This window comes from Erigeron canadensis, chromosome 2, assembly GCF_010389155.1.
Source record: "Erigeron canadensis isolate Cc75 chromosome 2, C_canadensis_v1, whole genome shotgun sequence".
NCBI classification, from domain to species: Eukaryota; Viridiplantae; Streptophyta; class Magnoliopsida; order Asterales; family Asteraceae; genus Erigeron; species Erigeron canadensis.
Window position 1 is genome coordinate 46,594,886 of NC_057762.1, and position 142,412 is coordinate 46,737,297.

At 34.1% G+C, this 142,412-nt stretch overlaps 17 protein-coding genes across 23 annotated transcripts; 6 read left to right on the forward strand and 11 right to left on the reverse strand.

Annotated features, from left to right (window-relative positions):
- Positions 1-3,762: 3,762 nt before the first annotated feature.
- Positions 3,763-5,872, reverse strand: LOC122588384 (pollen receptor-like kinase 6). Its single transcript, XM_043760490.1, has 2 exons — positions 4,543-5,872; positions 3,763-4,355 (listed from the first exon to the last, which is right to left on the reverse strand). Exons 1-2 carry the CDS (start codon positions 5,870-5,872, stop codon positions 3,763-3,765), a joined length of 1,923 nt encoding a protein of 640 aa, XP_043616425.1.
- Positions 5,873-11,728: 5,856 nt separating this feature from the next.
- On the forward strand, positions 11,729-12,977 carry LOC122589149 (protein TIFY 10B-like). Its single transcript, XM_043761394.1, has 2 exons — positions 11,729-12,015; positions 12,110-12,977. Exons 1-2 carry the CDS (start codon positions 11,847-11,849, stop codon positions 12,766-12,768), a joined length of 828 nt encoding a protein of 275 aa, XP_043617329.1. The 5' UTR covers positions 11,729-11,846; the 3' UTR covers positions 12,769-12,977.
- A 9,678-nt stretch (positions 12,978-22,655) lies between these two features.
- Positions 22,656-31,315, forward strand: LOC122587120 (nuclear pore complex protein NUP107). 2 transcript variants are annotated; one of them, XM_043759203.1, is made up of 24 exons: positions 22,656-22,817; positions 22,948-23,243; positions 23,308-23,377; positions 23,909-24,024; positions 24,183-24,214; positions 24,342-24,467; positions 24,646-24,804; positions 25,032-25,124; positions 25,195-25,362; positions 25,498-25,596; positions 25,678-25,898; positions 25,996-26,053; positions 26,891-26,979; positions 27,255-27,386; positions 27,570-27,692; positions 28,854-28,967; positions 29,078-29,266; positions 29,561-29,735; positions 29,812-29,956; positions 30,028-30,230; positions 30,314-30,455; positions 30,625-30,785; positions 30,903-31,019; positions 31,123-31,315. In XM_043759203.1, exons 1-24 carry the CDS (start codon positions 22,738-22,740, stop codon positions 31,189-31,191), a joined length of 3,177 nt encoding a protein of 1,058 aa, XP_043615138.1. In that variant the 5' UTR covers positions 22,656-22,737; the 3' UTR covers positions 31,192-31,315. The 2 variants fall into 2 exon arrangements, with proteins under 2 accessions (XP_043615138.1, XP_043615139.1); XM_043759204.1 differs by having other exon boundaries at positions 30,034-30,230.
- A 1,562-nt stretch (positions 31,316-32,877) lies between these two features.
- LOC122588385 lies at positions 32,878-40,695 on the reverse strand. Its single transcript, XM_043760491.1, has 9 exons — positions 40,588-40,695; positions 35,529-35,683; positions 35,347-35,426; positions 35,206-35,238; positions 34,513-34,564; positions 34,298-34,409; positions 34,103-34,201; positions 33,887-34,014; positions 32,878-33,806 (listed from the first exon to the last, which is right to left on the reverse strand). Exons 1-9 carry the CDS (start codon positions 40,693-40,695, stop codon positions 32,978-32,980), a joined length of 1,596 nt encoding a protein of 531 aa, XP_043616426.1. The 3' UTR covers positions 32,878-32,977.
- A 4,969-nt stretch (positions 40,696-45,664) lies between these two features.
- On the forward strand, positions 45,665-48,667 carry LOC122587136 (3-oxoacyl-[acyl-carrier-protein] synthase II, chloroplastic-like). Its single transcript, XM_043759225.1, has 13 exons — positions 45,665-46,171; positions 46,304-46,491; positions 46,575-46,778; positions 46,864-46,974; positions 47,058-47,153; positions 47,232-47,277; positions 47,353-47,432; positions 47,520-47,588; positions 47,664-47,748; positions 47,825-47,979; positions 48,052-48,132; positions 48,224-48,283; positions 48,448-48,667. Exons 1-13 carry the CDS (start codon positions 45,862-45,864, stop codon positions 48,568-48,570), a joined length of 1,608 nt encoding a protein of 535 aa, XP_043615160.1. The 5' UTR covers positions 45,665-45,861; the 3' UTR covers positions 48,571-48,667.
- A 1,595-nt stretch (positions 48,668-50,262) lies between these two features.
- Positions 50,263-58,282, reverse strand: LOC122588814 (ABC transporter B family member 13-like). The gene is made up of 7 exons (XM_043761021.1): positions 57,961-58,282; positions 57,779-57,873; positions 54,046-54,210; positions 53,660-53,955; positions 53,175-53,491; positions 50,885-53,010; positions 50,263-50,756 (listed from the first exon to the last, which is right to left on the reverse strand). Exons 3-7 carry the CDS (start codon positions 54,208-54,210, stop codon positions 50,409-50,411), a joined length of 3,252 nt encoding a protein of 1,083 aa, XP_043616956.1. The 5' UTR covers positions 57,779-57,873; positions 57,961-58,282; the 3' UTR covers positions 50,263-50,408.
- A 373-nt stretch (positions 58,283-58,655) lies between these two features.
- On the reverse strand, positions 58,656-61,344 carry LOC122588815 (adrenodoxin-like protein 2, mitochondrial). Of its 2 annotated transcripts, none has more exons than XM_043761023.1 (8): positions 61,201-61,344; positions 60,860-60,938; positions 60,273-60,340; positions 59,708-59,772; positions 59,460-59,563; positions 59,207-59,256; positions 59,035-59,117; positions 58,656-58,963 (listed from the first exon to the last, which is right to left on the reverse strand). In XM_043761023.1, exons 2-8 carry the CDS (start codon positions 60,915-60,917, stop codon positions 58,849-58,851), a joined length of 543 nt encoding a protein of 180 aa, XP_043616958.1. In that variant the 5' UTR covers positions 60,918-60,938; positions 61,201-61,344; the 3' UTR covers positions 58,656-58,848. The 2 variants fall into 2 exon arrangements, with proteins under 2 accessions (XP_043616958.1, XP_043616957.1); XM_043761022.1 differs by having other exon boundaries at positions 60,860-60,947.
- Positions 61,345-63,549: 2,205 nt separating this feature from the next.
- On the reverse strand, positions 63,550-64,700 carry LOC122588386 (dormancy-associated protein homolog 4). The gene is made up of 3 exons (XM_043760492.1): positions 64,398-64,700; positions 64,163-64,250; positions 63,550-63,577 (listed from the first exon to the last, which is right to left on the reverse strand). The coding sequence occupies exons 1-3, from the start codon at positions 64,675-64,677 to the stop codon at positions 63,550-63,552; spliced, it is 396 nt and encodes a 131-aa protein (XP_043616427.1). The 5' UTR covers positions 64,678-64,700.
- Positions 64,701-68,332: 3,632 nt separating this feature from the next.
- LOC122587452 (GDSL lipase-like) lies at positions 68,333-70,612 on the reverse strand. 2 transcript variants are annotated; one of them, XR_006322146.1, is made up of 7 exons: positions 70,277-70,612; positions 70,064-70,191; positions 69,559-69,768; positions 69,178-69,427; positions 68,835-69,065; positions 68,642-68,749; positions 68,333-68,535 (listed from the first exon to the last, which is right to left on the reverse strand). XR_006322146.1 is itself a non-coding variant. In XM_043759626.1 (6 exons), exons 1-6 carry the CDS (start codon positions 70,563-70,565, stop codon positions 68,709-68,711), a joined length of 1,149 nt encoding a protein of 382 aa, XP_043615561.1. In that variant the 5' UTR covers positions 70,566-70,612; the 3' UTR covers positions 68,333-68,708. The 2 variants fall into 2 exon arrangements, 1 of the variants encoding a protein (XP_043615561.1); XM_043759626.1 differs by having other exon boundaries at positions 68,333-68,749.
- A 2,912-nt stretch (positions 70,613-73,524) lies between these two features.
- Positions 73,525-74,211, forward strand: LOC122588387 (acyl carrier protein-like). Its single transcript, XM_043760493.1, has 4 exons — positions 73,525-73,629; positions 73,712-73,798; positions 73,878-73,997; positions 74,074-74,211. Exons 1-4 carry the CDS (start codon positions 73,525-73,527, stop codon positions 74,194-74,196), a joined length of 435 nt encoding a protein of 144 aa, XP_043616428.1. The 3' UTR covers positions 74,197-74,211.
- Positions 74,212-75,231: 1,020 nt separating this feature from the next.
- LOC122588804 (ethylene-responsive transcription factor RAP2-2-like) lies at positions 75,232-77,040 on the reverse strand. The gene is made up of 2 exons (XM_043761011.1): positions 76,596-77,040; positions 75,232-76,211 (listed from the first exon to the last, which is right to left on the reverse strand). The coding sequence occupies exons 1-2, from the start codon at positions 76,843-76,845 to the stop codon at positions 75,427-75,429; spliced, it is 1,035 nt and encodes a 344-aa protein (XP_043616946.1). The 5' UTR covers positions 76,846-77,040; the 3' UTR covers positions 75,232-75,426.
- A 9,736-nt stretch (positions 77,041-86,776) lies between these two features.
- Positions 86,777-89,873, reverse strand: LOC122586635 (subtilisin-like protease SBT1.5). Its single transcript, XM_043758617.1, has one exon. It carries the CDS (start codon positions 89,502-89,504, stop codon positions 87,114-87,116), a length of 2,391 nt encoding a protein of 796 aa, XP_043614552.1. The 5' UTR covers positions 89,505-89,873; the 3' UTR covers positions 86,777-87,113.
- Positions 89,874-99,023: 9,150 nt separating this feature from the next.
- LOC122589666 (proteasome subunit alpha type-5-like) lies at positions 99,024-104,262 on the forward strand. Its single transcript, XM_043761982.1, has 8 exons — positions 99,024-99,548; positions 100,259-100,322; positions 101,933-102,046; positions 102,976-103,034; positions 103,107-103,155; positions 103,297-103,372; positions 103,469-103,538; positions 103,900-104,262. The coding sequence occupies exons 1-7, from the start codon at positions 99,544-99,546 to the stop codon at positions 103,516-103,518; spliced, it is 417 nt and encodes a 138-aa protein (XP_043617917.1). The 5' UTR covers positions 99,024-99,543; the 3' UTR covers positions 103,519-103,538; positions 103,900-104,262.
- Positions 104,263-104,663: 401 nt separating this feature from the next.
- LOC122589396 (alanine aminotransferase 2, mitochondrial-like) lies at positions 104,664-108,714 on the reverse strand. Its single transcript, XM_043761690.1, has 15 exons — positions 108,634-108,714; positions 108,257-108,307; positions 108,124-108,174; positions 107,515-107,580; positions 107,337-107,398; positions 107,149-107,227; positions 106,900-107,004; positions 106,659-106,769; positions 106,387-106,524; positions 106,219-106,293; positions 105,894-106,014; positions 105,664-105,818; positions 105,460-105,534; positions 104,921-105,124; positions 104,664-104,806 (listed from the first exon to the last, which is right to left on the reverse strand). Exons 1-15 carry the CDS (start codon positions 108,688-108,690, stop codon positions 104,690-104,692), a joined length of 1,467 nt encoding a protein of 488 aa, XP_043617625.1. The 5' UTR covers positions 108,691-108,714; the 3' UTR covers positions 104,664-104,689.
- A 1,647-nt stretch (positions 108,715-110,361) lies between these two features.
- LOC122586389 (pectinesterase 3-like) lies at positions 110,362-112,290 on the reverse strand. The gene is made up of 2 exons (XM_043758383.1): positions 111,180-112,290; positions 110,362-111,041 (listed from the first exon to the last, which is right to left on the reverse strand). Exons 1-2 carry the CDS (start codon positions 112,288-112,290, stop codon positions 110,362-110,364), a joined length of 1,791 nt encoding a protein of 596 aa, XP_043614318.1.
- Positions 112,291-115,363: 3,073 nt separating this feature from the next.
- On the reverse strand, positions 115,364-119,979 carry LOC122586579 (pectinesterase-like). Its single transcript, XM_043758559.1, has 2 exons — positions 118,741-119,979; positions 115,364-116,219 (listed from the first exon to the last, which is right to left on the reverse strand). Exons 1-2 carry the CDS (start codon positions 119,840-119,842, stop codon positions 115,528-115,530), a joined length of 1,794 nt encoding a protein of 597 aa, XP_043614494.1. The 5' UTR covers positions 119,843-119,979; the 3' UTR covers positions 115,364-115,527.
- Positions 119,980-132,925: 12,946 nt separating this feature from the next.
- LOC122587274 (probable ubiquitin-conjugating enzyme E2 33) lies at positions 132,926-136,654 on the forward strand. 4 transcript variants are annotated; one of them, XM_043759395.1, is made up of 10 exons: positions 132,926-133,110; positions 134,543-134,684; positions 134,906-134,960; positions 135,062-135,100; positions 135,173-135,236; positions 135,333-135,394; positions 135,487-135,526; positions 135,670-135,697; positions 135,935-136,026; positions 136,117-136,654. In XM_043759395.1, the coding sequence occupies exons 2-10, from the start codon at positions 134,628-134,630 to the stop codon at positions 136,388-136,390; spliced, it is 711 nt and encodes a 236-aa protein (XP_043615330.1). In that variant the 5' UTR covers positions 132,926-133,110; positions 134,543-134,627; the 3' UTR covers positions 136,391-136,654. The 4 variants fall into 4 exon arrangements, with proteins under 4 accessions (XP_043615330.1, XP_043615332.1, XP_043615331.1 ...); XM_043759397.1 differs by having other exon boundaries at positions 134,549-134,684; XM_043759396.1 differs by having other exon boundaries at positions 132,926-133,074.
- Positions 136,655-142,412: the final 5,758 nt, after the last annotated feature.

Below are 142,412 nucleotides of genomic sequence, written 5' to 3' on the forward strand. Positions count from 1 at the left end.
ATCGATGCATGTAAAAGAAAAAAAAAAGTTATTGTTGATCTAACTAACAGAGTTTATTTGTTTAGGTTTTTATACTACATCAAGTTGAAGCCTAACTAAAAGTTAATCACATATTGGTTTTTTCTGGAAATTCAATCAGGACTACTCGGGTTATGACCTATCATGCACCGAAACTTCAAACAGGTAGCCGTACCCATTTCCGAAACTCCATGGAAACATTTCCACGTACGAAACACATATGAAACGTTCCTTTGAATTTTCTACATATACCAAAACGTTTCTTTGAAGTTCCCATACGGTTTCTAATTAATACCAAGGTTTTAATGGACTTTTTCTATTCCCCAAACCCAGACAGGTTATATTATATACAATTTGATCAACATTAAATTTTTTCTATTCCAAAACCAATTATTAAACACTAACAATCAATGAATGATCACTGATCAAGCATGTATTATACAATTATACATATACAATTATACATAATCTCTCAAGTCTCAAGTATTTTTCTATAAAAAATTGATATAATTTATATTTGTATATATTTTTATTGCCGTACCTGTATCCTTGATTTTTCAGTTTTGTCGTTCCCCGTTCCCGTACCCCTTTGTCGTACCCGTTTCGGTGCTACATAGGGTTATGACATTAGCTAGAGAAACTTCACAGTATAATATAAAGTCTTAAAGTTTAAAGATGTCATCTTAAAGACTTGATAATTATTTTGAGTCATCAAAGAAAGAACTACTCCAAAAATTACCTACAAGTAAGGTGAAAATGTTTTTTTCTTCTGATTATCTTTATTTGTTGTTGTTGTTTTCATTATAAAGTAGCAAAATTTTCTTAACCCTTAGATTGCAAAATTTTTATTAGAAACTGTAAATTTTCTCTCTCTTATACATGCTTTAGACAATACAAATTATTGTTCATCAATCCTAAGGAGACATCATGTTTTAGGCAATACAATATCAATTAAAAATATATATATAAATACATATATATATACTATAATGACTTGAGCTTGAATTATGGATATATGATTGATCTAGATCTAGTGTGTGTTTGTGTGTGTATTGAGAGAAAATAAGTAATTGGATTTTATTCTATGAAAGGCTTAGTAACAAAATGGGGGTGGAAGGGGATATTTATACATAAGTCTAATTAATACTAAGCCCCTTCCACTAATGAAAATTTACAATTAAACACCATAATTTATAAAGCTAACAATCTCCCCCTTGGTGTTGAATTGTAATTGATGCATCGTCTTCGGTCTTTAAATAAACATGATGAACCCATTTGTTGAAAAAATATTCAATGTTGAGTGGACTTTGAAGCTTTCTCATTGTCTTCAGTGTCTTGTATCAAACCATGACTTTGAATCTTCTCAACAATCATATACATTTGACAATGACTCTCTAAATCTTGATCTTCTCTTGCAACTTTGAATACTTTTGGAAGCATCTTTGAAATCTTGGTAACTTTTGAGCTTTGACAGCTTGAACTTTTGAATGTTGATTTCAACTTGATGTTGCTTAGAGAATTAACTTGAATCTTTGAGAAACGTGCGGAAGCTTGGTTTTGACTTTGAATTCTTATGATATGCGGAAGCTTGGTTATCATTGAATTCTCTTGGCAATGCAGAAGCTTGGTTTTGGAATGTGGAAAATTGATTTGACTCTACAATTTCAATTCTAACTTGTCTTTGGATAAACAATCATCTTGGGGCATTTGATTATTTGATCAACTTATTCTTGCTCCCCCTCAAACAAACATTTCTATCTTGGAGCAACTTTATCAAATAAACGAATAATCTTCAATTTCTTGCTCCCCCTCAAACAAACAATCATTTCGGGGCATATTTAACAAATCATGAGTTTACTCTTGCTCCCCCTCAAATGAACAATCTCTTCAAGCAATGAAAAAACTTAACTATCCAAGTATCAACCACTCAATCTCAAACTCTCTTTATCAACAAACAATGGTCATTTTTTCAACAAATCTTTCCATAATCGACCATATTTATTTTTTATTTTTTTCCAAATACTAAAATCATCTTAAATATTCTCGATCTCGACACAATCTTTCAACTAATCAAGATAATTATTCATTCCATTCACTAGCCTAATGAGATATCGAACAACCAAATAAAACGATTATCATCAATCGATATCTATTAATCAAACTCTACCTATAACCTTAAATTTCATCTATCAATCATTTACTCATTTCTCCCCCTTATAATGAATATGTGAAACGTGTTCATCATACAATACTGATTGATAGCATACACGGTAGATGAAAACATACAACATGGAATATAATGATTTGAGCTTGAATTATGGATATATGATTGATCTAGATCTAGTGTGTGTTTGTGTGTGTATTGAGAGAAAATAAGTAATTGGATTTTATTATATGAAAGGCTTAGTAACAAAATGGGGGTGGAAGGGGATATTTATACATAAGTCTAATTAACACTAAGCCCCTTCCACTAATAGAAATTTACAATTAAACACCATAATTTATAAAGCTAACATATACTATCTAGAAGTTTGTGAGCTCTGGATTTGTCTACAAGTGTCATTAGATTGTACGAGTAATTAATATTGTACGTTGTATGGACATGAACACAAGTGTCTCTGAACTCTGGTTTATTTATTTAGATTTATTTAGAAGGAACAAACTTTAGTTGTATCTATTGTTGGTGCAGAATATATATGTTGAAATCAAAATGTAACTAGTAATTAATTAACACGGCACGGAACTAATTATTTGTAGTAATTTATATTCAACCAATGCCTAATTAAATCTAACTTGTATGGACCAGGCTGTCAATGAATTTTTTTTACGGATGGGACTAAAATCGAATCAATTGGTGTCTTAGACATTTGCAAAAGTAGGAAGTCTGGTGTCTTAGACACCGAACTTTGCCATATACATTGAAATCCGGTGGTGTAGACACCGAACTTGGTATAGGTGGCACTCAGAAACCATATCATTTATTATTTTCAGAACACTATGCTGCAGAAATTGTGAAGTTTGGTTACGTGGATACTTCACTTCAATGGAAAAGTAGCTCCATGTGGGCAAGTTCGATCGGTATTTACAACACCGGACTTTAATGTACGTGGAAAAGTTCGGTGTCTAAGACCCCGGACTTTCTATTTTTGCAAATGTTTGGAGTGAAGTTCCTAGTTACACCAATTGATTCGATTTTAGTCCCATCGATCCGTACAAAAAATTCGGTTGTCAATGGGTTAGCCTTGATCCAGGTAGCTAGCGTCTACTGTTTTGTTTTGTGTGCGTGTCTTAATTACTACAGTAGTACCAAACAGATAGAAGAACCAAAACTATATATGTGTGTGTGTGGTTCATCCCGCCCCTTCTTTCTCAGATTAGAAAGCATCACTGCACTTAAATCTTCCGAAACTCTCTAATATGTCGTACACTAGCTAGCTATCAGGCCGGGTATGCTAGCTAATTCGTCTGATATGATGATGCATAAACCATATGTCGATCTACAAATTAAGACTTATGCACCTATATATTTTTCTTGTTTAATTTGATTCACATTCACTATGCATTACTTGTCACCTTTCAAGCCATATATATCCCCTTTGAAAAATTCGATCGATGCATGATCGAGGCACATTTTTGGTACGTTAATTGATCCATATATGCATGCATGCATCTTCTGATGACCGCGTACAGAACAGAGATCATTTATACATTAATGTGGTTGATGAAAATCATCCGATCCCTTAATTAACTAACCCGAATCTCCTTTATTCTTCTAACTGCCTGTCTAATGTCAATCCGGCTATCTGGATGACTCTCTGTACATGCGGCACCGATGTGCAAGAGTTTCTGCATTTCGCCTATAGAATTATTTGACCGCCCTACGACTGATGTGGTGATCTCTGGATCTAACAATTCCACTTCCCTCTGCTCTACAATAGCAGATTTTACCCATTGGACTACATCTGTGCCGCCTTTGCCTTTTGTATGGTATTGAGACGGAAATTTGCCAGTTAGAATTTCAAGAACGATGATTCCTAGGCTATATACATCACATTTGGGTGACACCGAATGCTTCTCATCTATTAATGTTTCGGGAGCTTTGTAGCCGGTTAACACGTTAGGGGCATGATGTGCATCGATAATACTGATAAGACCGTAATCCACAACGAGTGGCTGATTATCATGGCGGAGAAGAACATTGCTTGATTTCAAGTTTCCGTGAGGCAAGGCTAGCATGCCTAGTTCTGCATGAATATAACCCATTCCAAGTGCGATTCCTTGAATGATTTTCAAACGGGCTGGCCAATTAAGCTCTGCATGACTTTCCCCTCGATCACCTAATTATTACTCGTAATTAATGTACGCATTAATTAATAAATTTGCATCTATTCGATCTATCAGCATCAGTATATATATATATATGTATGTATGCTTTTACTAGCTAGGGTAATTAATTAAAATTACTGTAGGTAGGCTTAATTAAGTAGTGGTGATCTGATCGATCAGTAAATTAGGCCGGAGTACCATGCAATAGGTAAAGTAAACTGCCTTTAGGGATGTAGTCGTAGATGGCGAGTTTCTCCTTGTTGCGAAAATGGCAAGCCAGTGGTGCCAACACATTTGGGTGCTCCAGTCTTCCCAGACGTCTCATTTCTCCTTGGAAACCCTCTTTATCCATCATCTTATTTATTTCTTTCAGCCTTTTCACCACCAATGTCAACCCGCTTGACAGTTTCGCTTTATACGAACACCCCAAGGATCCGTTCCCCAGAACCTCTGCACCGGCTTTCATCAGATCCGACATCCCAAAAGCAGCCATGCCGCCTTTGTTTAACAGCACTACATCCCCACCCCCGCCCTTTTCAAACATTATCTTCTGGCGGGTCGTTGTTGACTCGTTTGGGCTAACCACGCCCAAATGATCAAATGAATCGTTAAGTTTTCGTTTCTCTGATGAGGACGTTGTGTCTAATTGTTTTTCCCTCTTCTTCACCAACACAAAGATGGCAATTATCATCGACAAGAGCATGAAAACAGAGACACCCATGAGCATGTAAGCCATCTGTAAAGACTCGGGAGGCGGAGGGGCCGGTGGCTTTGACGTTTGTATCATGCTAACACATAGCCTACGGAACTTTGGCCCGCAAAGCCCTGGGTTTCCATCAAATAAGGCCACATCAAATCTTGATAAGCTTGAAGGAATGTCCCCTGTGAGTTGATTACTTGAAAAGTTAAGCGACTCCAAAGTAGTTTGTTGCCCTATTGATGGGATGAAACCTGAAAACTTGTTATTTTCGAGATGCAACTCCATGAGACGGGGGAGTTGCGCCAAGGAAGAAGGGATGGAGCCTGAGAATCTGTTGTTATCCAACCATATCTTCTTCAAAGACACCATTTTGGTGAAGTAGTTTGAAGGAATCTCGCCCGAAAATTGATTCATTGACAGATAAATAGCCTTCAAAGCCCCGAGTTTGTTGAATTCAGGGATGGGCCCAGAAAACGAATTGTTCACGAGGTTGATGACCCGTAGTCCCTGCAATTGTGACACAGCAAAAATGTCTATCTCGCCGGATAGATTCAATGATCGGAGACGGAGGGCGGTCACAATCCCATTCTTAGCACAGATAAGGCCCACCCATCCATCGCACGGCCTCGTCCCACCTTGCTTCCATGAATCAAGAGACAGCGGGTTGTTTAAGGATTGCTTCATTTTTAGCAAAGCATCCACATCGCTCATCATGGCAGCAGATGATTTTGTCGTCATTATTATTATTATTATACTAATTATTGGTATTATCCTCATAAACAACAACAAATTACCTGGAGGCCTAATATGCCAACCCAAAAAGGCCATTTAATTATATATTAATTACTCCCAAAAATATTTTGCAAGCAAAAAAATGGGAAAAATTAATTACGAATCAATCTCAACTGTGGTTGGTTGTCTAGCTAGCTAGATTTTCTCATAGCCCATAGAAAGTATTACTTAAATTTGTGGCTAGCTTGATCAAAATCCGGCCATGTGGATCTTTTTAAAGATATATAGATACCTAGCTAATAAATATAGATCATGAGAGAGATTCATGCATGTTAATTTCTTTCAGGAAATTAATATTTTCATTCTCAAACAAGCAGGCCTCACTCCGTTTTGCATGCAACAAGAGAACTCAAATCAATAAGCTTCTCGTGGCTATCAAACCGATCTGACAAGCTTCGTCTTAATTGGGATCGTTGGAACACTTTTAATTTCTAATTTCTCTGTTGTCTTCTGCTTTGTTTTTGATTGATCGTTACACCATGTACTCTTACTCTTGTACTTGTATCGCCGTGTACTCCTAGCATCTCGTTAGTTTTCTTTCTTCTAATAAAGTTTTGAATGTTCAAAAAAAAATATATATATATATATATATATTTTCATTAATTCGATTAGATATTAACTCATGCATGTATACTACGTACTACTAATAATTTACTGCGTGCTTATGTTCTTGAGAACGTAAGTCATTTTTACCACAATTAATTGCTTAACTATATTAATTGGTTGGTACTAACACAACAGGTCAACAGTAGTGGGTCAAAAATTAAGGACTAATAATAATAATAAATAAATAAATCTTTTTATTTGACAATATATATTAATTGTATCATACTTTCGGCTCTTATTCAACAGCTAGCACTGCATGCAACCTATCTATAATAATCCTTGTAACAAAGAACACGATTTAAGGTACACTAATTACCAAGATACGTACTACGGGATTTGGTGTATGTAGCTTATGATTGAAGCTAGAGAAATTTTAACTCTCATATAAACTAACATACATTAATTTTTATGTTCCCATATTCTATGAAGAAAAAGAAATTAAAAAGTTACTCATATATAGTAATACTCGATCATTTAGTCATTTTTCGGTGTATATATTTTAACATATATCCCAGACACCCGATATATAATTGCCGGTTATGTTTATTTAGCAATTTAGATTATTATGTACGTTATACCTAATTAATATCTGAAACATAATGTTGGCAATAACTTTAAGATAGTTAGTGATCAATCAATTTAATTCATATGTTTAAAAATTAAATATTTGTAATAATAATAATAATAATAATAATAATAATAATAGAATTCACATGTAGTCAAATTTTTAAAATTTTAAATTGATTTCTATATATCTATACTTCTATATAGAAATTATAACCCCTATGTTGAAAATTTACATAAATGGGACATGCGAATTTACTATAATATCCTTAATGAATTAAATCACCATAAACCCTTAATATTAAATTACACTATTAGTCCATTATTTTACAAAAGATCTCTATTAACCCTTTTAAATCAAATACTTTTACGTTTTACCTACACTAATAGATGCCGCCACCACTGTTATCGTCCACTGCGGGTACCATGCTCGTATAAATTAAATTGAATTATCATTTTCCGTAACTTTCACATCCCAATTAAATCACATGCCACCTAACTGTTGTTTTTTAGAAACAAGGAAATTAAGATTGAGATGGGATATGAGTGGCTGGTGGTGCAGTGCACAGGGACATGTAATATATTCACGTGAAATGTGCCAATTACTAAACGTCCCTTCCAACTCTCCACTTGTGACTTGTCACTAGCCAGTGATTTTTGTCGGCAACAAAAAAATTGCGCAGCTCCTTCCACAAAATATAGTTTTTGGTTTAAAAAATACATATACAATTTTGAAACTATGAAATTAATAATTTATCTATCCACACGCGTACAGAATATCATCTACGTAGTATTAGTATCTTTTAGATTGATTATGAAGTATATATACTATTAATAATTTATGATATTAAATTATGAGTGTTATTTCAAGTTATAAAAAAGTTTTTTAATAAGTGGTTCAAAAAAACTTTACATCGACCTCCAATTGGAGAGACCATAAATGTTGTGCAAAATCTAATGAACGAAAAGGTTAAAAATTTATTAGTATGGGCAAAAAGTCATAATACAAATTTTGTAACATGAAAAGTAAAATTGGTAACATGAAAATCACTTCTCTTAAAAATATACAAGCGTAAGAATTTCTCATACTTGAATTCATTTACTTGATTGAGGCAAATAAATGGATGTTTGGTTCGAAAAAAGAAATATGATAGTCTGAAGGGACAGAGTTTACCCATATTAATCGTTGTGCTTTCGGGCGGATTAGTAGAGGGTTTTCCCCCACCGGGTATTTGAAATAAGCAATTCTACTTCAAGGGGGCTCTCTAGCGCGGACCGGTTAAGACAACGTATGTTAAACTTCCCGCTGTCGAATCCTGACACGAAGTTTCCAGCGAAATTCACCTTTAAAAAAAAAATAGAGAATAAATAATAAGAATATATACTCAGGATAATATTGCATGATAATTCTGTTTAACTTGATTTTTTTAACATTTCAATAATCTACCTTTGTAAATGTAGAAAGTAAAATATAAACCCTAATAAAATATCCAATATCAAAAATTTTATCAATGGGTCATCAACCTAATTAGTGTTCTTTTTCTGAGTTGAATATATAGAAGTTATGGAATATCGTTTATATATATATATATTAAAACAAAACCTTTAATTCTAAATTGAAAAAGTGTAAACCATTGATTAAATTTTAACTTTTATTTTCTATCATTTGATTTTCTTGAAGACATCATCATTGACCAAAACATTTTTAGTACTCATACTTTACTTTTATACAAATAAGTCAATTAATTTTATTTATTTTAGTTTAGTAATCGACCTAATTGAGTATTATCCAATAACTTAATTAACCAAATCTTTATAATAATGATACTCTAACTTATAAAACAAATTAATTTTTTTATATAATATATATTATATTTTCATGTATACGAAGTTTTATATATTACTCCGTATATATCTGTATTTCTAATGTCGTATAACTTATATTTGATAAAATTATAATTCAAAATAGGTTGATAAATTGAATATGATATTTAAGTTTTGATTAAAAAATATTTGTATAAATTTACAATATGCTTATTTATTTGTTTGATAATTTATACCTTAACTTTACTAATTATTTTTTGTAATGAATATTATTTTTTATATTTTTTTTAGTGTTTAATCGTAATAAAACATTAAAAATATTATATTGTTACGAGAAATTTCAATTACATTTTCTTTCCATCAATAATGTTTTATTTTAACAACACTACAAATATTTTTTAAAAAATCTTTATATTACATGATTTTTTTAATGTGATTGTTTAAATACATAAATTAAAATAACACCTTTGATAACTTTGAAACACATAGAGTATAGTTACAACTAGTGTTTATAAAAATATCATTTTTAATATTTTATGTATATACTTTAATTTTATGGTTGAAAACATTATTTATTAACATTTGGTATTATCTTAATTATAGTTCAAAAGTTTGTAGATATTAATTTAAATATTAAAAGTTTTTTAATATAAAAATCACATATTATGCAAGTAATAAAATAGTTAATAGATATGAAATATTAATAGATTATATCATAGTGACAGCCGGCTGGCGGCTATTAGCAATTTGCATTCTTTTGGTCAATATATATAGGCCCATATCTTATTTTTCAGTTTCCACACATGTCTTCTCACCGAATTGTTGATGCGTGGTTTAAAACAATTAGGGGGTGTTTGGTTCACAGAATGCTTTTGAAGGAATTGAAATTTATCAAAGGAATTGAAATTTAAAGGAATTAGAATCTGAAAGTTTGAAAATATATCATGTGTTTGGTTGACGGAATTCAATGGAATCTAGTTAAAGGAATTTGATTGTAAACTATAGAAAATTACAAAATTACCCATTAATAATCTTTTATAAGTAATAATAGATTGATAAAAAAAAAGAAAAAAAAATTGTAACAGTAATAAGATAGATCGATCTGCAAACCATAAAGCATTATACGAAATAGTTTTTTTCATCTCTTTCAAGACATCAACTTTTCACCTGCAACTTTCTTTATTTTATTCAACCTATACCAAATTTCATCAAATTTCATAAGATACCAATTTTCTTATATCCAATAACAATGAATAAAAAACAAACTATTATATAGCAAAAACAATATGATGGAGCTTGGATTAGGCTACTGCCAGAATTCAAAAGTAGCTACAACAGGAAACATTAACAACAACAAAGTGATGGTGGATGAGGTTTAGATCTACGAGCAGAACAAAATCCAAAGGAAGATTTTTTATTTGGATGTATAGTTGTGAAAGGGTATTTAGGTAAAAATGATGAATTTCATGGAATGTTTGAACATTCCATCCAATTAGTGAAGGAATTGTGAATTCCTTAATTTAAAGAGTTTGATGGAATTTTTTAAATTCCAATTCCATTCATTCATGAACCAAACGAGGGAAAGGAATGGAATTTAAATTGCAATTTCTAGGAATTCCAAGGAATTTCATGAACCAAACACCCCTTAAGTCCATATTACAATTGTTACATCCCTCTCAAGAAAACTATGGGATATAGTTATCTAAATTTGTTTGGTCTTCTTTGAATTCGTGATGTATTTTGAATAACATTCCATAAATATTTTGCTTAGTTCACATCATTCTATCTTACAGCTGTTTCTAAATTACATGTTTGTTTGGGATGAAATACAAAACTTTTAATAAAAAATACCTTCTATTAATCCACTATTACAGATATAAAAAGTGAGGCTCGAACTCAAATAAATCCTCACAAATTTGAAGACCTTATAACGGATACATGTTTTCATCTTATTAGAAAGGTATTTAGATTGATAAACTAAAACTAAAAGTTATATTAAAATTAAAAGTACCCTTTAAATCCTTCCAACTTACAAAGTAGCTCAACGACCTAAAGTGCAAAAAAATAAAAGGTATCAAATAAAATATGGCATAAACACGTGTTGATTGTCAAGACGCATCTTCTCGTGTTTGGCCATTTTGTATGGAAAAAACTTTTAAAATAGCATGACCAGTTTGTGAAGCTGCACCCAAAACCCACAATAGGAGAAACTCATGTTAGATCCCCACACACATATGTTTTCTCCAATCTAACCAGAAACCATAATGTCAGCTAGTTTGGGAGTTGATTTTCCTTCCAACAGGTTAGCCAAAAAGTTTATCGGCGCTTTTTTTCTAGCAGAAATCTCAATCTGTCAAAAAAGTGTGAAAGAAAAACATTTTTAATCAAATCGTGTCTGTATTTGAATCGCGTGAACTTTTTTTCATTTTAAAAATTCACCGATTCTTCTTTTGGGAGTAGATCTTCCTTCAAACATGTCAGTCAAAAAGTTCCCGTGAGCTAGGACCTATTTTTTTTACATTATTGGATACGACTCAACAAACAACTTTTAAAATTGTCTCTCATTAAAAAAATATCTGACTTCTGTATCCGAGTATAGGTTTAGTTTACGATAAATATTGTGGCATAACGAAAGAAACAAACGCCCTTATCCATGTGATGGGCCCCGCACATAGAACGTGACTCACATAGTCACATTTTTCATAAAAACAATTAACACGTGCAGAATATATGCTAAGCTAGAAGGAACGGTAATATATTTAAAAAAATTAAATAATACGAGTAATAATAAAAAGGTTTGTCCCCACCACGACAGTTAACACAGATGAAATGAAATGATGAAATGAAATGAACCCACCCTTCTTCTTTCTTTTAATATAAAAATAAAATGCAATCCATCCATTTCTTTCATCCCTCATTTTTCTTCATCACTTAAATAAAATATTCTTTTAAATATAATATTATATTGCACCACGCGGCGGCGGAAATTACATATAGAAGAAGGAATTGAAATTAAATGTCGGCAAGTACCAAACAAGGCACCGGAGACGGCAAGGCGGCTGCCGAGAAGTCCAAGTTTGCGGAGACTTGCAATCGTTTGAGTCTGTTTCTAAAAGAAAAAGGCAATCTTCGAGATATTAGTTCCGAAATCAATGCAAAATTTGCTGCTGCTGATGCTCCTAAAGGTATAGTATATAATATTTGATTGTTGTTTGAATTGATTAAATAAGTGGATATATGCCGTGGCACGTAATTAGTTCTCGTATGATATACGTACAGGTGTATCGGAATTAAATCCGGCGACCACTACGGTAGATTTTTTAAGTAATATGAATATGTTTGGGGAGGAGGAGAAAAATAATGTTCCAGAATATGTTATCTTAGATTCGTCTGATTCTATTGCTACTAGTAGTGCTGGTGCTACACTACAACACATAAATAGTAGGAGTAATAGTAATAGTAAAACCACCACGGGTGGACAGATGAGTATATTTTACAAAGGAAAAGTCATGGTTGTGGATGATGTTCCGGAAGATAGAGCCAGATACGTGATGCTGGTCGCCAAGAACGCCGGTGTTCCTCATCCTCTTCCTCATGACAACAACAAATCATCAGTTGATGAATTATTATTAATGGCGGCAGCCTCACCTTCTAAATATTCACAACAGCAGCAGCAGAAGAAGAAGGATGGAGATGATGTAGTTTTAGAAGAAATGATTAACAAATCATCATCATCAGCAGCAGCAGCAGCAGCAGCTGATTCGGATTTGCCAATTGCGAGAAGAGCGTCACTGAACAAGTTCTTGGCTAAGAGAAAAGACAGGGCAACGGTGCGAGCAGCTAATAATTATGCCCCTTATCACCACCAGATGTCGCCTTCAGCAGCACCAGGCGCCTCATCCTCATCCTCTGAGCGTAGTTTCGACCTCAATATGTAGTACTGTACTAGCTAGCTAGTAACTAAAAATTAACACGCATCATGTGCTTCCTTTAATTTTGTATGCAACACAACATACACACACAGCTTGGCCCTCACCTAGCTACAACACACACTTACTACCATAATACTCGTATATATCTATAAATCTAGATCCATTTCTTGGAAGATTCCGATTCTAATGTAATCAACTTTATATTTTATTGTTAATTAGTTTGTAGCTGCAGGATGTATATGATTCGTTTTAGCTTAATTTGCCGGATTAAGTTAGTCTTTCTTTACATAGATATTCTTCTTCAATTTTCTTTTTTGTTTTATCACCATCTCAAGAGTTATATACTTACACAACGACTTACTAAATACTATTATTATAATACGAGGCTTGGTACCCGCGCGTTGCGGTGATAATAATACGAGTACAAAAGAGTGGAGGAGGAATCGATATGCGTGTGTGTAAATAGAATGGAGAGAAAGATGTGATTGTGTGTTAGATATTGTGTTTAAAAAAATAGAATTAGAGGTAATGTGTGAATTATGGACAATATGAGAATATTGAAAAGATTGCTAAATTTCCTAAAACAGAGAGTTCAATATGTTTTATAAGTGATATAGAAGTAGGGGTATTTTAGGAATAATAAAAAATTACTGTTTTTTTGTTTTTTTTTTGAAAAGTAAAATTTCATTCACACTCACCCCGGCAAATAACCGGCGGTGTATAACTGTACAATATTTACATCAAAGCTAAAAACCTTTAAATTTACACCAATTCTCCCAAGATATAGCTTTGTGCTTCGATCTATTCTTAAACCAAAGATACCCTATCGATTTAATACTTTGAATTATGAAATTCGTGTTGAGTGATCCGTTGTCAAATTTGATTTCGTTCCTTGCTTTCCAAATACTCCAACACCCAATGATGATGATACCCCTAAGCGCTTCTTTCTCCTCCTTACTTTTCCCCGAGTGCTCGCTGATGTCTAGAAGGTCTTTCAAGTCGAACATAAAGAAAGGTGCAGTATTGCACCACGTCTAGATTGAATGCCAAACTCTAGCAGCTACGATACATTCACAAAACAAGTGATTAACTGTTTCGGTGCCATCATTACAGAGAACGCAGTTCATCTCCATATTCCCAAACGTACAATTTCTCTCCAACAAGGCCTGCATCGTGGGGATTCGGTTTAAAACCGCTCTCCACATAAACAAACTACACTTACCTGGAACCTATTTGCACCGAAGTTATCGTTACTGAACCTGTTGCTTATGAGAAATTCCTTTGCATTTTTCACAGTGAGCGTGTCATCTTTCCCTCCTAACCATACCCACTTATCCCTGCCGCTAACCCTAGTCACCTCCTCCATCTCACTGGTTAGCTGCTCAAGCTCCCTAAATTCCTCATATGTTTCAGGTCGACGCAGCCAATTCCAATTTATCCGTTCTTCATCATTGTCAAAACGAATTTTGTCGTTGATAAGGGATTTTTTATCTTTATCAATCTTGAAAAGCAAAGGGTAGGACTTCATTAACGGCCTATCAACCCACCAATTATCAATCCAAAACTTAATTTCCTTTCCATCACCTATTACTCCTTTAATCAGATTATTGAAACCCCTATTACCCACCTTCGCCCCTTCAATGCTTTTCATAATATTAGACCACGTACCAGGGATATATTCTTTTTGTATGGAACGGGGTGCCATCCTCTCTTAGTGTCGTGGATTGCACTGATTATTTTCCTCCAGAGGTTGTCCGTCTCGGTCTTATATCTCCACACCCATTTGCTGAGTAACGCCACATTTATATCTTTTAACCTACTGATCCCCAAACCCCCTTTGTCCCTTGGAGATGCAACTTTCTCCCACGAGACCCAATGCACCTTCCTTCCGGATTCCGAGCTTCCCCCAAAAAACCTCCTCATAATCTTTTCTAGACCTTCGATCACTCCCATCGATGCTTTGTACAATGAAAAAACGTAAGTAGGAATACATTCCATCACCGATTTGATGATGGTAACTCTACCTGCCATCGACAATCCAACAGCTCTCCATTTCGCTAGCCTTGATTCAAAGATGACGAATATAGAATTCCAATTATTCAATCTGTTCATGTTGGCTCCAATAGTCACACCGAGGTATTTAAAAGGAAAGATTCCAGCCGAACAGTGTACAATTCTCGCCATCTCCTCCACCTCAACATTATTCACTCCAATACCAAACAGATTAGACTTCCCTAGATGTATCTTAAGGCCCGAGCATATATTAAACACCCTTAGAAGTTTTGCCACATTTTCCAGATTCTCTTCTTCCCATTCGCCCATAATCATGCAATCATCTGCGTAAAGTAAATGCGATATAACCATCCCATCTTTTCCTAAACATTGAGAGAGCTTCCATAGCAATGATAAACAAAAACGGGGCGATAGGGTCTCCCTGTCTCATTCTTTTATGACATTGGAACTCAAAAGTAGGAGACCCATTCACTAATATAGACGACCTGGCTGATTCAAGGATACCCCGAATCCACTTACACCACTTGCTTAGAAAACCCATACATTACATAATCGAGATCAGAAAACTCCAGTTGACATTGTCATATGCTTTCTCAAAATCTATCTTGAACGCGAACAATTTTCTCTGTTTCTTCTTAGCCCAAGACATAATTTCATTGAGAACAAGCGGCTCGTCAATGATATTCCTGCCCCCGAAGAAAGCAGTTCGATTAGGGGAGATGACCGTCCCAAAAACCTTTTTCATTCTGTTGGCTAGTACCTTCGAAATAGCTTTATTAATCACCCCAATCAAATTGATAGGCCTATAGTCATTAAGCTCTACCGGATCTTTGATTTTCGGGATTAGGGTTATAAATGACGACCCGCAACCTCTATTAATCTTCCCTGAAACAAAAAACTCGTTAAACAAATCGATAAAATCATTCTCCAAGACGTGTCAGAAACGTTTGATGAGCCGGAAGTTGAAACCATCATGCCCGGGCGCCTTGTCATCACCACACTCGAACACCGCATCTTTTATTTCCCCTGGTGTAAAAGCCTTAATGAGTTCATCGGTCTCCTGACTATTTAGCACCGCCCCAGACCAGTGTGTCATCTTGGGCCTGGAACCCATTCTTCTTGAAACTTTTTTCTGAAAAAATCAAAAATATGTTTCTTGACAAGTTTTGGTTTATCCACCCAATTACCATCAATCTGGACTCCTTGAATAGCATTAGTTGGTTTTCTTTTGTTAATAAAGCCATGAAAAAACTTTGAATTCTCGTCTCCGTCTATCGCCCATTTAATTCTTGCCTTTTGCTTCAAGTCATTTGCTTTATCCTTTTCCAACTCAATCACCTTCCTTAAACATTCTGTTCGGATCCAGCTTTCCTCTTCATTTAACTCCCTTTCTTCGAGAATAATGTCCATCTCTTCCAATTCTTTTTTACATCTCTCCACCTCTTCCCCCTCATTTTCTTTTAATTCTTCACGCCACTCTTTAATATGTTGCCTTATGTGTTTTAATTTCATCATCAATTTGACATCCGCCCTACCATTGAATTCAAAAGACTCGTTTGATTTATTCACCACCTCAATAAGGTCCCCATTATCAAGCCATGAGTTAAAAAATCAGAATGGCTTTGGCCCATAGTTCAGATTCTTAACAGTTAAGAGAATCGGATTGTGATCTGACAAGAGTCGAGGCAATGCTCGCAAACTAGCAGTAGGCCATGCATCCATGACTTCCGACCCCATGAGGAATCTATCAATCATACTTAATTACTTAATGAAAATAAAACATATTGAACTCTCTATTTTAGGAAATTCAGCAATCTTTTCAATATCCCCATATTGCCCCTAATCCACACATTACCTCTAATTCTATTTCTCTAAATACAACATCTAACACACAATCACTTCTTTCTCTCCATTCTATTTACACACACGTATATCGAATCCTCCTCCACTATTTTGTACTCGTATTATTATCACCGTTTAACCACCGCAACGCGCGGGTACCAACCTTCGTATTATAATAATAGTATTTAGTAAATTAAAAATTACTTAATTTGTTAATTTCAATACCCTTTATAAGGGTTTATAGATAGGAGAGTGATATCTACAACAATACATGTTTTACATAGTTGTACATTGTGCAGTAAAATATGTTATTTTGTTGTAGATGACTAAAATATGTTATAGGCATATCACTCCCCATATATATTCTACATATTTTATTTTAATTTTAATAAAATATAATTGATATATACTTAATTAACCAACGTACAAAAGTTCTAATATTTCAATTAACCAATCAAAAGTAGTTTACTTAAAAAAAAATAACATTTGTTGTGAAATATAAGAGCATATATATATATAGAAAATGATTAATCCTCCTAACAAAATAGCCTAAAAATCCTTCTAACTATTGGATGATGACATGTGGAAAAATCAGGACGCAAGATTAGGAAAGAGAATTAGTGGATAACACATGTCACATTTTTAGAGTGTTAGGAGGATTTTTAGGCTATTTTGTTAGGAGGATTAGTCATTTTCCTATATATATGTTAAGTTTTCATCAAAAATTTTAAATTTTTATGTAAGCTTTATAAGAAAGAATGTACCATTTATATATCTATACTATTTATTAAAGCAAACCATCATTTTTTTCAAAGGACTAGCATGGTACCCGCGCGTTGCGGCGAGATACCATGGTAAAGCCTTCTCATGTCGTGAGTAGTTTCTCTAAATGGTTCTTCACTCAGGCTCCCAAATCGCATATTCCTCACCGGGTTCGGTTTCATAACCTTCGGCCCAACTCGGGACTTGTGGTGTAAGTCGGGGTTCCCCAGGGGGGTTGGTTTCGTAACCATCATCACTCAGTATTTCCATGTTATTCCGGTTGGCCTCCCGACCACGATCGCCCCCTCAATTTCTAGTCTTTCTAGGAGTTGTTGAACAAGGTAAATATCATTTGCTAGATTCAAACTCTTCATATGTAAACTCGTCAAGTAGAGACGGGTTTGTGAGAGATGGTACGTTTGTCATGATTAGAGACATAGTGTATGTCAGTGTAAGGTTGGAAGGTCCTGTTGTTTTTTTTTTGGTAATGGATATTCAACACCCATGAGCAGAGAAGTGCAAATAAAAATACTATCATTTTTAAGCACAAGAATATATAAACAACTAGAGTGGTGCCCGCGCGTTGCGGCGGCAACGGTCTATAACATTTTAGACACCGTAACGATTAATAGGTTCAGTTTACTTTCATGAGATGCGTCAATGCAGGGCCTAACCGTATATATCATTTTAAAAATAAGTCGCGTATTAGGTAAAAAAAAATAATGAAGTGCAAACACTAACCATGAAAAATAACCACTTACAATTGTAGGGGAGAAGACCAAGGCAATTAAAAAAATAAATAGTTAAAGATTAAAATTCAATACGAATATACAAAGGACAAAATTGGTTCGTAATTTCGTGAGTTATAAAAAGGTAATTATTGTTTAAACATTTTGTAATATAATCTATGACAATTAAGATGTTTTTTCTTATCCGTAGCAATACCTTCAACAATAATTTTAGAGTTAATGGAGATTTTATAACAATATGGGTTTTAGGTAATTGTGGGATTTTTTTTTATTAAGGTTAATTTCAGAGATAAGGTGTGTGGAGGTAGTTTAAATGTAGAGGGTATATTAGGTAATTCAAAGGTAAAGAATTGAATGGAGGAAGGGATAGATTGTTTATATAGGTAGTATAGATGGGTGCTTATATAGGTAGTATAGATGGGTGCTGGTAACTACAACATGTATATTGTGAACATATAAGTGTAAAAAACGAAAGAGCTGCTAGATAATATTTTAGTAAACGTAAAAGGTTTAGTGTGGAATGAAAGATATTTATATACAACTCAAATAAATCATGGCATTTTAGTTATGAAAATTATTATCAAGGTTCTTCAAAAAGTTTGTAAAGTTAGGAATTATATGTTGGCCGTGGGATATGTATTGATTTTAAATCAATTATCATCATCTATTAATATAATATAATTACCATAATTAGTTTGTGAGCACATGATGTGTAAATAAGCTGTCATCACTATTGGAAACTTGTAATTGATAAGAGTGTAATAAAATTACCATAAGAAGTGATAGATGAAAGAGGGGGACTATATTTGTTAAGTGATTTGTTAATGTTAATAAGAGGGGGGTTATATTTGGACGTGAATTAATAAAGTTACCATAAATAAGCTGACACATATATTTGTTACGTAATGTGTTAATAAGCGAGGTCATAATAGACATTTTCTCCCCTCTAACTTTCAACAGGGGGCTATATTTTTTAATAGGTAGTATAGATAAAAAACCAATAAGTTCAAAATACTCCTTAAAAGTTAAAATATCTTTCAGAAATTTTATTTTCAAAGTCTAACCTTAACTTTTAAATGACTAAAATATTTCATTTACATCAATTACCTTTGTGTATATAAATATATAATATATAATTTCATCATATTTACATCACATGTCTAAAATAACAAACCCATCTAGTTTAATTATACGGAGATGAAAACTGGATATTTCTTGTATCTATAAATATAGTAGGTCCATACATTTTGAGAACGTTTAGAAGATGTTTGTTTGTTTAAGTTATTTATTGAGAAGACCATGTTTTGAGTTAAATGTATACATCTACACAAGTTTTTATCCATGTCATTTCTTTAAACATGAGGCCCTATATAAATATAGTTAAATGATAAATAGTTTAAAATATTTTTTGATGATCTTTCTAAACTATAAATAGATAGATATCCCCTCAAGTTAGGGTAACTTGAGGAGTTAGGATAATTGCGACCCTTGTAAACAAAATCATGGGTCAAGATTTATATATGATAATTAGATCTGACCATAGAATTTCATCCAAAGGTTAATAACCCTTCAACTTTACCCTCAAGTTATCCCTAACTTGAGAAAACCCATAAATTTTTGACATATGTAATATGTAGTTAATTTTTCGTTACCTCATCATTTGATTTTTTTTATATGTAATGATTTTGTTGTTAAAAGGATTATAAGGGGTTAATTTAGAGGATATATCATTATCTGTAAAAATATTATGACATTTTGTTTTGGTAGCGGTTAATTGTTACCTTTTAGGTGACAAAATTTGTCTTAATTTATGTTTGAATGTTAATAATCATTCTAAAATACCAATAATATTTAATTTGGTTTTTTGTAGTGTCTATCTAAATTGATAAGTTTTTGGTTCATAGAGGGATAACTTGGATTGATTAGCTAACCAACCTATTAATTACTAGGTGAATTAAACTTATTTTCCATGTCGAATCAAAGTGATGCTTACTCTAGGCAAATTGTAGGTTACATACTCGAGCTTCATTGTCGTTTTTATTCCCTTGGGGCCGGGTGATCAAGAATTTTTGGGTGCATCATTAAAAAAAAGGCTTTGGAGTTCTTAGAGATATTCAACCTACACGTGCTATTTAGATGGAAACACCATATTTTCTTGATTGTTCAATTATTTGATTACCATGTTGATTTGTCTTTGAATATTGTGGTTTCAAACCTGATGTTTCGCTGTTGTGTATATGATGTAGTGCCCATGGGGTAATAAGCCCACACTTGCGGAAACAAGTTGAAACCCATGTAGGGCAATGAGCTACACTAAAAAAAAATGTCATGTAGTGGCACACAAAAGTGTCGCTAGATATCAAAAAAGTGTCACTAAAGTCCTGTTGGGTAATGGGTGACAAAAAAAAAGAGTGTCACTAAAAATGCTGCCACTAAAGGGTTTTAGTGACTTTCTAGTGTGTCACTATTGTACTTATGGTTTTTAGTGACACTTTTTCGTTATGTTACTATTGACCTTACAACTTTTACGTTATGTTACTATTGACCTTACGACTTTTAGTGGCAATTTTTAGTTGTCACTAGAACTTTATCATCTTTAGTGGCACTATTAGTTGTGTTATTGCAGCCTTGATAGCTTTTGGTGACACTATTTTGTCGCGTCATTGTTGTCTTGTTAACCAAGAATGCTTTGAACATTACAAAATAAAAAGGACTACACCAAATTAGAAATATACCATCAAAATTAATTACAAATATCACCAATTAAAATTTAAAATAATAAAAAATACCCAAATTTATATTTTGACATGGATTAGACAAGTATACGCTTCATTCATATTCTACGGTTCCTCCGACTTTCCAATTCATTCCCACATGTAAAAGAATCTCATTTATTTCAAGGGGATAACTTGGATGATGTTAACATTATTTTGGTTGGATGATGTTGCTCTCACAAACCATTAAAATCATGGGGGGATTTTTGACATGTGTAAAAATTGATTTAAGTGAATTTGTGAAAGCAACATCATCCAACAAAAATGATATTAACATCATAAATCATTTTCCCTTATTTCAATATCATATATCTAACCACACAAAGTTATTTGAACTCAGTTTCGCAATTCTCATAACCAAACTAACCAACCTGCTTTATAATTTGTCAAATTTTATATTATTTTTTCTAACTCAAGTGGATCCATAAGTTTCAAACACCTTAAAATAGAATATATTTTTTGAAAATGGTTTGTAAGATTGTGGGTTTGAGATGTGTTTGGAAAATGAAAATGGAGAGTTTTACGAGTTGTTTGTTAGAGGTGTTCCTACATATTCCAAAGCGAGATGTGAGATTCGGGGATACGAGTTTGTTGCCGGAGATGGTGGTGGTGGTAATGATGAGTGGTGACGTCGGAAAACTGATGCCGCCAACCACAACCGTATAATCAGTTGACCACCCCCGTATAATCATGACGGCCACCACCCTTTCCTTGAACCGTCATCACCGATATCCTTTACTTGAACGATGCCACCGTATTGTGATTATATAGATAAGTGACCAAGAAATATGTATATATATTTGTATCACCACCATCATTGGGTTTGTGTTTTCATTTGTTAATAATAGTGATAAAAATGAAAAGCATTAGGAAAGTTTCAAACAAAAAATACGGGTGGCTTGAGACTGAATGATTACATAGGATTATGAGGTGTGAATATGATAAATTATTGTTGACATGAATTGAAGTTTCACATGAAAAAGGTATAATGGTCATAATATAAGATCCATTTGATAAAATAGATATAAATGGGTAAATTTGTATATTTTAAAGAAAAAATTGTTAACGAAAGTTAGCCTAGCTGGTCAGAGGCACTTTCGAATTTACTCAAGGTCTTGAGTTTGATCCTTCGGGATGACAAACCTTGGGTTTTTCCCTCTGAATATTTGTAACGACGGTTCATGCTCAACATCTCGTTGTCAAGGGTACGTGCAAGACTTCACTATTATACAGTGAGGTTTTCTCGTTGCCGTATACCAAATGGATGTTCGAAAAAAAGAGAGAAAATTGGATATATATGTAATTTTAAATTTTGATCGGTGATATTGATAATTTTGATAGTATATTTGGATATATATGCAATTGCCCTATGTATTAAAATTTACGAGCATGGTACCCGCGCAATGCGGCGGTGGTGGTGGGGAAGGCGTTATAGTGGTGTCGGTGTCAAGTGGTGTAAGTTGATGTAATTGTGATAAATTTAGAAGATAAGAGCTTAAAGTATTAATTATTAAATTAAACTATTAAAGGTTTAGAATGTAAATTCTAATTCATTAAGGGCAAAACATAAAAAGTAAGGGTAATTTTTGTAATTGAAAGATAGAATTACCTAAAATAAAAATAGACTATTTCCTAAAAGACAAAGAAGAAAAGTGATCGGTACGTATATAAGCGATAGTTAAAGGACTGGTGTAGTAAATTATACTATGCTCATTAAAAAAAGGGAAACACAGCATTGGCCTTCTTCCTTGTGCTGCTCATTAAAAAGACAGAGTAGGGTTTGTGTTGTCAAAACTCACACACAAATCAATCAAATAAATAAATAAAAAACCGGGATGAACATCGATATGGATACTTCCCCCAGTTATTTTGATCCTCATGATTTATCCGACCGCGAACGTTTTCGCCGTTACGGGTATGTTCTCTCCCCCAATTCCATTTAAAATTCTGATTTATTATTTGATTGATGTTATACCTTCTTTTTGATATTTCTAATTATGTTGTAATGTGCATTTAAGTTGATAAGTATATTATTATATGTACAGGAAAAGGCTCTCCCCTTCACCGCACCAAGAAAACTATCAATCCAAATTCACAAACGCTGCTTTATTTCTTGATAATATTAAACGACAAGTTGTTGACCACCATCACTACGACGGCGACGGCGATCACTCCACCCATCGATCTTCTTCCAAAAGGAGATCACCGTCCACAGATGGCAGCCTCGGTGGTCGACGACATTCCTTGAAAGTAGTCAAGCATGAGGAAGATTCATCTTCAGTGGACAGCGGAGATACTACATTTTCTTTATTCGCATCTCTCTTCGATTCTGCACTTCAAGGTCATATTTTTACTTTTCAAATTAAAAAAAGATGGTGCTATAATCATATGTATATATTATGCAGGATTGATGTCTATCCCTGATTTGATATTAAGGCTTGAAGAAGCATGCCGCAATGTCTCAGAAACAATTAAGTATGTCTCTCATTCCCCTAAATAGTTGATATGTTTGTCACTTTCTCTTTTGTGTGACATTAAACAAAGAAAATCATCTCCCTTCATTCCATAATAAGTATGCATTTTCTATTTCTCGATATCAAACCCCCCTTGTATATCAAATGGAATGTTGGACTCTAAATGTTTGTTTTGGTATATTATATACTAATAAAAAACAAATATCTGCATCATCCAAAAATAGGGATAAAATAAGAGTTTTTTTTTTTTGACAAAATTCAATAGGATCATCAATATATATTGATGACAGCGTGTAGACCAACAAATAATACTAGACCGAAACAGAAATTCATATTCTCACTATGTATCACAATGAAATGTTTTCTGAAAAATTGAATTTTTGGCACTATTGGAGTTATGCTTTTAAGTTCCTACAGAGGTATTCTTGCTTTCGTTCTGCCATCACTAAATATAATATCTATTTTGCTTACTAAATTGGGGCAAATAATCTACGTTACCATTGATCGCACTATGTTTTTTGTTCTTTTACAGTAACAGTTGTAGTGAGAGACATAGGATTGTTGAGGACAAACTGATGAGGCAAAAGGCTAGGATGCTACTCGATGAAGCTGCTTCTTGGTCGCTTTTGTGGTATCTATATGGGAAAGGCATGATTCATTACCTGTACCTCAGTATTCATTTGTGATGTACCTTTGTGGTATCCCTTTCTAAGTTTTTTATATCCTGATCTCACGACATCGGTTATTGTTATTATTATCCCTTTTTATGTGTCTTATATCTTTGTCACTTTTCGACTCTTGTACAGGAAACGAGGAGCTTCACGAGGATTTAATGATGGTATCAAGCTTATATTTTTGGTCAAATTTCTAGTCATTTTACTGATTCCTGGAATCTTGCATCTCTGAGTTTTCTCTCTATAAAGAAAGGCTTGTTCTATTGGTTTCATTTTGATTCTTTACTTCAGTTGCCAACAACTTCACATCTGGAGGCTTGCCAGTTTGTTGCTCAAGATCATAAAGCTCAGTTATGCCTTAGACTTATCCAATGGCTTGAAGGATTAGCCTCCAAAGCCCTAGATTTGGAGTACAAGGTGATGGTTTATATAGTTTTGAATTAGTTCATATGTAGTGCCATATCAGAATTGCTTATGCATTGATGGTGTGACATAATATAAGCTTGTCTGTAATGAAGTTGTTTGAGCATATTATCTCTAAAATACATCCAGCTTTGGTTTGTTAATGTCATCCGTGTATTGTTTTTTGTTGCAGGTACGTGGCTCTCATGTTGGCACACATCTCCCTACCTCTGGAGTTTGGAATCATACCCAAAGGTTTCTAAAGAAAGGCTCCTCAAACGAAAAGATTGTTGACCATTTGGATTTTGATGCTGCAACCCGTGAACATGCTCAACCACTACATGATGACAAGGTATCTTTTCTGTTACTATAGTTGATGCTGTAGCTCGTGAAGAAACTGTATATTGCTATAAAATGCTATTTAGTGAGTTGTTCAAAACAGCTGTCAGTGACATGTTGTTTGCAATTTCGAGTTCTTAAGTTAAGTAGACTTCATTTAAGGAAGACATGCTATGAAGATTGTATATTGTTTAGTGTATTTTTTTAAATTATATCAAATCAATCTCTATATCCAAACAGAAACAAGATGAATCTCTACTGGAAGATGTGTGGATCCTATTAAGGGCTGGAAGGTTGGAAGAGGCATGCAATCTTTGCCGTGCTGCAGGACAGGTAGGCATATTGAATTTTCTTATTTATTTTTTGTTTATTTCTGTGTTTTAATGGCCACTGACGTGCACAGTCATGGAGGGCGGCAACCTTGTGCCCTTTTGGAGGGCTGGATCATACTCCTTCTATCGAAGCACTTGTAAAGAATGGGAGGAACAGATCTTTGCAAGCTACTGAATTGGAAAGTGGTATGAATCATCAGCGCCGTCTCTGGAAATGGGCTTCATATTGTGCATCAGAGGTATGAGGAGTGTAACAATTTATGTAGTTTATTACCGTTAAATGGTCTAATTTCTTAACTGTTCGAATTTTATCAAGTGGATTATGTGTTCATACAGACTAATAGATGTCTTTTGTGTTTTATATGCAAATCAAGAAAATTGCAGAGGAAGAGAGTGGGAAGTTTGAAGCAGCAATATATGCGGTAAATTGCAGTAACGTGAACCGTATATTACCCATGTGTACTGACTGGGAGGTATTATATTGTCAACAAGATGCCTCTGTATTAGTCAAGTATATGAAATCATTTCTAAGCTTCTGAGCTTGGTAATTGCAGTCTGCTTGCTGGGCTATGACTAAGTCATGGCTTGACGTTCAAGTTGATGGGGAATTATCTCACCGACAACCTGAAAGAAGTTCTGGTGATGCAACTGAATTAAGCCTTGAACATGGGGATCTAAATTCTCAATCATATCTTGGACCAGATAATTGGCCACTTCAAGTCTTAAAGCAACAGCCACATGATCTTTCTTCTCTTCTTCAAAAGCTTCATTCAAGGTAGATAAGCTGGGATTTCTAAAGTGCAGTATGCTGGAATTTGTGATGACCACCTGCTTGTTATTTATCTATGTGTTTTTGTTTTTTAATGATTTAGCGAGTCGGTACATGAAGCTGTTAGTCGGGAATGCAAGGAGCCACACCGTCAGATCGAGGTTAGCATCTTTTCCTCCCTTTTACATTTATCCAAAATTTGGATAGAAATAATTGGTGTTCCTTGTTTATGTGTTTTCTTGCTATTGGTATTTGTTAGTGGTACTTCTGTTTCTTAAAAGGTAACCTTTGGATGTATAATTCTCTATGGCTACTAAGCCTGGATACATGATAAGTAAGCTCATTTATTAAAAAGATATTCTTTATATAGGTTGGGATTAAGTTGCAAAAAGAAAGATTAATATACACATTATAATCGATCAATGCAATATACTGTTTGATCCAATTTAAACACACTCACCATTTTCTTGTCAAGTTTTTCACTTTGTCAATGGCGAGTAGATTTGCATTAATTGGTTACAAGAAGGTTAGTATTTTGCATTGAATGACAAATATGTACTACAAGAAGAATGCCCAATCCCATTGTTGTGCAGGGTGTGGAGACGGTATGATGTAGACAGTCATATCCCTATCTCAGGGTAGAGAAATTATTTTGAGAAAAACCTCCGGCTTACTAGGTATCATATATAGTTTGAGTTTTAAGAGGTGTCTTTAGGATACTAAAATGTCGTATTAAATAAATGGAGCTAATAACAACACATTTTACATGGTCTACAATTAACGTGCATCTGATTTAGTAAATATGTACGTTGAATGGTAAAACGGATGTATGATGTTTGGATAGGTACAAATGTGCAGCTTTCCCCTTTGAGTAATTGTGGAAGTGTGTATATATGTTTATGTATGGATTTGTTAGTGCCTGATCAACATTTTCAAGCTGGTGTATCTCGAGGGTATACTTCTTTTGCTGTTACGTCTGACCCAATGTTTTTGTACAGATGTGTCTAATGATGGTTGATATTCCTCGTCTACTTGACCTTATTTGGTCATGGATATCTTCTTCTGCAGGCGATGAAGATTTCTTCAGGTAATAGGCTTTCCTGGTATATTTATTGCTGAACTTTAATATCCTTTATTTCCTGACACCTTCATGGTTCTTTGCAAGAGAAAAAGGTGGAATTGTTTTTGGCACCACATTCTTTTGTACGTTAAATAGCGTAGTTATCTAGTAAATCAACTTGCTATAAGGGGTATGGAAGGCTTATACCCATGTCAGTTTGATAAATCTTATGGGGTGGTTATATTGTCTTATTATAAAGGAGGTGTTAGTGAGTCCATATCTTCTATTGTAATATTGGTCAGGCCTCATGGTGATCCTCGGATGATCCGTTTCGGTGCACATTTAGTTCTCGTACTTCGTCATTTACTTGCTGATGAGATGGATGATGCTTTCAAGGAGAAGATAATGACACTTGGCGACCTGATTCTTCACATGTGAGTATTTCTGTCTTATATGTCTAGCAGGTAGGATGGTCTTTATTTCATATATCAGTAGTTAAAATGTTATCTTTGGATTTTACTAATGTCAACACAGAGTTGTCATTGGGAAACCCAATCAGCTTCCTTGTGTGATTCATATAATTTTTGAAGTTATCTGACTGGTGCATCTGTTGGCAGGTATGTGATGTTTCTTTTCTCAAAACAACATGAGGAGTTGGTTGGAATCTATGCATCTCAGCTTGCACGACATCGTTGCATTGATCTGTTTGTACATATGATGGAGTTACGGCTGAATGGCAGGTGAGTTCAATTATGCTTATTGGCCTCCTGATTATCTCATTATCAGCTTAATCTTTTATATTTGATGTCGTGGATTAAGCGTTAAACGTCTCTTATGAGATTTGGTCAGTTATTGCTTCCTTAGCTTTGATGTTGTGGTTTACAAAAAGCTTTGTTCTTAATAGTTATTGTTCCAAGTTTACCAATTACACGTCGTTTCAAGATATTGATTTTGCTCCCAAGTGTTTTCATATCTGGTATGCTAAGGGGAAATTTAGGTATTTGATAATAAGTTAAGGAATGGAGGATTATTATTGATGTTATCACTCATCCTTTTTTGTATGGGGAGTGATATATCTACATTATTTTTTTGCCATTCACAACAAATGTACATGTTATACTGTACGGTGTACAACTGTACAAAACATGCATTGTTGTAAATGGCTAAAAATTGTTGTAGATAACTAGATATATCACTTCCTTTTTTTGTACAAATGGCAAATTATCTAAAATCTATAATCATAATACATTATGAAGATTTTACATCTTTGTTCAAACTGACAACATCAAGATTGAAATTTACTAATGTACTCTTACAACTTAAATTTAATCAATAGTTTCTTATACATTTAGTCAAACTTCTCAATTCTATAATTTACTCATTTAATTACCAACTTGTTTTATTTTAGTTATGTTTTTTAATCTAATTATTAAAATCACATTTACTCATAGAATGACCAACTTGTTTTATTTTAGTGATGTTTTTTAATTTTAATCATGAAAATCTCACACAAATATTATTTATAAGAATAAATGGATTTTATGAAGTTTAAAAATTAAAATACACATAAATTATCATTAAATATTCAAACCTAAACTATCCTTAATTAAATTAACATATTAACATGCTATCTTTTGTACTAACCATCGAAAAGTTCCAACACCGCCAATGAATAACAAATCGTGCTATCTTTCGTGCTACTATGAATAACAATTTTGCGTATTTAACAAATCGTGTTATCTTTCGTGCTAGCATGAATAAAAAAAGTTCCAAGTTTTTATATAGGTGTCATTGTGAATCAACAATGATATTGATGTGTTTATAAACTGTATCACATGCTCTATTTATTGCCTGGCGCCCCTATATTTTTTAATGTTTCGCTTCATGCCTTTTATTGGCAGTGTTCATGTCAGATATAAGATCTTTCTCTCTGCCATAGAGTACCTACCATTTTCTCCTGGGGCTGATTCAGATTGTAGTTTTGACAAAGGAAGCTTTGAAGAAATTATTGAAAGGTTTTTATTTTTTTCCATATAATTTTAATGTTCCTGAGAAGTTGTTGTCACATGTTTTTTATCAATATTATATTGCTATCATCAGCTTTTGTTTGCTGTTTCTTTAACAGGGTTTTATCAAGATCACGCGAAGTGAAAGCTGGAAAATATGATGGTACAGCTGACGTGGCAGAACAATGTCGGTTGCAGAGTCTTCAAAAAGCTATGGTCATTCAGTGGCTTTGCTTTACACCGCCCTCAACCATTAATGATGCTACAAGGGTCGGCACAAAACTTCTTCTCCGAGCATTGATGCACAGGTAACCCTTTTTCTGAAATTCTATTGTCTTGTAGAGTGAAGCTTCATGGACGCACATTGTATTTCAACTATTGCTGTTGTCTTACTGGTTTTGCCTAAAAGGAAAATGATTAATCAACCTAATTGGTGTGCCTAAAGATATGCCTAAAACTTTAAGAATTTGACATGTGGATTTCACTAATTCTCTTTCCTAATCTTGCCCCCTGATTTTTCCATATGTTATCATCTTACAATTAGGCACATCTTTAGGAGGAAAATCATGCTAATATTCTGTGTCAAAACTCCTGTCTTTCAGCAATGTATTGTTCCGGGAATTTGCTTTGATTTCTATGTGGAGAGTTCCAGCAATGCCCATTGGGGCTCATACATTGCTTAGCTTGCTTGCCGAGCCATTGAAGCATCCATCAGAAACTTTGCTTTCCACAGAGAACTCTGATGTTTCTGATAGTTTGAGAGAGTTCGAGGATTGGGTATGCTTATGAACCTTTTTACCCATTTTTGCGCTATGTAGTTTGTTGAAGACTTATAATTTATATTGTTCACTAGAATGAGTACTACTCCTGTGATGCTACTTACCGCAAATGGCTACAAGTTGAGTTGGATAATGCTGGAGATGTATCAATTGAAGAAAAACAAAGGGCTACTGTGGTAGCTTTGGAAACATTATCCTCGTCGATGGCATTGCTACTGAGTGAGACTATTCTCTTTGTGTTTGTTTTTTCCCAAGTATTTGTTCATAAATAATTGCTAATTAAATTGTAGGAGAAGAGAACCCATGGTTGGTCCCTACGGAGGATGAAATCTATGAAGTAGTGGAACCTACAAACCTTGAATTGCATGCGACTGCAATGCTTTGTTTACCTTCTGGTGAATGCATGTCTCCGGATGCCACATTGTGCACAGCGCTTACAAGTGCCCTCTATTCTTCAGTAAGCGACGAAGTTGTGTCAGAGCGTCAGTTACTGGTATGTTCCCTTTTATAATTCTGATACAAAGCAACTATTTTACTGATACAGCTCTCCCATTCTAAATCTCGTGATCTGTCCAGGTTAATGTATCTATCTCTACAAAGGACGGTTGCTGTATTGAGATTGCCCTCCGATGCTTGGCAACAGAGTATGATGGATTTGGTCCGAATAAACTTGCTGATGGCGGTATTCTCGCTGCAGTTATTGCTGCCGGGATTAAAGGTAAATTAAGAAATGTTGACACATGTTTAATCTGGATTCGACATTATGTAGGCAACTGCTTACATGAGGCTCTTTTGTGTCATGTGATTGAGGTGTGATAAGGTTTATGGAGAATACTGAAGTCACTTGATCTTTGGTCACCATTGATAGCAATTTTTTTGTATTGCAGGTGAACTGGCTCGTTTTCAAGCAGGTGTAACGATGGAAATCTTCAGACTAGATGCTTGGTACTCCGGAAGTGATGGCTCTCTAGGAAGCCCGGCAACATATATCATGCGGGGTTTGTGTCGCCGGTGTTGTATCCCAGAAGTCATTCTTCGGTGTATGCAGGTACACCTTTTCGCAAATGTTTCATTTGTCATGATTATCAATACACGTATCTCTTTTGATGTGGGTTAGAACTCAATAAACGTCTTCTTTTTTTACTTTTTACTTTTTAATTTGCAGGTTTCTGTTTCTCTTATGGAGTCTGGCAATGCTCATGAAAAGCACGACGAATTAATCGAATTAGTTGCTAGCTCAGAAACTGGGCTTCTACACCTATTTAGCGAGAACCAGTTGCAGGTGATTTTGCATTCGAGTTATTTTCTTATTTGAATCTCAGAATCTTTGACATCCAAGTTTATGTACTTATTGGTCGAAGTTTTGATATGTGTTCTTTTATCAGGAATTTTTGTTATTTGAGAGGGAATACTGTACATGGAAGATGGAGCTTCTTGAACAACCGGCTTCTTGAGTTCTGTATTCATGTATTTCACTTGTATAATTTATGGCTAATCATTAGTGTTTTGTGAAATTTGAAAACTTATGTTATTGTTAGATATTTGTTTTCATAGCATTCGTTGCCAGTGTATTTAGAAGTTTCTGTCTTCTTTTTTAAACATAGAATTTGAAAAAAGTTTTCATGTTGTGAAGGAAAAAAAAAACCATTCGAAATGAAAATTTCACAAGTTTTAAGTTTATAACTACAATATAGAAAGAATAATTTCCTTGCAGAGGTTGTGTTTTCTTCTAGAATTTCAAAGAAAACAGGAAAGTGTGCGTATTTAAGAAAGAAAAAAGGTTAAGAAAGATGAAAATCCCAATTTTCTTAATTTGTTTATTGTAAATATAAATATAACTCAAATAACGGCCACTCACTATTTCGAACGTTTTCTAAGTTAAAATAGAAAAAGGGATGTTTTCATTGATTTCATCTTTTAGGAAAATGAAGATGAAAGGAGTGGTGGTTATTTCTACAAAACACGCCCCCCGAGTCATTCCAGCTTGAATGAGTAAGCTTTTATCTGAGTCAGAGCATAAAAATATGATCTCGCAATATATATATAAACTTTCCCTAGAATTATATTGTTGCCTTAGTTGTATACAGTGCCAACTCTGTTACCCAAAATGTGTTGCTTTTGTTAACATCTGTTTTACTTGTAGTTTCTAGCCATAGGAAAATGAAATAAGCAAATTAGTAAATTCAACGACATGATATCTTCAGAAATAAAATGGAAAATGAACCAAGATCTCAAGTCAGATTAGGGGATTTCATGTACTTTAGAAAGGAAAATCCATAAGTACTTACTAGTTAGTTCAAGTGGTTGAGCACCTGCCTTACAAGCAGAAGGTCTTGAGTTCAAGACTTGGGAAGTACATAGAAAGTTTTTCTATGAAGGTTTGGCTTGGGTATACCCAGACTTAAGTATGAGGAGGCAGGGTTTACCCCTATTGATCGTCGTACCTTCGGGCGGATTAGTAGGGGTATTTGAAATAGACATTTCTACTTCGAGGGAGCTCTTTAGCGCGGACCCGGTTAAGACAACGTATGTTAGACCTCCCGCTGTCGAATCGCGACACGAAGTTTTCAAGCGAAATTCATCTTTCAAAAGAAAAAAGGAAATCCATAATGTAAAAAAAAAAAAAAGAAAGGAAATCCATAATGTAAAAAAAAAAAAAAGAAAGGAAATCCATAACTTTAGCTTCATTACTAAGGTTCTTTCTTTGGAAACACACTGGCACTATACAAAGGTAAAAGAGTGAGATATCAACACTTTTAAACTAAATGATCTTTTGCAAAGCTATACGGTACTAGTTATAGGTAATGAGGTCTTATTCCAACAAAATTCTTATAGAGATGCTAATCAACCTTATAGAGATGCCAAATTAGCACCACCCAACAATCACCCAACATCGACAACACACCCGAAACAATAACCCCACTAACTAAACCCCACAATACCCCAATACCCAACAAAAAGAAAAGTAATATCAAACAGTACTCCCAAACGACACCACGACCCCTTCCACCCCGGGCGACCCTCCGAGCACCCTATGTCGAAGAGGACGACGCCGACGACACCACCACCGATTACATATGCTCTATCATTGCCTGTGTTGGTGTGTATGTATGAAAGTTTGAGCACGTGGTACACAATCATTCATAAAAAATTGGCATCAAAATCCTGGGCATGGATTAAAAATCCATTCTAACATAATTGTTCCTGAAAATAAAAAAGTAAAGCCAGAAAAATGCACAATCAGTGCAGATATTTGCAGTTAGTTCCGTAGTGGCACCTTCCTTGGGTATAGTATCTACACAACTGTTGCCTCTGTCCTTGATAGCCACCCGTTGGTGTATGGTGGTGGTTGTTTCCTTGATGGAAATTATAGCTTTCTCGTGGATTCCGAGTAAGGTATGTATTTGCTCTATGATCATATTCATGCCTTCCAAATTCTCTAGAAGGATAGAAGTGTGTACTTTGTTCTGCCTGGAAGCTTTTTCTAAAGGGACTATGTGGCTCACCTCGAACTGGATTTCTCAAATCATTAGGGATGATGGCTTGTTCCACCAGAAAGCTTCTTCTAAAAGGACTTCGAGGATATCCTCTAACTGGACTTCTGACATCATTAGGGATGATGTTTTGTTTGACTTGAAAGCTTCTTCTGATAGGACGAGGTGGCTCCCGTCTAACTGGACTTCTGAAACCAGCAGGGACGATGTTTTGTTCTACTTGAAAGTTTTTTCTAACAGGACTATGTGGCTCCCTTCTAACTGGACTTCTGAAATCATTATAGTTGATGTTTTGTTCTACTTGAAAGCTTCTTTTAAAAGGACTATGTGGCTCCCGTCTAACTGGGCTTCCCAAATCATTAGGGATGATGTTTTCTTTATATGTACCTCCATGATTATTGTGAGTATTGCTCTTCAATGAACAGTTTCCTAAATCTCCTTTACATGGTGCACCTCCCTGTTGAATCGAAATATTTTGCAGGTCAGGCTTTCTTGGGTTCTCTGAAGAAATCATCGTGTGGATTAGGGATGTCGCTGTTTTCTTCTCATCCTTTTGGATGTTCCCGTTTGATGCCCTGAGATGAAACTGTATTGGTAAACCATTCTTATATTTTTTTTTGTGCTACCATACCAAAAACCAAGCTCGCGAATTTACCTATTTTCCCTGAGTGCTTTCTTCTTTTCCTTCTCCTGCAAACGAGCTTCCCTGTTAAGTCGTGCTGCATCACCTCTAGAATGTTTTTCAGATAAAATTTTCCTCCTTTGGCTTTCATCTTCCCATCTCTAGATTTGAAGAGGATGGTTGGCTAGTTCAGATGTTGCCAAAGGAAACACGAAAAATATAAAAAATTGAAAAAACAACAATACATACCTGTCTCATTGTCTTTAACCTATAAAGGTTTCTGCCTTTGATGAGTAAAGGATGAAGGGGAGGAAGTGGCTTCTCCCCTTTGCTCCATAACACCTCAATCTAACAAGTACAAACATACAATTTAGAATCTACAAATATAAAGGGTAGAGAATATTTGAGTACGACATGTAAGAAAGTCAGTTATCTTTGGCTCACAGTAAATGTATGTTGTTGCTTAGCAGCACCATAGCTTTCTTTTACAATCCTACCGGAAACAACCCTTGTGCCACATGGAGGACCGGTAGCACTCCTTGAGGCCACGTTAAACCTGAAAGACGAACGAGCAAAATAATTTAATTAACCGGTTGTTACCCGAGAGTGCCAAAACATAAGACAAAAACCGATAGCCGTATTCATGAATGAATCCTTACGTTTCATAAACATTTTGCTCAAACATAACAATATCTCCTGTGCATGCATCACCTGCAACAGATTTATATTATTGTATGACCAAAAATAGAAAAGATAAAACGCTTGGACCCAGCAGACAGGTATTTCTTCTTTTCAGATTCTCGGCAGACAGTATGATTTTCTAAACATTTCTCATTTTCCACCTTGCACTCATTTGTGGCCGGAGGTCCCTATGGAAGCAGTCTCTCTACCTTTGTGTAGAGGTAAGACGGTCTACAGCTTACCTCCCCCATACCCCGCGCAGGGATTGGGTCCTGTTGTTGTAGACTTGATTTCAAAAGCAATACATACCTTTAGAATTCATAAAAAAACTGGAAGCAGGGTATTTATGTTCGCCTTCACCATTCATTATGCTGAAACCAAGCAGCAGCAGCAGAAATCGAATATGAAAATCAAGGCTAAAAGTGCTTGGAAATGTATCCAACCTTCAAACATGGGATGGGGTATTGCATGTATCTGGTGGTGTTACTGAACAGCTTATATGGATAGCAAGCAATGGTGGATAAAATGCATTTCCAAGCACTAACTAATTAAATCAAAGGCACGAGGTAAAATAAGAATGAATAAAAACCTAATGTGGTCGTTGATGCGGTGAATGAGGACATGTTTTTTGCCGGTTAATCTCAACCCATGTTTTCTAAGATAAAGCTTACATTGGGCCACTTTCAGTTTCTCCACTTGACCAGCTACAGGCACACACGCAGACATATAAAATATAAATAATCAAAAAGACAAACTTATGTATGCAGATTTAAAAATGTATAGTGGATTGGATTATGGAATAACTAGCCAACCTTGAATGATGCTTTCAACAAACTCAAAACTATTCTGCTGCTGATTATTGGTGGTCCCTATGATACAATTTGATGGAACACTACAGGTCAAACCCCAAATCCTTTTTAGAATGAAATGAATGATACACTACCTACTTATTGGACCCATATATCATTATTCGAAAAAGAGAGGGAAGAATGACCTGCAGCGAGATCTGTTGATGGAGAGTTTAGAAAACTTAGATTCAGTGTGTTGGTGTATGATGTCGAAACTTGGATCCTCCTCCTCCTCCGTCTCCGTGTCTGAATCCAATAATTCTTCTTCGTTTAGAAGAGGATTTGAGGGTGAGTAGTGTGTCTGTGTATTTGGGGGTGGGTTTTGAATTGGCTTTTATCGAAGGGAGGGGTAACGTTCGAATATTAACCCTATTTTTTTTTTTTAGATTCCCCAAATTTATTTAGATAAAAATAATTTTTCAATAAAAAAAATTGAGATAAAAAAAAACTTAATGAATATATACTTTAACTTCTAAATTAACATAAACTACCATTTTATACATTAATAACATAACCTACTCTATGTCGTTATCACGGTACCTTTGGCACTATCACACTAGCGATGCGTGACGCAAACGACTATCTAGTTTAAAAAATATATATAAAATAAAACAATGTCCCATGTCCTTTGAAAATTAAAAAATTATGTACATTCGAGTAAAAGTTAGCCTAAATCATTTTATTGTTTTTCTGTATGTGTTTTACAAAACCTTCGTTAAGGTCTCTCGCAATTTTCATATGTTCTTTTTCATTATCTCTTTAAACACATTCTTTTAATAAAACCTAGATCTTGGTATCTATAGATATTTCCATGAGTAACTAAACAGTTTAGAAAAAGTGAATATGGGGTTATCACACATTTAAGGTTAGATTAAAAATCATTCACCTATGCCATTGGGGTGTTAGCCTAGTGGTCAGGGGTTTTTCCACAAAGTGGTTTCCTTCTGGGTGGTCTCAGGTTCGAATCCTGTCACATGCAAATGTGGTGAGGGGGCCTTAGCAATGTTATACTCATCTAACACATGAGGAGCAAACCCTTTAGGGCATTGCCAGGAGATGAACCGGCATGGGCGCATCCGCGTGGGGGGTGTTAGCCATTTATCCGTTACTGCCTTTCAAAAAAAATAAAATCATTCACCTATAAATATTTTAATATAGCTTGCAAATTATAAAATATTAAGGTACTTGTCTTTTAATTGATTAAAATAATTATATGTGATAAGTTTTAAATCTAAACTTAAATGTTTAATAATCTCATATCCACTTTCTCATATACATATGCAGTTATACACATTCATCAAACTTCTTGTAGACTTTCAAGCCACTGGAGACTTTGTTGAAGTATGGTTGGGTGTTGGGTTTTTTTCAAACCTCTTTTTATACAAAGTTTTATATTTAAAACTTTCAAAAACTTTTAAAAGGTTTTCGGAAGTTGAGACTTTATTTTTAATATATGTATTAAAAAAAGTTACTGTTTTAAAATGAGATAATTTTTATTAACTTGAAACTTTTTAGGCTATTAAAAGCCTCCAAAAACTCCTATAAAATAGTCCCACTAGAATAGGATTTTGTATATATTGTTGATCTTATTACCTCATAAATGTTGTTGTACTTGTTTAAACTTTTCTTTGACATAATAAAATTATGGATTAACTTATATGTTTTTATCTCTTTTTTCACATTAAATTGTATCATATCTGTTTGTTCATACAGGCAGCGTGGTTATAGTAGTCAAAATTGTGTCAGTTAAATATTTTTCTCTTCTGAAAATATGTAAGGAGAGTAACACCTAATTAGAAACATATTATTTGAGGTTAACATATTTATGTTTTAACAGCTATCTACTTAATATACCTGATGGGTGTAAGATATCTTTTATTATCATTATATTTTTTTTATACATACAGTGTAAGGAGTGGTAGACGGTATGGTGAATTTATGGGTTCTGGGTTCATACCGGCGGTAACACCACCACTGGTGTCGAATTTATGGTTGAGCGGTATGCTAAGAAGGTAATATACCCGGTGGTGATAAATGGAGAGAGAAGAGAATACTTAATTTTTTTATTCTTTATTTTCTTCTAATATATAAGTATATGGTATGCGTATGTGTTTATATATATATATATATATATATATATATATGTTTTGTGAATGTATTGCACAAAGAAGATGGCAGTTCTTTCTTTTTACATAATTTTATGTTATTATTATTTTTAAAACAAACCCTATAGCATTGCATATTTACAAATTTAGTTAGTTGTTTACTTGTTTTTACTTTAATTAATTAATGTAAGTTTGTTTCTATTTTATGATATTTAATATATATATATATATGTAATTTGTTTAATTTAGTTAATAAAATGGCATGTTGTTAATTTAAACGAAAAAAAATAATTAAATTTGAAAGGATTGAAAATTTATGAAGTGTCAGTAAAAATGATTGGGAGGTTCAAAGGTTAAATTAAAAGGTTTTTTGTTTCTAAAGGTATCTAATTTGTCCGTTTTTACATTTGGAGGTACCATTCTTTAATTTAGTATAATGTGGGTTATATATTGCAAAACACTGTCTATTTTGAGTATTAAAAATACCATATAGTTTTTTTACACCATCTTAAACAGTTTTGTACACATGGAAATGCCACCTAAGGAATTGATACTTAAAACAATAGCCAAATTTCGTCGCGTTTGTACCAAAATAACCAAGTTTTTTTGAATTGTCACAAAATAGTCATATAAATCGCAATAATTGGACAAAATCGCATAAAGAACCTTAAAGTCGCTACGAGATCTTCAAAATCGCTACGAGATTTTGAAAATCTTTATGAGATTTTGCAAAATCTCCGTATGTTGACTTTGACTTTTTTTTTTTTTTTGTAAAATCGCAATGTGTTTTGTTGTAAAACCACGATTGTATACCGTATATGGGTGAAGAGAGAAAGGTAACAACATGCAGTCATTGTAAAAAACGTGATTATAAAAGGCTGAATTGAGGTGGATCCATGCCATTACAGACATCTTTTCCTCCATCGAGAGAGTATGGATTATCATCAAGATCAAAATCAAAAGGGAAATCAAAATCGACTTCACACTCTTCTTTTTTCGATACTGTTAGCTTAGGGGATTATTAGCATGTCTCCCGTATGTTTCTTATGTATTTGAGGTTTTGTATTCATGGACTATGTAATAATTTAGTATGTTTAAAAAAAAATCTCAATAATCCCAACAAAACACATTGCAATTTTGCAAAAAAAAAAAAAAAAAAAAAAAAAAGTCAAAGTCAACATATTGCAATTTTACAAAATCTCATAGCGATTTTGAAGATCTTGTAGCGATTTTGAAGATCTTATAGGGATTTTAAGGTTCTTTATGCGATTTTGTCCAGTTATTGCGATTTATATGACTATTTTGTGATAATTCAAAAAAATTGACTATTTTGGTACAATCACAACGAAATTTGGCTATTGTCGTGATTTTTTCATTTAAAAAAGACAGAAAAATAAACCATGTTGAGTATATAATTATATATGGTTAGAATTATATAGATGTATGGTCCCAATTCTTTTATCACTTCACACAATATACAAACACTCACTTTCACACCCCTCTCTCCCAGAAATCCAACCAGTCACTGCCAACCGCCACCCCACCTTGCTGGAAAAACGGGGTACACCCCAAAACTTCATGAAAATCATCTCAATCATCATCTAAGCAATAAGGGACAACTACCCAACTTCCAACACAACTAGACACCACCTCTGCCACCACCCAGACTCCCGACCGTCGGTAGGTCACCACGAGCCACCACAATACTCCAACACCATTCTTTGTAGGGTTTTTTCGGTTTCTAACAAAACCCGTCAAAACCCATCTTCTCTTTTGCCCTTATTACGAGGTGTCCTCTTGATCTTAACTAATGAGGGTTCATTATTGGTCGGATTAAAAGAGATGAGCGATACGACCAATGGGAACTTGAAGGGCTGTTTTGCTGATCTAGATGTAGCTTTTTTAACGGTTGCAGATCCGATAAATTTGCCTATTCCAAAAAATATGATAACCGGAAATTGTTGCCAAAAAATTAGTAGTAACGAGTTTATTTTACATATTTTTGTTTGGATTTTACTTATTGTTTTAATGAAAGCACAACCCAATCAACTGCCATCTTGACCATCAAGTTTGAGTCGACTGTGGACGTGCAGATTAATCCATCAAGGATATCGAATGGAACAACACCAACAATACATAGTTGGAGTTCAAATAGAAGATTATTGTGTATTTACTTATTTTTATCATAGATAATGATGATATTTTAGTTTTAAATTAAATTATAAATACTATCTGGTTTTGTTTGTGTATAAATGGTGGATGGCAGAAATGTGTTTGAAGTTAACATGGAAGTCAAGAAGTCAAAGGTCTAACGTGGCATGCTTATATGGCAAAACACCTACAAAACCACTATTACATCTACCAATATACTAAAATAGGATTGTAGCAACCTTTAATCGACATATGGCGTAATATTTAAGCGACATGTGTCCCTCTTAATCTATATCCTAAATTTGCAGTTTCCTAAGGGGGGAGGGAGCCGAACCCTCCAACCTTTTCATCTCCCTTCCAATAACCAATCAAATTACTCAACCTCATTTCAACCCTCCAACCTTTTTTCAACCTTTTTTTAGTGGTAAACGAAACTCCCAACTTTTTTTCATATTTTAATAATTTATTCTTAACATTATAAACTTTACATAACTAACCCTTTTTAATTTATATCTTTTATTAATAACCAAATACATTACATAACACTTAAAAACATTACATTTTAAAAGTAAAAACACACACGTACGTAATAAAAACACACAATACATAACTTAAAAAAAACATAACTACTCTTCATCGTCATCATCATTGATTGACATATTTCCTAATCCGAAGGAATTGAAAATTCCGAAGCCGAAGAAAGTTCTTCGGACGATGATGATGATGAAGATAATGGATTCATATGACGAAAATATGTTAATATTTGTGTTTGAAATGAGAAATATAGAGTAAAAATGATGTTTGGTTGTGTTTTTGGTGGTATACATTCGGCCCTTTATATACAAATTTAAAAAAAAAAAGTTTCCTAGACTTGTCACAAATGGTCCCTGGAGCGTGTAAAGTTGCACCGACAGTCCCTAACGGTCATATGACCGTTTGAAATACTTACACCTTTGGTCCCTGTCGTCCCCAACCCGCTGCGAGAATGAAACTCGCTCAACCAAGCTCGCGCCCATCTCGCGTCCCTTGCAGCCGAAGCTCGTTGAACTCCCGCCATCTCATGGCCATCTCGTGGCCGGCTCCCTCCCCCCTAATACTAAAGTTGTTATATTATATTTGATATTAAACCTTTGGGATAACTTTGTACGTATATAAATACCTAACTTAATAATTTATCTATATTAATTTTCTATTATTAAAGAAGGTATTTATATATATACCTATACTTATACTAAAAATTTATATAATTATTAAATAAGGTATTTATATATATATATTATTTATACTAAAAATTTAGATAAAGACAAAATAGACACTATTCATATCCATTTCCATTATTAAAGAAGGTAATTTATACCTATTCTATATTTATATGTATAATATTAGTAATGTAATAAATTCATGATATACCTATACTTATACTTATCTTTATATATATATCCTAAAAATTAAAACCTAAACATAAAATATCAACACCAATCATTAGTGTTAATTTTATTATTAAACACCAAAACTGTAAAAGGAGAGTAAATCACCTTTTCTTTTTTTCATTTAGTGAAATTTTTATCGGAAAAGAAAACTTTATTCTTTTCGAACAAAAGCAATGACTTTTGAATTTGGTCTTTACTGATTTAAAATCTAGCACTTTTCGGATTTTTAAGATGTGTTTATGTAAACTATCATAAAAAAATGGTAAATGAGTAAGAACTTTTTTGTCTAATGTATCATCTTAATACCCAGAGCACATTAAACTCATGTCCACCCCTGGTTCAGCACCATTATCACAAAGTACAAGATATATTTATTCAATTATCTTTGACAAGATTTGAACATCTTCATCTTATGGATCCATGTGATTACATGCTGACGATACCAATTGATCACATCAATTACTATGAGGACTATCATATTCATACAGTTAAATATAATTTCAATCTGTTAAAATATGATCACGTAAAATGAACGTATGTCCGGAAAGTATTTAAGCCTACGGGGTCACACTTCAACGTGAATGTAACTATAAATTAATTAATATATTAAATGTAATTTATAATTAATTTGATCAAGAAAAACTAACGGAGGTCCGTTAAAAGAGTTAATAGTTAACGGTACTTAACTAACGGACTTAACGAAGAAGAGTTGAAATTAGAAAACAATTAGGAAACCCTCTAGATTGTTCTAGAGGGGGGAGGGGGGGCGGTCGTCCAAGGGTTTCACAAACCCTAAACTTGGTCATCAAGTTTCCTAAACATTATAAATAGAGGCCTAATCTAATTGTTTTCTACACACAATTCATTAGGTTTTCTAAAACCATAAAAATCTCTTCTTCTCTCTCTTTCTTTGGTTCGATCGACTACATCAAGAAAAAAGGGTTTTTGGTTTTTGTTTGGGTCGAAATTTAGAGCTAGGAACAAAGGGTTGTTCGGTTCGTGATCAAGTACTAGCATACATACATTCCAACGTTGTGTGTGAAATCGTAGAGAGGTTTAATTCAAACCTTATCATAAAGGTTTCTTGCTTTATTCTCTCCAATTTAAGGTACACGTTTTCCATCTTGATTAATTAATTAAACTACATAGATCTTGTCTTCCGCTGCGTGCTTTGTGATTTGATTTGATAATAGTTATATAACCCAACACAATCTATATGTGTTCATCAATTTATAATGTATTATAAATTTTTTGACATGTTTTTTTACAAAATTATTCTGGTGGAAGCGTACATGTTTTTAGTTAAAACACTATAATTTTTTAGTTATATGTTTATCGCATATATAGTCAATTCGTAAATCGTACGAGTATTAAAACTAGTAAATCAAATAAAACCAGATAGTGGTTTTGCACCCCACAATATGTGAGCTTTTACAATAGATAACCCACCATATACGAAATTAAAGAATGATACCTCTAAAAGTAAAAATGGACAAGTTGAATACCTTTAGAAACCAATAGCCCTAAATTAAATTGTAAGGTTATTATAAGTGAAATTTGGAAGGGTTGATTAACACACACAACGAGCCAACAACCATGCATGTAAGAGTACATTATTAACTAGCTAGGATAAGCCTTTAATTATGCAGCACACAATATTTAATAAAAGGAACAAGTCTATCTTTCAATGCTTGTCTCGTCTCAATATATATTCTTTTTATCTCTTTTGTTTATTGTTTTCTTACTAAGAAAAAATTTTATAATTTATAATACATTATTGATACTAGCTAATTACAGTATATATCTATATGATTATTTATTAGCTATATTATTATTATTATTATTTTTATCTACATTCAAGTCTAATTTCTATGTTTTTAATTATTTACTAGTTATATTGCGTGATTTAGATGTTTATTGAGTCATTTAGAAGTTTAAATAGATAAAATAAAATATAAAAAAGAAAATGCTAAATATATTTTTAAGGACTGCACTTAACATATATAAAAAAATTTATACTTTTCATATCAAAAGCTTACATTGTAAATTTTATAATAAATATATAACTATACAATGCATTAAAATTTTGTTTATCAAAACTCATATAAAAACAATGTAATAAAGCGGTTATGTTGTGGTTGGATTCATCATCGTCCACCGTATCTCAACCATTATTTTTTGGTATCTCGACCACAATTACTATTTGCAGCGATAGTCGCTGCAAATAGTGCGGACCCCCTGTCTGTAATGACAAATATGGCAAAATAATAGCGATAGTCGCTGCAAATAGTTGGATATGGACAAAACACCACTATTTACAGCGATAGTCTGGTTGAATTACCAAAAGTCTGGTCGGGATACCAGCCGTCTTCATCATTCATCGCAATTTAATCTATATCATCACTATCATATAGGACGCGAAATAATAAATGAAAAAACGTTGTCAAAAATGACAAACAAGCGGTCGTTAACGACTAATATTTATAGTCCAAGCAAATATATATGATAATTATAATAAAATAAAATTTGGAAAAGAAGCTTGATACCGTGAGTATATCTGCTTTATGTCATTATCTTAAATCTTAAATAATCTAATAAAAAAGTAACGCTCATTGTTTTTCATAAGTTTTGGGTCTTAATACCTCGACGATGTATGAGAGGTTAAGATGTAGACAACCTTACCCCTACCACGACGGTATAGAGAGGCTGGTTCCAGGTTTTATCTAAAGATAGAAAAGAACCTACGGTCTTGCAAGGGATGAGGATAGAACCCATGACCTCTGTCTGATGTTAACTACTTGATCAAACCTTGCTGATAATGATAATAATATTAGTATAATATACTTGAATAAAAACAAAAATGTATAAATGGAAAACGATAAATCTTTTTAAAGATTAGTCTAGAAATCATCAACTATAAGAATGCGACATGTGATATCCACTAATTTTCCTTCATAATCTTCTTTGATTTTTTCACTTGTCACCATCTCATAGTTAGAAAGATATTAGGCCATTCAGTTAAAATGATTAATCTTTTTCCATTAAAAGTCCATTATAAGACTTTAGTAGTAATAGGTATTAGAGTATTTAATTAAATAATTTTAAATTTCATGGTCATAAACAGAGGTGACAATTTTGACATAAAATCTTTAAACATGTTGATTACAATTTTATGTTTAATTTTAACGGTTCATGGTACGCGTCTGGATTTACGAAGCTTAATATAGATGATATATGATGTGTATTAGTTAAAATGTTTATTATTATTTTTTGTAATCTCAAAGATTATTATTTTATATATCAGTTAAAATTTGTAAAAGCTTTTATATGATTAAGGTTTTTCATTTAAGTAGTAGTCAAAACTTATATAAGAGCATGTCTAACATGTTTTTTACAGGTTCACCTATTTATTTTTCGAGGAACGTAAGCCCACCAGGTTAAAAAAAGTCAAACCCTGACCAGGTAGTATTAGCGGCGACGTCGTCGTTAATACTGCGGGCCCCATGTCCTTAATGGTAAATCTGACAGAGAAAATAGTGGGCCCCCTGTCAGTGTCAGAGTATCAATGACGACGTCGTCGTAAATATCTTGGTTGGGTTGACTTTTGCCTGGTGGTATTTGTATTTATGAATGTGACGTGTTATTCTAGCTCTACTCATATTTTCATAAGTTTCCTCTTTGTTTGTCTTTGTGTGCTTTCATTCATTCGGTTAGTTCACATCCCCTATCAATCAATCATCTTAATTTGTAAGTTGTTTGGTTTCAGTATATGATTGTAATTTTTCTTTTCTTTCTCATATTTTTCTATGAATATGAATATGCAAAGTTAGAGGAATTATTATTAATTTTATTTAAAAAAAAGTTGTTGTTTTGAACTATATATAACTAGTATATTATAATAAACGAGCAATAGTACCTACGCAATGCGGCGGTGGGATAGTGGGGTGATAGGTCATAGGAGGCGATAAGTTATAGAGTGTGATAGCCAAATGCCTTAGCCCTACGGGCTCCGTACTCGGATTTAAAAATTTGTCGAAAATATATCGAATGACATCTCTAATGAAAGAGCATGAAATTTTAAGAACACCCATACAATTTTTATAATTTATCGATATACGGTTTTTGAGATAAAATATTTTGAATAAATTAGAGGAATAAAATGATTTATGGAGGAGAGAGAAAAAAAACAAGAGATTGAGATTTGAGGAGAGTGAAAAACATGAGTGGTTGAGATTTAAGGATATTATAGGTATATTAGGTTGAGATGTTTAAATTAGTAAATAAAGAAGGAGAGTAATTTAGGTAATTTAAATTATCTTTTGAGATTTGAAAAAAAGACAAAATGCTTTATAAGATAATATTAGATAGGTAAAATGGATATTGGTTGGTATAATATATTTTTCATGACACGATAGGTAAATATATTGTTGAATTTTAGCATCCACCGGTACCGATATTCTAAAATGGAGAAAATCACGTTATTTTATAACTCTATACTATTTGTATTCTTATGTCGATGCCAAACATGTGCCCATGTTAATACTAAGGAGAGTAAATAAATACTCGTAAATGAATACAAAAAATAAGAAAAAGAAAAAGTACGTATTGTTGTTGGGGTTGTTGATGATACCCCCTACTTACCGGTATCAATTTCATTTATATATAAATAGGAGTGCGATTGGATTCGATCAGCCGTGGTTGGGTTGAATAAATAATAATAAAAATGAATGACATGGAAAATAGTATTTGGGTTTTGAAAGTGCAGACTCTTTAATTAGAAGAAGAAAAGGAAAATGGTGGTGGTGGCGGGGGGTTCACCACTCTTGCGTACGTGGTTAGTCGCCGTTACTGTTCCCCTCGACAATCCTCCTCCTCCTCCCTCTCTAAGAATCAGAATCAGAAGAAGAAGAAATCATCTTATTTCTTTATCATCATCATCCGCTGGCGGCCGTAGATTCATCATGCCCTGTGTCGGTATTAAGAATTCTATATTGGAACCCTCCTGTCAAGATTTCTATAATAATAATAATAAATCTTGTTTCCTCGTCAATCGCATTGATCACAAACAACCCATCATCAATCGTGCTGCTACTACCCAAACCGGTAGGTATTCTAATTCTATCTGTTTTCCCTCTTTACTATTATTATTATTATTATTATTATTATATGAAATATTTTTAAGAGTTTGATTTGATATAATATTAAGTAAATAATATACGAGTAAAAATTTATTAGGCAAAACCATGGTGCACCCTACAAAAACTAAGAAGAAAGCAGTGACCAAGAAAAGAAGAGTTGTGGTTACGGGGCTCGGTGTGGTATCTCCCGTTGGCCATGCTGCTGATGTTTTTTACGACAATCTGCTTCAAGGTGTCAGTGGCATTACTCATATTGAGGCTTTCAACTGTGACCAGTTTCCCACCGTACGCCTCCTCCTTCCTTTTTCTTGACATTACTATACTATACTATTGTCGGGGTTATTTATAATTTCCCTACTTCATATCAGAAAATCGCAGGTGAGATCAAGTCGTTTTCTGCCGATGGATGGGTGGCACCAAAACTTTCTAAACGGGTGGACAAGTTTATGCTTTACTTGCTAGCTGCTGGCAAGAAGGCCTTGGAAGACGGCGGTATTACCCAACATGTCATCAAAGACTTGGATGTTGCTAAATGTGGCGTGCTCATTGGCTCTGCCCTTGGAGGCATGAAGGTCTTACACATTCTTCCTCAAAAAAGTACTGTAAGATAAATAAAATAAACATTGCTAATTTTAGATGTTATACTTGTTTCTGTAGGTGTTTCAAGATGGAATTGAAGCATTGAGAATTTCGTACAGGAAGATGAATCCGTTTTGTGTACCATTTGCAACAACCAATATGGGCTCTGCCATGCTTGCTATGGATTTGGTAACTTTGAGTTTTCTGGAAATTATGATATGAAATTGTGGACTTTTGTTGGTTGGTTGGTTAATTTCTGGTGATATATGTAGGGTTGGATGGGACCAAATTATTCAATTTCTACAGCCTGTGCTACTAGTAACTTTTGCATATTAAATGCGGCCAATCATATTATCAGAGGTGAAACTGTAAGCATCCTACTCTTATTGTTCTCTATATAGCACCTGCAAACTCTTTGTCAGGACTCAATAGGTGAATACTCGCAGGATATGATGCTGTCTGGCGGTTCTGATTCAGCCATCATTCCTATAGGTATTATTAGATAAGTGCAACTATTTTGACTTGTTATTCATGAGTTATCATCTTATCTTGACTTTTAAATTGCAGGACTGGGAGGGTTTGTTGCTTGCAATACTCTTTCGCAGAGGAATGCTGATCCAACTAGAGCATCACGCCCGTGGGATGTGGTATGATTTATACATGGATCTGTTTTTACCCTAATAAACCCTGTCTTTTGTTATGGTTTATATTCATTTGATTATTAATTCAAGCAGAACCGTGATGGGTTTGTAATGGGAGAAGGTGCTGGTGTGCTCCTGCTAGAAGAGTTGGAACATGCCAAGGTATATCTTGATTTTACATGTATGTATTGTTTCTCCAATGATGGTTCTGCAACTTAAATGAAATCTGGCTGGCAGGCAAGAGGTGCAAACATTTATGCAGAATTCTTGGGAGGAAGCTTTACTTGTGATGCCTATCACATGACTGAGCCTCATCCTGATGGTAGTCAACCATCTCTGTGTTTTTTTTTTTGAGCAAGATTTGCTAATAATTTGGTAGTTTTGTTTGCTGACATCAGGGACAGGAATAACCTTGTGCATAGAAAAAGCTTTGGCTCAATCAGGGGTTGCTAGAGAAGATGTAAATTACATAAATGCTCATGCTACGTCTACACCATCTGGTGATTTGAATGAATATGAAGCCATAATTCGTTGTTTTGGTGACAATTCCGAGGTAAATTTGCTTGAATTCAACTCATTAGCTGTCCTTGAACAAGTTCTAATCTGTTTTTTCTGAATCGTGTAGTTGAAAATAAACTCCACGAAATCCATGATAGGTCACCTGCTTGGGGCAGCTGGTGCTGTTGAAGCAGTGGCCACGGTTAAGGTAGATGGTCTATTGCATTCAGCATGCACTAGTTGTATATAAATTTTGTACAAGTAAATAAATTCTCAACCTAACATGCATGATTATGTAGGCTATTCAAACAGGATGGCTCCATCCAAATATCAATCTGGAAAATCCGGATGTAGGTGTGGTAAGTAGTGACCTCCTCTCCACATCTTGTTAGACTATTGCAACAAGCATCTAAATGATGGTTTAAGCTATATGTTTACTGAACAGTTTTTACTCCTTATTTGTATGCTTTACAATGTCGCTAATTTAAAACTTATGTGTTATAATTTTGTTTCGTTGAATTAGGATAAAAATGTGCTGGTTGGTGCGAATAAAGAACGATGCAATGTAAAGGTAGCACTGTCCAACTCATTTGGCTTTGGAGGACACAATTCATCCATATTGTTTGCCCCTTACAAGGATCAGTAACTTGGATGATGGGGGTACTGAATCCCTTTTCTTATGTAAATGTACAACTCTAAATGCTTGGGGTGGTAAAAGTTAATATAAGATCTTTACTTTCAAATGTTGCATAAGTTCATGATCATATCGATCTTATTCCAGTTTCTGATGGCATGCAATAGAACATTGTTTTCAGGGGAAAATGATCACCATTATATTATTTTTTTGCCCAGAAGAGAAGATAGAAACTCCATGAACAATGAGTGTACACCACATAAAAACATCTGTAATGACCAAAACACAAGGACAATGATCTTCTTAGAAGATGTAACCTCTTAAAATCAAAGAAAGTATTCAGATCATTTGCTTTATCTGTGTATATACTAGATTCTGATCTGATGTTAAGCGGCCTGACCTCTGCATAATCTAATAGTTAATACAATATTATCAGTAATGATGCTTTACAAAAAAAAAAAGGATATTGTTAGACTTAGAAATTCCAGAAAATGACAGATTTATGATGCAACTAGTTCAGGATGTAGCTAGCCTAATTGTTTAAGGTTGAAACTCAGTCTCAGTTTTATGGATTACAAACACGTACTCTTAAGTCTTAGTATTATTCAAAGCCGACAAAGCGCACATTTCATTTCCTGTTTTGAGGGGTCCTTAATTAGACCTGTAGATGATTCCAAGAAATCAAATGGTAAAACAACATCAACATCATGCCAAGCAAATTACTTAAGATTCTCGATAATATACCTACTCTACCTGCAGCCAGACAACTTTGACCATGAAACATATCCCTTTCATGTTGTTTTGGTGTCAACAAAGGCCAACTAATTAATAGGTTAAAACAGGTTTTTCCTAATTTACAGCGCACACTATACTAACCATTGGTTGGCAACACAATGTATTTAGGGCACCACACACTTTAATCAAACCGGCCCCTACTCTATATTTCATCCATATACTAAAAGGTGGCGTGATGTGGTGACGGCGATGGATGTTGGTGGTGGACAGGTGGCAGTGGTGGCGGCGATTGGTAGTGCGGCAACGAGTAGTGTATGTTATTGCTGTAAAAAGGAGTTTGTAGTTATTTTAGGAGATAATGGTAGATGTAAATTAATTTCATTAACATTATTATAGATTTTTCAAGTATATATTATAAGAATATATAAGAGGGTTAGACTTAGAGGGGATAAATGCTATAGTACAGATATAGATATAGATAGATATATTATACATACATTAATTTTCACCATTTTCTGATGTCTAAATTTTGAGTTTAACTATCTATGCTCTTATTTTGTTTGGACAATATATATAAGGTTCTATTCGAAACATCTGCAGTAAGTACATAGACATATAATAATTAATTACATAGGTGATGTATATACATACAAAGTTAAACAATTGGGTGGACACATCGGAGTAAAATTAGATTTGGTGTAGGACACATGTTCAAGGGGTTTCATCAGCCGAATGTCACATTCTTAAAGAAGCTCTGAAACTACATGGACACCATCGATTACTGTTTTGGGATTTCTTACATGGACACCATCAATATTAAATACTCGTACGTAGTACAGATCATATAATAGCTATAGAAGGTAAATTTCTATATACAAAACTAATTTTTTACTATCAATATCTCTGTTTTGATATATACATTTTATAATTTTCAGGGTTCAGATAGATTAGATTTGATGCTTTTAAAAGTTAGATATAACTACAACATAGATAGCAGGGAATAGAATAGAAATTACCAGTATTATACAAGTACCAAAAATTATGCCAGGAAACGAAGTCGTTACTTGAAAAAAAAAAAAATGGGATCCATTTTCTGCCAAATGATGAATTATTATTCAAGCAAATGCATTTGCTTCTGTTTCAGCACGAACAAGACTGGCATAAACACCATCATGATGTGAAGTCATGAGCCTATCATGGCTTCCATACTCGGTCAGTTTCCCATCTTGGACCACCGCTATCACGTTGGCTTCTCGGATGGTTGACAGGCGGTGAGCCACCACGATGGTCGTGGCACGTTTTGTTATCTTCCTAAACGCTTCTTGAACGTTCTTCTCAGATTCCAAATCCAGTGCACTACTTGCTTCATCTAGTAGCAATACTCTCGATCTCTTCACTATTGCTCTTGCGATTGCTATTCTTTGTTTTTGACCTCCTGATAGCTGAACCCCACTCTGACCCACCTGCAGGAAGTATCACCTGGTCGAATTAGTTAAGATATAGATATTCATTCATAATTACTAATATGTACCTTAGTACTGTAATGTAATTATGCTATTTCTTGAACACATACACACACACACACACATACCTCAGTTTCATAGCCTTTGGGGAGGCCACAAATGAAACTATGAATGTAAGCTTCTTTAGCAGCTTCTTCAATCTCAGCAAATGAAGCGTTAAGGTTTCCGAATGCAATGTTTTCTCCAATGCTACCAGCAAACAATGCAGGCTCTTGACCCACCAAAGCTGTTTGAGATCGCAGCCATTTCAAATCAAGCTCCCTCAAGTCGATTCCTCCCATTAATACCTTACCTTTTATCGGATCGTAAAACCTTTGTGTCAGCCATATCAATGTGGATTTCCCCGAGCCACTGCTCCCGACCACCGCCACCATGGTTCCGCCTTTTACCTTGAGGCTAAAATCCTTCAACACCATCACATGAGGCCGAGAAGGATACGAAAAAGTAACCGTCTTGAACTCTACATCAATAGGCTTTGAGCCTTCAATCTTTCTTCCTTTCCCACGAATCAATGGAGTGCGGCTAATGATATCGTATACGGCAGGAATTGCAGTAGAGGCTTTGGAAGTGTCTGGAGCAAGACCTGCCAATTGCCCCACTGAAAACGAGCTCAAAACAAGAATCAAGAAGATCTTGTAAACATCCCCGAACTTCGTGTGGCCTTCTTTTACAAGGTAAGCCCCGAACAATAGAATTACAGTATAAGCTCCATACATTGCACCTTGAGAGAACCCTAATGCTATCCCTGTGATTTGTGATCGTTTTACAGATGTCGCTTTTGGGTTCGATAAAGATTGTTCAAAAGAATTAACAATCTTATCTTGAGTTGCAAAAGTTGCAACCGTTCTAATGTTTGATACCGCACCAGAAGCGATTCTGGTGGCTTTGTCATAAGAAGCATTGTCTAACTTTGGTCCAATGTTGATGAGCAAGTTAAAGTAGCTAGCCCCAAGTGTAAAAGGAGTGAGAAGGGTAGCCAAAAGGGCTAACCTCCATTGGAGAAAGAATGAAATGCCTATTCCCACAGCAGCTGTGCTCAAACTCATAAATAAAACCGAGTATCTATCGGCCAAGACTGACCTGAAACTTATACAGTCGTTGGATAGCCTTGAAACAAGTATCCCGGTTGAGTTTTCATCATAGTCGAACCACCCTGGCTCTTGTTTCAGAATAGACCGAAAGAGAAGGTTGCGAACTCTCTTGGTGAGGTTTGAACCAGCCCAACCACAGAAACCTTGTTGACCTGTCATGGCAAGAATAATCGTGAACCCAAGTCCAACCAGAATCAAACAGAGGACCCGAATATCACTTTTCATCGTTGACTTGTCGGACTTGAAGTAGACGTTAAGACCTTGGCCTAAAACCAACGGAAAAATGGAGAGAATTGCACCCGCTACCATACCTAAAAGTATTCCTATAAACAACATTCCGCCCTCTGGTTTTTGTAGTTTCCATACCATGGAAATCCTGTATGATTTTGGTTTGATTTCTTTTCTTGTTTCTTCTTGGTCTTCCTCTTGGACGGATTTCATGTACTCTGACCTTGATATCTCGTGCACATGGTTTGATTTTAAAAGATCTTGAGCACTTGAAGTTTCATGTTTTCTTCCCATTCCATTTCCAGATTTAGGATTTGATGACACAGCTTCAGACGCAAGCTGGATGAGAGCAAAGTAGGCTCCTTTCGTTTTCATTAGTTGTTGATGGTTCCCAATTTCAATAACAGATCCTCGTTCCATCACAACAATCTTGTCAGCGTTTCTTACAGTTGCCAGCCTATGAGCAATCACCATGGTGGTTCTACCTCTCGAAATCTTATCAATAGCTTGCTGGACGAGCGTCTCAGACTCGGGGTCTAGTGCACTTGTGGGCTCGTCTAACAAAAGGATCTTGGGGTCTTGGATCATGGCTCGAGCCAACGCAATGCGCTGTTTTTGACCACCAGAGAGTTGGGTTCCTCTATCACCGACCTGTGTATCATAACCATCTGGTAAACTGCTTATGAATTTGTGTGCATTTGCAGCAACACAGGCGGTGATAGCCTCTTTCTTGGTTGCATTCTCTTTCCCCATCATTATGTTTACAAGAATTGTGTCTGCAAAGAGAACCGGCTCTTGACCCACCATGCTCATTTGACTTCTTAGCCATTTCACTTGCAACGTCCTTATATCATGGCCATCCAATGTTACAACACCTATATATTTATGTGTAAACTGTTATAAGTATACGAGTTTGGTGATTACATTATTGGTTAAAACCAAGTACTCTGTGTAGAATACTAATGGCCCATACCATCTTATCACAATAACACCTTGAATGGCAACTATAGTTCTTTTTAAGATGATTAAAATAACTTACCCTCAAGAGGATCGTAGAACCTCTCTAAAAGAGCAAAAACAGTTGACTTTCCAGCACCGCTTGCACCAACTAGTGCTAATGTTCTTTGAGATGGAACCACCAAGTTGAGGGAGTTAAGAATTGGAATAGTGGGGCGAGATGGATAAGCAAAAGAAACATTTTTAAACTCGACTTTTCCATGTCCACTTGAGAGTCTTCTCCCCATCGTAGAATAAGGGTCTATTGCTGGAATTCTGTCAATAACTTGAAACACTCTACTGGCTGCTACAGTCCCTTGTGCAAATTGAGCAAAATATGAGAGTGATAATGCCAAACCCCTGTACATCAAAGCAATAAATCAGCATACTCTTCTATCTGACCATAACAAGCGGGCTGGGGAGAAATCTCAGCTTCAAAAGGGTATGTGAAGAATAATGGAGCCCGAGGCAGTCAACAAAAAGCTCGAAGCATTAGAACACAAATAGGCTACAAGTTTGAGTGGTTACCTCCCACCAACATTGACCCCAAAGAAACAAGCAATGGCTTTACCACCAGATATTTCATCTTTTGATATCAAAATTGATCCATACCAAAAAGCCAATGCCCAGGTCCCATAAGTAACCAAATATATAACACCTATACCGACGCCCTTTGCAAAACCAAGTTTTTTTCCCACAGGCACAGACTCTACCAATAATGCATCATATTTATCTGCTAAATTTTGCTCTGCTACAAAGGAAAATACAGTTCTGATTGAACTTATAGCTTGTTCTGCTACACCACCAGCTTTCTTGTAAGAATTCTGCAAGAAATGTGAAAGACATTAATCGATAGGCTTAAAAGGAATGGCATATATATAATCTATCACGAATGATGTTTTACAAGTTGTTACCATTTCTTTTGTAGCCAAGCCGACATAAACTGCCTTATAAGCTATGCCGCAGAACATTGTTAAAGGAGTGACCGCAAGAATTGCCAAAGAGATCTTCCAAGACTTCCTGAATCCAACAATGTAGCCACTGATGAAAGTACAAAGATGATGAACAAAATGTGCCATCTGAAACACCAATGCACATCCGTCATTGATACATTCCCTGTTAAAAGTACTACCACTTATCATACTACCGGTCTATGTCGTTAACACTCAGATACCAGTTATTGTGGTGGATCAAATATCGGTTATCACGGTGGAATAGTGGTAATTTAAATATTGTGCCATATTTACTTAATACTTCATAGAAATATGAAAAGTGAAGCTTAGAAAAATCAATATTTGATAGATTAGTGTTAATAGTTGCAAAATTTAGTGTCTATTATACACTAATGTGTTTAAGTTTGGAAAACAAAAGCCCTGTAAAAACGTTATCCCGCCGCTATTTTGACCGATATCGCTTAGGAGGACAGATAACCGCTATAGCACCACTATAGTAACATAGCTACCGGTACAATGCCAAGGTGGTGTTTAGTTGTTGGTATATTCTACTCTTTTCTTTTCAAATTCCAACATCAGTTTAAAATATTGAATATCACAATTTCCCGGATTGAATCTGGCAACTGGGGTTGGTAGCACCATGGTGGGTGGCTGAGACGATGGCTAATGGTGGTGACGCAAGAGAGGGGTGAGAGAAAGAGATATAAATAAATATAAATATGGACCTTCTCCCCCATGACTTCTTGGATTTGAGCAACATCACTTGAGATCCCGTGCATGATATCACTGGTACTAATTTCTGTGTCAAAGAAGGTGACATCTTGGCGTAGGACTGACTTTAGGTATGCCGTTCGTATTCTATGAGCAGATCGTTCTCCAACCAGTCGCCAACAAGCGATCTCTGTGAAGCAAATGTTAAGCAGTGGCCAGTAGATGCACAAAACTACTACTGACATATATATACTACACGTACGTACTACAATAATAGTTGGTACTCGTATCTTGTAACATATAGAACTATAATCACAAGCAAATCTTTCGAAATGCCAAAAATAAAATTAGTATTAGTACAGTAGAAATAATAATAACAATATGGTTTAGTATCCTGAAGTGTAAGTAGCTTTGCAACTTTTTCTAGTGTGTGTATGCATCAAAAAAATTGAACATTCTATGTAAATATCTCGCTAAATTGAATATTTAATGTAAAATTTTTACATTGACCAATCAAAAACTTCTACTTGGGCAGCTCATATAGTTGACACGTATACATTTTTACATTAAGCGTTCAATTTAGCGAGCTACTTACATAAAATGTTCAAAATTTTTGATGCATACACACAATAGAAAAAGTTCCAAAGTTAGTTACACTCCAGATACTAATCCCCATAACAATATGAAGAAGAATCAATTAGGAGGCTTACGTAAGTATGCCCCGAGGACAACAACTGCAGCCAATCCCGCCATGTATAAACAGATCTGGATATATGTGAGTTTAAAAGCAGGGGAAGTTAGATTAATTATTGCTACAGTGCATATATGAACAAGAAGAATCACACTGCGCGTAGAGATATGGAGGAGAAGGATGATAACGTACCCTTTTGACATCCTTGATCATGTCATCATTGTTATCATCTAATGCAATTTTGTCGACAAACAATCCAAAAAGCAAAGAATACCAAGGAAGAGATCCTCCATTCACCAATGCACCCAAACTCCCTATTATAACAAGGAATATATCCAACTTTGTTGAATACTTGAACAACCCAAATACCCCTATTTGTTTTGGGGCTGCAACTTCCTCTTCCTGATCATCATCATCATCATCTTCATCAAGACCCCCCGTTGCATTTATATAACTCTTGTGATCAGGACTTGACAGTTTTGAGCCACCTCCACCATAACTATATTTGTGACGATGGTCTTGATCAAGATCATGAGTGGTAGCTCTCTTTAATTCATCATCAGTCACTCTGCCAGGGTCATCGTGTGTGGCCAAATGACGACCCTTTATTCTGTGATCAGTACTAGCAACCATGTGCTCCAAAGTAGCAGACTTGCTGCTGGGAGAAACATGATTACTATTACTACTTTTGGCCGCAACATAGCTTTGGAGTTCAATTCTACCCAGACTATAGTTTGAAGACTGTTGGTAGGATGGATTTGTAAAGCCACCGCCACCACCACCAAGGTAGTAGTCATTTGCTGAGCGACGAAATACACGGCTGCCAGGCGTAGGTGCTGCAGAGCGATTATCTGGTTCAGCAGCCCATGGTGTCAAAGCAGCACTAAGGTTGCTACCCCTATTGATGTCTCGGAAGACTGATGTTGGCTGATCAAACTGCCAGGAGATTTCCGCCTGCCATGACTGGTCAGTGTCAGAAGCAAAAGGAGTGGTGGGAGGCACACGTGTACCTGATCGGATCCTCCTACGTGAAGCAGGGGGGTATGGAGAGGCATGGGAGCTCGAAAATGACAAGTAGTTTGGGGATTGGTGGTGGGACAAGGCTGGAGTTGTGTGTCGTGGCCGCCGCCAACGGTGGTCAGCAGCAGCAGCAGAGGACGACTGATCTATCTCAAACGAGGACTCGTCTTCAGCCATGATCAAATCAAGGATGAAGTCGTTGTGGGTGACGACGTGATTAATCAAAATTGATGGAGATATATATATGCCTATGCTTCTCCGCCGCAAGTAACACAGTTGGGTCTGAATTAGCACGTACTAGCTAATTGTTAAAAAAAAATTAAGCTCGATCAAAATGTGCATATATATATAGTACCAACTTTGTTCACAAGTTTTTGTTTTTATGTTCAGTATCACATACTCATGTTTTATTTAATTATTACTTGCCAACATTGTTACAAGCTTTTTAATTGATTTTATGCCGATTAAATTTCTCTTATATATGTTATCCAAGAAACACGAAGCGACATGTTGGTATTGAATCCATGTTCATTAATCATTACATTTTTTAGATCATGATAGGAGCATTGATCTTTAGTGTTATAGATAGTTAAGAAATCAAGTCTCAGAAGCGTATATAATCATCAAATTAAGATAAAGAAATTAATAACATTTGTGTTTTATACAATCATCGAATAATAATGGTGGTATATATATACAGTTAGTTGTGGGTTTTAGTCAAGTAACTTTGATACTGTGAACAGGAGAACTCGGTCCAAGAGATGAGACGAAGCTTTTAACAAGATGAAATTTTTTTGGATTTATCGTCGTCTCTTATTGGTTTTTAAAAGCATCTTATAGTGTCTAAACTAGATATTTAATTACAACCGATACATACATGTATATGGTGTTGATAACAGAGTAATTTTTGTTTCAATTGGTTGGAGTATTAGATACGGTTGAATGGATTAATTAACGAGCTTACAATACCGGATAAAGATTCATGTTCCCGATTGTGATCAACACTTCAAACAAAGATGGTGACCGACCGACCAATATGTGATTAAATTTATTTTCTTAAGTTACCACGCAAGTCCAAAAAGCGACATGTGTTGTACCGAAACCTTGTCTTTACATGTATGCTTGTTGGATTAATTAGGATCAACTTGAAGGGTCATTGGGTCAAGCAATGAGATGCATTCAAAAGTTACAAGTATTTAAAGACTTGCTTGGAAGAAATTTCTTAAAGATTATACAACAACGTAACTATTACTGATTATAACAAAACATTACCTTTTACGGAGCTAGCTTCCAGACAACTGATCCTCCCTCAATTGGAAGTTTGCAGGATGTACGTACTGGATTGAACACTGCAATTAACGAGTGCACTGTAGTTGGCAAAAAGTGATTAATTAGTTACCTGTGTGTTGCTTGCATTACATTAACGAAAACTAGAAGAAACTTACTTTGTTTACCTTGATCAATATAAAGATGACTCTCACTGAAACCATTTCCTTCCAAATTTCATAAACCATTGAAATCCTTTGGTCATATCTTTACAATATTGAAGACCAGAAAAGCTAGTTAGGGGCGAGAGTAGCTTTCTGAGCATCTCTTCCTCATAAGAGCTGCATCATCTTCTTTTGGTTGTTGATTCCAAGATGCAGGGGTCCACACAAGAAGACTCAACATCAAGACTGTAAAGAGAATGGATAGAATTCCATGATATTGGGCTTCCAAGTGAATCTTGCACCACGGGCAATTCAATAACCGAAGTAATGTTATTGAAATGGTATTATAGGTATTTTAAGAAAGCATTATAGATAGAGTATAATAGCCACTCTTAAAAACTCAAAACCTATGGATTATAGTTGCTCATGTAGAAACACTGATTTATTTATACAATTGCAGTCAAAATTGATTAGTTGAAGATTTCTTTGCTTTTACAAGTACAACGTACACATAACGTATTCAAGGCATCTCCGTTTTTTAGTTCTTAAACAATCCAAATGAAAACATTGTAGTTCAAATATGGCTATTCTTACACACTTTAGGTTTCCATGTTCTTGATAGGATACCATGACTTTGTAAATTGCATGGGTCCATAGAGGTCACTCAAAACCTTCGGACATGCACATTCCTTTAACAATCATGTAAATAATAGCTGAAATGCAATTATACTCGAGTTATCTTGCCTGATAAATTATAAACCCCAAAGACATAAACTGCAAACGTCTAATGAGCAATTTGGTCATCCAGTCCACAAAATATGCGGAGGTCACTTGTATCACAAATCCATATATTCCCTTTGAATAAAAATGCTACAAAAATGGTTCTCTTGCTCTGATCCAGAAAAAATTTAGTTAGTGTGGCTTTGGCTTGTATCCATCAACAGCAAAATTTCTGGTAGCAGCAGGAAGAGCAAGGCGAAGCCCATCAAGCTCAGGTTTTGCAATTACTTGACATCCCAGACGAGACCTTCACATATACAGATTCGAATAAAATTTTTGACCAAATGCAAAATGATACAGCTCATGTAAGAAGCTTACGTTTCTGTCAGCCCAAAAGCAAGATCTAACATATCATTCTCCTCGTCTGTAGGGTCTTCCAGCTTATTGTACTGTTCGACATCCTGGCAAATGGAAATAATTGTCTATATTATTGCTATATCGAGAAAAGATATAAATTATGTGGCAGTCTTTAGAGGAGGTTATGGCGTACCATTACAATGACATGACAGGTGGAACAAGCAAGTGACCCTTCACATGCTCCTATAATGAGAGTCAAAAAGATAAACCAAACAGATGTGAATCTAAGAGGACTTCAAAAAGATAAACCAAAAAGATGTGAATCTAAGAGGACTTTCTAAATAAAGCAAGAACAATAAGGATGTGCAGATCAAATAGCAGTAGGACGATATAAGGCAGGATAAAAGACTGAAAAGGATCAAGTTAGGGTGAAGAGGTTGAACCACCTTCAAGCTCTATGTCATTTTCATGAGCAGCCTCTAACATTGACATTCCAACGGGTACCTTAATTTCCTGTTCTCCATCTGCGTTAAAGAATGTCACAGAGATCCTGCAGAGCCAGGGAAAAATCGTAACTAGATGTTCAGATACACAAACTGTGTCAAATATATGTACTGCTTTCCAATTTTTTCTCTCTTCAGTGTGCTTACTAAAAGAAACAGTATAAGAATTCTCCAAAAGAACATAGACTCACTTTTTGGTTTCCTCATTTTCTCCTAGTGAAATTTCAGTGGCTGTAGTAGAGAATAATTTACAACTCTGAAAAGATTGATGCATGCTATAAGAGAAATGGAAAATCTAAAATATGTCACCAATGAAAAGTATGTGGAATATAAACCAGAACTTGAAAAGGCATGACACTAAGATCCATACAACTTACGTTATAAATGGATGTCACATATTTAATTTTTCCTCTTAAATGGTAAAATGGTTCATACTAATTTAAGCAAAGAATAAGCCAAGGGGGTGTTTGGGGTAGCTACATAAGAGATAGCTTATAAGCGTATTAGCTTCTGCTAAAAAGCCACTTTCAAAGTGTGTTTGCCAAAAACTATTTTTTGCCCTTTAAGAAGCTAATAAGCACTCTTTGTCAAAGTGTTCGTTTGGGTCCATTGTGTTTTTTGATGGAACAAGCTAATAAGCTGCCCCAAACACCCCTCATCTAGAGACTAACTTGGTTCTCTATTAGATGGTTTAGTTTAAAGGCTCTGAGGATGGAAAACAGATCCATGTTTCTTATTTGAGATGGAAAAACTAACCGACGGCTTTACACAGTCATTCTGAAATATTGTGTAATATGACTTGTTTGAGCGAATTGTTGGCGGGGCTGCAATTAGAAAAGGCTAAACGTCATTCATGAAGCAGTGCCTCTTTATATAAACTCCTCTAATTAAATAAATACAGTAGTAAACACTAATCTGAAGAAGCTCACAGAGTGATGTAATTCTCAACTTTATTTAACATGAAGAGAGGGATTCAATATCAGATTATCAAATATGAGACCAGTAAACATATGATCGATCATAAGAATCAAGATGAATAACACGGTAATACAATGTTGGACCTTAAAAAAAAAAAAAGTTGAAATAACACTAATGTCTTCAGTACTTCCAATCCAATAGAAATGTCTTGAATAGAGGTCATTAAAATGTAGGTAGTTCCTTTCTAGGAACGGCTAAGTAGATATACATTCCAGATGTTTTTTATATCAGAAGCTCAAAGGAAAAAGCTATTACATTTTTGTCCAAAATTCAATAAAGCAACCCAGATTGGATTATATTAAAAAAAAAAAAAGAGGGTAAGAATAACAATCATACCCGATCAAAGAAAGAAAGAATAAACCTACCTTTTGACAGTAATCCCTTAAATGCTGCTCGAGCTCCAAGTCTTGAAAACTTGAACATGATAATTATAGATTGATGAGCCTGTACTACCTGAAGAATGATGTTAGACGCAAAACAAAACAATACCCACCAATTTGGATGCATTTTGAGATCCTAATCAAATAAACAAATACTTGATGGGCGTAAAAATACAAGATTAGAACTTTTTATCATCAAAAACCCTAAGATTAAAAGCACACGGCTGCCGAACTGATTATAACAGCTTACGAAGGCAAGAACCATTTTTAATTATGGAAGAAGGGGTAACAAATAATTTAAAAAATCACAGCGAGACATTGTGTACCTTTGCGATCGACCTGGATATCTGATCCTTTACGTGGGGCTCTTACGCTGTGTCTGTGCGCGTGTTCAAGAGTAATTCTTTCTTTTATTTTATTTTTTCTTTTTAGGGGAAGTAGAGAAGAGGAAAGGGGGAGTGAAAGACTGTGCGCTGAATTCTCTCTTAAAAAATGGTCTTTGTGATCTGGTCGATTTGCATTTTTATCCCTCTGTTTTTTTTTCTTATCATTAGGCGTCCTTTTATTTCATTATTAACCGTTCCTAACACTAACAACCGTTGGTTTTGTTCCATTAAACCCCTCATGTGCACATGAGTGTATAATCTTCAAGTTCATAACCACATAGACTATTTGTAATAAAAACATTAGATTAAAACAAACTCTTTGTATTCCTTCTCCCATACAACTCCGACAACCATTCCTGACTGACCGGTCACCACCTGTCACAGCCTGAAAAGTTCGCCGGAAACCGAGAACCACCATCCTACTTTGGTTACCAAAACATTGACAAAATTCGACCATTTCAGTTCCAAAAACATTGAGAAAACAATGATGGTTCACGGTGGGGAAAAGTGATGGTCAGATCTATAACAAAACCGAAGAGAAAAACATAAAATCGAGCATGCTCAGATCTATAACAATCTGTATTGAAGATTGAACGACTCTTCTTCTTTCTAGACCATCGTTATGATTAAGTAATTAAGTAATTAAGGCTTAGGGTTAGAGTGGCGAAGCAGCAGCAGCGACGACGGTTCCATGGTTGTGATTAAGTAATTAAGGCTTAGGGTTAAAGATGAAACCCTAATTGTTGTTGGGGATGATGGCCAGAGTTTCTTATGGTGAAAAAGAGCGTTGGTAGGAGGCTGTGAGGGTGACCGAAAGTTTGGCTGGTGGTGGGAGTGAGAGAGGGAGGAAGATGATGAGTTTTTATCTTTATTACAAATAGTCCCTCAAAGATGTTTTATCACAAATAGTCCATATGATTACAAACTGGACGAAAATGTCATCATGTGCATTGCACATGAGAGGTTTAACGGATGAAAACTAACGGCTGTTAGTGGCAAGGACGACTAGCAATGAAAATGAAAAGTACATGGATACCTAGTGATAAAAAATATGAATCGAGCAAACCACATAGACGATTTGTGACAATTGCTTTTGTTTTTACTTTTTTTAAAAAAAATTGTACCAAATTCACATGTTCCCCAGATTCAAAGGTAAAAAAAAATAACATATATGAAAAAATTACAACAGTTTATATTTGGTAATATTTGATCTAATACAAAATTCGATCTCGAAAATAACGGGTTAGGGTTATTATTCTTGACCGAATGACCCATTAACCCACAAATTAACTTAGTTTTTTTTTTCTTATTGGACTTTGGATTAGGTTAACAAGCTAGTAAACCATAATAATTTTATAAAAAATTTATACAAATAAAGTTTGATTAATAGGTAGATCCTACCAACTAATTTAATCTGAAACCAAACCTTTAACCCAATTGTTAACCCACTCATCTATCCATTATTCATGACATGAAATAATTAAAGCTTTTTGATATGACATAACCTATAAACCCATGAATACCCAACATCTCTTTTAACATATTTAATTGACCTAAAATCGATCCAACACTCGAATTATCTGCCAACCTATTTCACATGTTTGTTCTGAAACCGACCAATAACATGATTGGACTCGGGTTGGCACGTTATAAGCTAGGCTTCATGATTTTCCAAACCCATTATTAAAACTAGGTCGGGTTGGGTTGCGACTTTTCAACTCATATTAACCCGAACCGTTAAACCCTAACAATTATTTTTTTTTTGGCCGGTGCTGTTCTCATATTATAAATATATCTCATTTGGTTATACATAGAAGCTTAAAGCATTTAACTTTGAAAAAAAAAAGCATAGAATCTAAAAGCTATGTTATCATTAATTTAGGAGCTTCAAATCATTGAAGAGATATATAGTTAAGCTTCAAACATACATAATGTTATTCAAAAGCATATAAACATGATTACAACAGATTTTGTAATAACCTATAGGCTATACAGTATATAATTAACATTTATGTTTATGTACACAATGAATTTATAGTCTTACCATGTTGTACGTCTGATAAGATAATATATATTGCCACAATATATGTCCGAAGCTTCTTTTTCTTTTCTTTTTTTAAATCTTAATATATATTGACACATTTATACATATTGTATATATATAGATACATAGTATATAAAATGTTTCATATAGATATAGGCGCGCTTCTCTAGCTTTTATATATACATAAAAAAGACTTAATTTCCCATGGAAGTAGAAAGTCCTTGATACGATCCTGTCCCGGCCTCTCAACGATCCAAAGCACTCAAAACAATCCTGCCATTTTATACAAAGCAAAATTAATTTTAAACAGATCGAAAAATACATTTCCTTAAATAAGCCAATCATATCAATGTTCTCGATCTCATTTATTGCATGTTGGTTTAATTCTTCTAAAGAAAATATCAGATATATGCATGCATGCATTGCATATATATATATATATATATATATTCATGATGCGATTCGATCAACTCTTGCATGTCTAATAATAATAATAATAATTCTGCACGGATGGGACCTTTTTTGGGAGAAAATTTCGTAGACGTTTGAAAGCCATAAAAGGAAAGGGGGACTACTTTAGAACGCTGGACTTCTGGGGAAAAAAAAAAAGGTACCAAATTTGGCATTACAAATTTACAAGTTGGACATACTAAAAGCCGGCCCTGGCCTTGCCTTAGGTGGTGAAGCCGGCCGGTCTTTCAAACACCAGAGTTCTTAATAAATCTTTTCCCAAAAACACTTGAAACACCATGCATTAATATTGAACCTAGCTAAAAAGTTCCCATCCCTACAATAAATTTCCTAATATATAGTATACCAGACAGATCATCACAGGTAACCGACGGCTATACGACATACCAATCATAGCCCGTGGGACTTTTGGGATCCCTAGTATGCATGGACTTTCTTCGACTTAATTTCTTAACATTGCCACCTGGAGTAGTGGCTATATCAAGCAAACACAAGCTAGGAGATTAATAAAATAAAAGAAATACTATTATATATATATAGCTGCTAGAGAGTAGAGATGCATACAAAAAATTGATGTGCACGTATGAGTGTATGTATCTAGAGGAGATGCATGTTTACGTACGTGAGAAGGGAGAACCAGGGGTGGAGGGGGTACAAGGGATGGAGCCACGGCCTGCAGGTGAGGCCGCCGTGGATGAGAGGTGGCTGCTGCTGTTATTATTCTTACTGTTTTGCTGCAGGATGCTGTGTGAGATACGGTGGCTATTTTCGACCACGGTGTTACCATTTATATTGTTGCCAGAGCGAAGACGGAGAGATTTGTACTTGCGAAGATTGCCAATGCCAGAATCAGGGGTTGGGCCGGCCAGCGTTTCGTCCCAAAGATGATCCAGAAAACCCATTACTATTATTTAATTAATTAGATTATTAGAGTTATATATACATATATATATATGTATATATATATGCCTGGCTAGCTAGCTAGGTGCATGGGCTATATATATATATGTTTCCTTTCCTGTAAGTAACAACCCGAATTAGGGTGGGTTAGTTATGTTTTCTTTTATGTAAATTGTACGTAATTAGTGTTAATCAAGAAAATACGGTGGTGCCACCAAAATACGAATGTTAATTACAAAGGGAAGCGGAAGCTTTTATTATTAGTATACTATTATTTTTTTAATTAATATCTAAACAAAAAACAACCAGATGATTTTAAAGGGCAATGTATTTATAGAGGAAATGAAATGATGATATATATTGCAAGGACGAGATTGAATGAAGGTTGGCTCAAACCAAGCACTGCCATTGTTTGTTTGGGTATCGCATTATTAATCATTAGAAATTTAACACTTGGCCGGTTAATTTGGGCCCTTTCAATTCATAATTTAACGAATTTGATATGTATTCTTTCTCTCTCTATATATGCACACTTTAATAATTTAATGAATTTTACATAATGCCAAATAATCTTCAATAGTACTTGTTAACCATCCATCGTATAATGCCTATGTATCTATATCTATATAACTACATACAAATAAAGTAACCAATAGTGAATATCGGTTCTGAGTCTCAATATCATTTACGACGTTATATGAGGTGATTAAAATGTCAACAACCTTGCTCGATCCTAATAAACACAGTGTCACCGTTCAATATATTAGTTGAAAACATAAAAGCAAAAAAAAAAAAAAAAGGAAAAAACCTAAAAAAACGAAAGGAAGATCCCCAAACTTGTTTTAATATGACAAATTTTGAATAGACTAGTTGTAACATTCGAGACTTTTGACCATTTGACTTTACACACAATTTGACTAACGAGCTTAATTAATGACGTATGAAGTGCTTAACGGGTCGAGTGATCACTTATTTGACGGTACGATATTAAATGATTTGAAATTGCGTTGATTTAAACTAGTAATTGAGACAGGTCAACCCGTGGATCTTACCCACACCCATGACCCATCTCCAAGACCCAACCTTATCCCCACTCACCATCCCAACTCTTTCACTCCACCCACCCACCCATTCATTTCATTTTTTTATCTACTCCTCCTCCCTCTCATTAACTACACACACATCTCTCTCTCTCTCTCTCTCTCTCTCTCTCTCTCTCTCTCTCTAAATTTATACCTCATTAAATGTGGTTTAGGTAAGAATTCTCCAAGAATCATCATCTTCATCATTATATCTTCTTCATATCAAAAATTTGGAGTTTCAAGTTGCAAGAATTATCTAATTGGGTTAAATTTGGGTTTGACTTTTGAAGCATGATTTGGTAAGTCAAAACCATTCAAAACCTTCATTTTATGTTTACAAACATTTTTCTAAGTCAAGACCATAAGAATCCTTGTTCGAATCGGGTCAAAAACGTCTTTAGGTTAAATTAGGGTTTTGGTTGTGTGAATTAGGGTTAATCTAAATTAGAATGAAAAATTGATGTTTGAAATGGGTTGATGAAGTGGGTCATGTTAAATTATGATAGTTTATGTTCAAAATGAGTTTACATGTTCATCAAATCCTTGGTTAAGTCAAAAAAAGGAGTTTTGGGTGAGTTGGCTTGTATTTGGCTTCAAGAAAATGCAAGTCGACCTAAACCATGCGACTCATAAGAATTTATGAGTCTCATCACCTGAAGCTCAAAAATCTCTTGCTTACCGCTTCATTATTTGCGACTCATAAAATCTTATGAGTCTCATAACGCAACCTTTACCAAAATAATATGTCAGACCATGCGACTCATAAGTATTTATGAGTCTCATCACCTGAAACTCGAAATCTCTTGCTCACTGTTTCATTATATGCGACTCATAATTGTGTATGAATCTCATGACCTGAAGGTGTCAACAAAATCCTTTTCTTTCAACTATATATGCGACTCATAGGTGTCTATGAGTCTCATATCTTCTTAGTTCTACTTTTTCTTTACCAAGACTTCTATGCACTTAAACTTAAGCCTCGTTAAAACCCTCCTTACTTAAGCCTCGTTAAAACCCTTCTTGAGTCGTTATTAGCTATTCTTATCCAATTTACATACGATAAACCTGAAATCACTAGCACAACCATAAAAGCTAAGACTTGACTCGTGAATGTACTATGCATATTTATAGGTGGTGGACACGAGACGATCATTTGACGATTATAGCTTGTTCTAACTTGAGATTGCTCGATTGAGGTGAGTTCCGTAGCTCCCTACTCAATTGAGATTCGGGCTGAAAAGTGTACACATACGTTCCTGATTGTTTGATTCATCTAGCCATGGCTTAACGGTTGGGTAATTAAAAGATGAATTAGTAACACAAACTTTAGGTCATTAATGCTTAAACAATGAATCTAACGAGAATTTGTTTATAGGGTAGTGTGAGTCTAGCGACAACACTACTAATTAGGCAAAGTGAATCTAACGAGAATTTGAGTCGTGATAAAGTTTTCAACAGACTAGCATACCAGTAGGATAGTATTTGGTCGTACCATGAGATCGGAGATGACAAACAAGTATTTTAATTTAATTACTGTTATTAGTTCTTCTCAAATATTTTCAGGTTAGCCTCTCGCTAAAAAGCGGTTGCGGCTAGATTTTTATTTTACTGTTAAAAGTATTAGTTTATTAGGAGTTAGTGACAAACCCCCAAAACAAACTAGAATTACACATACTACTAGATTAGGTAACGCAACGCGTCCCTGCGAACGATCCTGTAACTTACCACTAGGCTATATTACACTAACCGGGTTCTCTGCTCGTTACGTATGTTTAGGTTAGATAGTTACTTGTACAACATAAATTTAAAGACAAGAATAAAAACGACACGCATCAATCATACATATTATGACTCGCTTATACTTTACACATATTGTGACTTGGATGGTTCCTTGTGAACCATTACTACGAACTCACCAACCTAGTGTTGATCTTATTTAGTGCACTTTTCAGGTAATCCAGTGAATCACGGACGGGAAATATGATTGATGATTGCATTAGTACCCAGACTTGGACTTACTTGGATCACGGATTCATTGCCCTACTTTTGGACTTTATGCTTAGGATCGTTTGCCATCTTTAGATATTATTTTGTAAACATTTGATGGCTACTTGCTCCTTGTGTATTTGTGCCTGTTGTAACTTGGTTGGATTCACCGAATCCTTTTATATTTATTTAGTTGTCCTACGATAATTCCATGCATACGTTATATCTTTTCAGTAGCATTTTGAGCCTAGTTCGGGGTGTTACAATAGTGATGACACTATATTTATAACCTTCACCTCTAATGATATTGTAATGTAATAAAACATTATATGAAACATACTAGTGATTTTGTGTGCATCAAATTGTTTCAAATAAGACATTAATTGTTCAGATAATAATTGAAAGTTGTTTATGATCGGATATAAAATACATGTTTATAACTGGATACATAGTATACGTTTCTGCATAGTTTATTCTACTTTTCTTCAATAGTCTATTAGAAAAAAATGTCCACCATAAATTCATAGAATTTAAAAAATGAATCCATATAAATGTTCAGGAGATATATATCTAGATTAAGACGCATGTATTTGAGTCATAATTAAGCTTATCTTTCTCGAATACCATCTATCGGATAACATGTATAGGGGACCTCCCCGTTACATATCAAAAGAGTAATTAAAGCTAACAAAACATAGAAAACAAACTTAATTACTCCTGCGAACCATGTGGCTTCGTGTTCTGAACTGGCAAAGCATATATAGGATACGCACCATCGTCGTCCATAATTAACTAGCAAAGCAAACCAAGTTTAATTTGAAGAGACCAAACTTGTGAAGATCTATATATATATCAAGGACAATTAAGTTTAACTTGTTTGTAGAGCTTTGGCGATTACCACTAAAGGAGTCATTACAATTTCAAGTTCAAACCCATTAACCATGACGGAATATATGTGTGCCACATTACAATTCATCATTTTGGAGAAAGTTCGTTGAGACCTTCCCTGCATTACACAACAGTTATTCATAGGATAAAAGTGTTGTTTCCGGTAGCAGTTTAGACTAGATTGTCTTTCGGCATATGTGTACCTTCAAAAAGTGCTTTTAAATTGTAAGGCTCGGTTACCATGGTATTCCCATTCCAAAACAGATCTGCAAATTGGCGACTTGCCAATTCGTTGGGATGAAAAGAATCAAAGAATAAACTTTCAGTAGCGTTATCACAAAGTTCATACTCTTGTATTCCTCTCATCCCTCCACAGCTGTAAATCCCTCGAAAAGGACCACTGCCGCAACATGCCGTCTCACCTTCCTTATAACCTTCACTTGAAAAGAAATCCACATTTACTATAGTATATGATAAATAAATAAAGGCAAGCAATATAATGAAAAACCCAAAACTATGAAGATATATAGTTCAGTGACTACGTACCATATTTTGATGGGTTCTTCATTCTATTGCTAATGGCGGTAGCAAAATCAAACTTTGCATACACAAATCCTTCCAATTGCTCCCCCAAGGTTTTTAGCTGTTTGGCAAATGCTTGATTGTGAAGTCTAGTAATATCATCGATCTCTTTGCTGCAAGTTTCCCCAGGTTGTCTCATCCGAATGGCTGGCCAACAGCCTATAAGCGGGGTAGTCACAAACCCAAATTTTCTCCCACCTTTTTCATATATTCCCTGTTAAAAGGAAGTTACTCGTAATTAAGAAGCTAGATGGAATCAACAACAATGTCGGCCTGTCTAATATATATATGGTATTTCTTAATAGTTTTGAGTCAAGTTGAGTTTGCAAGTAAGTAATTACGCACCTTGACGACATTAGTCAAGTTGCCTATCACCATGTCCACGTATTGCTCATACGCATTCGGAGCCACAAAGGTTTGGTAGTCGTTGCCTCCACAACTAAACAAGTAGACGGCACTGGATAGTAGCTGCTGGGACTTGGTTACACCTAACCTCATCCTATACTCATTTTCTAAATCACCAAAGTAGCGTAGCTGTGTTTGAAGATCAACTACCTACATAATTAATACTCATCATAAATGATACAGCACAATAATATATCTAGCGAGTAGAAAAGTACAAGTTCACACATATATATATGTGTATATACATACGAAGATGACATATTCGATTTATATTGGAAGATGTATTGTTTTAATTATTGTTCATATTTAATGTTATGTACAGTTTGGCATTTAGTCGAACACGTACAGAATCTTCTAAGCATATATATATATTAGTATAATACAAAAGAATTTGTTAGTTAATTAAACACATAAATAAGAATTCATAATATAAAACGGGAGGTACCAATCCAGCATGGGTGTCAATCAAGGCACCAGCTCCTCCGGATGCAAAATTTGCTCCATGGGTAAATTTGTCACTATTATTATTGGGTTCAAGATAGGTCGGAATGAGAGGCAGTCTTGCATACTCGGCTGCGTATATATATACTCGTACATCAGAAGGAAGGCAATCACTACTGGCAATAATGAAATCAATTAAAAATGAAATAAGGATCACCTATAAAATCTGGGATAAGACGGCCATCTGAGAATCTTCCGGTAGGAGGACTGAAGTAAGACTGACCGTATGGCCAAAAATTAGCCTGGAACTCAGTAGTGGTGTTGATGTAATTGTTGTTGCCGGGATCGAACAGTGAATCCCCGAAAACAAAGAGTGCCACTGCTGGTATACTACTCCCCTGAGAAGGTGTCATTATTATTATTGTAGTAGATAATAAACACAATACCACAGCAATAACATTTATTAATCCCCATTTAATATTACTGCTACCAACACCCATCTGCATCTTGTTGCTAGTTACTTAACCCTTAATTGAAACTTACCAAGTCATACCATATATATTGGAAAATGATGATGGGTACAACTGCTTATGTACTGCACACACAAAAAGATTAAAAAATTTACATTTTGACCCTTACACTTATGTATATATATCATAAATACCCCTGATGTTCAATACCTATCACACATACAGCTAGCAATATAAAGATCCTTTGAAAGAAACATTATCTGATAATGACATTAATCTTGTGTGGAGATTTGGAATACATTATCTTCTACCCTATAAATTATTGATTGATGCTCTATTATTATAATAATTATTATTATAATATACTAAAATAAAGTTGCTCTAATAATTTATCGATCAATCACAACTATCAATTTTTTAAGTTGACTTTTATTGTTCAAAATTATGACTCTAACTTATCTTTTTTTTTGTTTTATATCATAAATTTATAATTCTAACCAATAATTTTAATAGTTATAACTAATTATCATTATTAAAGAGTTTAACAATCCAAACCAACCTAAAAAACAATACATTAACCAACTTCATCTATTAATTAATTAAGATTATTCTGGAGTACTTACCAAATACGTAAATTAAACTAAACACAGTTTCAAGACCGACCTTCATCTTTGGCAGTAGCCCTAGGTGAACTCCAATATCACACAATACGTTGATGGTAATGTTGTTTACTCCAGACATGATGATTGTGGTTATATCGGAGATATTGAAATAATACGTCAATTTTGAAGTATACTGTATGACTTCTAGCAGGCTCATAAAACTCTGGGATTCTCATCATTCCTACAACCAACCCATATATGATTGGGAGCCTTGAGAAGTCGTATTTTGTGTAATTAGTACGTGTCATAGAACGACCGTGGAGAGTAGAATAGTTGATGACTTTTTTTTACATCAAACTTGAATGAAGCAATGTTCATTGTTTGTAATGAAAAAATGGTCTACGTATAGGGCTTCACTATGAAGATAATAATCAACTAAAAAACCACATGTAGATATAAAAAGAAGCAGGCTAATGATAAAAAAGACAAGCAAACAAGATTTCTTACTTGTAACGATGAAAAGGATGCTCTAAACTGTGACCAGAAGCATCCGTCATCTTGATCCATTTCTATGAAGAGCATGCCAAAGACAGATGAAGGGCAATTAAAATGTTTATTCCTTTCTACCGATACATATTCTCATATTCCTTGCTAGCGGCCGGTTGTGTTTTTCAATCCAAGAATGAATACCATTAATTTATACCTATACTATATTATAAAGCAAAAAGTCTTTGTCTAAATTTAAGTTTCAACATTTACTTATCTAAAATGTCCCCCTATATATTATACGAGAGCAAGTACCCACGCGTTGCGGCGGTGAGATGGTGGGGTGATACCTAGGTCATAGAGTATGATAGTCAAATGCCTTAGCCGTACGGGCTCCGCCCTCGGATTTAAAAATTTGTCGAAAGTATATCGAATGACATCTCTAATGAAAGAGCATGAAATTTTAAGAACACCCATACAATTTTTATAAATTATCGGTGTACGGTTTTTGAGATAAAAGATTTTAAATGAATTGGAGGAATAAATGATTTATGGAGGAGAGAGAAAAAAGATGATTGGTTGAGATTTGAGGAGAGAGAAAGGGTATTATAGTTATTTTAGATAAATATAGAATAGATAGGAGGAGCATTTTGGGGAAGTACTTAAAATCAATATTGAAAATTTCAAGTTCAATGTTGAAAATCTAGAGAAAATCTGCTTTATAATATAGTATAGATATTTACTTAAAATAACTATATTACCCTTTCTCTCTCCTCAAAATCTCAACCAATCATTTTTTTTTCTCTCCTTCATAAATCATTTATTCCCCCAATTCATTCAAAATCTTTGATCTCAAAAACCGTACATCGATAAATCATAAGAATTATATGGGTGTTCTTAAAATTTCATGCTCTTTCATTAGAGAAGTCATTCGATATACTTTCGACAAATTTTTAAATCTAAGGGCGGAGCCCGTACGGCTAAGACATTTGATTTAGTTATCACACTCTATGACCTATCAACTCCTATGACCTATCACCCTACCATCTCACCGCCGCAACGCACAGGTACTTGCTCTCGTCATATTATAAAGCAAATAGCTCTTGTCTAAAATTTTAAGGTTCAACATTTACTTCCCTAAAATGTCTCTCTTATCTATTCTATATTTACCTAAAATCTCAACCACTCATTTTTTTTTCTCTCTTCTCCATAAATCATTTTATTCCTTTAATTCATTCAAAATCTTTTATCTCAAAAACCGTACATCGATAAATTATAAAAATTATATAGATGTTCTTAAAATTTCATGCTCTTTCATTAGAGAGGTCATTCGATATACTTTCGACGAACTTTTAAAATCGAGGGCGGAACCCGTCAGATAGATCACCCATCACCACCATCACCGCCATTACATCACCACCCCACCTTCACCTCCATCACCGCTGCAACGCGCGGGTACCTTTCTCTTGTTATTATTAATAAATATTACAGAGATGTACAGTAAGTTAGAACACCAAAAAAAATTAGAATGAATACCATTAATAGAAAAAATTAGAACACTAAAATCCATCATCATTATTCATTACTATTATCATTAGATATAAACGGAGTTCAATGTTTATGACAACCAAAAGATGTGGCAAAACAATACAAGATTAATAAATCCTCCTACAAATATATACATTATTAATAATAATAATGATAATTAAGACACTACTAGTACGTAATATAAGCTATTGAAAAGAAATGCATGGTTTTGATCGCCCAAAATTTAGATCATAGACTGTCATTCTCTTGTAAGTTTCACCCCCTTTCATACCCATCCATCCTATAAATTAACCCCACATCAATTTGCTTTTTCATACAGTTCCATATCCATTCTTCATCTTTACATATCTCTAGCTATAATGGCATCCCTTCTTTCAACTTCAGTTGCTGCTTCACCCACCCCTCTTCTACGCAAAACTACCATCGTCCAATGCACCCAACTTCCTAGTTTCTCTATGATCTCTGTAATTATCTACTTCCTCATTGATTTTTTTGGTTTTCTTTATATTTGTAACTAAGCTAGCTTGTTGCTTCTTTTGGTTGCAGGGTGGACAAAGATTTGTGACCTTGAAAGCACGGAAAAGAGCATCACCACTATCCCACTGCTTCAAGACCACCATTACATGCTCCGTTGTAAGAAACTAAATAAATCTTAAACACTCTCTCGACGTTACAACAATAATTACTGACACCGCCTTAATTCTACGTACAGGCTCAACCTGAGACTCTAAAAATAGTACAGGCCACCATTGCTAGTCAATTGTCAATCGATGAGAGCACAGTTGCCCCTGCAACAAAATTTGCCGATCTTGGTGCCGATTCACTGGACACGGTAACTTCTTAACTTAAACCACTATAGTCACAAATGATTCATATGACTAATCAATATTGGATATATCATTGAACAGGTTGAAATTATGATGGCTTTGGAAGAAACATTTGGAGTGTCAATAGGCGAAAGTGGAGCTGAGAACATTGCAACTGTTCAAGATGCCGCTGATCTGATTGAAAAAGTGAAGGCTGAAGCTTAACTTTTTCAATCTTCACCGACTCTGACATACATCATCACAACTATACTATTTTTGCTCCATTTATGATGATTTGTACTGCTTTCTAAGTCGTTTAGACGATAAACTAATAAAGCAAATCCTATAAATTCCCTTTAGTGTGTAACTTCCCAATCATTAAAGAGATCATTAAGCTTCATATACGAGTATATGTTATTCAAAAGACAAAACATTTTGATTACGCCAGATTTTGCAATAACTCAATATATTTGTGCCCAAAGCACTGATAGTCTACATATTATATATTTCATATAAACATGAGTCTCCCTTGTATACATAAAATTAATACCTTTTTTTGAGGAAGATGAAAGTCCTTGGCTCCCTCTTTTTCAGCCATCCAAAGAACTCAAAACAATCCTGCAAAAATGAAAGAAAGGGGAGGATACATAAAAAATCCAGCATGGGTGTTAATCAAGGCACCAGCTCCCCCATACTCAATTTTTTTTTATCGAATCTATTGAACCAGACACAGAGTTTGCTCCATGGGTAAATTCATTTTTTCGGGTTAAAGTAAGCCGGAACGATAGGCATACTACGGACCTGAATCATAAAGGATGAAAGAAAAACAAAGTGACAATGATTTAGGTTAATGCTCGCCTATAGAATCTGGGATAAGACGACAATCGGTGAAGCTTCTGGTTGGAGGACTGAAGTATGACTGACCATATGGCTAGTGATTCACCTGAATATCGCTAGTGGTGTTGATATAGTTGAAAAGTGAATCACCAAAAACAAAGAGTGCAACTTGTTGGTCCAAAATCCCCTGAAGCTGAGAACAACTCAAGGTAACCCTTAGGTTCTACTATTACATGGAACAAAATACAGCAATAGCAACTCCCCATCCTGAATTTGATACGATGGGTAAACCAAGGTCTTAAAATCGAACAAACTTTTACTTGTTACTTTCTTGCTGCTTTTGTATATTTTTTCATGTAATCCTTGCTTGTGGTAGGTTGTGTTTCCAGTCCATGATGGATTAACTTGCAGAAGATCAGCCAGTGAGAACCCAAAATCTAAATGTCATTAGATATAAATGGAGTTCAAGTTTATAACAAACAAAAGATGTTTCACAGTTATGACACACATACACAAACAAAAACATTACAAGGTCTAGAGGATCCTCCTCATTCAGACGCTACTAGTCAAGGCATGTAAAGACGCCTTATTTACAAGCACACACAAAAGGTTTTAATTTTAAAAAGCTCCATTTCCGTTCATCAGGTCGTCGAAGCTCCAAAGATCCATGACAGTTTCAGCATCCTCCTCTCCTCCGCCATTAAGAAAGGCATCTACTGAAGAAGCATCCCAGTTGCCTGGCATCTCAAAGAAGAGATCATCCTCGGAATTTGACAACAGATTTACAGACTCTGTCTTGAGTTTCTTCGAGGGATCGGCGTTTTCCATAAAGGTAGCTTCATCAATTTCATTAAGCACAGATGTAATCTCGGGAGTGGTTGGGAAGTCGGAACAATCAAAAGAGTTGCTACCCTCCTGATCAGATCCCAAATAAAAAGCAGCCGCATTTAGAGAGGGGCTAAATGGCTTCAAGCCCATATCTGGATTAGTTTGCGGTTTATCTTGCACAAATCCAAGTGAAGGAGAAAGTTTGATGATGATGTTCTCGGTAGGGTAATTAAACTTAGTAGGTGTTGTTGGTCTCTCGTGTTTGGGCTTCTTCACCTTATTAGCAGAAGCAGATGCGGTTTTACTAATATTACTAATGTCACAAGGAAAGTTGACTTTAGCCTTGTCGCCGCGAATCCTTCTGGCCTCGGAGTCATAGGCCCTGGCAGCTTCTTCAGCGGTATTGAAAGTTCCGAGCCAGACACGGAGCCCTTTTCGTGGGTCACGTATTTCAGCAGCCCACTTGCCCCATGGGCGTTGACGAATCCCTCTGTATTGATTCTTCCTTTTCTTGGAAGCAGCAGCAGTAGATTGATGATGATGATCATCATCAACAGATATTACAACTTTTGACCCTAAACATAATAGATAAAAATAATTGCATCAAAAATCAACCCCTGCCTGCCCTGTAGTCAGTCCTTGATAAAATAACATACTACTAAAATAGATATAAAATTAGTCCAATGTTTGGTAGTGCGTAATTGTGACTTTAGTTTCGAAAGCTAAAAAGGTGGGTAGCATATCTATAGATTTTATATCTATATAGATTAGGTTAACCTAAGTAATATTTTGAATGTAACAAGCACACAAAAAAACGTAGAGTGGTGGTGGTGATGATGAACCAGATCTAGTATATATTGCAAGCAAATAAATTTCTAGATACATAGGTACTGTAAATAACAACTGCTTTTAATAATTAATCAAAAAGAAACTAAGGAAAGGAAATTGAAATTATGTACCAGCTGTAGGAAGATGTTGGTTGTTATTAGGACGGACCAGAAGATCAAAGTCATCGTGGTCATCTTTAAATCCCTGGAAATCGGCCTCGAAGTCATCGACTCTTAGCGGTGGTGGCCGCTTTGACAAGCAGTAATTATTATTTGACACATCGGCGGTGTTCCAAAGAAGGTCAGCAGTAGTCAAACGCCGAAACCGATTAGCAGTCGTCGGTCCGGCTATTATATCCGACAATATTGCACCTCCACACATCTTTCCTTTTTTCTTATACTACTACTTACTCTATCTACCTATATCTATATCTATATCTATATAATGATATACAAATATTATGTTTGAAATGAAACGAAACCAATCAAACTAAATGATAAGATCGGATAGTAGTTGGTGTGTTCTTTATTTGTGAAGATTGACATAAAGAATAGCAGGAGGGTTGCAATCTGTCTCTATACATTATACTAGTTTTTCTCAAATTATATATAATAAATCACAATTGGATTTCATCAAATTTACTTTTAGATGACATCATCATTTAATTTTAATAGAACTTTAAATAATTAATATATGATAGATTATCTAATTAAAAAAATCGAGTAGATGTATATTTAAATAAATACAATATCAAAACCATTATCTACTTCATCAATATCTTTAGTTACCTAAACATAATATATATAAATATATAACATTGTGCTAAAAAGCAAATATAAATAAGATGGGTTGGTTGTTTTTATTCTTCAGGTAAAAACAAATATAAATGAAATGGTTTGGTGGTTTTTATCGCTAAAAATTCTCGAAATAAGAAAAGTCTACACATGTAATTGTAATAGATCATGCGGTTGATGTTTTTAGCATGAAAATCAGGGGGGCATTTTGTAATAGATCAATCATTTAATTGTATGTGTGTGTGATTGCAGCCATGGAAGCTGCAGTCAACAGAATATTCGATTTCCCTATAATATAACTAGAGGATACTCCAGCGATGAACCGTGAGTGGTAGCGAGCTGGTGTTAACGACGACTCATGGTAGTGGTGATGGTAGGCTTGTAGTAGCTTACAATCACCAAAATAACATAAAACTGCATAATTATGATTCTCAAATCTTACAATGTGCCTGCAATCCTTCAATATCACAAATAGCCACATAAGTTTATAATATCACTAAGAGCCACATAATCGCATAAGCTACATTAATTACCTAGAATTTATGCCAAGATAAACTAGATAAAAGGGTGTCTAAGGCGGCTACATAACCAAACAGGAACCTTTCACCCAACTTGAAGGGTAAAACTTTTGGTGCTCCATTAATATCGTTATAAATAGGCATAACCAAATCAATGAATAAACTGTCAACAACTTAGGGTCAACCACACACACCCAAGATGCTATAAACACTTGGTCATAGACACAAGAAAACATGATTAATGCCATTGTTTTGATGAAATGGTTTTGATGGCTCGACTTCTACATAGATTTGATGAAATAGTTAAGATCAACCCTAGAATTGAAGGTAGACAATCTTTAACTTTTGGATTGAAAACAATAATCAATATTCAAAATTTAAGTTTGAATCTATGCCTTAAATTTCAATCTAAAAGTTAAAATCTTTTTAACTTTAACTGAAAAGTTGATACAATTAGAAATGGTTTAAAGAGATAAGAACAAAGAATTATCATTGCATATATGCAAGACTGCAAGTGTAGTTAAAAAACAAAGCAACTTGAGTCCACTTGCAATGGTTGGTGGACCGCTAGCTATTAAATAATTCTATCCTCCCCATTTGTCTGTATTAAACTAGTAGTGCCTTCTGCCTTAATTTTGATACCCATTTTCGATCAAAAATGATACATATGCGTACTTTCATCAAAAATATATATATATATATAAGTAACTGTTTAGTGCCGTCTTTTATAGATTTTGAGTTTCAATACCTCGATGGTGTATAGGGAGATTAAAACGTAGGCAGACCTTACCTCTACCTAAGTAGAGAGGCTGCTTCTAGTTTCTACCTAAATGGTAAAAAAGGTCCTCCAACCTTTGCATGAGATGATGATTGAACTCATGACCTCTATCTTCAGAGACAAAAGTGTTTACCACTGATCCAACCATACTGCTTATCAAAAATGATATATATACACATCACATATAATATACTTATATACCCTTTTAAAAATGAGAAAAGTTAATATAAGACATTTTAGCACCTAAATTTAGGTGCAAAATCTTCACAAATTAGTTTATAATATTTCTTTATAATGAATAAATAATTAAGCTCGTATATGTTTTATGGAATAAAGATTTAAAATGTAAGTGTTCCAAAACAAAATTTAGGTGTCGAGCAATCTTATGGTCTCATGTTTTTTAGTCTAATTATCCTCTAAACTACTTTATCATATCTCTGTTCCAAGTTATGTCTTAGTTGAACATCCCAAATCTTTCTTTCCTAATTTAAAAATATTTTGTTTATAATTTTCAACATACTATTTATATATTTTTCTTTAAAAATACTAAATTATTTGTTAACTTACATTTTAAGAGTATATAAATAAAATTATTAAATATGTAAAATTATTTTTAAATATTTTAATACGCTTATTTTAACCTACCATATGTGTATACGGTAAAAATGTAATAAGTAAGTTATATAAATAATGATATAACAATATTTACAATCCTATAAATATATATACTTTTGTAACATTGTAATCATTTAACATGTGATAACAATAAAATTGCATATATTAAAAATAGAGAAAATTTCATATATGTCATTGGTAAGTTACAAAATATTATATTTGCCGAATTAAATTTTGAAATATCATATATGTCATTTCTAATTTACCGATATATCAAATATGTCATTATTGAGTAACAAAATATCATATATGTTAATTCCACTCTACCACTTATTAAATATGTCGTTGTTAAACAAAATAAATAAATATCACCAAATAAAATTTTAAATATCATATATTCTATTGTTAAATTTGAAAAACACCATATATGTCAATGAAATATATTAGATATGCCCCATTAAATTAATTTAGTCTAAATAAAATATAAATTTAAAAAATATATATATTTAATGAAAATTTTGAAATTCACAGCACACACGTGTTTTCTCTTGTTTTATGGTTCAATCGATAGTTTTTTCCGAACCATGTAAATTTAATTCAATGTAACCCCGACATGATTATATTGATTGATATTCTTAAATTCGTTATTCATTTCAATTCATGGTATATAGTAAGTGTTGCGATCATGATTTTTCTGTGGGCTGTCGCTGGAAAGTCTTAGTGTTTTTACAAAAAAGTCTTGTATATCGTAGTAGATGATGATGGTGGTGGTGTGTAAGTTACGAAAATCAATGGTCCTTTTTTGGACTTTTTTTAGTTGGTCTCAAATTATCTTTCCCCTTAATAATATATATATATATATATATATATATATATATATATATATATATATATTATATATAAAGCAAATATTTATATTTGTAAATGAACATAACGAACAAATGTTCACGAACATAAACAAACTATTGTTCACGAACGACGGTTTATGAACATAAATGAACGAACGTTCACAAACAGATTATCGAATGTTCACGAACATAAATGAACGAACGGGAGCTTTGTTCATGTTCGTTCATTTAACTAAACGAACGAACACGAACGAACTTCCCACCGAAAGGTTCATGAACTGTTCGTGAATTGTTCAGTTCGTTTACAGCCCTACTCGCAACCTCGTGGACACTTTGGATGATAGTCGACCAGTATGACAAAATTGATTTTGTTTAATAATTTCAATCTACCAATAAATTAATTTAACTAGATCATTATCCTGCGTAATACGCGGGATGAATATATCCAACTAATGACATTTTAATGTTTTAATATACTATGTACATGCATAAGTAAAACGTACGGAGTATCAAATATTTATATGATTATTTATGAACCAATAACTCTTTACATATATGATACTAAAAATTTAATTACATTTTTTATTTAAAAGAAAGTAAAAAGTAGATGTGTATCCTTACGCCATTCTCGCATTAAAAGCAATCGTAGAATATTTCAACTAAGTGAAATAAAAAACAATATGCCAATTACTTTCAATGAACGCCATTAAAAATGATGGTAATATCACTACAACAAAAAAGTCTAATATTCATATATATTTATCATATAACCACAGTTAAATGTGACAATTAAATAGTTAGTGTAGATAAAAGTTGTGATAAATTACATATGAAAATTCACAGTTAAAATTGTGGAAATTTAAAACTACACACTTCTTAATGTGAATAAATTTCAACACACTTTTAAATGCGAATTATTATAGTTCATCAAACCTATTTTAATACACTTAAAAGTGTAAATTTTTAATTTAATATAGTTTTACGCACTTATTGGTGTAAAAAAACTTCTATAATTTATTTACGCCAACTAATAACGTAGATAATTGTTATATTTTTACTAATATACGCAATAAGTGTCTAGTCATATAAATACACATAATAACCATATATCTGATAAAATGTAAGAGCCCATCTTTAAATTACAAATTCTTGTAAAAAGTTGACCAAAGACTTATAAAATTACTTATTGAATTAATCTATAATCTTTTATATTTTATTAAAATTATATATATATATATATGGCTACCACTACAAAGAGAAAAAAATAAGATTATCTTTTGATCTAAACCATTGAAAATAAACTCACAAATTAATCTCCACCATTTAAATTGAAAGTCAACTATGTTATCTAACTATGGTAAATCTTTTATGATATTTAATGTAACTATTTTTATACATCACATTAATAAACTTGCTTTTTAGAGTTTAACAAATATTGTAAGTGATGAAGTTGTGCATTTCGTGTAAGTTGCTTATGGACATTTACATATATACAGTAATATATACCAACTTTTGTTAATAATTCTTCTTTACATTAACTTAGTTAATGATACATAGGTAGAGGTAGCAAAAGCTTATGACAAAAACGTTGTAGCATCTAGATGCTTTAACAAATACAAAACATTTTAATTAAGATAGATATTGTACAGGATTCCATTAGTATTTATGATGTTTTTTAGTGTAGATAGAAAACATAAACTTTAAAACTTAAACTAAGTTTTAGGGTATGTTTGGTATAAAACTTTCAAGCTAGGGTTGTGTCTAAGAGCTTCGAGATGTAGTTAGGAGCTGAAACTTTTATTTCAACCTTTTTACACAAAACTTTTATTTTAAAAACCCTTTTTCGGGTTCTTTAGGAGCTTTTTTCGAGTTGAGACTTTTGATCTCAAATGAATATCCAAACAGCACTATCATTTTAACGGTGAAAGCTTGGGGCTTTTAAACTCCTAAAAGCCTCCAAAACCCCCTTGCATGTTTTTTTTTTTGCGACAACTCAGTGACACGACATGAGAAAAACTTTACCGTATAATGGTTTTTATGTTTTAACAACTGATAAAAATCAACACTATTATTAATTTATTAATATGATGCAATGTAATATAATAGAAGAAAAGATTAAAAATGGAAGGGGTTAGTGATTATATAAAAGGACCGATGGGGTGTGAGGTGGAAACTATTTATGGTTGCTGTGGAAAAGCTTACTCAAAACCAGACGTACATAATCATTTTAATTATTAGCTTTAATTTTTGAAAACTTTTGCAATCTCATAATCTATTATTCTTCAACTGTTTGAAAATTAGTATACCTGTATATCATCATTTAATATATATATATATATATTTTAGATTTCTAAATTCTTTATCATATAGCAATTTAATATCATTATACTATTTTTTGTTGGAGATCAATTTTTCTTTTTCCTTTTAACAATATTTAATATCATATAGCAATTTTCCTTTATCATATAGCAATTTAATATCCCTTTTTTTTAATCATATTAAATCTTTAGTTTTGTTTCTTTAATTGTATTGTTATTCCTTATTTTGTTAGCTTTTAATTATATATATGTATCTATACAATAATAATAATAATAATAATAATAATAATAATAATAATAATAATAATAATGTTGTGTTATAATTACCAAGTAACACATCTATAGACTAAACAATATTTAAAATATGAATTAAACAAATATATAAGAAGTTTGGCTTACAGATTTTCTAAATAATTAAAAAATAAAATAAATTACCATTTAATTGTGAGATCGCATGTCAAGTAAATCTATAAGATTGTTTGAATCCTACTGTGATAAACTATAATATAAACGTTTAATTAAGAGTTCATATGTCAAGTAAAAATGTTATAAAAATGTTAGTTTGTTGAATCTAAGTTCAAAGTCATAAGAAATAATAGTTATCTGAGTTTACATTTTAAAGCTTTCTATACAAGATAAATTTATATTTTTCCCACTTTATGTCATATGTTTATATCAAAACAAACATATTAGTTATGTACTATATGCGGTAACTGGGGTAATGGTGACCAGCTTTGTCAATCATCTATTTTAAATTTTGATTGTAATTTAATGGTGGAATGTTTAAAAAAAAGGTTAGGTTGAATAATTATATATAAATAATATAAATATTAAAGCTATAAGGTAGAGACTTAATATGGTATATTGGTACTTATTATTTAAAACTAAGACCAATCATATTGAAAGGACCAGACTCGATAAACCGAAAACATAAGAAATTTTTTTTTTTAATACCTCACTGCTCTGCAGTGGGTCGAGGACTCCCCACTGCGCCGCAGTGGAAATCCTCGGCCAGAATTTGAACATGCCCCACTGCGCCGCAGTGGGTTCGACACATCTCCCACTGCGCCGCAGTGGGAATAACCAAAGTTGTTCCCGTGGGAATCCACTGCGCCGCAGTGGGCAAAGTCACCCCCACTGCGCCGCAGTGGACCACCTGACAGCAACCCTAAAACTCATTTCGACCATGAACAACTTGTAACCTTCAAATTTCAAACCAACAACTGAAAGACACATTCTAGAGGTTTATAACAACTTCATAGACATATTTTAAACACAATTACAACATAGTTTGTTTCATAAATCCAAGATCAACCTTAACGGGTCATTTACCCGTTTTGACAACAATGTCGCCCAATGCGACAATACCAACTTCCAAAAACTTTACAACTTGAGCATTTACAGAAATGTTACCGAAACATGACCTCAAATCAAAATGTACCATGAGCCAAAGGAGAGGGACAACTAGGTATCCACACCAAAAGATTGTCATCCATCCAAGGATGACCTAAATACCTTCAAGAACTTCCAAAGGTTACTTCAAGCTCTAATTCAACTTTCTTCAAATCAACAACACTAGTTCCTTCTTCCGGAACTTCCTATAAGAGTGTAAACAACTAAAATATAAGCAAAGGCTTAGTGAATATACTTGCATACATTTACGAATACGAAGGAGGGCATAGTACAAGGACTTTCACATGTAACCTATGGCATCGTCATGTCACATTTACATATTCACCTTGCACACAAACAATACATATATGGATCCATATAAGCTAAACAATCATAATAATCATATCTATCGGGATTCTTAGGCCCCGGAGGTTCTTAGGCCTCATATCACATCAACTATCCGGATTCTTAGGCCCCGGAGGTTCTTAGGCCTCATAAACAATGCCCCACATGGGCTTCATGCCAAATCAATTACCATGCTTGGAACATTCACATCTCATGGTAATTGACCCAACGTAAACATAAGGGTATGCAAATATACTCACCTCCTCCACAACAAAGAGAATAACGCTAAACAACAAGCACAAGCAAGCTTCAACCTAAAAATCATATCGTAACTTGCATAAGCTTACATTCACAACTTGACTAGTTCAACCTAGCCTTTCTCAATCACTAGCCTTTTCTAAACCCAAAACCCAACCCATTTGTCATTGAGTTACTTCCAACCTTAAGATTAGCATTAGGTAGTTCAACCTACCATTTTCATCCATATTTCATTAACTAGCAAAACTCATATTTTCTCAAACTCAAATTATCACATAACCTTATAAATTTCATAATCAAATGCATCATATAACTCAATGACAACTAGGTTAACTAAGGAATTAGGGAAAACTAACCATAATCCAATTTCTAGCAAAACCCCCCAAAAATCGATTCATTCATGAACCCTAATTTCAAGAGAATTGATAAAGCTAACTTGGGGAAATTCATTACCTCAACAATAGAAGACAATTACTTAGGGTTTTAAATTCACAAATCCTTCCCCTTTTCTTCTCCAATTTTCGGCCACCACCCTTCACCACTCAAAATTCTAGCTTTTAAAATTTCTTGATTGAAGGTTAAAGATGATGATTGCTATTGTTCTTGATAATTTCTGGATGATGAGAAATGCATGAATGAATTTTCTAGATTAAGTTGGTGGTGATGAGCAAGAGGTTTGAGAAGAGAAGAGAAATGTGAGTGGAGAATGACTCAAAAGAAAAGAGGGAGGGCTGGCACTCCCTGGAGCTGCTACGACCCACATCAGGTTTTGTGGGTATTTTACCCGCTATCCGTTAAAGTTCCAACTAAATTAACCCCATATCCAGAAGTAAAATATTAGGAAATTAATTTAATGTCAAAACTATGAAAAGGGGTTAATTTCTTTTACCTTAAAATATTTGGGGTGTTACACATATACTTTGCAGTAAGCCTATTTCGGATCTGCATATGGTTGACGGATTGAAACTTTATTACCCCAACTTAACCTTATAAATTTTTTAAGACAGTAACTTCAACTCGAACCCGAGTCAGTTCTACCGAAGCGATCTAATTAATATGTTGATTTCAGGTGGGTTGGTAGGTTGATTTCAGGTCACATGGGTTAGTAAAGGTAGGTAGGCAAATTAAATGAGTTGGCGGTTTAATCTCGTGTCATGTGTGTTGGTGGGTTGACACTTGAGAGGTTGATTCTAATTCAAATTGGTTGTGGGATAAAATGAGTTTGTTGGCAGGTTGACTTATCAACCCCAAAAGTCAACCTGATCCCAAACCAAAAAAATCAAGTTGGCAGGTTACCAGGTCAAGATTTCACCACCCTAACCCAATCTTTCAAGTCGGTTGCAAGTCAAAATTGGGGTAAGATCAAGCATTGAAAATTTTAATATATATCAAACTGATTAAATTCGGGTAACTCTCAAAGGAGGATTTGGTTATGACAATTAAATTTAAATCTCTTTGTAGATTTCACAATGTCATCTTATACCAATGACTATTTTAATGTAAGATTATTTTGTTTAAGTTTATGAGATAAAGTTGATCATGTTTTGTATGTTTATCAATATATTTTATTGTTTCTATCCTGGTCAACGACCGGGTATAGATCTAGTTGTACATGTTCATTAATTTTTTAAGTTTTTATAAGATTCAAAGTATTTTTTTAATCACTACTTACTAACCTATTACATCTAACCACTAAGCCGATGTTTTTTTTCAAGTGATCAAACTTATTATCTATCATAAAAACTACAATTAAAAGTCTAAAATAAAACATCAAGATCCAATTAAATCATAACTTATGAATACATTAAGATTTTTTTTTTCGGTAAAGATTTTACCCTGATTAATTCGATTTTTTTATAAACTTCCCAATAATATAATATACCACTATATATATAGGAAATGAGATTCAAATACCCATGGTCAAAGACTTTACCAATAAGTCATTACACACATCAAGAATTTGACATATACTCGTACAACAATAGTATGTTATGTTTTTTTATATGTATATCAAAATCTAATATCAGATAAATAAATAAAAAGTCTTAAGCTAACTATCTCAAAAAAATATATAATAGTATTCAATTTGATTTAAGAAAAAATTCCGAAACGTACTCAAACTATTGGTAACAACGAAAATCTAACGTTACAACGAAAATCTAACGTTCCATTAAGATAAATATATTTTTCGTTCCATTAAGATAAATATATGTGTGGATAATATATATGATATTATTAAAAATTATGCACCATTTTATACATCATTATGTAGATAAGATAATAAATTTTTTTAAATATAACAAGAAAAATTAATCACATTTAAGCACCCAAAGAAAAATTAAATAATAAATAAATAACTACCTATGTTTTCTTATCACATTTAATAAGAAAAATTAATCACAATTAATCACATTTAACTACCTAAGTTAGTGCCAGCTTCCATCCATTTGATACATAATACACTCGAGACATAATGCTTTAGTCTTACAACACAACCAAACTCCACAAATGTGTACAACTTTAAACTCGATGAGATTGTTTGGTTGAATAAGAAAGAAAACACAACAACAAAGATGATCAAAATCTCACCACCAAGGAGGTTTCACAAAACAAACTAGTGTAAATACTACTACTCACTTGGCTTCTTATGTTACTACAACATGACATTTTTACAAAACAGATTCTTCCATGCTGCTTGCTTTCTGAAATAGCAAGCAGCTTCCTCACACTAGTTGCTTACACTACCAACAACCTCATTAAAAGTACTCAAAACCAAACACTCTTTACAGAGGTTCTTGCATTGTCACGACGACCGGACTTCTAACAAAGTGCTTCCCGTCTGACCACACTATTGAACCACTTTTCGTGATTGAACTCCCTGGTGATAGCTTAACTGCTACCACTTTGACCCTCACCAAAAAGTTGAGCTTTTGCCCCACCCTTCTAAACGCAAGCTTCATTGGCTCTACCGTCACGTTCATCCCTCTTGGTGGCCTTATGCTCACACTGTAAACCGACTTTGCTTCACCCACGTTAGTCACTGTTCGTATAAAGTGTGTAGACATTTTCCGCTTCCCGTATTGTTGGAACACGGCAGTCATCGAAGGAACATTCAAGTTGCCGGTATGCCCTGCCTTTTTGGCCCGGCTACAATCCGCATGCTTCCTGGTGATGACTTGGATGTTTTTGGCCGTGTAATTTGAGTTACACAAGAAATCAACATAATCATAAGAACTGATGTCATACACCAATCCAGGATCCATGGCTTTTTGTGGGTGAACATGCCCTGCCCCAAAATCCATCACGGTAGACGAGTTCCCGGTGGACTCGTCAATCATAGTTTCCCCTCGGTTATCTAAAGTGTAAGCTGTCGTCATCAACGCCGATTTAATCGCAGCCGGACTCCATTCAGGATGGGCTGCTTTTAACAAAGCGGCCAATCCAGAAACATGTGGGCAAGCCATTGATGTTCCTGACAATATATTAAACTCGGTTTTTCGGTTATCAGAAGCAAGACCCGATGGACCAAGTTTATCAGGCCATGCCGCAAGAATGTTAAGCCCGGGAGCGATAAGGTCTGGCTTCAAAATTTCTGGTGACTCGGGGTTCGGGCCACGGGCAGAAAATGAGGCGACCACAGGTGCAGGGCGGACATTTATTCTAGTTCCTTTGAAAATGATGGTGGCCGTTGGGATATTCGATTTAGATCTTGAAGAAGACATGATGTATCTTCTTATCTCGTCCCCAGAAGCTGCCCCAACCGAGGTTCCGGGTAGGACGTGGCAATCGGCGACCAATCCCTCGCCGTCGAAAACCCCATTTGCTAATATCATACCGATTCCACCTGCTTTCTTAACCACTTCCCCTTTCGTGGCTCTTGAATTGATACCTCTATCACATAACACTATTTTCCCCTTGACTGACTTGGGATCCAACGAACCTTCCAGGCATAAGGATGCCGAATAACCGTCACCCCCTTGGTTCCCGCCCGCGTATATCAGAGGATACAGACGGTCATGGGCCAACCCGGGCCCACCATACACACTCACACCAGGGATCAACTTACCGTTTCCGAGCTTTACATCGGCCGGAAAATCACGGTCAATCGCTCCGGCACCGACAGTTGTGACCCAAGGGGCTACGTTCGTCACGGTCAGTCCACCGGGGCCCCCATTACCGGCAGAAGCGGACACGAAAACACCTTGATCGGAAGCACCGTAAGCACCTATGGCGATGGCATCCAGATAGTAGGGCACAACCACCCCGCCCACACTGAGGGATATGACGTCGACGCCGTCGGACACGGCGGCGTCAAAGGCGGCAAGGATATCGGAGTCAAAACAACCGGCGTTCCAGCAAACCTTGTAAGCGGCAAGACGGGCTTTAGGCGCCATGCCGGCGGCGACGCCGCGTGCGTAGCCAAGAGTGGAGGCCGGGAAAACGTACCTGCCGGCGGCGATAGAAGCGGTGTGGGTACCGTGTCCATCGGAATCCCTAGGGGAACGATGTTCGAGGGTTTGGTTGATGATTCCGTTGGTGGATTCGTAACCGGCGGAGAAGTGTTTAGCTCCGATGAGCTTGCGGTTGCAAGAAGAGGCCGGGAAAGTATGGGAAGCAACACAGGAGCCCTTCCATTTGGAGGGCACGGGGCCTAAACCCTTGTCGTTGAAACTCTGTCTTTCGGGCCAGATGCCGGTGTCCAGAACGCCAATTACAAGATCGGAGCCGAAATCGGACTCTTTGAGGAGACCACCAGCACCAGCGGCAGTGGTGGAGGTATGAAGGCCAAGGAATTGGGGGGATCGAGTGGTGTGCAGGTGACGAACCTGTTCGGGGATAACGGAGAGGACCCCGGCACAAGATTGGAGTTTGGAAGCTTCAAGAGGTGTGAGCTTCGCGGAGAAGCCATGCGAAACGGTGTGGTAGGTATGAATGATGGAAGCCCCCTGTCGTTGTGCATCATCAGAAGAAAGGGAAGAAAGAGTGGAATGGTACCAGTGGGTATGAGTTGGAAAAACTGATGGCTTTGCATCCTGTTCCACTCTCACTATGAATGTCCTCCTCCTCCTCTTATTATTATTTCCTTCTTCTGTATAACAACCACCTCCTCCAAACAGATAAATTGTGACTTGAAGCAGCAGCAGCAGCTGAATAAGAATTGATTTGACTGCCATTTTCAAACCACCGCGCCTGTCGATGATAATTAAATCAGCAGCTGCGAATCAATCTATCTATCAATTACTATTATTATTATAAGTTACAATACACAATACATTATTATTACTCCTAAGTACTCGTACTTTTTATTCTTCTTATTATTATTTCTTTCTTACTTGATTGGAATTGAAATTGGTGGATTTGAAATTCAAAGGATCAGTGGGTAGGTAGTTTTGGCTAAAGACGAACAAAGAAGAAGAAGAAAGAGTAAAGTTGTTTGAATGAGTGAGTGGGGTGGGGGCTTGTGTCAGCAGCTCACTCACATGATGAGTGTACTACTACTGCTACACTCCCTCTCGCACTCATGTTTCCTTTCTTTTCTTTTTGTTCTTTTTTATAAACACCATACCTATATATGTTTCAGAAAAGGAAAATGATTGATTAACCTTCAAAAATAACCTAATAAATAAGTGAATTACAATTGTCATATAATAAATGTTTTAGGTTGATTTGTTAGATTGATATATCATTACTCTTCAGAAAATACACATAATTATAATATCATTCATCGAATAATAATAATATAAAAATCAAAATGATACATTCACATATTCACCAAATAAATAGACCGATGATGTTAAAATCCACCTATTTTGTTTTACATCAAAAACTAAAAACTTTTCAAATACATTCAGACTAATTATTCTATTTATAGTAGAAGGATTCAACAAGAAATAAAAAAATGTAATGAAGACCAATAAAGAAAATGAGAATTTGAAAAAACAACAATATTTCGTTGTTTAATACTAATAAAGAATAAATATAAAAAAAATATAAAATTTTAAATAACAATCGATATTAACACCATAACACATAATATTATCTAACATAAAATAATAATATTTTTTTTCATTCTCATACATTCTCTACGATTTGTTAAAAAATGAGAAAATTGAAATCATTCTCATAGGGTAATGAGGGGAACCTTAGCTCCGGTATCACAGTTGGATACCCATCGACCCACCCCATATGAGCCATATGATGTCGGTAAAATACCTCCATCCTAATCCTCACATGATCTGGGATCCTTGAATGATGGAACCCGCATATTTAAACTTTACATATGGGTCTATGCTTCATTGGTAACAGGTACCTTAAAGTAATTATTTTTTGAGAATGAAATCATTCTCATTTCTCCATTCTCGATTTTATTCTCCGGTGTAACCAAATAACAGAAGTGTTTATTATTCTCTTTCTCTTCTTTCCGTTCCATCATATTAAACACCCCTTTAATTATACATATTCAGAACCAAAATCACTTAATAGTTCAAACCTTTGTAAGTGACTTTTCCATCAAAATTAAGGATAGGCCTCCAAGAAGACGACCACGCTTATAGTCCAAGTAGAAGTTCAAATTTGATAGCTAGCTTATTTTTTTTGTATGGGAGTCTATATTCGTATCAATCTTTTTCATAACTTATATGGTTATATACTTGTAAGTTGTACGATATATTTATCAAAAAAAAATACCCATAAATCACCTCCTTTACTTTATATACTTGTGTCGTGTCTTGCAAATCTTCATACATCACTTTACTCAACTTAGTGATAGGGCTGTAAACGAACCGAACAAACACGAACGAGACCTTGTTCATGTTCATTCGTTTAACTTAACGAAAGGTTCACGAACAAATAAATGAACAAAATGACTTGTTCATGTTCATTCGTTTGTGTTCATAAACGACTGTTCACGAACACAAACGAACAAACACTAATGAACAAACACAAACGAATGAAATATTTAGGTATTAATAATATATATTATATAAAGCAAGTATTTATATTTGTAAATGAACGTAATGAACAAATGTTCACGAACATAAAACAGACTATTGTTCACGAACGACGGTTTATGAACATAAACGAACGAACGTTCACGAATAGATTATCGAATGTTCACGAACGTAAATGAACGAACGAAAGCTTTGTTCATGTTCGTTCATTTAACTAAACAAACGAACACGAATAAATTTCCCGCTGAACGGTTCATGAACTGTTCGTGAACTGTTCAGTTCGTTTACAACGCTATTTAGTGATAGTCTAATGATCAAGATCTTATCTTATTTATTTTACTCTAATGCTTATTTATCACACAATATACATACATATATATATATATATATAGGGAAAAGGGAATATAAGGTTGTCCGACACCTAAGTTTAGGTGTGAAACCACTCACATACCAATATTTTATTATATATTATTTGATGAATAAATGTCTCCGCCCCCATGATTTTTATGGTTTAAAAAATTAATATGTGAGTGTCAAACAGCTAAGCTTAGGTACCTAACAACCTTATATTCTCATCCCATATATATATATTTATATATATATGAAAAGTGGGTATATGATTGTTGAATACCTAAACTTAGGTATAGAACTACTCACGTACTAACTTTTTAATATTTATTGTACAACAAATAAATAATTAGGCCCCGATGTTTTTTATGAATAAAATTTCAAGTTGTGTGATGTCCTGTGAGGAATTCTTTACCCAAACTTAGATATTTAATAGTTACGTATTCTCATTCTTCATATATATGAACCCAAACATTTATTCATTAAACAAAAAATATTAAAAATTAGTATGTGAGGGATTCCAATTTCCACATCTAAACTTAGGTGTCTAACAGTTTTATATTCACTTTTTCATAAAAAGTAATTTTTACCCACTCAATTATACAATCATCATTATCAAAATTAGAAATAATTTTCAAATTCAAAATAAAGCATAAACTTTATGAAAAGTGTAATAACAAAAGCAAAAGAATATTCAACCTTGGCAACTAAACCCACTTCACTTAGGATAAAGATCCAAAAACTTCCATGTTGAACTCACACAAATAATATGATTAATAATAACTTTATAAATTCTTAAAAACTAAGATATGAAAAAAGTACATTAATATGTTCAAGAAAAGAATATGGAGAGAATGAATTCTTTTTCTTATTCACAATATGAGGAGGAGATATACACACATTGTCTTACTAGGTGCTCCACAATGCAACAACAACGATGGATATGAGAGTGTGGTGATAACTTAGTGAATGATATAGATAATTAATGTAAAAATAATTGATCTCAATTAACCCAAAAAGGGCAAATTGGGTAATGTCTTATAATTTGTCCAAAAAAAAATTCATTAAGCACAAATCAGTTATTTTTAAACTAACTTTTGTGTAACTATTTCTAAAAATGAAAAGGTGGATGAATTTTATATAGTAGTAAAAATAATATGCCCCAAATAAAGAGAAGTAAAATAAGAATCTAAATCTTTATAAACATCCTACAATAACCGATCGTTACAATAATTCAATTTTATATATATTATATTAATATTAATAAACAAACTACCCTCCCCTTTTTCAACCCTCTTTCTTTAAAATACCTAAAATACTCTTAATTATCAACACATTCCTAACTCACACATTAGAAGACATTACCTAAAATATCTTACGCCCATATTTATAGAATATATCTATAATATTCTTAATAAAGTTATTTACAAAAGATACATTCTTTAACCATAAAATAACTACACTACCATTTACGTCAATTACTTTTAGATTAATAACCACATCGTTACCAACACCGCCACTAGCACCACCCGTGGTAGATTAATAACCATATATGTTGTAAACACAAAATAAAAATATTACTACTACAAATGGTTAGCAGGTAGAATGGTAGATTCAAAATTTGAATGATAGAAGGAAGTTTGATGATGTCGGTCAAAGAAGTCGAAGTCGATAAAGACAGGGGACGGAAACATACTGGTCCTACAATTTTACAAACACAAAAGGATGGGTGGGTCTTGTTTAATTATTTATGGAAAATAATTAATTTTTTTAAAAATTAGGATTCCAGTATTTCACTTGATTTTTTTTTTTAACTTATCATTTGATTTTTCATATGTTAACATTTTATAAATTAGAAAAATTTTTAGGCTTATGAATTAAAAGGATTGATCATTCCTCGTTATTTCTTAAAAGGGTGTTTGAGATTACTTTTTTAAAAATAGATTATGAGCATGTTTGGTAGGAGCTTTAACTATTAATTTTGAACAAAAAACTCCTATTATGTTAAAAGTTTTGCTTGATAAAACTAACTTTAGCTTTTATTTAAAAGAAAATGCTCCAATATGAAACGTTACTTGAAGTAAATGGGTGTGGATGGACGCCAAAGACAAGGTGATGTCAGTTAGCATTGTAATGGACCTGATCATAAGTAACAAAGATTTCACCAACAGGTATGTTTTCGATTGGTGTAAATGGGTCCCAAAAAAATGTAACATATTTATGTGGAGAGCTGCTATGGATCGGATACCTACATCGACTGCTCTGCAAGCCAGAAACTGCTTTTTTGATAATCCGGAATGCGTTTTCTGTGGTGGAGGAATTGAGACAGTCGAGCATATTTTCTGTGAGTGTATTATAGCGGCTAGAGTGTGGCAATATATAAGTGATTGGTGTAAGTCTCCTCCTTTCTTTATTTTCTCTGTCAAAGACCTTTTGGAATATCATGAAATTAAGGGGAAAAGCAAACTTGAAAAGATGGTCATCAAGGATATTATAATGACAAGCTGCTGGAGTATTTGGAAAGCGAGAAACGAGATCAAGTTTGCAAAGATTAAGCGTGATGCGACTGAAATAATTCAAGACATTAAGTCTTTCGGGTATTTGTGGTTTAGGAGTTGCACAAAGAATAAGTGTATAACTTGGGAAGATTGGTGTAATTTTAAGTTTGTATAGTTTGTTGTATATATACCGCCGGTGATTTGCTGGGATTGTGTGAAATAAAAGTTTACTTTTCAAAAAAAAAAACTTGAAGTAGCGTTTTAAGAGCTTTAGCTTTTCGGTAAAACTTTTAATCTTTAAAAGTTACACAAATTTTGAAGTTGCAACTACAACTACCATACCAAACACTTCTAAAGAATAAAAGTTCTAGCTAACAGTTTTGCTTAAAAGTTACAGCTTACAACTTCAACTAAAAGCTACAACTACTTTTGTCAAACATACCTTATGCATTTTGAATAATTAGGATCAATGTTTTAAATACCGGTATATACCGGCCGGTATTACCGGTATTTGAAAGTACTCCGAAATTTTAATCCCGGTATTTTTCTGGTATTTTCACTATTTCATACCGGCTGGTATTACCGGTATTCCCGGTATTTTCCGGTATTACCGTTCTGGTATTTTCGGGTTTTTTTTATGATACTTTAATGTTAGTTTTTATTATTTGTGGAATTTAAACCTTATGTTTTGTTATGAAATACCTATTTGATATTATTTTTGAGTGAATTATAATTTTTTTTTACAATTTTCGTTAATTGTAACAAATTTCGTAGAATAATAATAAATAAACTAAATAGTCGTACTGGCCGGTATTTTTGGTAATTCCGATAATACCAGAACTTTTTTCCACACCGGTATGATTAAAATACCGGTTTTTAAAACATTGATTAGGATCAGATAATCAGTTGTAACAAAACGTGAAGCTATCAGATAGTGGTTGAGTTTGATTATGTTGTTTTATATCACAATAATCAGATAACCAACTTTTTGAGTGTTTGGCAAATTTATATCCTTTAAAGAGTGAACAAGTAAAATGATAAAATAGGGCATTAACAAGTCTCAAAGCCAATGGTTAGAGACACTTTCGGTTTAAACTAAATCTCGTTACCATGAATCAAACGGTGCCAAAGAGAAAATATCACTAGGTTTCCTAAGAACTAAAAACTCGGAGTGTTTTGTCGCTTGGATCATGGACCATTGGTTGTTACTTTTTAAGTGATAAGTAGTGTGGTGTGGAATTGAGGGAGGGGAAGCGGGTCATTTCATTTCTTCTTTTCCACTTAATTTATTTATTAATGAAAGTATGATTTCACAACTAATAATAATAACTAAAGTAAAAGGAGATTTGTAATCATCGATTGACGATTGATAGCTGTCAGCTGACCCGCTATACTAAAATGGACTTTTTCTCTCTTCACATACACACATATATACTTAAGTGATAAAATAATGGTCCTCTGTACATATGGGAATATAAGATTGTTAGGTACCTAAGTCTAGATGTGGAACATTCACATATTATTTTTTTAATCCATAAAATTTATGGGGACCATGTGATTTAATTAAAAATCAACAAATATAAAAAAATAATATTTGAAGGGTTCCACACCTAAGCTTAGGTGTCGGACAACCTTATATTCACTTTTCCATATATATATATATATATATCCTCTATATATATACACACCATTTCTCCGAGGCTTTTGATTTTGTAAGTGCAACCTAGAGGGGGTGAATAGGTTGTACCCAATTTTTGAATTTGGTTTGTAAGACTTTTTAATTAATCTTCAATCTTAAGTCCCTAGCTACAAAACTTGTTTCATTTTAACAACAAAGAGATAACACTTATAATTACCAACAACCAATTCAATCCTTGTGAAGCAAATATAATAACAATGAAATGAGAAATAATAAGAGATAAGGGTAAGAGAATTTATCACCACATGAGCACCACGATATATAGTGGTTGGGGTCGGATGTTAACTACTCCGCCTTAATCCACTCCTCGATTGACAATCGAGATTTTGTAGCACTATCTTTCTCCAAAACTTGTGGAGAGTCCACAATACAATCTTGACACTTCAAGATGATCCAACAATTCCTAACCACTAGGAATTTATCAAGTATTGACACTTCAAGACACACCAATGATTCCTAACCACTAGGAGATCTTCAATTCTTGACACTTCAAGAATTTTCCCAACTCTAACCACTGGAGTTTAATTTACACCCAAATGATCTTGAAACTTCAAGATATAATGTTTCCTAACCACTATGAAAACACAAGCTTTTGACACTTCAAGAGAATACACAACAATCACACTCACTAGTGTAATTGAATACACTATTTGTAGAGTCTCAATATTACACAAATATTATCCTCACTACAAATTTGACACTCTTGCTAATAATCAATGATATAAGATATGTATGATAAGAATATGATATTACTCACGCTGTAGATGCAAGAGGTGAGGTGCAAAAGCAACCAAGTCTTCAATTTATACCAAAAAATCACTTTGTAGCCGTTTGACCCAAACGGTTCTTGACAGAGGCCGTCCTCTAGAACACAAGAGTCGTCCCTTAAAGAAAGACCTACCTTCACCTGGAACTTCACAAAACCCATTATTCCCTCCATGCTTGTCTCCACCATGTGCAAGAATAAACCCATCTTTGTGTTTGCTTGAAGGAAGAGAAGATAAAGTAGAAGAAATGCTTTCCAAGTATATATATTTTAGGATTGGGTAAGTCACAAGATAAGATATGAAAATGAAATCACCACCCACTAACTTTCAAATATATATCCAAATAATCAGATATTGACCACAACCCATATGCCCAATTTTGACTTAGACTAAATCTTGACCAATTTTGACTTTCATACTTAGTAAAATTTTGGCCTCCAATTTTAATGAAAAATCAAAGTGTTTAGATGTGAGATTTTAACAATTGCAAACATCTTAGAATGGTAATATAAGACTTAGGAGCAAGTTTCGGGTCATGAACATTTGTAACGAGCACTAGGTAAAATTCAACCAAAACGGACAAAGACGGACGACCTTTGTGATGCAAGAGCCGTACTCAAACAAGAGCCGTGCTCCTTTATGCTTATCAAATTTTTGAACCTCAAATTTGGCGAAAAAAGAAAGTTGTTAGTGTTGATTTTTGTCAATTGTAACTATCTTATAATATCAATACAAGGTTATGGAACAAATTTGGGTCACGGAATTGTGTAACGAAGGCCTGGTAAAAAACTACCTCTGAGAACAGAGGCGGACGACTCTTGCAGACACATAGCCGTCCTCATATTAAGAGTCGTTCCTAGGTTTTACGATGAAATGCTACATTAAACTCAAACTTGATTTTTTATTGTTTTTGGTTCGGAAATAACTTATGTATGCCCAAACATTATTAATACCATTTTACATATTCCATATATTATTATGGCACGCCACACATTGATCGACGCACATTTACCCTTGGATGCCAAAAGATTTTACAAGGGTAAATGTGTGTCCTCATCAACAGATTTTACAAGATTTTACAAGATTCTCATGGTTTATCAACCTTGTTAACTCCATCCTGAAACCATGAGAATCTGGCAATGATATCTTCAATGATTTTTAGGAATATCGCTTCGATAAGCAATGCCTCAAAATGAAAAACCTCATCATCAAACATTGAGTCATCCACAAAGTACATCCTCATCAATTTCTCACGAGTGTGTCCCTTGTCTCTCTAAATTGATCTTCGTGTTTCGGAAGATGAGGCGGGTGTCTACTTCTAAAGGTGAAAGAGCAACTTAAGCCAAGAACTCGAACTCATCAGAATAAGACGACAACGGTTCATTGTCTAAACTTGGGAAATATGGAATTATCGCTTCGAAAATTTGTTCATTGTCGGACATTTTTGATGTGAAAATCAGATTATAGAAGTGTACGTGTTTGTGTATAAAATGTAGTTGAACGTATATTTATATAGGTTTTATGGAAAAATTATTTTAAAAAAAAACACATCATAATCCTCCAACATAAACAAAGAAAAAAACGGTAAAATAAAACCGGTGACACACGTCTTAACAGTATTTAAAAAAAAAAAAAAAGAGGGGATTGGAGGTAAAAGAACTGAAGCGCCAAAAGTGTTAGAGTAGGTGCAAGTTGATAACTAACAATAATTCACGTAAATTGTCAAGCTCGATGCAAAACACTATGCCAGTAACATATGTATTGTCAAGCTAGTTAAAATAATATCCTTTCGGTATCTATACAGGTGGTGTCTTACACCTTGTCTACCAAACACAATAAGTTAATTATATGAATCAAGTTTAGAATGTTCGAAAGTCCTTACACAGTAAACTATACACACATTGATAAATGTATAATTTAAGCAAACAATTAAACTTAACTCTTAGGTAAAACCTAGAAGCAAGCTCTTTATTTTAGTAGATGTTAAAGTCCCCATACATTGTTGAAGTATTTGGGGTCTAAAACCCGTAGAAAACAGTAGTGGGCAGCTCCTCTAATTAAAATTCTCTTGAATAGGTATAATAGATCTTGGAACACAATTCACTTATCAGCTCGAGTTTTGGATTTCGGGCATTGGGCAATTTTTTTTATCTCCGACGGAGTTCCTGATAAGGTATCCGGTAGATATCTGGTAACATTTTCCTTATCTGGTTCAGGTATGGTACTAAGGTTGCGTTTGGTTCACAGAATGTTTTTCAATGGAATAGAATTTGATGAAATGAAATTAAATTCGATCTATTTTGTTTGGTTAGTAAAATGTATTAAGGAATGTTTTGACAAAATCCTTAAAATGACATATCTACCATTTCTTTATATGTTAATCCGTTAAGAATAGTGTTTCTTTAAAGAAAAAAAAGAAAGTAGACATCATATTCATTTCCTTTCTTCTAGATAAAAAGAAACAGAGACATCACTTTCCCTTTTCCCATTGCTAATCGCAGACATCACTTTTTCGTTCCTTTTTTTTAATTGGAGACACACTCCATCAATTCTATTGCTTCCGTCCTTTTCCGGCTAACACACACCAACAGGCAACAATCGTCCAAATAGCGGTTGGGTGGGTGGCAGGGGTTATTTCCGCTTGGGTGGTGGTTGTTTCCGGCTTGTAGTAGCGGTGGCTGTTTCCGGTTGTGTAGGTGACTGTTGTTGTTTCCAGCTGGGTGGGTGGCTGTGGTTGTTCGGCTTGATGGGTAGCGGTGGTTGTTTGGCTGGGTGGGTGGCGGTGGATGTCCGGCTGGCTTAGGTGGTGGTGGTGGCGGACTAGAAGTTGGAGTTGTAGATGTGGAGAAGGTTTGAGGAAGATGATACTTGGAAGGTTAATGTGGTATTTTTAGCTTAAGCTTTTGATGGAATTAAAATCCATCACATTTACCTAAAGAATCAGATTCAGAATGAGGTAATCTTAACATTCCTTATGAATTGAATTCCTTTCAATATTTGTAACCAAACATGAAATAGAATGGAATTAGATTCCAATTCCATCAAAATCCTTCCAAATTCCATGAACCAAACGTGCCCTAAGAGGTTAGTGGAAGAGAATATGTTTCCGAGTCACCGAAATGGAAGATAGACAAGAAAAGACCGTTCTCCTTTTCAATTGTCAGACCTCCGAACCTGACCCATTGTCGTTCTTATACTCAAAAAATAATATCAAACACAGATCATAGGAGTTCTTATTAAAACTTTCCAAGTTTAAATTAAAGTTTAATTTTTTATTTAAAAAAAAAAATTCATTTTATATCAATTTTGTATGAGTTTGGTACCAGACAAATAATTTTAATTGGGTTGGGTATCAAACGGAACCGAATCGGCTAGGAGCGACCTAGGTTGCTTGCTTGAAGGAGAAGAAGAAGACTAAGAAGATGACGGGGGGTTTTGATACCACATTATTGATAAATCTCTACACTCTCACATCACCAAAATAATAACAATACTAATAAGGTACCCCCAAACCACCTACCTTCCTTTTGATTCCTCTATTTGATTGATATGATATATGTTTAATGTTTTATTTTATTTTCTAATTCCTATATATATATATATATATATATTTGTATGTAAGATTTTAGGAGTAGTAGTACTTAATTAATAGTTGCTCATTTGCAGAGATCTATCCCTCCATTCATTAAAAATCAACCGAAGAAGAAAAGGAGAAGATGTTTTTAATGAGGTGAGGTGTAATAATTAAAACGCATTCTGATTGATCCCTTCCCTCAAATTTAAACCCACCCAATTCTTCAATTTTATTACTCGTATTTTTTTTTTATTATTTTTACTTTGTGTGTTTTAAATATCATATACTACTTACTAGTGGTACTTAATAAATATGCCCAAGGGGGTTGTTCATTTTATTATTATTGCTATATATATATACGAGTATAAACCCGTGCGTTGTGCCGGTGAGATGGTGGGGTGATAGGTCATAAAGTGTGATAGGTCATAGAGTGTGATAGTCAAATGCCTTAACCGTACGGGTTCTGCCCTCGGATTTAAAAATTCGTCAAAAGTATATCGAATGACATCTCTAATGAAAGAGCATGAAATTTTAAGAACACCCATATAGTTTTTATAATTTATCGATGTATGGTTTTTGAGATAAAAGATTTTGAATGAATTGGAGGAATAAATGATTTATGGAGGATAGAGAAACAAAATGATTGGTTGAGATTTAAGGAGAGAGAAGGAGTATTATAGTTATTTTAGGTAAATATAAAATAGATAAAGGGGCATTTGGGGAAAGTGTTTGAAACTTAAAATTTAGAAAAGGAGAATTTGATTTATAACGAGAGTAAGTATCCGCACGTTGCAGCGGTGAGACGATTGGGTGATAGATCATAAAGTGTGATAGCCAAATGCCTTAACCGTACGGGTTCCACCATCGGATTTAAAAATTTGTCGAAAGTATATCGAATGACATCTCTAATGAAAGAGCATGAAATTTTAAGAACACCCATATATTTTTTTATAAATTATCGATGTACGGTTTTTGAGATAAAATATTTTGAATGAACTGGAAAAATAAATGATTTATGTAGGAGAGAAAAAAATGATTGGTTGAAAATTAAGAAGAGAGAAAGGGTATTATAGTTATTTTAGGTAAATATAGAATAGATAGAGAGACATTTTAGGAAAGTAAATGTTGAAACTTAAAATCTAGACAAATTTGCTTTATAATATAATATAGATATAATATATATAAATCACCGTGCATCATTAAATTCGTTTTGTATCAATTGTTTTGTGAATCTTCATGCATCAATCTAATCATGATCTAAGGATCAAGATCTTGTCTTATTTATTTTACTTTAATAATTATTTTACAATACCCAACCCCTATATATATATATATATATTGCAGTTAGATAATGATCAACCTTTTTTCTACAGTTACATTCTGCCTGCGTATAGCAGGTGATGTTCATGTTTCTTGCTTAACACGTTCAATCTACCTAATGACCTTCTTCTAAACTAATATTCCCTGATTCTGTTTTCAATCCGTTAAAGAAATAATCATTTTCTTCCCCCAAGTCTATATAGCTTTCTTGCACTTACCTTGAGATTACCTCACTTGTGAATTTACTTATCTCGCAATGCTGTATGTGTAACTTAGTTTGACTGACCCAGGTCAGTTTACAGTTCAGACGAAGCTAGTTTACACGTACTTCTTTTTTTGATCATTTATATCATTGACGGTGCCGGATATATCGCCATGTCACGTCATTCTCTCACATTATCGAGTTACTTATATTAATGCTACACACATATTATATGCTGCTGCAGGAGCCTAGTAGTGTTGAGAAAATTATGGAAATCGATGAGCACATCGGGTGTGCCATGAGTGGATTAATTGCAGATGCCCGCACACTCGTTGAGCATGCCCGCGTTGAGACTCAGGTGACTTACCATCGGCCTCTATCATGTTTACTAGGTATGACTCAAACATTTAGTTTCATCATTTTAAAATCATAGGTTTTCCTAGGTTTTCATCATATATACTCTTACTATTTTTTCAAAGCTTATAATATGATTAGAACATTTGAAATTTCAAATTCTTATAAAATCAATAATAAATAACTAAGTTAGAATCACAACCTTAATAATTTCTCAGCATTCTTAGGTTTATGAAGATGGGAATATTATTGAATGAAGGGAGTTTAATATTAGTGTAGGATCCATTCAAAAATAGATTGAAAATTTGAACTTGATTAAACAAATAAATAAATATGGGATTTTCTAATCTGGTGAATGAATATATATAAAAATGTTTTCATAAAATAAATATATTTAAAGATTTTTTTTTATTTAATGAAAAATCAAAACAAATGAGGAAATAAATGAGACTAGGTCGCGAGTAAAAGAGAGGTTCAGATAGGTTTGGAATAGGCTAGGAATGAAACTACTGGTTTAGTTATTAGTGCTTAAGGAAAGAAGGTTTTTCACCCAACCAGAACTTGACATATGACATTTTAAGTTATAAGATATACAATTTACACATGTGTAGGATATTTTTTTTATTATTTTATTTTTGGAATGAGTTTTTTATTAAAAAAAAATTAAAGTGGAAATAAAACAAGGTAGATAAAAAATAATTAAAAATCACCTTTTTTTCCCATCTCTATATATATATACATACATCCTTTGTTAATAATCTTCTATGATCGCCTCTTTCTGCATGTTTATTGATAACATTGAGCTAGCATTGCTATAGTGCAAAATATCAAATAGGTGATTTGGAAATGGCAATGGTGATAGTATGTTTTAGTTGCATTTTTTTACAGACTGACCGTCATCACTGATATCTTAATTTTTCTACCTTTTTCCAGTCTCGACCTTTTGGGGTATCTCTTCTTATTGCAGGCCATGATGAAAATGGTCCCAGCCTGTAAGTGCCTTCTTTTCGGTTTATCTCTTCATTTCGATTAGATTGTTCTAATTTGGCTCATTGAGTCTATAGCAGTACTTGCTTAAGGCACGTGAGCTCTTCAGAAAATGAAGAAGTCTGTGTACGTATTGAAGTTTTTCTTTCACGTGGAAGCTCTTTTTATTTTTCATTTTGATAAGCGATATGGCCAATTTCTGTTGTCTAAGTGAATGAGTATGTAGGATTTGTTAGGATAAATAACGAGTCTTTTACATATGCACAGATATTATACGGATCCATCAGGCACTTTTTAATTGGCAATGCACGCAATGGAAAAGCTATAGGCTCGGGCTCTGAAGGTGCTGACAGCTCTTTGCAGGAGCAATATAACAAGGTCTCATAAAGTGTGCAATTACTTATGTACTTATGTGATTGTATTATGTGGATGTTTGCAGGACTTGACACTAAATTAAAGAAGCTGAAACAATTGCTCTTTCCATCTTGAAGCAAGTCATGGAAGAAAAGGTCAATTTTTCTATTTTGCACATGTTTTGACTTTCAAAAGCTGTCAAGGTCTTCTTTTCTTTCTTTATACTTTGACTAGGTATCAGGCACCTACTGTGCCAACCAGTCCACGGAGCTCATGGAAATGGTTGTATGCTACGAAATAGTGTCATCAAGTCTATTGTGAATCAAATTCTTGACTTGCTAGAACCATTTGATATTTTGGCCCTATCATGCTTTATGATGTGTTACGTTTAGTTTAGTTTTGAGTTTGCTTTGTCCTAACGCTAAATACACTTAGTTTATTGGCTCCTATTGCAATTTTGATTGTGATTTATTAGCAGGTAAGATCTTTACGGGCATTTGTTTTGAGTACGTGTAGGTAACTCCCAATATTATGGATATTGCAAAGGTTGCTCCTACTTATCACTTGTACACCCCGGCTGAGGTTGAAGCTGTTATTAGTCGCCTATGAAAAGGAAGTCCTATCGACGAGTTGCAGGATGGTCTTCATTTGGTTTTCAACATGTATTTAGTACTATCTTCTTAAGGTCTTTATTCTGACTTTATTCGAGTATGGTATTTGGACACAAGATCCTTTTTTATGTTCTGACAAAATCATGGAATTAAAGTTTATAGAATGGTTCTACTTTCCAGAAACCAAGTAGTTTGTTGGTTAGATGTGCACTCATCCTATCTGGATTTTTTAAGAATGTATGAGATTATGTTGTATGATGCATGCAAATTCGTAGTCTACCATTTCATTACGTGTTGCTTGTGACTGTTCAAGGTGGCATTAGAAGAATCTGCATTTCATCGTTTTCCTTAATTTAGTCCGGTCTACTGTATAATATGCAGGTTCTTTTAATGAAAAATAATACTGTACGTGATAATATTCTGCTTGTTATCTGATAGATTTTTTAGAAATCTTACTAAGTTATTATATGAGTCTTTTGTGCATGTCACCAAAAAAGCCTGTTTAGAAGAAAGAAAAGCCCACGAATATTTTTAATTCATTTATAGACACCCAAAACCGGGCATGGCCTTTACATTATAAAACAACATTGCCGATACTTATAATACAGCTAAAAATTTATTTACAACTTTGCTCTGAAGGCCATCTTTATGCACATAAATAGAAAGAGAAAAGAAACAAGTGATAAGAACACCATCTAATCACGGAATTCGTCCATGAACTTCTTGTGGAAATCTGTCAACCGTGAAACTATGGCTGGAATCTTGTCCTCTTGAGGCAATATTGTGCACCTAAAATGCCATGTTCCTGGGACCTGCCAGCAATATAATGACCCTCCATCAGTTGAACTCTTACACATAACCACCATCAATTAATGCTAAAGAAAATGAATTGGGATGGCAGGCAATGTTGTCCCGTAATTTTTTACCTGACCAAAACCACTACCAGGAACCACAACAACACCTGTGGCATTAAGAAGACGGATAGCATAATATGCATCTGCTGCTTTTTTAGCTTCTTCTGCTGCTTTTATTGCTTTCTTTGGCAGTTGAATGCGTGGGAAAAGGTACATGGCGCCCTCTGCTTTGTTGCAGGTAACGCCCTCTAAGCTGTTGAATGCATCTTCCAAAGTCTATTGTTGCACATTGTAGATTGCAAAGGGTTATAATTACTATAAACAATGTATCATTCCAACTTCCAATGATGTTAAAAGACGGTAATATCAGAAAGGACCATTGAGAAGACAAAAATTCAATTCCAAGCCCGACAAGGTGATAGTGTGCCATTCGTAACATACTTCAACCTAATAGCCGTGGTTTATCATTCAGCCAGGTGACTCACCAACCAAGAGGTTGTGTGTTCTAGTCCCACTTGGGAAAAATGTGTGGTAATAGTGTATGTTATATTTCCTTAAAATTGAAAACTCAACATATTTCATCAAACTTCTGCTGTATATCCAAAACTAACCTTAGCACGTCTTGCAAGCGATTCCAGGATTCCATTTCTCTCAGCCATATAGGCATTGTAGGATTCATCTCCAACCTGCACACATGTTGAGATATATGTGTATATATATATATATATCCACCATCAATAGATTATACGTCTCTTACTATTGTGCATGTATATGAATATTTGCATAAATATAAACAGAAAGAGAGATAGAGAGACCTTTGGAGGGCTCATGACAAGGCTTGCAAGAATTTGACCAGAAATATTTGAACAAAGGTTCACGGATGCCACCTTGTAAAACTGTTCCCTGACCTCGGGACCAAAACCAGTTACCTCCATATAACCACCTCTTTTTCCACACTCACCATGATATCCTGAAGCAACCAAAACTTACAATACTTTCTTCTTTTGTTTCAACAATCTGCAAATGTGTTTGCAAACAAATGTACCTTTAGACACCGACTGAAAAGAAACCAAAGGTATATCCTTGTCACCATATCCCATAGAACGACAGATTTTCTTAAACGAGTTGAATTTTTTGTCAGGTGCATATATATTTTCCTGGTATACCTGCAAAAGTTCCATGACTATCATCAAAAGAGTGTTTGTTGACGTCAGACAGTCTAGAACAGACTGTATTTTAAGGGTGATCTAACTACAGAAGAGTGTAAGGTTAAGGGCCTAATTCATCTTAATTGAACTTCTAATCCCCAAACACGTACTAAAGTCGGTATCCATGAAATGCATGAGATCTTGAAGAATTTTTTTGTTTACCTCATCTGCTAGAAGAACCAAACCCTCTTTCTTGCAGAAGTCCACAATTTGTCGTTGGTTTTCCTCAGCAAGAACCTATAAAAGAGTGAATAGCGTCAAACCTGGAAGGAACAAATGATTTGTGGTGAAGAAAACACAACACATATTGCAGCAAAAACTAATATGTACCTGCCCTGTTGGGTTCCCTGGATTGATTACAACCAAGGCCCTAACAGTAATACCCTTCTGTCTGGCAGCTTCCAATTGCTTCTTGAGTTCAGATATCTCCAGTCCCCATCCCGTTGCTTCATCAAGATAATAACGCACCTGAAAGAAAAGGGGTGCTGTCAATAGTTTCAGGACAATGAATATATTGTAAACACATAAGTTTTCTATAGTTAAATCAAAACCCCAATTCCAGATACAGTTGTGACAGACAGTATACAAAAAAAACTACTTACAAGAGTGCCACCATGAAGGGCTATGGAAGCAGAGTAAAGAGGGTACTGCGGAATAGGACATAAAATTCCATCGTTCTCTGATCTAATTAGTAACTGCATCATCATATGGACCTGGAAAGGAATACAAAAGAGTTGATAAGTTCGACCTGCTCTTATACTTTCAAAAACAAACAATATGATAACAAAAAACAAGAATATATATATATATATATATATATATATATATATATATATATATTACCCCTGGACTTGCACCATCAGTTAAGAAGATATCGTTTGGATCAACAGGAAAACCATCACGAACTTCGATACCAGTAGCAATGGTATCACGTAATCCCTTGATGCCCTGATGTTAACATGACAAGGTAAATTATGCTACTCCACCCCAGGGACTATATATATTTGAGCATCAATTGATGTCCCATTTTAATTACCTAAAATTAACATGCGTGAGGTTAATGTACGTAAAAATAAGGTGTGTGTACTTTACCTGACTGTGACTATATGCACCGGTAGCTCTTCCAGGCATTTGATCTAGAATTGTAGATGCACGCTTTATTGAATCCGCACTGGAAGAAGTCAGCAGGTAATTAGGTGCCTACTGATCTAATTAAGGAGCTAGGCTCCAACAAAACTAGATTTTAACAAGAACAAACTAATACTACTATCAATTTATACCTGTACAAACTGCTAGTTTCAGTCTTGTCCAATAAGGCAGGATGGTCACATAGTGAAAGGACCTAACACAATTAATTAAGATAACACATTATATGAGTACGCACATAGTGCCACTTGGTATATGGTTAAGTACTTGTCTTCACAGTAAACTAATTAAGTTGCAGGCAGGCATTCCAACCTCTCGAAAGAAAGTTATAGGCTTTTGACCAAGAGATTGAGGATTCCCAATATTACAATAGAGTATCTGCCAAGTTTTAGAGCAAATTAAGTCAGCGGTGAAGAAGAAGAAGAAGAAAGAGCAGCTGCGGATCGAGTATTATTATTTAGAGCATCCACATTAATAGTGATTATAGCCTTTATGACTCTTTTTTTTCTTACCACTGCACCTAAGTTAATTAATCTCTTACTTTTCACACATAAAAAGCTATTATCAAAAACCTCTACCGTGGAAAGAATTTTTTTTTAAAAGCTTTTTTAGTGATCAATTATGAAAAATTTAACATGAAATAACTAGTAATAAGGGGTCAAAGTCAAAATTGCTAAAACAAAAAAAAGTCACTGAAGAATGACATATATGTAAAATATCAACCTATTAAAAAAAAAACTATCCAAATATTCCAACCCAATGAAACTAAAAAAAAAAATTCAGTGACATTTTTCATTTAACAGAGTTTCAATAAAAGTTAGTCCATGCATAGATACCGTACAAGCTAATTAAGCTAGCGTGTTCAATTATTTAACATCGTAAGAGATGTGGTTTTGAAGAATTTAAGATAGATGTATATACCTCCTTAAAAGGATGGGAACCTGGATTTGCTTGCAAGTCTTGCTGCAATTTCTGTGATAATTAATTAATTAGAGCAAACATTAAATTAAAAAAGATGTCATCGATCTTGTTGATTTAATTATTAATTTATTACCTGAGCAATAGAGACAATTTCACCACGAACAGCGTATTCACATTTCAATACCTGGAAATTAATAAAGATCGATCAAAGAAATAATATATATATATATATCATATGGAAACTTTGATATGATGACATGGCTTGATCGCATGTAAATTACTCTACGTACGTAGGTATATACTCCAATGGAAGGATCCACAATATATATATGTATGCATCTTGGTTTTGAACATACAGATCGTATCGTTATTTACATTACTAATCATTTAATTTTGTATGCATGTATATGGAAATAAGGAAATTCAACCAATGTGAGTCTAGTTCCCTTAAACTGTAAGAATATCCATATATATAATTAATAATAATAATGATTAAGACGGAAAGGAAACCTTAGGATTGAGGGATTGAGCGGTAACAGGGGGCGGCATTGCAGAATTCGAAGCCATAATTGTGTAACGACGAAAGGCTGAAAATGGAGGAGGATATGTATCTAAACAACAACAACAAGAAAGTGATGTGGGTGGATGGTAAGGATTCAGTTTCCAGATCGAAGCAGCAACGTTGTTGTTGTTGATCAACCTTTTTGTTCTTTCACCTACAAATTTCCGCATTTGGAGAAGAAATATATATCTATATATGTCAGCCACCAACAAACACATCAAATGAAATGCGCGCTTTTCTTTCAAAAGTACGTAACATCCCGACAGACCCGATTCAAACTGATTCGCGCTCCGTACGTTTCCAAATTGTATCCTCATCTATTTCCTAATACCCTCCTTGTACTTTACATTTCTTCAAAACAATTTTATTATAAACAAAGGGGAAATGATTAATTTAGTTATATTAAAACAGAAATTACATTTTTCTCCTATATAAAATTATTATATATACACATTAGATATCCGATATGTGAAAGTAGCAACACCCAACACATTTGATCACCGACGCTCGAATCGTATCTATTTCTTGCTTCTAGCCGTCCTTCTGAACGTGCCACTAGTTTCCTCATCATTGCCGATAACTCACCTTGGATGATGGAGTCGTTTAGCCTGTGAACCTGCATCAAGTTTTTGACCTGGAAAAGTGTCATTTATGGTCTATGTACAGTCATTAGGTTGAGTGGGTATATGAGGTTTTTGAAGGTGATAGTAAAATTGGTGAATGGTATTAATTTGGTTGTGTTTTATAGTAAAAAAAAATCCGTTTGAATTTAAAATTCACAAACATTGCACGCTGCCTAGCTTCTTCTTTTTCGTCGCCCTCCAACTTATTGTAGGAGAAGTTTTGGCCAGACGCAAGCTCAAGGACGTTTTCTGTCAATGGCGTCCAACTTTTCCACGTCAAAGGACACAAGGACAAAGTTGTTATAACCACCGGCCTAACTATGTGTTAAGGGTAGTCGTTAGCCCTGAAGTCTCTATTTACCATCTCCCAAATGATGATAAAAATAATAATAAAAAAATTAATAATAATAGTAATAACGCCGGATGAAATCCTTATTAAAAAAATAAAAACTAAATAATAATAATAATGTCGGATGGCGTGGTTGATTGGGCTTGGGGCTTTGCACAAAGAAAGTGATATTTCTACCACTGAATTTGACCATCTACAACAAATATACAAATTTTTATGCACAGAATACAACTGCATAATGCATGTATTATTGTAAATGGCTCAAATGTGTTGTAGAAATATCATTTCCCTTTGCACAACTCTTCCTATTTCTAGTTTAGCTTCCTTCTTTAATTGCTTCCTATTTTAAATTGCTCTTGTTTCAATTTGCTACGAGTAATATAAATACACTTATGCGAAGTAATATATATATATATATATATTTGACTTTTCTAAAATAATACTCCGTAATTCTTCTGGTATACAAAGCTACAAGTAATTAGTTAACGGTTTACATAATTTGCATGTTTGCTTACTATCAGACTGACTTTTAGTTAATTATCAATCGGAATAAGTAAATATACAGGTAGAGATTTGAATGTTTGCTTGCATATCACAGATTTGAATGAAGAAATGAAATTGTGTGTATATATAGTACTGTATGATACATAAAACAAGAATAAAATCAAACAACGAAAACTTGTTTGTTGCAATGTATATTTTAATTAGGTTGAGTCAAACGTAACATCTGTCTGGGGTAACCACGCTGAGCCACCTATGAAAGACCTCACATTGAATCTAGCTGCCTCTGCGTTGGTTAGACTTGGCTTATAACCTGCCCAGTTGACTCGCTTATCAACAGCGGATCCCGGCCCAGTGTTGTGGTGCTCTGCATAGAATATAGACGCTGGTGGCTCCACGCCCTGATCCCACTCTGCCCAACCCAACGGGTTCAAGAACCCGCCTCCGATTCTCGACTGCATAATGACAGTAGTTGAATGATCCTTCCATGGCCTGCCCAGGTACGTCGGGGCTGTAAGATTGTCCAAAGGGGTCAGCTCACATTTCTGGATGGAGATGCCCGTGTTCTCATTTTCGTCTTTCTTTCCTTGGGCTGTGATTGTTACAAACTGTTTGGGCAGGGGCTGGCGTGGCATGATCATACAGTTCTGCAACACAACAGAGGAATCCCCAAATATGAAATCGACGGTGCCGGTGATGTTACAGTCGCGGTAAAACTGGCGCTTGCTATGAGGATACAGGGTGTCTTGAAACGCATCGAAGGAACATCTGTAGAACACTGAAAGATCTGAACTTGATCTCATCGCCACCGCCTGTTCTTTGATTGCACCGGCAGTGTTCTTGAACCCCATATCCATCGCTATGAACCCTTTCCCCGATACACCTTCATGCATGCATGCAAATTAATTCAACTAAATTATTCACATCATTATATATAATTTATGTACGACGTATAGCTAGCTAGTACGTAGTGTTTTTGTTTAATTAGGAGCTAGCTAGGAATTATATTGTATATATATACCGAAAGTGGCAGTGAAAAAAGTGGCGACGCCATCAACTTTATTTAAGCTGCCGGAAACAATGGACTTATCCATGCCATCGCCGTAAACCATGACATTCCATAACGATTTGTTGACAACCACGTTCTCCAAATACTCCCCTTCCTTGACGTAAATAACAAACCTGGTGTTGCTCTTTTGGGGGACCATTTCCATGGCCCCATTAATCGTGGTAACATCTCCGCTTCCGTCCGTGGCCACGGTCACGTTTGGAGCAGGCCGATCATCGACTTGAACAGCTAGAAGCAACCTCCTCGGCCGGTCAACCCATCTTGGGGGGATCAGCCCATTTTTAGTGGTAGTACCCAATAACTTTCTTCTTCTTCCATGGATGGGGATATCAAGAATGGTGAGTATTTTAGTGACGATGGCCAAACTGTTGCTTGTGTACTGGGTGGAGTTGTGGATTTGAGACTTGATATGTAGGGCAAGGGATGGTGTCGCATTCATTTCTTGGAGGGTATCTAAACAAGTTTCTTGGTTGGTCAGGGCCGCGCTTAGCCATGTTCTCAAGTCATCAATCTTCCCTGGTGATAACAACAAATAATTATTAGTATTAGTACCCTGATGATCCATGGAAGAAAGGGAATCCTGGAGGTTATCAACTGCATCTTGGAACACTTCCCGGCATACTTTCAGTGCTTCCTTATCGCTGTTGATCATTGAAGCCTCTGGCAAGGATGCTGACATTAACAAGGCGGTCAGGGAACTCAACGCCACTTGTAACGAAAGTTTGAACAATTCCTCCGGGTCGGTCGTGTTTTTGGATGTATCCATCGCTGTTAGGCTGGAGGAACACGAATCTGGATACCGAGTCTGGCTACACACGGCTTTTATGGATTGAGCCGATGACACTACTTGTTGAGTGTCCCCGTGTTTATCATCATCGTTACGTTGCTTGTGGATCACGGTTCCAGCAACAGCACCAATGATAACAGCAACGAGGAGGACGGTTGAGACGATTATAATCATGATCCGCTTACGTGATGTGCGACGGAAAGCTTGATCATCTTCGTTGGAGTAATTAGCATGATCGAACTTGCCGTAACCCTTGAAGGACTGAAAGGCTTCCATATATATATATATGGCCGGGAAACAATCTCTGTATCTATGTGTATATATATATACAGACACACAAATATTGTGATGATACATAGAATGCAGTGGAGGTATTTATATACGTGCAACGGTACAAGCGATCGAAATATTGCGAAACAGATCCATCTTAATTTGATTAACTTTTTTAATCACAGAATTGATTGATGTGAAGTTTTTATGTACAGTATATGCATATATTTCTTCTTATACTAAACTAATTTTTTTACTAGAAATTCAAACTCGAGTCTATCAACCAAATATCCTAAAAAAGTACGTGTATAGCACTTCAAAACTTATTGTAGATCAATCTCATACGACTTTCGTTACACCCTACTTATTCATTTTGGAAGATCAAGTATTACTCGTATTTTATCTGAAACCGATTACATGACAAGTATATATGTATGATATCTAGATAAATAATATAGTATGTATAAGTTTTTTAAAGTCTAGAGAAACTAACATAATTACAAGTATGTAGTATATATATATATATATATATATATATTGAAATGTTTATTTGAAAACTCAAATTTGTGTGAAAATCAAAAAATTGATCAAATACATTGTTATTTGAAATTTATCACAATATGTTGATAAATGTCCACCACCTCCATTATCTCTGACTACCACTCTCATCATTATGATCTAGTCACAATTTTTCTTTCTCTCTCTCTCTGCTCCTCCTCCTCTGTCGACGTCAAGGCAGTAAGGCTAGCGCTCATACCGTATTAAACCACCACATTATCCCTTGGATCGCCGCCCATCAAATCCACACCATTGTCCAGTCTCCTTTAAAAATGTCTCGATGCCGGCGACCCAGAAGGGCGAAGCCCCCCTTAACGGTGCAACCGTTCGATTAAGGGTTGCACCCAACCGTACCATAATTTCCGGCAATGGTAGTGGACAGTTATAAACACATTATGTAAAGTTTCAAATCACAATACATTTGACCAGTTTTATAATTTTCATACAAATGGATATTTTGTTAAAATTCGAAATTATTTTGAGTATTATCATATATTTTCTATAATTTTACAATACAATAAACAATAACTATATAATTAAACTTTAATTATTGATATTAGTAACTTGTGAAGTTTTTTTACAAAATTAGAAATTGATAATAGATATTTATGTTATGTTAAGTTATATTCAAAATTAGATAGAAATTTAATATGTTTTTCGGTATAACGTTTACGTGAAAAGTTTTTTGTTTTTTTTTTATTGACGTTGTATAACCACGCCATGTATTATTGCCATTTGCCATTAGAAGTTAGGCATCATATCTGATAATCTGAAAGCTGTAGTATTGATCATCAAATATTTAATAAAAATTAATATATAATAACAATAATAATAATAATAATAACGTATATAAAGGTTGTTTTCTGATCACGTACTAACGACGGAGATGTTAACATCATATCATATATATGATAATATGAATATGTTATTATAAGTATATCGAGACCTCGTCTTGAATTCGCAGTATAAAAAATTCAAAGGTTCGTTTGACTTATGTTGATGTTTTGGGGTTTTAGGAGTGGAAATCCGGCCGAATAAATTTATGTTTTCTTTGCCACCCTCCAAATGCAACCGACGCTATATGCCTATCGTTAATTAAATGCGCTTCAAAAATAATTTATCCTAAGTAAGCAATCAGTGTCGGCTTTTACGGGTTTTAGGTTCTAATATATACGTCAATGGTACTGTATGAGAGATGTTATGATTTAGACAACCTTATCTCTACTACGACAATGTATAGAGATTGCTTTCAAAATCTATTTAAAGATAAAAAAAGACCGGTCAGCCTTGCAAGACATAAGGATACCACTAATCTAACCTTACTAGATTTAAAATTTATTTATTGTGTCTTTTTTGTGCAAGACATAACTTTTTTTATCCTATCGAAAATAACAAGATATTGTATATTACTCAATAATTTTATATTTAAATTTTTTTTTTTTTTGTCTCTTCTTCTATCCCACACATATTACCATTCGGAAATATTTTTTTGTTAAAAAAATAAAAAACTTTAAATGCTTTTAAATTATGTATTAGATCATAATGTTTTTAAAATACATGTGAAACATAATAAAAGTTTATGTTATAGAAAAATTTCCTTTTTAATATTTTGAAAATAGCCTTGTGTTTACATGTAAAAAATATGTGTTTACGTAAATAGTTCATAGGTGAACAAAAAGTTATTTTTAAGGTTTTAATTGAAATAAATTTTCTCTTATAAATATCAATTAATAATTACTTACCTTTTTTAAAGTAGGGGAGTTTTTTACTATTTAGGAAAAATTTAATCAATTATCAATTTCTTGGCAATTAACCTTTTTTTAATTATTATCTCATTTTGTTGGTAGTCATCAGAAATTACAATCGTTGGAATAAAACAAGATGAAAATATCTTGTGTTTAATTGAAACACTTATTAAAATACAAAAATTAAAAAGTTTCAATTTAATGATGGGATTAGTATTTCAAAATGTAAATAACTTTACATGAATTGTTATATTATACATGGAATAAAGCTTATGCATTGTATATAACAAATTTTCAACCTTGTAAGTTTTTTATTGGACGAATACATACATTAATGCACATGATTTAAAAATTAATTACATACAATGTGAAGGATTAAAGTTCAATACACACTATGACAATTCGTGTAAAGTTTTTTATATTTTGAAATATTAATCCCTTTGATAGATTTTTGAGGCCATAGTTGAACATGAGTTAAACTTGATTTCGGAAAACCTAATAACTAAGGATAAAATGATGAAGCCCATTGCGGTTCACAATTGATTTCTTAAGCCCATAGTATAGCTAAACATAACTAGCGTCAGTCTAGCAATGAACGGGTCAGGCCGGCCCATGAAGTGATGCCGCATTTTTATTCTTGGTAGAATTAGTAAAAGCCGAAAGGGCTCTAGTTAACTCATTCTCAACCTCATAATTATTTTCATTCCACGTACATGTGCAGAAAAAACATATACTCGTATATACCAATCATACTTACTTTAATGATTACGAATTAATTAATATTGAACTCAAACTTAATTAAAAAGAATACAAATCCGGCCGCACAATAAATTAATTAGATGCTCTTTGAAGATCATCAATATTATTCGATACCGGGCAAGACATATACGTAAACGATAATTATACTGGAAATATATATATATAGCAGCAAGCAGCTAGGTTACAAGCCAAGTGAAAAGGGGAAGCCGGTAGAGCGTAGCCAGGAAGCCCCACCAATGAAGTTGGCAGGGGTGAATCCTTGAGCCTCTGAAGAGCTGGTGATGACCTTGAACCCTTTCCATTTCACTCTTCCTGATGTCCCTGCTCCCGCCCCTGTGTTCTGGTACTCCCCGTAGTACAAAGTGTCCAGTGCAAAGTTGCCGTCCCACTCAAACCATCCCGCCGGGTGAACCACGTTGGTTATTGATGACTGCATGATCACCGTCCTCGAGTATTGCTTCCACGGCCGCCCTAGATACGTCGGAAAACTTCCTTGCACCGGTTGGAGATCCGAAGTGGCACCCAGCCTGCATTTTTGGATCACTATCCCGGTGTTCTGGTTAGCGTCGGTGCGCCCTTGTGCCGTGAACATGTTCTTCTGTCCTGAGTTTGGACGACGGGCATGAATGTCGCAATCCTGGAACACCACGGCAGCATTCCCGAAAATGAAATCGACCGTGCCGGCGACCAAGCAGTTGATGTAGAACTGACGGTTCTTGTGGACGTAGAGGGTGTCTTGGTATGCCAGCATGTCACATTGGTAGAAAGCAGATAAATCTGAACCCACACGAAGTGCCACGGCTTGGTGGTTTGACGCGCCTGCCGTGTTTTGAAATGTTACCCCCTTTGCCAAAAACTTTTCCCCTTCAACCGCTGCACATATCAGCATCATCATCAGTAACCAAACCAAATTTAATTATTATTGCATGCTTGCTTGCTTGCTTGACTACTTACTACTATACGTACTGCATGTATTAGGAGTATTAATTTAATTGGCTACTTCTTCATTTTTTGATCAATTCAGTCAGTTACTAAAAATATACTGTATCTACTACAAACACAATACATTTGCTATATATTAATGACTCATTATATAGAGTGCATTAACATATTAGTTGCATTAACATATTAGTTGTATTTAAAAGTATAAATTTTTTATGCTCGTTTATAAATAAATAAAACAACAAACAGATACCAGACAAGATGTGACTATATGAGGGAAAATGATTCTTTAAAGTTATCCCAACTTGACTAGTCAAGATCTTCCAACTAGCCAATCACAATATTATTTCTTTTTCTACTGATTGTACTTAGAATAAAAGGATGGTCATCAATTCTCTTATTAATTTAAAAGTTAAAATTAAGACATCCTGTTCATTGGGAATAAACAACGAATATTGGTTGTTGATATTCGAATTTTCCGATGGCTGGAAATTAAAGGTTAAAAATTTTAACTAATATTTAATATATCTTTATTATATTATATAAGCGGAAAGTTAATATGGGTAAGTGATATTTCTACAACAAATTTTATCCATCTACAACAAATTTCTGCATAATACAGTTGTACACTGCACAATAAGTCTTGTACTTTTGTTGTAGATGGCTAAAACTTGTATAAATCACTTCTCTTAATATGGGGTTGTCTCCCATCTAAGCTTTGATGGAGAACCTCTCACAGTTTGTTTTTTTAATCCATAAATATCATGGGGCCCATCATTTATTTAAAATACAAATACTACTAAAATATTTGTGTGTAAGAGATTCCCCATCTAAGCTTAGATGAGGAACAACCTAATATTCACATATCATCTTGTTGAAATAAACAAAAAAAGAAAAGTTTAAAAATAACTACTCATAATTTAGTCTTAATGAATGTTTTTTTTCTCTTTTTTACTATTTTAAAAATTTTTACCTAAACTCTCATCGTTTAAAGTATCTTCATAACCTGTTACCATCACAATGAAAGCGTTGTCACTGCCAACAATGCATACAGATAGCGTGCTATTTTTTTCTTTTTTCTTTTTTTGGAATAGCAAAAGTGGATTTTATGATCAACAAAACTAGCAATGAGCTAGTTGAGTTACAAGTGCAAGACATGTAAAAAAAGTAGAAAAGTAATACAACTTATATAGGATAAGCTAGGTCAATTATACCAACTACTCCAATCAACCTCTAATGTGTTTGTTCTTGTTCTAATCCACAAAAATGTTAAAGATCATGTCTCTTCAAATAGCAATTAAGGAGAGATGTAAATGTTACTATTCATCAAGTTGTTTCTAACTCTCCATATACTCCATATTACAATCATAATAATAGCGTGCTAGTAATACTTGGATGTATGATTGAATAATTAGCTCCTTAATTTATGGGAATATTTCTCTAGTAAATAAAAGGTCAAGTGACACGCTACATGACAAGTGAATGTGGAGCAGCTTTACATGAGTTGAGTTGTATTCCATTTATATTTTCAGATTTTCTCGCTTAATTTTTTAATTCTAACAATTCCTCTGAATATATATTTTTTAACTTAATACTTTTATCATTTATAAACCTGTATCTTCTTTACATACATATTCCATCGTATATTCTGCCAGTATTTTTTTTTTATTGCGTTACATGATTGTTTGGCTTTGTTTCTTTAAGTGGAATTTTGTAGTGTAAATAAAAAGAGGCATATGATACATAACTTTAACATAACAAAAGGCAAAATATTTCAACAACCACAACTAATTAAAACATGTGTATGTTGCATTCTGGTTAAAAGCTAGTCGAATATCGATTGAATGACCAAAATTCATTAAAATAATGATAGAAGATAAAAGGAGATCACGGGCCATATATTCTCTTCGATCAGACGCATATCTGAATCTCAAACATCATATATATATATATATATATATAAATATGGTATGCAAGGTGAATTATACCTTATCATTTGTCCATTTCGTGTTGCAACTTGTAACTCTTACTAACCGCCACTAATACTTTATTATTATTACATATTGTCCGAATTTTGTATATCAAATATATAATTATAATTATATTATAGTACTAGCTAATAAATAAGTTATAGTATAGTTGTTGCATTCGATCATCAATTATTAGCTTCAATTGATTGGCTAGCTAGCTAGGTAGGTATTGAAGAAGACAGACTTTTGGTAGAGTAACTAATAATTAGAGTACGTAGATCATTATTTGTTGTGTTTCATTACGTACAATTGATTCCATTCAAACTAAAAAAAGAAATTAAGGAGGTTATTGTTGTGAATAATAATGCGCACCAAACTTTGCTAGCTAACGTAGTATATGTATATCTAACTTATTTAATTAATTACTCCATATTGTACGTACGTAGATAGTAGCTAGTAATATATTAGTATAAGGTACGTACCGACGGTGGCAGATTCGAAGGTTGTGCTTCCTCCTTTAACACTCCGGCTGGCGGTGATGATTGTATTTTTTCTATCATCACCAAGAAACATGATGTTCGTTTTGGACTTGGGGACGTCCACATTCTCCCTGTACACCCCGGATTTGATCCGGATCACGTATCTGGTGCTGCTCTTGGAAGGGGCCGCCGCCACAGCCGCCGACACGGTCTTGTAGTTTCCGCTACCATCTGCTGCTACCACCACGTTCGGGGTCACCGTCCCCGACTGCAACAACTTCCTGTCTCCAGCGGATAACCATTCCGGCCACACCGATCGGGACGCAGCATCATCAACGTCGTCGTTAATAATGTTTTGTTTCAAGTTCCTTCTGCTAGTCTGGGCCCATAGGTCGGTGTTGGTCATGTTACAGATCATGGCGAGGGCAATGCTACACATCTTCTCCACCTTCTTCTCGTTCTTCTCTAGCGCCTTACGGACTTTCTTGTCGGCGTCGTCGTGCGAGAAGCCATCCAGACAAGTTTCTTGGTCGGTGATGGCGGAACTCATCAGAGTCTTGAGGTCGTCGGCGTGTTGCTTGAGGGATACGCTGGTGTGATTGTACTGTACGAGGCCTTTGGCCACTTGATGAAGCTCGTCCAAGGTTTCGGAAACCATCTGGAGACAATCATGGAGGGCCTTGGCCTCGCGCGGGCTGATCAGACCTTTGCGAGTAGCCGAGAGCTTGCTTATCTGGAAGTAGCTCTTCTCCACCGCCGTGATGGTGAGATCAACAGCCACCTGGATGGCGTCTTTCTGAGTTTTCACTTTTTTGGTAACATCGGGGTGGCTGCTGATAGTGGCATAGCATAATTCTGGATACAATGTGTTGCTGCATGATGACTTTACGATCGAGTGTGCTGCAGAGTCTGATGATGATGAGTTGTTGTTTTTTCCAACTCCAACAGCAATGCCGATGATTAAAGCACAGACTAAAAGGATGGAGGCAAATGCGGTCAAAAATATCTTTTTTCTTTTATTATGATTGTTGTTGTTACTACGGCCGGATGATGACTCCATATTATTGGCGAATAATTCTTTCAACCGTACTGGTACCATTCTCATTTTATTTAAGAATAAGAATATATGAAAGGGAAAGAGATATAGTAAGAGATGATGGAGTAGTAGCTAGTAGCTACAAATTAAGGTGTGGAGGTAATTAGTTGGAGTCGAGTGCATGTGCTTTTATCGGCCAACAAACGCGAGCATATCTCTTCTTTTCTCATTATCTTATTTTATATAGTTTTTCGAGGCGGCTGCGAATGTGTTTATTCTTTCTACTTTTTTCCTTTTCTTTTTCTTTCCTAAAATTAAATTAAAGATACTATATATGACGACGGAGTAATTGATTGACTCTATATAATCATTTCATCCATCATCGATCATCAACTATATGTCAATTATATACCAATATCAAATCAAATGACAATAATCTTGTATTATTAGAGACGGAATAATAATTAATATGATACGTACTCCGTATAGTATATCGTGTTTTTTAAATCAGTATTTGGCTTTAATTTGTTTGAAATGAATTATCTCAATAAGCAAGATACAAGTTATAATTACAAATACGAATACAACAAAGAAACCAAAAACTAACATGTCATGAGTTTACTTCGCCAACAATTAAAGCTAACTTAATTCACAGTATTCACTCCTATATATACTGTATCCATAAATTAGCATTCATCCAATTGAAAAAGAGCTCCAGAGCACCATGCATGATTTCAATTCATTAAAAAGGTTTTCTGGCAACATATATATATATATATATATATATATATATATATATATATATATATATATATAAAAGTGAATATAAGGTTGTCTTACATCTAAGATTAAGTGTGTAACTTTTTACATACAAATTTTTTAAAATATTTTGATTAATGAATAAGTGTTTCCACATCAATTTTATAGTTAAAAAAAAATATGTAAGTATTCCACATCTAAGCCTAGTCATATATTATAATCATATATATATATATATATATTATAATCACTAGTCATGTGTCCGCATGATGCGGCGGTGCGGTGATGGTGGCGACGGAGGGTGGCGGCGGTGGTAGTGTCTTGGTTATTAATATAAAAGTAAATGATATAAAAGAACATATTGTAGTACCAATTTAAAGGTTGCGGAATATATGTTATAAATAATTCTATGAAAGGTATTATATGTATATTAAATAGAAATATTTAAATTGGTAAATAAATCGGATGGATGGTTTTGGTAGATCAAGTTCATTTTTTGATAAAATAGGATAGCTAAATGCTTTATAAGGTAAAAGAAATAGTCATATGCCCCGTGATTTGGCGGTGTGGTGGTAATGGTGGCGATGACGGGTGGTGGTGGTGACGGCGACGATGGGTTGGTGGCGACAGCGGTGGTGGCGTGTTTATTAATATAAAAGTAAATGATATAAAAGAGATGTTATATTTATTTTAAAGATTAAGAGATATATGTTGTAAATAATTTTTTAAGGATATTATAAGTATATTAGGTTAAGATATTTAAATTATAAAATAAATAAGAATGATACTTTGGGTAGATCAATTTTTTTATTTTATTTTTTTTTTTTTTTGAGAAAAATGAAAGAAAATAGAATGACTAAATGTTTTATAAGGTAGTTAAGATAATAATTATTAAGATAGAGATAAACCCTACAAAATTAAACAAACTTGATTGGATCAATAGTTAGAGCTATTGTCTTTAAAAACAAAAGTTACAGGTTCGATTCTCATGCCCAGTTGACTTGCCCTTCATTGCAATAACTGCATTCTCTTAACTTAATCGCTTAATGTTTCTTGCCTTTTGAATATATTGGTTGATGGAGTGGTTCGATTAAAAGTTTGGCTGGCAAATTGACGTACGCATGCAGCCTAATCTAATAGTTTGAAAACAACTTAACGATCTAGTTTAATTAGCGCCTAATTAAGATTTTTAAAATCTTGGTTTGAATTAAATTAAAAAATTAAGTTAAAATCTCATATATAGCAAAAGGCGATAATCCATTAATTGTGCCAAAGTTATGGTGGGGGTCCAGTTCATCTCTTTATTTTCTATGCTTTTGTTTTTCTCGTTGGCCCATGTGATTTTAGGTGAAGCTTTTGAAAATACTCCAGTTGATAATAAATAAGTTAGAAATGTTTTGAAAAATGGCCCCACGGTTAAACATGCTAGTTTCGTGTGAAAAATATAATACTTCGTAATATAGTACTAGAAAAATTAGTAGTGCATGATATTGGCATTGTTGAATTCTTTATGCTAGCTTAAAACAGAGTTGTGTGATATTAGCAAATTTATGTAAGGTTAGTATATATGACACTCAATATTTATTAGAGAAAATAGCCTCAATATCTAAATATGGATAAAAATATATCATTTTACCCAACAATATTTGAATTTTCACAAAATACCCATAAGAATCGCAATAATATGAGATAATCGCAATAAGATTCAGAAGATCGCAATAAGATTCATAAGATCGCAACGAGATTTACTATAATCGCAATGAGATCATAAGTTCTTTATGAGATCATAGGTTCTTTATGCGATCATAGGTTCTTTATGCGATCCTTGGTTCTTTATGCGATTCTTAGTTCTCATTGCGATTTTTCGTTCTCATTGTGATTCTTCTTTCTTATTGTGATTACTTATCTTTACTGCGATCTTATCCAATTAGACAATGTAACACCCATCGTTTAAAAACAAGGATTTCCAAAAACTTTTGCCTAACGGCGTTAAAAGAAGCGGAATTAACTTTAAAAGTCCAAACCAGTAAAATCTGTTTGGTTTATTCATTAAATGGTGTTACTAGCCATATCATCAAAATAAGTCTAAATGGAAATCCATCGGTTGCCTAATATTAAACAACCGAGCACATAATCAATACAAGTCATTATTATCTAAACAATAAGCAAATGTCTAATGCGAGCAGCCACTATGGGTAAACTATAACCAGCTTCAAGATCGTCTACCCATGCCTCACATCTTCTCACATCTACCTGCTCACTATTGTTGGACCTGAGGGCACAACACATTTTAAAAGAGCAAGTGTTAGCTAACGAATTAGCTAAGTAAGATAACACATAAGTTATGAAACGTTTGTCCATTTAAAACATTATATAAAAGTCATATTAATTCGTTAAGGCACATATCCCCAAACATATCATCACACTTACATATCATATCATCAACATCATTCATATTAGGATGGGTCATCCTAAATGTGCCTAGTCATCTTTTGTATCATCACATATCACATTTGAACATCTTTATAATTGTGACAAAAGTCACGCATCTCATATAACATATGCATCTCGTTAAGTGTGACATAAGTCGCACCCGACTAGATGAACCACCATTCAGTAGTGCATCAATGTCGTTAAGGAATGGCAAGCCAATCCAGGAGTAGTCCGTATGTTCAAAGACATTGGTGGGTAATCACTCCACCCGGAGATACTCAAACCACGTAATTACGTTGCAAGGAGCCACCCAAGCAACCATATACGCACCCGCCGGGCAAGGGCAAGTACGGGTTAAGCTTAACACTTTCACATCAAATTTACGAGCTCGATTTCACATCACATATAGTTTAGGTGTTTACACAACCTAAACAATCATCACATATACATCATTACGTTTGGGCCCTTAAACGTGCACGTGTCGTGGCAACTTAATAAGTCTAGTGAACTAGATGAACAAGCCATGTGATCATGCACATTTCACATATCATCATCATACATCACATTTCATAGCGTTTCATTTCATATCATCACATCGTATACATTGTTACATCACGTACATCGTCATATATCTTTGCATATCGTATATCATTACAACATTGCATAACATTTATCATTTTAGATCGTACATTATTTCATATCATATCATCTATTAAGCATACATAACATCTCATAGCAATACGTATAATTGGGGTAGCATTTCAGGCTTTTATATGCATCTACATAGCCCATATCACCTCCCGTATAATCCCGAATACCCATAAGCAACCAAGATATCATTAGGGGAAGTTTTTATATGAAAACTATGTTTTTGTTGAACCCTCAGCATGTCAAAGTAGTGTATCTTACCTCGTAGAAGCACACAACAAATGATAACGTAAGTTACCGAGCTTTGCAAGTATTCCCGACTACCTATAATCATTAAACGACATAATGAGCTAATAAATACCCACTCACTTATGGTCATGAATCACGTCTAAATACCTATAAACATGACTCATGACAATGCTTGATGCATCGGACATTCGATTAATACTTTAAAGCTTACATAACTTGACGAAACTCGACATTCACTCACTATATTAACCTTTCTGGAAACTTGACATCACAATCATCTTTTGAAAACATAACCATTAGAAAGTAGACTCTCTTACGATTCCGTGGATAGCTTATTTGTTAAAAACGGAGTTACGGTTTAAAAGTTATGGCCATTTGAAAATTCCGTCGCTATTGCGTCGCAACTACTAAGTTGCGTCGCAGCTATGTGTCACTGGTTTCCAGTTGCGCCGCAGCTTAGTAGCTGCGCCGCAGCTAGCCCCTTTTCAGCACAAACCTCATTGTTTAACCTCCAAAACTTAACCAAACACACCCCAAACGACCCCAAACCTTATGAACGACTTTTAACCCTCAAAATTCATCATTTTAAGACTCTAATGATGTCATGAAAACAACCCTCAACATCCAATTGATTTGCAACACAACAACAATCATTTTAGGTTACCGAATCGATTAAAACTCATGTTTTTGACTCCAATCAACCCTCTAAAGACCTAGATCAGTTATGAATCGAATCAAGGGATTGAAAGGACATGAAATCAATGTTATTATACCTGGGATACCTGGAGATTACAAAGAGAGTGTAGAAACTTGATCAAAACACTCTCGAATCAACCAAACGAAGATGAAATCGAATAAGGAATTGATTATGGCAATGGGGAATGGTTAGGGCTCAAAGAGGAAAGGATAATATGAGTAATTAGAAGCTAATGACCTGCTCCAAGACCCTAATCCCGTTTTTTAGTTTCCACCTATGTTAAAACTAGTCCTTAGGCTTCCTTACGGCTCATATTTAGTTCAAAACACCCATTGGGAATACTTACAACACATTAAACACTTTAAGCACCTCCAAAGACATTAAAATATACCTTTAGACACATTAACACATGAATCATTAAGGCTTTAAAACCTTACACACATAGCACATTAATCATACGTGAGCATCACATCGTCTGGAGACATAACGGACTCATGGTGTTGACTTAACGACTTAAGTCAACCGTTAATTAAAAGTTCGGGATGTTACAGACAACCTCTAAGATGCCCCATAAACCATGTCCATGAATAAGATGTTTCTGATTTTTCAACCCCGTTTCACAATCAAAGAGGTTGGATATGAGTTGTATGTGTTTGAAAATGTGGTGGAACGAAGAATTGTTGGTGATTTAATTGTGAAGGAATCATGAAATTTTGATGCTGATAATAGGTATCGTGTTGTACATTGTGATCTCCATAAACGGGGGTTGATGAATTGACTTGATTACTTCCGATTCCTAATTGGATAAGATCGCAATAAAGACAAATAATCGCAATAAGAAAGAAGAATCGCAATGAGAACCAAGGATCGCATAAAGAACCAAGAATCGCATAAAAAACCTATGATCGCATAAAGAACCTGTGATCTCATAAAAAACCTATGATCTCATAAAGAACATATAATCGCATAAAGAACATATAATCGCGTAAAGATCTTGCGATTATGATAATCTCATTGCGATTATCATTCTCTCGTTGCGATCTTCTAAATCTTATTGCGATTATCTCAGATTATTGCGATTCTTATGGGTATTTTGTGAAAATTCAAAAATTGTTGGGTAAATTGATATATTTTTATCCATATTTGGGTATTGACGCTAGTTTCTCTATTTATTATCTGTATGCATTTTTTATTTTGTTAAAATCATGTTATATTCGTCATATAGCATCTGCATAAGCATCATGTAAGTAGTTTGTGTAATTATTTTTGTCTTGGAGCTTAAATGAAGCTAAAGTGATCTCGGTTAATGAATTATAAATGTATACAACCGAAGTGGTGAAAATCCAATGTGGCTCTGGTCAAGTTCAAGTGGAAGATGAAGCCAAAAACGTACTCATATGATTTTGTTGTAACCTAATAAGTATATATGTACATAGTCCTCAAAAGGATAACGTGTGCTTTGTAATCCTCCATATACAACAACACTGCCTATTGAACGGGTTTTGAGCTTCGGGTCTGAGGAGGTATTGGTGAGATATTCATATCATGTAACATGTTAGGAATTCATATTTATAAATGTAAGTTAATATTTTATTTTTTCTTCTCATTTACTAGAGGGATATATACCCGTGCAATGCGGTGGCGATGACAGAAACGGGTGGCAGTAGCAACGTTGGAGGTGTCAGTGTGGTTACTAATATAAAAGTTATATTGATGTAAATCGATAGCGTAGTTATTTTGGGGTTGAAATATGTAATTAATTTTATTAATGTTATTATAGGTATATTAGGTAAATATATTTAATTTATATCCAAAGAAAAGTAAGATCATATATTTAATGGAAGGAAATATACCAAACTTAAAATAGTTAGTGGAGTGGTAAAACTAGTGTTTCATATATCCCAAGTTCAAGTCTTGCACACCACAACAATAATTCATTTTTCAACATTTTAATAAATTTGAAAGTATTTTCGACTTTTCAAAGACTGAAAAAAGATTAATTTCATTAAACTTATTATAAGTATATTAGGTAAATATATATATTTATATCTAAAGAAAAGTAAGATCATATATTTAATGGAAATAAATATATCAAACCTACAATAGTTAGTGGAGTGTTAAAACTATTGTTTTAAAGCCATATATCCTAAGTTCGAGTCTTGCCCACCACAACAATAATTGATTTTTCAACATTTTAATAAATTTGAGGATATTTTTGACTTTTCAAAGACTGAAAAGTTAAAAGATGAAAAAGGGCTATTTACTTTATAAAAGTTTAAAGATATAAATTAAGATAAATATTTATCACTACAAGCATGTAGGTTAGGGAAACAGAAACCCATGACAATACGAGTAAATACATTGCTAGTTACAATAATGTTGTTTTCATAAAATAAATGGACAAAATGGCTTTTCTACAGCTAATAATCTTTACTTTTGCATGGAGTTTTGTGTTCAAGCCTTGAGAAGCCGTCGTGTTTTCGCGCTGATTAGTAGAAGGTTTACCTTCCATCGGGTATTTAAAATAGACATTTCTACTTCGAAGTAGCTCTATAGCGCGAACCCACTTAGAATAACGTATGCTAGGCTTCCCGTTGTCGAATCACGACACGAATTTCAACGAAAATTCACCTCTAAAAAATAGCAGTTAATAATCATTATTGCCATGAAAATATTTTTGTTTTGGACTATTAAGTATTATTTTTCGTGAGATTGCTAGGATGGTTGAAAAGAATGCTTTTGGTAATATATGTGACCGAAAATAATGATAGAAATAAAATAAACGTGTCAAAAAAAGATGTTGTCGGGTAAAGAAAAAAGAAAAGGGCATTGGGTGGGATGTTTTATACAAAGACAAAAGAGACATTATTTGGTTTCAACGTAGATTCTATTATTTTTGAATTTTTAAACATTCAACGTATTATATTATGTTTTTAAAATTATTAAGCATGACAGGGTGTCAAAATAATGATACATCTATACTATCTATACTTTATATTAAAAAAAATACCCCCATGTTAAAAGTTATATGGGAAAATGTCTAAAATACCCTCCATATAATATTTTCACCTACAACCCTTTAAAATATTCACATACACTATTCTCTTAACATTAATAATTAAATTACACTATCAATCCTTTATTTTCTAAAATATCTTCATTAACCTTTTAAATCAATTACTTTTATATGAATTATCTACGGCACTCGACGTCGCATCCATCACCAACACTCGTATCCACCACCACACCGTCACCGTCACGACCACCGCCGCATCGCACGGGTACAATGCTAGTATTATAAAAAGAATAACACTTTTTATTTTTGGTAATGTTGAAAATATTATATATTTTCACTTAACACCCCTTAAAATACTTTCATATATACACTATCCTTTTAACATTAATGATTAAATTATACTGTCAGTCCTTTATCATTTAAAATATGTCCATTAACATTTTACATCAATTACATACACAACTCACCGCCGCTCCACCACCAACATTCGTCCAACCATCACACCGTCGCCGCCACGACCACCGCCGCATAACGCGGATACTGTGCTAGTTTAAAATAAAAAAAGGTGAAATCTTAAGTAAGGAGGATATCTTGTTGATGGTTAATTTGATCTGTACAGCACACTAATGAATGTTGATGATAATATATTAGTAAGTATAAATGTATAATGTTCATTAACAAAATAACATCAATCAATGTTATTTACAAAAATATATAAAAGGATAATCATTGCCACCCCGATGTTTGTTCATTGTGAAGGGAAGTGAAAAGGTAAGTGGAAAAGACTAATACATCCTCGTGTAATAGGCATATAATAGGCGTTAACTGAAAAAAAGTGACAAAATCAGTGTGAGATAAACCCCAGTGGTTAGGAGTGTTTCACTAAACCTGTTATTTGGGGTCGTGGGAGAGTTTACTCCAAGCTCTCGAATTCGAGCCTTGGTAGGTTCTCCTCGACGGTATTTTCCAATTAAGGAGGTGATATGGTGAGAAAGACTATTTAAGATCCGCTTAGTGCGGGACCCTTTCGTTGTGTGATTAGCACATATCATACGCGTCTGAGATAAAATTTACTTGCAAAAAAAAAAAGATATAATATACAACAAAGCTATAGATTTTGGACCTAGTTCACTAAACGTTTTGGGGAGGGTTACAAATCACGAAACTAAACATAGCAAAGAGACGATTCTTGTAATTAAGTCAGAAAAAAAAAAGTTAATTGCAAGATTGGTTAACGTGGTTTGTCCATTTTAACGATGAGGGTCCTTTTTCAAGCTTATCGGTACTACTGGGGTCCCTATTTAAAAAAAATTTTTTGCAAAATTGGACTTTTTTAACAAAAGAGTTAGTGGATGTCGTCAAATTTGCATTTGCGCATCACATGCATGGGTAATATTGTCTTTTTACAAAACACAAGTTCCAGTTTTGCAACTTTTATTTATCTATTTATCTATTTTTATTTTCCTACAACCATTTAAAACACCATTCTCATCTTTTTCATCTCCTTTTCTGCATCAAATTCAATTTTTTAATTTTCATATCCTACAACCAAATTACAATTACATCCAAAACATAATGAATTAAAAACCCTAAAATTCAAGATGGAAAAAAAAAATACTTAAAAGATTCTTTGATGAACTTCAGCTCCTTTTGATCGACACATATAATAGATATGCATGTATTCATATTAGGTTGTATAAAGTAAATTATTATGGGTAAAAATATAATATAGGTCGGTAGAGTTTTGCGGTTGTTGAAAAAAAAGAAAGCAAGAAAAAAATGATATGTATTCAGTATTTTGTTTGTTGTGCTTTGCGGCTCATGTGAAATACAAAATGAAAATGAAGTGGATTCTTGAATTTAATTGTCTAAAATATTTAAAATGCCAGTTTTTTGTTTGAAGTTTCAATTTGCAGCAGCGCTGCATCCTTAATTTTTTTAAAAAAACTTTTATGTTAGTGTCAGTTCTTAAAAACTTTATTGGCCATCGTTAACCACCTCATGTGCAATGCACATGAAGATATTTTCGTCCATTCACAATTAAAATCCCTTATAACACCCACTACATCCATTCATTTTAAACATAAGATCAAACAACTCATTTACTCCAAAAAAAACCCAAATCACACAACCTGAAAACAAAGATATAAATCAAAGGATAAACCAAAAAAAAAAGATATATCTTTATATTGCTACTGCCCGTCGATAACTATAAAAAACAATGCTGCCAACATCACTACTCTTGCTTTGTTAACTATTAGATCAATCTATTCTTATGATTAGTGGTGTTTCGATTTACAGAGAGATAGTTTTAGATAGTTATTGAATACGAGATCATGATGGTGGCGGTGGATCACCGCAATAGTTAGCTCCGGCGGAGGCGGATTACCCAACAATTAGCTCCGGCGGTGGTAGATTACCGTAATAGTTAAGCTCCAGCGACGGCGGTGGTAGTTGGTAAACTGTTGAGATAAATTTTATTTTATTTTTATATAATTTCGGTTTGGGTATAGTGCCCGAATGTTACATGGAGAATTTAAAAAAAACTTCTCTAGCAAATTGTTGTCAGGAGCCAAAAACAAAGCTTCAAAACCAATTATTAAGAAATATATGTATACACGTATTTATTGATATGAAAAAAGAAAAAGAGCTGCTCAAGGTCTAAAAGGAGCAAAAGTTTCACAAGCAACAGAAAGAGAACCCAATGATGATGACACTATGATCGGTTTCTTTTCTTTCTTTTTTTTTTTTTTTATCATATTAATCATCTGCAATATTTTTTCATTCATTAAGTTAGTTTTGGTTGATGATAGAAAAAAAAACCATTGAAAAACCCTTATTAATATTGCAGATCCAAATGTAAGAGTCCACCCATTTGCAACAATTTTGTGTTCTTTAGATTTATATCTGTATTTTGTGTTTGTGGCAATTTGATCTTTATATATGAAATTTGGTAAATTTTTGTTTAGATACATGTGTGTGTATATATAAATATATTTGTTTTGAATGAAACTTGAAATTTATTTAGGGAAAAAAAGTGTTACATAGATGAAAATGGCATACTTTAATTTGGGGAATAAGACTTTTAATTTGAGAAGACTAAAATACCCTCAAGTGGAACGCACGTGAGGGGTTAACGAATGGCAACAAGCAGACATTACATGAAGGGGTAGGTAGTGATACAAAAAATCACCATATGGGTATGTAATGACTAGAGGGATACCCGCGCGTTGCAGCGACATCTGTGGAAAAAGAAAGACGGTTAAATGTGGGGTATCATGAACAAAAAAGAATGAGTTGTATTGAATAGAAATACACGTGATGCAGCTAATAATTTTAATCGAATATAGAAATTAAATTGAGATCTTGTCTTTTACATTAACTAACCCTTATTAAACCAGCGTTATAAAGATTAAAATAAAATTGAAAAAAAAAAACTACTTTCAATCTACATGACTGTACATAGTGAACAACCTGCAAACATCAACATACCACAATATCCATTACTTAAACGCACAAACATCTCTATTCCAAAATATGAGTGATAGATACGTAGATGCATAAGATTTTTCTAAGGGTATTTTAGGAAGTTCGTGAATAAAGTGTATGAGAAAGTGTAAATTATAAGGGTAAAATAGGGAATTTAAAGGTAGAGTGTTTAATTTGGGGAGAGGGTAGTTTGTTTATATAAGAAGTATAGATATGAAAAAACAAAAGGGGTGAAAATTGATAATATGGTATACCACAGGGTGTGTAATGAAATTTTATCAATAAATAAATAAAAGTTTGGTAAAAGTTGCATGAATGGTCCCTTTGTTGTGTAAAAGGACAATATTGTCCACGCATGTAATGGTTACATATAGATTTGATGACAATCACTAACCGTTCCATTAAAGAAGGACCAATTTTTACAAAACATTCTCAAAATAAGGACCTCATTACTAATGAATTATAAAAAAAGGGTAAGTTACATTTTTCGTCCCTGAACTTGGCTCGTTTTGCACTTTTCATCCTTAAAGTGAAAAAATAGCACTTTTCGTCCCTGAACTTGGCACTTTTTTAACTTTTCGTCCCCGCGATAACGGCTGTTAGTTTTTCTCCGTTAAAGTTGCAACATTTGTTAGTTTTTCTGTTCACTTTTCGTTCTTTCCATTTTTTTAATTTTATTTTCATAATGATAATTTTATAACTGCCCAGTGATGTAGAAATCGTAAGGAGTAGGCAACAAATCTTAAAAGAAACTATTGAATGAGTAGAGTTAGTATCTACAAAGAAAGCACGAAACTCTATGAACACATTAAACAAAACATTATATAAAAGTACAATTAACATGATTAATAGATAAAATCAAACACATAATATGTCATCTCTACCAATGTACTAAAATACGATTGAGGTTTTCTTTAGGTGACGCATGACATTATATTTAAACGACGCATGTATCTTTTAGGCTATACTTAATTAAACCTTTTTTTTCCCTTTCAAAATAACATTAATAAACAATAAATATTCATACTTTTAATATTATTAAAAATATTATATTTATTATGATCATATCAAATTAAATATATATATATATATATATGTAAATTATTTAGCATTTTTTATTATTGAACTTTACAAATCATCAAACCAACCCCTAATTATACTACGAGAGCAAGTACCCGCGCGTTGCAGCGGTGAGATGGTGAAGGTGATAAGTTATAGAGTATGATAGGTCATAGGAGGTAATAAGTCATAGAGTGTCTTAGCTGTACGGGCTCTGTTCTCGGATTTAAAAATTCGTCGAAAGTATGTCGAATGATATCTCTAATGAAAGAGCATAAAATTTTAAGAACACCCATATAATTTTTATAATTTATCGATGTACGGTTTTTGAGATAAAGATTTTGAAAGAATTAGAGAAATAAAATGATTTATGGAGGAAAGAGAAAGTTGTAGGTATTGATGTATGGTACATTATATATTATCATGTGTATATTGTTGAAATTGAATGTTGAAACCCTATTTGCTTTGTAATATAGTATAGATAATGTTTTTGTTAAGTATATCGTGTTATCTAACTTGCGATAAATATATTTTAGTAAGTATAAATATATATATAAAAAAAAATGTAATATGTCTCTTGCTCTTCTTTTAAATACGGTTTATACACCATTATACAGTTATGAAATTATCAAAATGAAATAAAGTGAAAAAATGAAAGAACGAAAAATGAAAAAAGTGTCAAGTTTAAGGACAAAATGTGCTATTTGTTCTCTTTTAAGGACGAAACGTGTCAAATTTATATAAAAAAAATGTAATTTTCTCTTTAAAAAAAAAAAAACGTTACTAAAATATTGCGAACCACATGGACCAATCTCACAATTAAAAAAGAAAAAAGGAAAAGAAATAGTACTGGTAAAAGATTGTTGTTGAGGCAAACAGGAGCCCAAATCGAAACCCAAACCCGAAGGAGCGAAAAGATATCCAAATAAGGCAGGCAGCAGAGGGAGGCAGGTATCCTGTGATCACGAACGCACCCCCGCCCGCCCTGTACTACTACTACTAGCACCACTTTGGAGATTCAATTATACTATTAGATTGATTGATTGATTGATTGATTAAGTTTGTTTATGATTATTATGAAGCAGATCTTGTTTCTTTCTTTTTGTTTACGGTGGTTGATCTTTTGTGCAGTCCGTCTTTGGGTTTCCGATCCTCCTCTCCTCGGGGCCACATATATAAAATATATATGTATTATCAAGTCAAAACCTTTTTACACACTCATGTGTGTGTCAGTGGCCCGGGGGGGTTCGAGCAGCTACAATACCGTGAATGAATTTGATTGGTTAAGGAGGATTGGATTTGATTTGATTTGATCTGATTTGATTGGGGATATATATATATATATATATATATATATATATATATATATGTTTAGGAAGGAAGGAAATAAAGAAAAAAGATATACTCTATCCTAATAATCCACTACAGTAGTATCTAATCTTCTTTTAACTATAATAATCATTCCTCTACAGTTTTACAAATTTTGAGTGATACAGAAACTTGTATCTCCATTATGTAAGTTTTTTTATTTTTATTTTTTATTCATGAGACGCTTCCATGGATTGTCCTTTTCTTTTAGTCTGGGATGAAATTCTCTATCTAGATGACTCTTGAATTTTTGTAGCTCTTTTCATTTTTGCAAATTACTTTGATGTGTATCGATTGTTTTCATCATGTGGTCATAGCTCTCTAGGTTTGGGTAGCGTATCGAAATTGGATATATAGATTTCAATGCTTCCCTCCCTCCCACTTTTGCAGCCCGTCATAGGCATTACCTCGACTTTGATTGTTTATGGCGTAATAAGAACATGATATGTTTTGAACTTTCGATCTGCTTAGGTATGGTATGGTTCGGTTGAAGTAACTTAAGGACTAACATATCATAAGTCTTTGGGTTATCGACTTGTTCATTACGGAGTCTTTGATTTATTGATGTTTTTCTCAAGGAGTCTTTTCGTTATTGATGTATTTGTTACGTAGTACTAATTGATTCGTCTTCGCCTTTATGCTACTTGTATTCATGAAATACTTGTTAATTCAAAATATTTGTATGAATGATACATGATCACAACTTTATCTAGTACGCATATGGCAGCATTTACCGCCCGTTATTTCATGTTTCTTTGGCTAAAGTTCAAGTTTTCTGGATTCGAATTTTAAAGGCGTCAAAATTAAGGCATACTTTTTTAGATTTTATGTGTTTCTTTGACAAGCTGTGTGCTTTGTGTAACTCAAGTAAGCTGTTATGACAGCTGGACTTGACTGTTATTGACTACGTGAAATACTTTTTTAGGATTTTGGGAGTGCTTTAACATTCATTGTTATGTTTTGGATACACATTGCATTCGGATGCTCTCTTTTCAGAGATTCATATCAATGTTTGTATGTGTTAAAACTCATATATCTGTATCTCAATTAGTTGCAGGTTAAAGCATCTTCTTGAGGGGAATACTAAAGTTCAAAGACGACACCCAACTATTTTCCTGGTCATTTAATTCTGTACGATGGCTGAAAAAGCATGTGTAAAACGTCTTCAAAAGGAGTATAGAGCACTTTGTAAAGTATGCCATCCTTTTGTTTCATCATGTACAATATTGTTCATCTATTTCATCCGTATGTACAGCTGAAAATTTTCCCCCATACCATACATAAGCAGTTTATGCTTCACGTGCTGAAGGAAAAGTTGGACACCTGGAAAACCTTTTCGTGTTGACTCTGTAATTTCTTCATCAACTATCAAGTTTATTAATTACTCATCCTATCTTCTCCTATTCGATTATAGGAACCTGTTTCCCATGTAATTGCCCGCCCTTCCCCAAATGACATCCTCGAGTGGCGTAAGTTTCTCATCCAAGCCTTTGTTTTCTTTCACCGTCAACAGTATTTAATAGTTTTGATTGTCATGCATGACATATGGCTTCACATATTTTTATTTCAGATTATGTATTGGAGGGAAGCGAAGGAACACCCTTTGCAGGTTGGTCCCTACTCTGTGCATTTATACCTTGAGGTTGTGCTCACCTTCTAATCTTGCACATTTACTACTTAGGTGGATATTACTATGGAAAAATCAAGTTTCCTCCAGAGTATCCTTTTAAACCTCCAGGAATAAGGTATTCAAAGGACAGGACATTAGATTTCATGATTTTGTGGTCGAATGGCTTTAAGTTCTTCTGATTGACCTCATCTTTTGACTTAATTTCTTGCAGCATGACTACTCCCAATGGGCGGTTTATGACACAAAAGAAAATCTGCCTGTCAATGAGTGATTGTATGTTCTTGACATTAATCTGAAAGAATATAGTTACTATTTTTTAAAAATATTCCCACCTTGACTGCTATTCTTCCCTTTTTTTTTTCCAGTTCATCCAGAAAGTTGGAACCCAATGTGGTCTGCTTCAAGGTAGTTTTTGTAACTGATGAAATCAGCCAAATATCATATTCTTATAATTGTTGTTATCAGTTGATTGCTTTTATCTATCTTTGTCATTAATTATGCTTCCATCTTCTGCTTAACATATTCTTCTTTGTTCATCTCTCATGCAGTATCCTTACAGGGCTCCTCTCTTTCATGGTGAGTTTAGTGGTATTCTATCAGTTGTAAAGGAAACCTATATACTTGAAATTCACTTGATCCGCCTGGTTCTTTCGTTATTCCCATAGCAGTGTTACCTGTATAAAATATTGTGGGATAACATAAGCTAGTCATAGTTTAAATCTGTAGTCATCTGTAGAATGCTGATTTTAAGATGTTTGTTATTTTACATGATGTCCCACATGCCGTGATAATTTCTTTTTAATACTGACACAGATGGACAACAGCCCTACCACTGGTAGTGTAAATACTACCGATGCAGAGAAGCAGTGCCTTGCGAAGGCATCTCTGGCTTTCAATTGTAAAAAGTGAGCTCATTATTGTATACAATATATAGTATCAACATCTGCCATTAATAACCCATCTAACAATCTGTTTTTATAATTGTTTCTTGATAGCACAACATTTAGGAAATTGTTCCCAGAGTATGTGGAGAAGTATGAGGAACAGCGGCTCTCTGAGCAACCTGCTGTAGAAAAACAACCTGTTGCTGCAAGGCAGGAAGCTAATCCTTTGTTGGACAAAAATGGCAAGAGAGAAGAGTTACAGAGAGTAGAAAAGCCAAAGGAGGACGTGAAACAAGTGAAGAAACAATCATTTCCAACTTGGATGCTGGTGTTGCTAGTTTCATTTGTTGGTCTTGTAATGGCTTTGCCTCTGCTGCAACTCTGATGCTCCAAAAAAAAAAAAAAAAGAAAAGAAACCAAACTTTGTAGTTTCTTCAGGGAAATGTGCCCCTACTGACATTACAAACTTTGTAAGCGGGTGCTGTTGAAAGTGGTACTGATCCTAGTATACTGAAGTGCGTTTGGGTAATGTTGGATATATATATATATATATATATATATATATATATATTCAATCCTTGTAGATGTATGGTTGGGATTTTTTGTTGTTTATATGTATGCATACTTGGTGCAGTGTTTGATGTTTAAATATGTGGTTGATAAGCTTAAGAAGGCTAAACAGTTGTATACTAGAAGCCCAGTAAATCTGTTACCCATGGGGTGTTGTAAGCTGCTCTTCAACATCTACAGTGTAGGATGAGGGGGTTTTGGGGCAGGACTCCATTTGTCTTGACACGTAAAGTTTTTTAATGACAAATTTGAGCTCAACGACATTACCTATTTATATATTCAACTCCAATTTGTCTCTGAGTCTTAGAGTTTGGTTACACCAAAATTTAAACCCAAAACATCTTAAATAAGTTCCCAAGTCACTTCATATATTGATGATGGACGTGTTAGGAGTTACTTTTATTATTATTTTATACTGGTATTTACTTTGAAGCTGTTTTTAAAGTAAGACCCTTAAAATCAAGACGCGCGACAAACATATTTGTAGAAACCCAAAAATCATAATCATACGTGTGTGTGAGTGGGAGACGCCATATCGCTGTATTTCTTCTATTAGAATATTGTACATTTGTAAATTGAGATGAACACATACTAGTAATATTATGCTTAAAATAAAAGCCGGAAATGAATCACCATTTATAATTGCAAAACTTGTATGAGAAATATACATATGTATAACAAATAAAATCAAAGTTGTTTTAAGTGTACATATGCGTATGTATGTGTTGTATTCTATAACGTAACTAATTAACATGAGAAAAACAAAAGGAACAAATTAAAGAAAAAGTGCATGTGTGTATATGTATGATTATAAGTAGGTGCAACTCTCAGAAAGAGTGGATTGGAGACCCTGGCTAAAGGATTTGGTTAGCCAAGTGGCGATTGTGTCAAGGGCACGATAGCCACACCATCTGGTCATCTCAACAAGCTTCTTCAAGTAAATATTATTATTGCGCCTTGTTGGCTGCTGGTCTTGTTCATGATATTTGGGAAATACTACTAGTACAGGGGTTCTACAGAGCGGGCAGTTTGGATGATGTTTTAACCATGCTTCAACACACCCAACATGAAATCCGTGTTTACATGTATCTAACATCGCAAACCTTTCTCCCAACTCCACCTCACACAAGCACACGATACACGTCTCCTCCACTCCTCCTCCTTTGCCACCGATATCCTCCTTGATCACTACGGTCATCTTTGCCGCGGTGCTCTTGTTCTTGTCTTCGTCATCACTGCTCGTTTCATGATCATCTAACCAAGACTTGATTGGTGTTGTTATGGAGTCCACGAAGCCTGCTATCATGATCATCATCATCATCATATCTTAATCAAATAATTTTGTTAATTTGTAAAAGGAATTGAACGGGCCGGTTGAAGATATATTTATATACAGATAATAAAGTACGTGTATGTGTATGTGTATGTGTTTTGTGTCTGGTGGTGATCGATCGATAAATTCATTCAAAGATACGGATAACTAATTTATAGGCATGCTCAAAAGGTACTGCTGCCTGTTATTTTGGAATAGGTCAACATCGATTATTAGTATTATAATTATATTACGAGTATTATATTTTCCTTGTTTTTTACATGGAAAAAATGGTGATCGAACTGCATTTAATACAAGGTGTGCTCCGTGTTGTTATTTCCTCGATCTATATCGGTAGTTGGCCAAGTGTATGTGTAACAAGTCATATTTTTAATACCAAACCCTTAATTACCCATTGAATGTATGATTCTTTGAACATAAGCAAATTAGTGTCAAACCTATGCTTATTATTAAAAAGTTTTCAAGTTTTCAAGTGATTATTTGATTATTATATTTGTAAAAACGGAAATAAATTTAAGAAGTGTTTGTATTGAAAATTGATTATCTACTATAAAAACGCAATTTTCAAAAAGCATGTACAAAATGTTATTTCGAAACGCAAAAGTTGTTTTGTATTCGCAATGCCAGACACCCTCTTATGAGAATTATAAATAACTGTAATTTGTTTATCGGCTATCTATATTACTTAGTAAAAAAAAACACACACTCCGTTGAAAGTTAAATAGAGAGATTTGTCTTAAATACTTTCCCCATTTAAAAAAAACTCTCTTTTCATTTGTATTATAATGAAATTAAATTGATTTTTTTTTTCTTTTCACACTAAATTAACATAAATAATTCAAATTTCATTTTACAATAATCTCATTATATTTACCTACTAGCTAATCATCCCGGGTTCAAACCGGGTTAACTGATAAACGCTTTGCAAATAAACCGAATGATACCCGGATAGCTTTAAAATATGTTTTCAGATTAAATGTATAATAATAACGTTAAATAAGTTGAAAAGTTGTGATAAATTATTATGTCAAATTAAAAACGAAACTAAACGGATTCAATAGTTGTGTAGTTGTAGACAAACGTTAAAACACATTTAGTTGGCAAAAACAATAACAAAAACGTTATCTGAAAAAAAATCATATTTTTCGGTCTATTATAACGAAAAAATATGGTGATTAAAATCTTACATAATAATGTGGACATTTAATAAAAATATATATTAAAGATACATATTTAATAAAAGGATATTTTGAATTTTAAATAAAAAAATATGATGTCATAATTAAATTTAAAGGATGTGTGGCAATATAAATTTTAAAAAATCTTATGTCATCACAATCTTTTTTTTTTATTAATATAATAAATCTATAATACATAATAAGCAACAACTTTTTTTAAGAAAATCTATATTAAAAAATTAAAATACAGCATTTGAAATTTCTCTTTCTTTTATTCATTAATTTAAATATCTCAACATAATATAATTATAATATCTTAATGAAATAATTTACAACATAAAATTTTCAATTCTTAAAATAAATTCACCACCATTGCCGCCCCTATCACTCGTTGCCGCTGTCACCCGTCGCTGCCACCACGCTGCGCCACTACCACCATCGTTGCCGCATTATGCAACATATAACTCGTATACTAAAAACTAGTTTGGATTTTACAAGTTCGTTTGCATAAAGTATAACAGTCATATCTTACATATCTTTCCTTACTTTTTTAACATTTGATCACACAAGTTTTTTTCATTTTATTAACAACAAACTTTTATGATTTCATGTTTTTACCAAACAAATTTTACATATTTATGATTCTAATTTTGAGAATGTTTTATTCATTTGTTTTGGCTTTCTTTGTAACCTTTGAGCATTATAACCTAACGGTTCTCACCCTCATTTTTTCTTAACATTTGGTTTTTATTATCTTTTACTCCCCTTTTTAATATACGTAATTTTTATCACTGTTACGTCTTACGTTCGTGTAAAAGCTTTCGAACATTTACGATTTTATGAGGGTTTTTTTCCGTTTTTTTTCTTTTCTTTTTTCACCTCAAATTTTATATTTCATCACCGTAATAAAAATATCGTTATATGCATGAATATAGTTGTTATTTTGTTTTTATGTTCTTATTCTTTTTTGATATATTTTTTTTATTGTTATACGTTATTTTTAGTTGTCGTTTTTAATTTGAGTTCGAAGATTTGACAAAAACTTATTTGTATTACACAGATATTACTTTTTATATACAATTGACATCTTTGAAATGTTTTATAATTGTATCATTTTGATACATTATATTATATAGTTACATTCATAAGTTGTATTTGTTGAAATTGTTTTTATCTTCTTTGAAAGTAGTTATTATTTGTTTTATGGGGAAAAAAATATGTAACTTGTCTTCAGCTATTGTAGGAAAGAAACTTTGTTTTGGTTCATTGTATGTAAGTTTGTCTCAAAACTGAACGACTTGTGTAAGAAATCGGTAGGATACTAACGTGTCACCTTCAAAAATTTGATACGTGGCCCAATGAGAGACCACCACATCAGTATTTAGCAGATTATTTATACGATTCGTTCAGTTTACCAGATTATTTACATACAATGAACCAAAACAAAGTTTATTTCCTACAATAGTAACTTAAGACAAGTTTAGTTATGTTTGTCGATGACTTTATCAAATTTATATCCAAAACTTTATCGTTTGAAAAGCATGTCCGGCATCAACGCGTGGGATAAATTGTCTGGTTATATACTAAAATCTAATGTGAAATGTACAAGTCTTTAAACATTAATTACAACAACTTTTTTGTTTTTCTAATTTTTGTTTTACACCCTAAAGTTTTATCTTTTAATTTTGGCCCCCATCATAGTACAACTTTATGTACATAAAGTAAAAATCTCTTTAACTTTTTTTTTTTTTAATTTCATTTTTACCCTATAAAGTTTTCATCTTTTAACTTCTTTCCTTATCAAACTTTTCCTTTTCAGATTTACAGATATCAAGATTTTGGGATCTTATGTTTCCATCAAACAAATTTCACACGTTTATGATTACCTTTAAACGTTGGTTCCGATATTTCACACGTTTGGATATTATAATGTGTCTTAATACATCATAATTTATATCATCGTTACTTTTTACGATCATGTAACGTTTACGCAAAACATTATATTACATCACTATCGTCGGAGTGTCAGTATATGCATTATTATAATTATTGTTTTGTTTATGCTTTTCGTTCTTCTTCTTATTCTTATTATTTATAAATGTTATTTTTGTTATTCCTACAAGTTTTTTTTTTCAAAGTCTGGATTTGAATATTTGTCATAAGGGAAATGATTAATCATTCTAACAAATTAGGTTAAAAGTCCTCTTAATCACAACATCATGTTAAATGGACAAAAAAGGAGATGAAGAAAGATAATGAGTGGATTACAAATGTTAGATTTTGATTATGAGAACTTTTAAGCCATTGTTTAGGAGGATTAATCATCTTTTTGTCATAAAAGTAATTTTTTTTAACAGCAGTGGTGATTGGACTCAACGGCATGCCTTTTTATCGTCGGGTAGAGATCGACCACATCACCAGCACAGTGAATCCGTGGGCATGACTGGCGGTGGAAGTCTCACTATTACACTAATTCTATAATATATTGTTTCTATCCAAGAATATGTCATATAAAAAACATGTTTTATATGAGTGACAACAAATAGTTTTCTATTTTTATTTTTAAGTTAATTTCGATTAAAACATGTTGTAGACAATTTTAACCAACTATTTGTTGGACCTCTAATCCCCTATTTATGGAAAATACTTTGAGATGAATAATTCAAAACTCGAACCCGAGATCTAGAAAAAAACTCACATCCAGGTCCCATATAATACATTTAGGAGATATAATTGACTAACCAATTATTTTGAAGGAAAAATACAAAATTAAGAACGATCAGATCTATGGTATTTCTACTTTTAATGCATACGTACGTAGGCAATTTTTGAACTTTGACATTTTTTTCACGCGCTCATAACTTTTCTCATCTTCTATGACCCAATCTGTTAGCTCTTATTATAAGGCTATGAGGAGTGGGTAGGGCTGTAAACGAACCGAACAAACACGAACGGGACCTTGTTCATGTTCGTTCGTTTAACTTAACAAACGGTTCACGAACACAAACGAACGAACACTAATGAACGAACACAAACGAACGAAATATTTATAAATTAAGTATTTTTATTTTAACTTTTACTTAAATAGTTAGGTATTAATAATATATATTATATAAAGCACATATTTATATTTGTAAATGAACATTACGAACAAATGTTCATGAATATAAACAAACTATTGTTCACAAATATTGTTCACGAACAACGGTTCATGAACATAAACGAACGAACGTTAACGAACAGATTTTCGAATGTTCACGAACGTAAATGAACGAACTAGAGCTTTGTTCATGTTCGTTCATTTAACTAAATGAACGAACACGAAC

Excerpts from the sequence above, each read along its gene's own strand:
- LOC122588384 (XM_043760490.1), bottom strand. The coding sequence starts at position 5,872 with ATGGCCTTTTTGGGTTGGCATATTAGGCCTCCAGGTAATTTGTTGTTG. Across the intron at positions 4,356-4,542 it reads TTTACTTTACCTATTGCATG|GTGATCGAGGGGAAAGTCAT; the intron begins GTACTCCGGCCT and ends AGTAATAATTAG.
- LOC122589396 (XM_043761690.1), bottom strand. The coding sequence starts at position 108,690 with ATGGCTTCGAATTCTGCAATGCCGCCCCCTGTTACCGCTCAATCCCTC. Across the intron at positions 108,308-108,633 it reads CTCAATCCCTCAATCCTAAG|GTATTGAAATGTGAATACGC; the intron begins GTTTCCTTTCCG and ends ATTAATTTCCAG. Across the intron at positions 105,535-105,663 it reads TTGTCATGAGCCCTCCAAAG|GTTGGAGATGAATCCTACAA; the intron begins GTCTCTCTATCT and ends ACATGTGTGCAG.
- LOC122587136 (XM_043759225.1), top strand. The coding sequence starts at position 45,862 with ATGGTGGTGGTGGCGGGGGGTTCACCACTCTTGCGTACGTGGTTAGTC. Across the intron at positions 47,749-47,824 it reads GACTGAGCCTCATCCTGATG|GGACAGGAATAACCTTGTGC; the intron begins GTAGTCAACCAT and ends TGCTGACATCAG. Across the intron at positions 48,284-48,447 it reads AAAATCCGGATGTAGGTGTG|GATAAAAATGTGCTGGTTGG; the intron begins GTAAGTAGTGAC and ends TCGTTGAATTAG.
- LOC122588387 (XM_043760493.1), top strand. The coding sequence starts at position 73,525 with ATGGCATCCCTTCTTTCAACTTCAGTTGCTGCTTCACCCACCCCTCTT. Across the intron at positions 73,630-73,711 it reads CTAGTTTCTCTATGATCTCT|GGTGGACAAAGATTTGTGAC; the intron begins GTAATTATCTAC and ends TTTTGGTTGCAG. Across the intron at positions 73,998-74,073 it reads GTGCCGATTCACTGGACACG|GTTGAAATTATGATGGCTTT; the intron begins GTAACTTCTTAA and ends ATCATTGAACAG.
- LOC122589149 (XM_043761394.1), top strand. The coding sequence starts at position 11,847 with ATGTCGGCAAGTACCAAACAAGGCACCGGAGACGGCAAGGCGGCTGCC. Across the intron at positions 12,016-12,109 it reads TGCTGCTGATGCTCCTAAAG|GTGTATCGGAATTAAATCCG; the intron begins GTATAGTATATA and ends ATATACGTACAG.
- LOC122588814 (XM_043761021.1), bottom strand. The coding sequence starts at position 54,210 with ATGGCACATTTTGTTCATCATCTTTGTACTTTCATCAGTGGCTACATT. Across the intron at positions 53,011-53,174 it reads GTTCTACGATCCTCTTGAGG|GTGTTGTAACATTGGATGGC; the intron begins GTAAGTTATTTT and ends ATAAATATATAG. Across the intron at positions 50,757-50,884 it reads CCAAAGGCTATGAAACTGAG|GTGGGTCAGAGTGGGGTTCA; the intron begins GTATGTGTGTGT and ends TACTTCCTGCAG.
- LOC122586635 (XM_043758617.1), bottom strand. The coding sequence starts at position 89,504 with ATGGCAGTCAAATCAATTCTTATTCAGCTGCTGCTGCTGCTTCAAGTC.
- LOC122588815 (XM_043761023.1), bottom strand. The coding sequence starts at position 60,917 with ATGTTCAAGTTTTCAAGACTTGGAGCTCGAGCAGCATTTAAGGGATTA. Across the intron at positions 59,773-60,272 it reads ATGACTGTGTAAAGCCGTCG|AGTTGTAAATTATTCTCTAC; the intron begins GTTAGTTTTTCC and ends CAATCTTTTCAG. Across the intron at positions 59,118-59,206 it reads CCTGTCATGTCATTGTAATG|GATGTCGAACAGTACAATAA; the intron begins GTACGCCATAAC and ends TCCATTTGCCAG.
- LOC122588385 (XM_043760491.1), bottom strand. The coding sequence starts at position 40,695 with ATGGCGGGAGTTCAACGAGCTTCGGCTGCAAGGGACGCGAGATGGGCG. Across the intron at positions 35,427-35,528 it reads ATCAACAGATCTCGCTGCAG|TGTTCCATCAAATTGTATCA; the intron begins GTCATTCTTCCC and ends TTTGACCTGTAG. Across the intron at positions 34,565-35,205 it reads GAAACTGAAAGTGGCCCAAT|GTGATGCATGCACAGGAGAT; the intron begins GTAAGCTTTATC and ends AATCTGTTGCAG.
- LOC122587452 (XM_043759626.1), bottom strand. The coding sequence starts at position 70,565 with ATGCAGATGGGTGTTGGTAGCAGTAATATTAAATGGGGATTAATAAAT. Across the intron at positions 69,428-69,558 it reads ACTTGACTAATGTCGTCAAG|GGAATATATGAAAAAGGTGG; the intron begins GTGCGTAATTAC and ends TCCTTTTAACAG. Across the intron at positions 69,066-69,177 it reads GAAGAACCCATCAAAATATG|GTTATAAGGAAGGTGAGACG; the intron begins GTACGTAGTCAC and ends TTTCAAGTGAAG.
- LOC122588804 (XM_043761011.1), bottom strand. The coding sequence starts at position 76,845 with ATGTGTGGAGGTGCAATATTGTCGGATATAATAGCCGGACCGACGACT. Across the intron at positions 76,212-76,595 it reads CCAACATCTTCCTACAGCTG|GGTCAAAAGTTGTAATATCT; the intron begins GTACATAATTTC and ends TATTATGTTTAG.
- LOC122589666 (XM_043761982.1), top strand. Across the intron at positions 103,156-103,296 it reads CAGAAAATGAAGAAGTCTGT|ATATTATACGGATCCATCAG; the intron begins GTACGTATTGAA and ends ACATATGCACAG. Across the intron at positions 103,373-103,468 it reads TATAGGCTCGGGCTCTGAAG|GACTTGACACTAAATTAAAG; the intron begins GTGCTGACAGCT and ends GGATGTTTGCAG.
- LOC122588386 (XM_043760492.1), bottom strand. The coding sequence starts at position 64,677 with ATGGGTTTTCTGGATCATCTTTGGGACGAAACGCTGGCCGGCCCAACC. Across the intron at positions 64,251-64,397 it reads CCCTGGTTCTCCCTTCTCAC|CCACTACTCCAGGTGGCAAT; the intron begins GTACGTAAACAT and ends TGCTTGATATAG. Across the intron at positions 63,578-64,162 it reads AGTCCCACGGGCTATGATTG|GATTGTTTTGAGTGCTTTGG; the intron begins GTATGTCGTATA and ends ATAAAATGGCAG.
- LOC122587120 (XM_043759203.1), top strand. The coding sequence starts at position 22,738 with ATGAACATCGATATGGATACTTCCCCCAGTTATTTTGATCCTCATGAT. Across the intron at positions 24,805-25,031 it reads AACCACTACATGATGACAAG|AAACAAGATGAATCTCTACT; the intron begins GTATCTTTTCTG and ends ATATCCAAACAG. Across the intron at positions 27,387-27,569 it reads GGCGACCTGATTCTTCACAT|GTATGTGATGTTTCTTTTCT; the intron begins GTGAGTATTTCT and ends ATCTGTTGGCAG.
- LOC122586579 (XM_043758559.1), bottom strand. The coding sequence starts at position 119,842 with ATGAGAATGGTACCAGTACGGTTGAAAGAATTATTCGCCAATAATATG. Across the intron at positions 116,220-118,740 it reads CTTCGAATCTGCCACCGTCG|CGGTTGAAGGGGAAAAGTTT; the intron begins GTACGTACCTTA and ends TGATATGTGCAG.
- LOC122587274 (XM_043759395.1), top strand. The coding sequence starts at position 134,628 with ATGGCTGAAAAAGCATGTGTAAAACGTCTTCAAAAGGAGTATAGAGCA. Across the intron at positions 134,961-135,061 it reads AAATGACATCCTCGAGTGGC|ATTATGTATTGGAGGGAAGC; the intron begins GTAAGTTTCTCA and ends TTTTTATTTCAG. Across the intron at positions 135,101-135,172 it reads CGAAGGAACACCCTTTGCAG|GTGGATATTACTATGGAAAA; the intron begins GTTGGTCCCTAC and ends TTTACTACTTAG.
- LOC122586389 (XM_043758383.1), bottom strand. The coding sequence starts at position 112,290 with ATGGAAGCCTTTCAGTCCTTCAAGGGTTACGGCAAGTTCGATCATGCT. Across the intron at positions 111,042-111,179 it reads TTTTTTCACTGCCACTTTCG|GTGTATCGGGGAAAGGGTTC; the intron begins GTATATATATAC and ends GCATGCATGAAG.